The sequence below is a fragment of the Lycorma delicatula genome, chromosome 8, assembly GCF_047948215.1.
Source record: "Lycorma delicatula isolate Av1 chromosome 8, ASM4794821v1, whole genome shotgun sequence".
Classification (NCBI taxonomy): Eukaryota; Metazoa; Arthropoda; class Insecta; order Hemiptera; family Fulgoridae; genus Lycorma; species Lycorma delicatula.
The window spans coordinates 142,171,812-142,315,990 of NC_134462.1; the positions used below are offsets into that span (position 1 = coordinate 142,171,812).

The window sequence follows — 144,179 nt, forward strand, 5'->3', positions numbered from 1 at the left end:
TAGTCTTGTACAGTCTCAGTTCTAGCGTTCCTGAGATGTGTGGTTAATTGAAACCCAACCACCAAAGAACACCGGTATCCACGATCTAGTATTCGAATCCGTGTAAAAATAACTGGCTTTAGTAGGACTTGAACACTGGAACTTGTAAATCGGCTGATTTGGGAAGATGCATTCAACACTAGACCAACCCGGTGGGTTTATTGCAATAAATTGTTAAAATTAGAAAAGCTAACTTTTATGTATACCATGAATTATAAACAATCAATCCTTTCCTTTTATACCAATTTGTGTAAAAAGTAACATTCCAATGAATATTAGATACATATTTTCTTATCATTAACATGCAGTTTTTTAATATTCATATATTTAGATGGTTAAGCAGGACAAAATTTCAACCATATATTATTTATTTTACGTCTTTTCTCACAGTTACTATCAGTTTAATAATATAAGCACTTCTTCTACCATTTCTTTTTACGTCTCTTTCCATTAGTAGAAACTTGAGTGTTGAGAAAAGACTTTGGAACCAAACTAATAAGAAAACTGTTGAAATAAATATGTATGAACAATTATCAACCAAGCGCTATTGGAAAATTTACTATGTTGTTGATCGAGTCTAATAATATTTAAAATTTTATTTTATTTCTTTTTAAAAATAAAACAACACTCCATCCCTTGCAATATGTTATTTGAAAAATAATTACTTATTATCAAAGAACAGCTGCCAAAAATACTAGAAAAAACACATAAAAAACTTTAAAAGCTGTGGCTACACAAAATGCAGAACACAATAATGAAATAGTAAAGGGCCTCACTAACTGAAGAAAAAATTAAACCAAAATGAATTTATAAATCACAAAATAAAGTAGTAAAAAAATAATCCTATAACTAATGTAGAAATAAGAACAAAAAAAATGTTTAAATAGTGTAGCAATAATCTATATTTATACGGGTGATTCAGAAAGGACTTCTCAACTAAAGTTGGGTAAAGCATGTAAAAACCGATTAAGACCTATACATTCGGTTGAGGCCTCATTTCATAGAAAAACATATCAAGTTTGTCATCCAACATTCACTCTGGTTGGATGTGGCTGCCATTTGTAATGCAATATACATTCCTCCTGAAGTCGATTTTATTTGATACTGTAGCCAGCAAGTCGGGCGTTAATTCGAAGTCTCTTAGTTCAACAAGCTTTAATGAAACCCTACAAGAAAAAAATCTATTTCTAAAAATAATGCTGCTATCTAAGGGCCCAGTAATTCTATACAAGTCCTGTCTTTGGGCTTTGCATCTGGAACAGTGGAACATAACATCTGCTGGCGAATCCACCAGTAAACCATAGGGACACCTGTCGCCTTCTACATTTCTCCTCCGATGCAGGTATGTTTTGAAACAGCCATGACTCGTAAGGATCTGCGAGAGCCGAAAGCACAGCTTCACAATCGTCTTCCTCCCGAACCGTGGCTTGATGTCCCTTGTTAATTCATAAGTCCACCTTCCCTTATCAGAGGTGTCCCATCTACGTTGCCATTCGGCCAGCATTCTATTGTATGCGATATCCCTATGTCAGCCTCCACAAATTGCTGTTCTCATTTCTGCCAGCAATGATGCGGGAGGCATCCTAGCGATGACTTGTAATGCATCGGTCGAGACCGATCTATAGCACATCGCTATTCTCAGTGCCATCTTACGCTGTATATGTTCAAGCAATCGTCTATTTCTGCCTGACTGCAATGCTCTTCCCCGCGCCGGTACAGCGTACAAGGAACAGGAGTTTGTCACGTGACCATAAAACTCTCTCTTTTTAGAGCAAGGAAGAGCCAGCGGAAGCTGGCTCTTCCTCTTTTGATGAAGGCAGTCGGCTCCTTTTCTGACCCTTTGTCAACCGTTTCGTTTCCGCCCTCATTTTCCTGCCGGTCATCGCCTTAGAGGATGTCGTTCCTGAAGTACTAGGATCCAAATCTCCAGCACCGGTCTTCCGTGTTGATTTCGTCGTTGCGGGTATCTCCATCCTGATTTCATCCGTCCCTGTCGTTTCATTAGGTAATGAAGATTTTCTTCGAGTCGTTGTCGTTCTCTAACATTTTACTTCGATTTTCAGTAGTCCACTGAATTTACCGCTAAAATCCAGTTAAATGGCACCCACACGACTGGAGGGGGAACGCCGGGGGACCTGCAGAACCAACTATGCGACGTATCGAAAAGAATACCCCACCAGTGACGTAAGTAACAAAATAAATTATTAATACTTCGTCTATGAGAAATTATCGACTGATAGTTTAATTCGTATCGTCGTCGAACCGATAATTCGATTCTTATCTAAAAATGAGTTTTTGATAATCTTATCAAAGGATGATGTCTGTAAGCGAATAAACAAAATAACACTAATGAATATAAATAATTTAAATCGACTAATTTAATCTAATCAAATAGATAAGATATTTACCACGTAAGCGGTAAACAAGTAAAGTCTTCAAATGCAATACGATAAGAATGTCTTATAATTCAATGTACTATTATAAATAATATAAAAAGTCGATAGAAGTTATCTGTCTTTCACGCAGACTTAAAACTAGCCGCAGTACAGTGTAATCCATTAGCCAATTAACTGTAATTAATAAACGAATCACTTAAAAGTCCAGATAACCAACGAAAAGCAGGGAAAAACGCGGAGCACTAAACACCCCGCCCAAACGAACTGAGAATCCACTCAGCACTCCCGCCAATAAGCTTATCCGCTCTTAAACTCGCATACTTAAACAAGCTCTAATGATATGCTGTTATTTTTTAAATGCGCTCTACCTTTGGAGCTACAGGCCCCCCAAATGTCTCTAACTCTCTTTTTAATTTAAAATTGAACCATTTCGATTATTCATTTCCATCTTTCCACAGTCTTTTCTCGGGGAGGGGTAATAAAAATATTAAGATAATAATTGTTTGAAATGTTTTCCCCGTCCAGGTATTCTTAAGTTCTTTAAGTTACTTTAATAACAGAAAATAAGAGTTTTGTGAATTTCAAATTTTATTTTCAAGTTACTTAATTTTTTACGGATACGTTTAAATTAAATTGATGTCCTAAAAATGAAGGACTAGTCGTCAGTTCACGGCATCATTTAATCAGAATTAAAATTAAATACATTCCGTCTTCAAAACTGGAAAAATAATTAAATAGTTTGATGTTGAAACCATTCTGTTTTTGAAGCGAGTAAAAACTAAATCGTGTCGATTACATCTGGATTCTTTTAGTATTTCTCTTCCCCCGTTACTTTTCGATTATGAATATCCGATGGGCTTTGCGATTAGCAAAATTAGTATTTGAGAAAATCAAAAATGAATACGCGTTAAAATCTAAGTACATAAATAGAAATGTTTATCTAATCCCATTTATATATCCTTTTTGTGTTTTAATATTTAAAAAAAGCCGATGCCAATAAGGCCAATAATTTCCCAGTTTTTACTATTTCTATCGGTTCTTTTTTATCTCGTTATCTATAATTTGCACGAATGAGTCGATCGTAAACCACCGATGAAATATTTTTTGGAGGTCGCTTCCCCATCTAAGATTCATTTTTAAATGAATCTCCAGTACGTAATAATATTAAAAATATTGTACTCGTCTTATATTTTGTTTTTCAGGAGGCAATATCTACAGTTTCTATCGCTGATGGTAGTACACGTGATCACTATCCGGGTACTCCAGCTAGCAGATCTATTAAAAAAAAACTTATAAAAATAATTCCGACTGAATTTTTCTCGTGAATTTACCAAAAATCTCTGCGAATCACAATTTTAAATGTTTTAATGCGCGTAATTAAGAAATAACGATTTTTTATATTTTTAAAATAAACTTTCACGGCAAGAAATTAAACATTAATTTCTCGCCGGTAATCGAACCCTGGACTTTTGATTTTCAGGGAAGCATGTTACTGCCTGTATTATCGGAGCGGTCTATATTAATTATTATTTTCAAACAAAACGTTTAATTAACCTTTTTATTATTTAAATACCGCTTAATGTTTTTTTTTAAATTTAAGTAAAGGCGTCTAATTTTCGAGGATTTTTCTTTGTACTGAAAGAAATTCTTAATTATTTTTAAGATTAAAAAAAGAGACTCGTATTATAAAGAATGTAAATTTAAAAAAAATAACGATGTCGATCTAATCGGTATATCTATTTTAATTAATTTTTATATGAACATTTTTATCGCCCGTTAACAAAAAACTGACTTGACGAAATAAGATTTACAGTGAAATCAATAAGGGGACAAAGAAAAAATAGTCTTCTGTATGTTAAAATAAATCGGTTGTGGGAAGTGCGATCGTATTATGTTAATTCTTTATCGTGTTCTACGTTTTATATAAATATATACGTACACGATAAGCAATAGCCTTTAGTAGGAACATATCCGGTACCACGCGATTTTAACTATTCAATGCGGTACGGAAATTACGCTATATACAGTGTGTAACATTTTTTTTATTGGATTGATGCGGGGTCAATCTCCGAGAGAAAATGTTTAACAAGATGTCAATAGATGGCAGCAGAGTACAAGGTAAGCTGAAATTCCGTCGCAAAGATTTCTTGGGCCCTCCATTGTTACATTCTAACAGCGACTTTTATACCTGTTGCCGATCTCAGTATAGGCCAGTCGGGAGTGGGTAGAAGACTGCCTTGGACGGTGAAGTAAAATAACTGTAGTCGAGTTTACGTGTTATAAAGGTTATTACTTCACGATTTCGTACGGCCAACAAAATGGGTAAGTTTAAATTCAAAATTAATAAAATTCAATACTTATTTTCATTAAATAAAATTTTTAACTTGTCGATTTTATAATAGTTTTAGCTTATTATTATCGATAGATTTATACATAAAATCACCTTGTTAACGCACACGCACTCTATATACGGATATAATGAAAAATGTACTTACGTGAACTCTTAACCTTCGCTCCCATTAAAATCTTGAAAAAAACCTCTGAAAACATTTCTTTATACAGATCATGTTACGACGACTTCATGTATATTTTACGCGAGGTACAAAATAATTAATTTCTATTATTCGTTTTCCATCCGAAAAATATAATCCTCAAAATCTAAATAAACTTAAAAATAAATTAAAAAATTACAAATCGTATTTAAAAAATAATAACGATCTACCGTTTTAGTTCTTTAAATTTTCACTTGTAAAATGTCATTTTTTTGAAGTGTAATACGTTTAAAATCGATAACTTATAATTGCTAATTTGATATCTATTTTTAAAAAATCGAAATTGAAAGATTTAAATAGTACTATTTTTATTTATTAATACTTTTTTGAAATAGGATTTATTATTAATTTTTAAGTTCATGATTGGGCGTACAAAAACCGCTCCCTCAGTAAAAATAACCATTTATTTAAAAAAAAAAAACATTTACATTCTCATAAATATAATACGTAGAATGTAGGAACAAAACACATTTACACAGGAACCAAACTGAAGCATTTACAGGAACCAAACTGAAACAGTAATAATCGAAGAACATAATAAAGATGCCGTAATAAAAAAGGGAGTTCTACAAGGATGTTCTCTACCGCAGTTACATTTTAATCTTTACGCAGAACTAGCAGTTAATGTTGTTAAAGAACAATTTAGATCCGGAGTAACAGTGCAAGGTGAAAAGATAAAGACGCTACGATTTGCTGATCATAGAGTAATTCTAGTCGAGAGTAAAGTAGATTTAGAAGAAACAACGAACGACGTGGATGAAGTCCTACGCGATAACTACCGCGTTAAAATAAACAAGAAAAACTAAGTAATGGACCGCTGAATATAAATGAAGGAAGAAAAACGATTATGGAGGTAGAAGAATTCTCTTATTTGGACGGTAGAATTACTGAAGATGGACGAAGCAGGAGCGATATAAAATACCAAATAGCACGGGCGAAACGAGCCTTCAATAAGAAATATAATTTGTTTACATCAAAAATTAATTTAAACGTCAGGAAAACATTTCAGAAAGTATGCGGCAAATCGATGAAGAAAGAAGCATTTGGAAAAATATAATTAAAAGAAAAGATAGATTTATAGGCCACATAATTCGTGCTGGAATAGTCGCTTCAATACTGGAGGGGAAAGTAGATGGGAAAAATTGTGCAGGCAGGCGACGTTTGAAATATGTAAAACAAATCGTTAGGGATGTAGGATGTAGGAGATATACCAAAATGAAACGATTAACCCTACATATGGAATCTTGGAGAGCTGTATCAAACCGGTCAAATGACTGAAGACAAAAAAATATAGATCGTAGAGAAAAATATGTGGAGATACAATACCTAAAGCAAACTGAGGCCATCTTTTTAAAAAGAAACTTATTGCATTTAATATGTTTGTGTGCATGCGGGTGCGTGTGTAATTTTCTGAGTATTTTCTTTAAGTTTCGGAAGAAAATACTTTGAATATTCGAACGAATTAGACTACGCTATAGTTACATCAAAACAGTAAAATTCTAAGTTACAAAAACAATCGAAAAATAAATTAAAAATATTGTACGTAATCGTGTAATTTTTAGTTTTAAAAATCTAAAGTCGATATTTTTTGAAAGAAATTTAAAGACGATCAGAGGAACTAAAAACAAAAGTAATTATCGGATTCGATCCCTTGGGCGAAGAGTAAAGTTTAAATAAGAAAAGAATTCCAACCCAGGTCGAAAATTGTCCTTTTATGGAATCTATTATAGAAAAAAAATTACGTTAAAGATAAGACCTTCTGAAATTAGAAAAATTTATGTATCTAAAAATAATTTAGGTGTACTACATATAGCACTAATACGGGATAAAAATATATTTTAAAAACCGATTCGTTAAGAAATTAAATCTTCAATACTTCAGCGGAGCTGGAAAGCTCAAATTTGGTTCCTTTATCTTTGAAAACCCGAAATTTTTCTTAGAACAAGGGCGTAACAGCGAACACCCTAGAAAACTGGCAAGACACTTCCTGGTTTTACAAAAACTGTATTTTTTTTTTAATTTTCTACTTTTATATTTTATACGTTTTCTATGTACTTATGTTTTTACTAAACTTTAATTTTGGTGAATCTTTTAAAGGATATCAGAAATATGGGATCGTTAATTGTTTAGGACGAGGAATGTTTATTTAACTTTATCTCAGTAGTATGAATTACTACTGTACATAATCTAGTAAGACTTAAAAAAACATATAGTATAGATCTTGTATTTAAATTATTGTAAATATAGTTTTGAAATTACACTTAAAAATATTGTTGATCTTTACTTGATGAAGGATATATTCAGAAGTTTTTTATACTAATTTATTATTATAAATTAGTATGAAACAATTTAACTCGTGATTTAATTCAGAAGCTAAAAATTGAGCTACAAATTTCCAGTCTCGCAGGGCAAAATGACCCCTAAATCAGTCGATGCCATGATTTCCAAAAAAAAACAAAAAAAAAAAAAAAAAAAAACAGAAAATGAAAAAAATAATTATAGTATTTTCCATTAGATTTCGTATAATTTATTATTTTCTTGGTCTACACAAATAAATATTTTCAAAAAGCATTTATTTTTTGATATATTTTTTATATTCTTAAGAAAATAGAAATATTGTGATACTAGTGTCCTTAAAAAAAACAAACAGAATGAAGGTAGAAATCACCATTTAAAACGGTTAATATGTAATAATTGTTACACGAAGCTATTTTTTCGTATTCCTTTGTTCGATTTTTGTATGATAATGTCTTTTGAAAGGATTTTTATGATTTTTGAATTAAAAATATTTATTTTATTAAAATTATTAACCGGATCGATCGATTTTAAATATTTTTATATCGGCAGTAACGTGCAATATTTATTACAAGAAGAAAGTTTTAAATGAAACTAAAAAGTATTTTATAAATAAACGAAAAACTATTAAACAAAATATCGATAGATTAAATCTCAAAAAACGAATGAAAAAATTGATAAATCTAATATTTCTAATTAAAATTACTATTATTATCCGGCTTTGAATTTAACTTCCACGACTAGTAGTAATCTATTTGCGACTATTTTTCTTGCAAACTTTATATTTATTTGAAAAAACTAACCGTGAAATTTGCGTCCAGAACTAAACGCTATTCTTATTACGCTTGAAACTTAAGTAAACAAATATTCAACTTTCATTTTCAACTCGGTAAAAAAATTCTTACTACTCGACATAATTAATTAATGTTTGTATATAACGCTAGATTGTTTGTTTACGAGTCGGTCGCATTTATTTTTTCATATCGCTGCTTACGCCTGGTTGTATCGAGAAACAGATGAGACCTATGTAAGTCTGATGTCAGTTACGGTAGAAATGACATCATTAGTCCGGCCTTCCGTTGGAGCAATTTGTTTACGTGGTTCCAAATATTAGCGAGAAATATGTTATATTTTTTCGTATTTTTTAATGTATATTCTGTTCTCGTCCAAGACTGACCACATTTATTTATTTTATTTGTTCTTCTATTAACGCTTAATTTGTTCCTTATTAAAGTCTTACAGCACAAAATCAGTTCCGTGATTCTTAAGCTATAGTCGATGCAAAAGAATACAAGAAGGAGTTTTTTGTTAATAAATCGTACGTTTATATTTTCAGTTTTATCCTAGGTAAATGAATCCACGTATAGGAAGAACTTATGCCCTCTTCAACCGCCTAATGATTTTAAATGCATTAGCCTGTTAATAAATGTTTTAGATTAATCGAAATTTTTACTTTTCTGATTATCTAATAAAGTTAAACTTCCAGGAGAGATTTTTAACTTTGTAATATATTAAATTCGTTATTTGCAGTAACGAATTTAATATAAAACTATAAAGTACGATTGTCTCTACGGTAAACTAAAGCGAAATTTTTGGATCCGCCCGTGATATTAAACCCTGATTTATTCGTAACTTTTTCAATAAATTTAAGTCGTGCTACGAATGAAACAAGGAATACACAAACTGTAATGTAAGGAAGCGTGTACAATATTATAAACTTTATGCGCCTTGTACTCTTACTACGTTTACTGATAAATTTTTTTTAAATTTAATTTTATCTTTTTTTATTAAATAGCAGATGGTGTTTAGTGCAATACGCCGTTAAATTTTCTTATTGCAAAAAAATGTTAACGACAGAAGACTAAAGAGAACTTTGCAACGACATTTGGTTTTTGAAGTTAATTAAGCTATTACTCTGCTGATTCTTTAATAAATTTCGCATTAGATGTTATTTACAAAAGAAAAAATCCGATGTAGACACTACATGACTTCTTGTACGTCTATTAAATTACATACAGTATACACATTTTTTTCCGCGCTTCATTTAAACTTATTTTATTTGAAAGCGAGATGTGATCCTCCAGTTCTTTAATAAAGTGAACAGTTATACGATTGCATCGTGGTGTAGATCACATCGCATCAAATTTTTTTTGTGATGTACGTATCAGCATTTTATATTAATTTTGTTTCACGTCGCTCAAGTAATTATGCGGTGTAAGTGAGAACGTGTCGGATCCGTAACTGTAGACACATCGATTCGAATCCGAATTGATTCGTATACGTATTTTTACTTTAACTTTTTTTTATTTAAATATATTGATTTATACAATTTGTAAATTATATATTATAATTATTAACCTCTGTAAAAATTGTTGAATTAAAATGCAAAGTACATAAACTTTTATTTCATTAACAACTTCTGATATTTTTTTTAATTGTTATTATTGAATTGTTATTTATTGTAATTTTTTTTTACAACGAGAGGTTAATTATTATTAATAAATCAATATATTTAAATTTAAAAAAAAGTTAAAAAAAGGAGATGAAGTTTGATTCGAACCGATGTGCCTTCCCCTTATAAGATCAAAATATTTCATTAATTAACATTATTCAGTGGATCGCAATCAAAAGGGGTGGAGCACAACTAGATGTTACAACAACCCTAAATCCAAAGTATTAACATCCTTTTTGAGTTATGCAAGAAGCATACGTTCATACATAAATTTCCGTTAAAATCTGAAAACCGAAATTTTTCGCGATCACGCATAAAGCATATATATACCAGGTTTGGCCTGCTTTAATTATTTAGTCTCAATCAGGAACTCGTCTAGTTAAAATGTATACTTAAGCCTCTGCCTGGTACGATTAGTATTAATAGACTCGTTCGATATACATCGTCCTATTAAATAAAAGTCATTTGCACGTACGCGTAATGACATTAACGGTTAATTCTAAACAATTACACGTATAAAAATCGTAACGATTTTTAATCGTATAAATAAAGTTCTTATTTTTAAAAACAGAACTCGTTTTATACTTAACTTATATATATGGAAAATAGATGCGGTAGTAAAAACGATCAATAATTCCAAAATACAAACCCGGTAAAAAAGTGTACAGATGCAGTAAAATGTTTGCATTTATATCTATTTGTTCGATAAAAAGGATTTTCGAAATACGAGCAAAACACTGTGTTGAAATAACGTTCGACATCTCCCACCTCTAAAACCGTATCGATTTAAAATTTAAGAATTTTAAATAACTTAATAAGAACTTTCATCGTCTTAAAGGTCAATTTTCTACTTCTCCCGTACAAAGTCAAAAAATTAAAACTACCTCCGCCTTTGTTAATTTTGTCCAAAATTTACCACCAACACCTCACATAATGAAACTTTCTGAAGAATTTACGCGATTAAGTCCGGAAATATTTATCAAAATACAACCTTTGCCTTGTAACCTGCAACACACGTACATAACTGCATACGTACATCTCCGGAAACTTCTATAAGTCTTTTACTGTATTTTTTAGTGTAGGATTTTGAAACGTCGTTTTCAAAATTATCGATACTAAAATTTTAGTCGATCGCTATCCTGTTTGTTATAGTTATACGTTACAAAGTATTTTTTACAGAATTTTTCTCCTTGAAACAATTTATTTAACGGTCGTTTTAAAACTTTGTTTTTAAAATAATATTTCGTCACGTAATATTATTTTTAATTTCTACACTGATTTTTTTATTCGGCTTACCAAAACAAACAATGCCGGTCCTAATTTTTACATAAAAAATAAAATAACAACTTCTTGGAAAACCGGTCTAAAAACTTCCAAGCGGGGCGAGAACGATGAGAAAAAGTTGTTTAGTTATTAAGTATTTGATAGGACGTTTTTTATCGGGTTCCACGGTTTAAAATCGAGTTTGATTTAAAATCGGTAAATAAACTATTTTACTTTTAAAGTGTTTGTTCATATTTTGAAGAAAATATTCAGTAACGAAATGAGATCGGAAATATTAATAGAAAACTAATTAAGAGCGCCCTTTATTAAGTTTCAATCTTAATTAAAACAAACAACTTTATATTTATGAAATTAACTGACATCGATGAGTAATAATTTAAAAATAAAAAAACGTACATTGTTCTTTCACGCGGTGAATAAGCGTAAAAATATTATAAGCGTGTATATTTGTCACGCGATTTAATTTATTTTCAAAATGACATCCTGCAACAAGTAACCGTCCTAATATTCAAGATTTACATTTTAAAAATTCGTGTTTATATTATTCAATGAATTTTTCGACGCAAAAGAAATCATTTTTAGTTTAAAATAATTTTAACGTTATGTAATTTATTAAATTATCTTCGTTTTTGTTAATAAAACGTATATTTTTATATTTTTAGGTCCTTGGACACAGCGTATTAGTTTTATTCTACTGATGATGGTGAGTAAATAATTTTTAAACTTATTTTCTTTAATTTTTTTTTTTAATACTTGCTTTTTATAATTTTTACCTTCCAATCTATACAAGGTAAGTATTATATTCGGTCCGATTTGGGCATATGCGGTTTTCACCGGATCGCGACGTTTTGTTTTATTTCTTTTTGCTATAAAATAACCGAACATTTTTTAAACGAATAAACAAAACAAATTTACTAAAATATACAAAATTCATAATAAAGACTAACAAATTAATTATATAATTAATATCCACGAAAGGTTACATCTTATAAACATGTAATCAAGAGCACGATACTTTTATTTGACCTAATAAGGTTTAACCGGCGGATGCTTTTTTGAGGTAATTCTGCTGTTACATTGTTAAGAAATCTTAAAAAAATGTTTTACGGTAATAATTGAAGCTCATCTTTTCCTTCGCTAAACAAAACCAAGTCGTAAGAAAATAGAGGACAATTTATTTATTATATATTATTAATCGTAAATTATTTACATAGAGATACCAGTCCCTTTAATTTAAAAATTAAAGAAATAGTATAAAACGTAAAAAGGTTATTTAAATTATTACTATCGACGATACATAATGTAAACGCAGTAATATAGAGGTTATGTAATGCGAAATTTCCGTTTATCAAAAAATCGATTATACAGTAATTTTATTACGAAGTCTTACCGATCTATTTTACATAGAGCGTAAGCTTGAACACTCTATCTCGAATATTATATTTTTACACGACTCGCATCGGTTGTGAAGGCATTTTACAAGAACTGTGACAGTGAAACTGCTGCTCAACGGGAATTCCGACGTCACGGTCGCGTTCCATTCTTCTACGCCACCAAGACACGGGTTGAGAATTTTGAGAAGACGGGTTCGGCTTTAAAAAAGAAACCGCCAGGAGGTCAACGAACCCCAGAAAATATTGAAGCGGTTCGGGCCTCGATCGGAAGGAGGCATCGATGATCGGCTAGGAAGCCGCAGCAGCATTGAACTTAAACCGAATTACCGTCCGCCGAATACTCCACGGTGAAATGAATTTTCACCTTACAAAATTCAAGCTGTACAGGAACTGAAACCGTCAGACTACGTGGTGCGACAACAATTCTGTGATAAAATTATCGAAAAGAATAATGACAACCGCGTCGGATGAAGTTCATTTACATATCGCTTCTCGACCTCTAGCCCCGTCCCGTATAACTTGTATATACTGCTACCGGTAGCGATTTGCTTCAACAAGTACAGCGTGCCTACGTTCTTGTCGTCGGGGCTGATTGCAATCAGTGGCTGTCAGTCAAACTGCGCCGCTGTGGAGTTTGGGCTACACAGCCGCGTAGTGTGTTGCAGTAGTGTCACTGTCGGCTATGTAAGGACGTTTCCTTTGTCGCATCGTGTTCGGTTTCATAGGTTTGAGGCCAAAGAATTTTATTATAGGGGTGGTACGTGACTATTTGTCTAACCGTACGGCTCTGTTTAAGGATACGCACCTAGTTGCCGAAAAATCCGTTACCAGGGGAAGCCCGCAGGGCTCCGTTCTCGGTCCCTTGCTGTGGAACCTGGTATTCAACAGACTTCTGCGATTGACATTCCCAGAAGGGGTCACGGCCCGTGCTTTCGCCGATGACTATCTCCTATTAGTTCGTGGTAACTCACGACCGCAGCTAGAAGACTCAGTGCAGGCGGCTTTGTCGACCGCAGAGGGCTGGATGGACATTCAAAATTTAAAACTTTCTGTTCCCAAGACGGTTTATGCTTCTCAAGGGTGCAGACAAATTATCGTACAGTCGTATCCCCAGTATTAAGTATAAAGGCTGTGTAATCAGCCGAGTTCTAGTTCATAAGTACCTAGGTGTTTTGTTCGATGAGAAGTAGCTGTTAGGCAACCGCCTAACAGCTACCTAACGCGGTAGCAACCCCGTTAGGCAAGTAGCGGCGGACGCTGTCTCTGTGATGCACAAGCTTAGCAGGATTGCTCGAAAGGAAGAGGGTCGTCATTTGTACGTAATGTACCGAGATGTCTTCGAAAGTATGACCTCTTACGCGGCATCCGTTTGACGCATAGGCCGGTAAGAAATCGAGCATTTATTCAAAATTTAAGGAGTGCCCAGCGCAGAGCCTTAATTGTACGCACAGGTGTTTTTAAAACTACCTCCTACGACACTACCGCTGTATTGGGAAAGGCTCTCCCAGTCGATTTACTGGTGAAAGTTCGGGCGGCCATGTGGAAATTGCGAAGAGGTAGGAAGGCCGAGGTATTTGGGATGCGGTTTCGAGTTGAGCCTGTACTGTAGCGGAACGGTGATCTCAACGCACCGGTTCTAAATTTAGAACAGTTGCCCACTTCCCGCCTATGGAGGAGGCTTTACAGCCTCGCGATGGAAGCACGGCAGCAAGAACGGGACGCCTCGACTAAGGGAAGTTCCTTGAATAGATTTATACAGGATCTGGGGGGGCGGTATGCCTCTCCTTCGTTTTTAAGGGCAACGGTAGCCCGAGTGCTCTCCAACTGTGTAAATTTAAACCGATATTTATTTCGGTTCTGCCTGGCAGGTGATGAGATGTGCATCTGCCTGGAGGTCGTGTTGCTCACGACTACTTACGTAGACGGGTGGATCTCTGCACGGTTCACCTGGATGTAATGGATGTTCACAACCGCAGACTTGTTGTCTCGTGCCAAATCTATGACACCCGAAGCACCGCAAAGGAGTCGGTATAAACGGATGAACTTCTAATCGGTGAAAACCGGCCTTTATCTTATCAGAAAATCTCAGTTTATTGATATTGAGGACGTGTGACGCGAAGGGTGCTACTTCTTCGGTGCGTCGTGTATTTAATCATCAACACGCTAAAAATCCTCGTTCAAAATTTCTTCTACAATTTCCTCGTCTGTGCAATTTAATAATTCTCTACTCACGATTACTCCTTTGGAAGTATTTAAAGTACCGTGCGGTGAAATGTCAACGTTCATAACGCCAATATTTTTAGCTTTAAGTAACCGCAAAAACTATAAATCGTTTACGGTTTTGGCAAACAAATAAACAAATACTTGTTTTCCTAACTTCTTTAACCGGATCTCCTGCAGCTTCCGTAATTCCACATGAAATAACAAAGGGACTGATTTTTGTCAAATTTCACCGCTTTTTCTTACAACCAAATATTTCGGTACTGCCGATTCACTCTTCGATAAGAACTTTGTTCGATCCGACTTTTCCTTGTCGCTGACTTCAAAACTCTTCCTTCGCTTCGGATCTGAAGCCAAAGGTTCTTAAGCGAACCCTTGGCCACAGATAAAGCGGATGTTAATTGTTCCATAAAAAATTGTTCTTCAGTTAATACGTCATAAGGTGCGAGCGGAGAGACGGTTGGATGTGCCCCGGATTATAGATCCTATCTGGGTTCCGTCAATCAGCCGCCGGGTTCGCACGTAGCAGTAAGGGTTCCGATACCCTTACCCGTAGGACAATCCTTGCCAACGGCCGAAGTAACTTAAGAATACAAATAAAATTAACAGTACAAATAATTGGTGTGTTTTAGACGATCTCAGTAGAAAGTATTAATCAGTTTAAAAAAAAATCATTTAAAACTCCAATTTTGATTACCCACCGTGAATTAATATAAGAAATTTTTATAAGTGGGTAAATAAAACTCATCTCAAGAAAGATAAAGTCAGCGTTAATAATATACATATCCGGATCCATGATTTTTTTTTTAATTTGTTCATGGGCGAGAATATTCTTAATACAAAAAAAATATATATTGTTATTAGGTAGCATATCTCTTTGATTTGAACTTTAAATTGACTATCTTCACGGTTCAAACTGTCTTTACCTTTCATGTGATAAATCTTTTCTAAGTACATAAAAGGCGAGTGCTAAATTGTTTTTTTTTTGAGATATCGGGCATCGACTGCTTTGGTCATTTTGCCCTGTGAGAATTTGTAAAGTACGAAAAATGCCATGCCTGACCGGGATTCAAACCCAGGCCCTTCGGATGAAAGGCTGTGCTAAGTTGAGATGGACAGTCTGATGTAAAGTTAAAACAAGTTTGATGGTTTTTTTCTTTTTAATTAAATTTACGCTTTTTATCGGGATTGTAAGAACGGCAACAGTTGTTTCTTTATTGTTTATTTTAAAAAATTCAGTCTAAATACACCTGATTTGTAGCGTACTGTACGTACTGAATAATTGTCAATTAATAACAATTATTTCTTTATTTATTTTCATTTATTTTTTTGCATATTAATTTACGTTGACTTTATCTATAGCGTCTACTGATGATCGTTTAACGATCGAAATCGCCATCTAGATTTATATTTTTTGTGAACGATTTTTGGAGCTTAATCGTGTTTTCCAATTTATTATACAGTAAGACATTATTAATCCGGCAACGCTTCCTATCGCTAGATTTCAGCTTAAATGAACAAGATTGAAAGTTTGATAAGACGGAACGTCACAAAACTTAACCTTTCCCTTTTTCTTTTATCCTTTTTCCCTTCTCCATTTCCCCACTTCCCCGTTTTCCTTTTTACCGTATTCCCATTTTACATTTCCCCCTTTCTCATTTTCTCTTTCCTTCCCCATTCCTTTCCCCTTATTTCTCTTTCCCCCTTAATTTACCCCATTTTCCCCTTTTCTTTATTATCCTTTCCCCTGTCCATTTTATCTTCCCGTTTTCCCTCTTCCCTTTTTTCCATTTTCCCCTTCTTCCTTTTTTACCTTTTCCCCTTTTACCTTTTCCGATTTTTCGTCTTTCCCTTTTCCGATTTTTACCTTTCTCCCTTTTTCCCTTCGCGTAAATCGGTCCAGTAGTTTTTAGTCTATAGCGGACACGCATATCGGAAACATTGACATGGAATCGTAAAATATTTAGTATAACGTGTGTTGCTTTTGCGCCCGACAGATAGCGCTGTTTTTACGTGTCACAGGTGTCACATCTTAGGTATATAAAAACACGCGCGTATTCGAACGTAACGTTGCGTCAAAATTTCAATGCGATCGGTGAAGAACTTTCGGAGATTTAAGAACAAACGAACATTTGCATTTTTATTTATATAGATACCCTTACTCCCTCCCTTTCCCCCTTTACAGATTTATATAGATATGCATTTACATCGCATAGTAAACAAACTTTCATCGTATAAATTAAACTTACCCGTACCGACGATTTAAAAAGTATAAATCCTAGTACTTTCGGAGCTGTTACTTCATCTTCAGGGAGTTTCTAAAAGATGTTAATTTAAATTCAAATCGATAATCGTTTTTAAAATTGAACTGTTATGTTCGTAATAGTTTAGTCAAGAATAAAATTAATTCTTACGTCAATAAGAAAGTAACGTCATGTCGGTAAGATGTTTGCAATTATTATGGTGTGTTGTACGTATGTTTGCGACTTACAACTATTACGGTGTACGGTATGTTTGCTACTTATAAACATGACGTTCTGTCTTATCGACGTACGAATAAATTTTATTCTTGACGACCGACTATTATTAACATTAACAGTTTAATTTAAAAACGATTATCGATTCGAATTTAAATTAACATCTTTTAGAAAATCCCTGAAGATGAAGTAACGGCTCCGAAAGTATTAGAATTTACACTTTTTAAATTTTTATTAAGTGGAAATTTAATTTATACAATTGTATTAATACCGACGGTGCCAAACGCTTGGTAAATTATATTTAAACTTTTATTTCTCGCTTATTTGTGTTCTAAACAACCACAGGATGGAACCAAATATACATTTTTTTAAAATTTGTTTTGTTGTCGAGAGATTAATTTTGTAGGCTCTAAAAATGTCAATCTTACCGCGATTTGAGCTTCGTATAACGCTTCCATAACGCCAAGGAGACTGTAGAAGGGACAGATTTGACAACGATAGTTTATTTATAAAGTAAAAATATTTTAAATATTTCGTTATAAATGAATACGAAGTTGTAAATGAATATTCTGCAATAAAAGAGTCTAACATAGGCGTATAAAAGAATACGGTGAAAGCTGTGATGCGATTTGAGAAGAAAGAATCGAAGGAAAAGTGGATTCAAATAAGTCAAGGTTATTCCATTTAGTTTAACGAGTATATTAAAACGTACGCGCATGGCTGCTCACATGCCTCTACGTTTCACGTTTTATAACGGTTTTAATTCTTTTATACTGGACTTGCACGGTTATAATACTATTATTCTATACTTATTTTATACTCATACATGTAAGCCGATATTATTTTCGTTCACTGTAATTTAAAAATTTTGTTACAGTTTCTCAAACACATGCTCGCACCGACACACACAAATATACATAAATATACACATGCGTCTGTATACCGTATTCATGTAAGCTTAAGTTGATTAAAATTTTAAAAAAATTATACTTATAAACTTTTTTAAAAACCGTAAACCGAATGCAACGATCATTTTTATCTACCTTTAAAACGTGTAAAAAATTATATTAGGAAAGCGATTCTAAAAATCGCAGGCAAAATAAGCTCTTCACCAACAGCGTGTGGGTTTTTACATCTGGCTAATTTATAAGAAACTTTGTAAGAAGCAAGTACAGCTTTTTCATTCGCATTTTTTTTTTTTAAATGATATTTGCTTTTCATACGATTTTAATTTTAATTCGAAGAATTCTAGGGGTTTGTTGACGTACGCGTTTCCGAATGTCGTTTAAGTTTATTAGGTTTCACGCTGTCTGCTGCCAAACGTTTTCAACAAGGAGCGTTTCTTTTTTATTTACTTCAGTACTGGTAAACCCAAAATTTAAATATCCTTGAGAATATTTTGTCGATTTTATTTTCGGAACCGCACTCGTCTATATCATCTAACGCTCGCTTACGTCCGCTTACAAATTTATCCGTGAACTGCCGTGAACAGCAATTAACACGCGAATTACAACATACACGTTTACGATATATTCGATAACTGTAGAAGGATCGATCGTCTGAGACCGGCTGGAATTGAACGAGGTGCAGCATTTGTACACGTTTGCGCAGACGATCGAATAGGCGTTCCACAATGTTCGATATGGTGGACGTAAGCCAGAGAGCAATAGAGAGACATCGATTCTGGTTTTGTCAATACAGCGGATCGGTATTGACAAATATCAATAAATTGACTTATTCTTGATCGTTTTTAAGTTTTGTAATTAAGGTCGTAGTGTAGCTTTAGGGTCAAAATACATTACTATTATATACACTGTTGTTGTACGAGAGGGGGGGATCGCGAGGAAAATTGGGTGGCAATTACTGAAAGGTTGAAAAACGCTGCATAATACGATAAATTAAAATTTTTTTAAGTTTTAGTCAAATTAATAGCTATTGTATACAACTTATTTACTCTTACTTTGGTGCTGACTTCACATTTTAATGTTTACAGCTTCTTTTTTGGAAGTCGAATTTTTATTATTATTATTATTATTATATTTTATGACCGCATAGGATCACTTTAGTCCAGGCGTGGTCAACAGTTTTTGCCTCCAGGCCAAATTAAAAAAAATACGTTTTTCTCGAGTAGAACAAAATGTTAAATACGATAACGATTCGTTTAAAAATTTTAAATAAATTTGAATAAATTGGTTTTTTTTAAATTTTATTTTGGAATTTGTTATACTTTTATTTGGAATCGTTAAAGAAAACCTTTGTTCGCAAATATAAGTTACTAAGTAATTCTTAACAAGCTTTTTCAAATTTCTGTATTTTCCATTAGTCGATTGCTTATAAAAAAAGCTAATATTGAAAACTTTTTCGCGGCAGAAAAAGTAATTAATTATTAACTTCATTACTCTGGCCGTATATCAGTCCATTATCCAAGTCTCTTCCTTGGGACTGTTTGGGCCTTGCGGTATTTTTTCATATTTTCCGATCTTTTTGCCCTTTCTAGTGTTGAAAATGTTCGTGTTTGGGTTTCTTGTTTTGTTCTTGATTTTCTTATTGTTATGTTATAATCTACTTCTGATATTTTTTGTTAATTTCTTCGTATTTATTATATTCAATTTTTTTTAAATTTAAAATACGGATAGTTAATCCTAAAATATGCAGACCGCACAAAAAAAGCCGTTCGTAAGAAACACAAATGCGAAATAAAAATACGAGACAGATTGCAGACATATGTCTTACACTCGTACCGATTGATCTACCGAGCGTGTGCTTTCAGGAATGCAGGAATAAGCTATCCAAATAACTTCTTTTTTTTTAATTTTTGTTTGAAAATATTTTGAATAGCGCAATTATATCAGGTTATTATAATTGTTCTTCTTCTTAAGATGCGATCTTCTTTAGAAGGCCGGAAGTGAACACGACTAACTAGTTAACCGCGATACTAAAAAGGTCGCTTGATGAGCAGTTAAACCACTCACTCCTACGAGTTCTGAAGCCACGACGTACGTATTTTGCCTATATTTCATTTTCCTTAAATATTTATACGTATTAATTATTCTCTTTGGCCTCTCGTAAAATGACCTAAACATGACTGTTTCCTTGGTCCATTTACTTATCGAATCTACACAAAACCTCTTCATTTGTGATCCTATCGGTATATGTTATATGCGAGTATCATTAGATAAAAATATCGTCACATCCTTATCTGTAGCGATTCGTAATGTGCTCTCTAAGCTTTACATGATCTGTATTGCAGACGTGCTATTGTCACCGAAATACGTAATAATACAATCCCTGAATTAAATTGTCACAACACGCAGGTGAATTTCTGCTGGATCCCTAGCCGTGTGGGAATCACGGTTAACAAACGTGCGGATTCCGCTGCTAAGGGTGCATGTAGCCAACCGTCTTTCTACACTCGGATTTCATCGATTCCATTAGAAATTCACTTTGAAGAAAGCGGCAAGATGACTGGACTATTACGGCGAATAATAAACTACGACGCATAAAAGGTACGGTTTTCCCGTAGGACTCTTCATGCAGGAAAATTACCGACAGGAAGCGGTCCTGTGTCGATTTCGATTAGGGCGTACCAAAGCTACTCACGGACACCTGATGTCAGCGGAGAGCATACCACTGTGCGTCCGATGTGAATGTCGCTTGACTGTACACCACATTCTTGTGGAATGCATATGCTATGCGGCCAATTGCTGACAGACATACGGCGCGTCCTAGGAAATGACAAGAATGTACTAGACCGGATATTGTTACTTCTAAAAAGAATTAATATACTTAAGATTTAATCCGTCAAAATGTTGATATTATTTTATATTCACGTTTTATTAATTATCCTAATCGTTGCGTTTCTTTTAGCGTTTCAATTTTATTCCTATTACTATTATCTTGGTTTTCATCGTAGTTTTAACCATATTTTGTTAATATTTTAGAATCCTATAAGAAGCCTCTTGTTATTATTTTAACCCGGGCGATGATAACGCGAATGTGCTTTTCAACCAAAAAAAAAAAAGAAAAAAAAAGTTATTCAAAGCGTTGTTCTGTGTATCATATACTTATCGATATTTTTCATCTTCAGTTTAGTCAAGGAGCATCCTCCATGCCGGACAGGAAGACAGAAAAAACGTAGCATCTTAACATGTGCCGTTTAACATTGAGCTGTAACAATTTAATATTAGCAACGTCGATAAAAAAAAATGTAAAATATTTTCATGCTTCTATGAAAACCGTTAATTTTTAATTTAAATAATTTTTCACTTTAGCTATGTGAGAAAACAACGCGTTTAACAGAGGGAATTCTCCACTAAAGTAAAATAATAATGAAAACCGATGCGATTGGAAAAAATAAGGCTGACGTTGTACATTTTACTCAAGAAATTGCGATTTTTAAAAATTAATCAAGAAAAAAAGGAATGCAGAGTTGTCAACTCACATTTTGTAGTAATGCGAGTTAAAATGAGAGAGGACTGTGCGAGAAATTGAATCGTTGAACTTAAAGCCTTTTATATTAATACTGCGTTAGATGTTACACGCTTTACAGGCAACAAAAGAATGCTCGATTTATATTGTCGCGTGTTCGCGGTTCGACAAGGATATTCAGAAACTAATAAAAATTTCTTATAAATACCATTTTTTACTCTAAAAATATATAAAATAAAATAAATAATTATAAATATATATAACGTACATTAAATATTAAATATATATATATATATATATATAAATTAAAATAAAAAAAAACAAAATTTATTTAACGACAAATTACAAATACCAAAATACAGTCCGATTTAATTAAATATTTTCGACCGATAGAAACTAACATTGCATTTACAATAAGATAATAGCAGGGTAATCTAAAACTCATACGATTCACGTTGTGCAAGTATTATTACTTTTACTGCTTACAGAAGGGCTATCCTACAGTTTATGAGCGAATAGAATACTGTCTCTTTCACTCCCGTTTACAAATAACTCACCGAACAGGTTATTGTTTTCAACCGCTGTTTAAAATGGAATATTCGTATCGCCTTTCTATTGCCTCGATCCAAGCCACATTTACAAATTAGCTATGTAAAATGTAGAACTAGGCGCGAGGTTGTGCTTCCGTGAACCCGGTCGGCTAGTTTGGAGGGCAACGATGTAGAACGTTCAAGATGTCCGTATGAGGCCTGCAGCGAAGGCAAAAGCCGAGTAAAAAGGTCACCGATGTAAATGCCAGTGGCATCTCAACCAAGGCCTGCCTTATTACTGTGAACGTAGTCGATGGTCTATAAGACGACTCCCGTTAAACCGTTAAAGCCCATCAGGGCTATGAACGGGGGCGGGATGTGTGGCGACCGGAATCGTCACAAGGCGGGCGTCATCCTCTACGGGATTTGGGATGTCCGCGCCTTTACGTTTTTCTAAAAAAACCTTTTTCTTGTCCGGTAATCCTTGCGGTTGAACAGGAGCTCTTGAATTTGCCGTTGTGTATACTACAAAGAACAGATCGTTAAACGGACCCGTTATTCTAAGAAAATAATTTCTTTTGGGTCCTTTTAGAGTCTTTTTTCTTTATTTACCTCTCTTTCTTCTTTCTGGAAGAAACTCGTTACATTATGTCGGCTCCGTTACAATACGTTCTCACACAGCTCTGTGAACAGTAACAACCTTGAAGCATCACTACGTTAACGACCTTCATTTCTATCAACAGCAGCTAGCGTCATTCTACCACGATATTTTCAGTCCCAAAAGTTAATCGTTTTTAAGAAAAAGATCGAGTCGATAAGCCGCGAACATAGTCGTACATAAAAAATAAAAACATTTGACATATTAATCAGATTGAAAATCACCTAATTTCATTAAAATCAATTAAATTACCGTAATGAACGGCAGTTTAAAACATAATTTTACGTAGTCAAATTAATTTATAACAATTAAAAATTTCTCTTTATTATTATTTTACGTAATAGGTTCTTGTACTGATTCAAGTAAAAAAATTTAGATTCTGTTCAATGATTTTTTCAACTTATATAAAAAATCTTGATAAACCTACCTTTGCGTAGAGGCAAAGTTTTCAGATCTTTTTCCACTTCTTTTCAAGTTTGAAAAATATATTACTATTTAATGACCCTGAATTAGCCGTATAAAAATGTATGCATCCGCCTTGTTCAATTATCCTAGGATCATAGCCATATATGTACAACTGTTACGTTGGTTAAAATAGATCTTTTACTACGATGTTAAAAATTTGTTTTTAAAGGAAAAATAAATAATTATTACAAAGTAACCTACAGCACCTTTAAATAGACTTTATAAATTAAATATTGCGTTTAATTCTTGAGAACTATTAGAGATATAATATTTTTATAGAATTCAAATAGATTAATCGCCGCACCCTTTTCATAGGTGATTAATTAAATCAAGGACATCATTTAATATGAAATATCTTTCTTTCAAGGCGGACTTCAATCGATATCTGCAATATAAAATACATATGATCACAGTGTATAATTAATTATAATGTCTTAATGCAATTTTTATCTACTTATATAGATTCATTTTATAGTCGCAGTTCTTTGCCAGAAATACTATTTACCATGACATATTTATCTATCTGGTTTATTCTAATAGACCGAATAAGAAACGACAATTATTAAACCGCAAATGACTTAGTATTTCTTGATGCAGCAGGTGATGAACATCGACTTCGGCAAGAAAACGATTAGCCGGCACGTCGTCTTCACCGACAGTAGTTAGTATAGAATGTTGTAACGAGTAATTTTTCATCTCGTAATTACTTGTAGTCGATGTAAAAATTATTTTAATAGATTTTTTTTAGATACCCCCATCATCATCATCGAAATAATTATTATGTATGTTTTCTTACTAAGCTTAACAAAACGAACGTATCAAAATTTTATTTTATTTTTATTTTAAAAATCATCACTCCTGATTAAAACAGTACTTTCTTTGAAAATAATTCAACAACAGGAAAAATTATCCCAAATCAAGCGAGATATGAAAAATAATTTAAATAACTTACCTAGTGATTTTAAAATTTCTTTTGCGTATTTTAATCGGTCTTGTTAAATTAAAAATTAATCGTAAAGGATACTTTTCTTCAGATTCTGAAAACTTATTAATAATGAAACGAGATTTCATCGGTTAATAGAAAAGCGATCGGGGGAATAAAATAAAACTAGCCTCGATTTTTTTTAGTCTTATTATGAAGCGATTTATTAATAATATTAAACTCATCGGGGAAAATTAATGCGTCCGTTATAAAGGATGAGGTCGTGACGTATGAGAGTAAGAGAAAAACTTTCACGTTTATAACCGAAGCAGAATATTTATTTATATATGGAATTACAAAATTTATTTTTGTATTAAATTTAGCGTACGGAAATTTATGTTTCTTTCGTTTTTACATTTTAGCATTAAAAAATTCCGGAAAAATTATGTATGTACGTACTTACACATGCCTGTATGATTCTGGCTTATTTTCTGTTTGATCACTCCAGACTAGATAGACCGGTACGGATGAAATGTAGCGCAATGATATCTTTAAACGGAGTATTAATACGATTTAATTTTGATTAAAATCTGTCAAGGGAGCAGGGAGTTTATAGGTGGCACTCTCCTATATTTTTGAACCGAAAATACAAAGCGCCATAGTTTAGCTTATAGGAAGAGCTTACGGGTTCTGCGTCTCAAAATTTGAATCAAAGTGTCGGTGAAGTTTTTCAAATAATTTAATGCCCCGCAGGTAGCTAATATGCTTTCTTACCTTTACGGTATTTGATCTTATTCAAACTCCCGAAAAGGGATGGAAGCAAACAACGTTTTTTAAATTTTTGTCGTTTTTTAATTCAAAATCATATTCTTTCCTGATTAGATGTTTTTAATACTTTCTTATATAACTTTAATTATAAATTAGAGAAATTTAATTCGGGGAAGGGGATAATAAATCTTTTTTTTCTTTTTTCGTCGATTAACGATTTATTTGATTTCTTCAGACCGGGTCAAAATTTTATGAAATTTTATATGACGATCTACGAATACCGGTCATCGATTACAATTACTTTTGTTTACAACCGGCATCCAGAATCGGGATGGGGAGATACGGTCACCAGAGGTCGCATACTTTTATCTCAAAATTTTACTAAGCGTAGAATAACTGTTTATTTGAATATATACATAATATTCAATTTAATTTTTCCCCTAAGTAGTATTCTGTTATACCCAAGCCTTCGGCAACTCTTTGCCAAAATCGTACAATTTTGTAAATCAATGAAATACTTACAACTTATTTTCTAACTACTTGAAATATATTTCCAACGGCATTCCCCTGTTATTATAATAAAAACTTAATTCCATCACGTCGGTCTACAATCGTATACTGTGTCTTCTCACAGTATTTTATTCTATGAAACTTACCGATAATATCTACCGAGTAAGCGCGTTTTCATATTACGGAATTTGGAAATATAGAAAGTAGCAGATAATACAACACCGGTAAGTTACAATACAGAAAATATAAATAGATTACAGATAGATACTTTCATAGGGTATAAATTCACCCGCTAACTCCTTTTCTGAAGCAAAGTATACCTAAATATATATATATATTTTAAACGACTTTAAAATGACTTTATATATATATATATATATATATATATATATATATATATATATATATATATATAGATATATAGATATAAACCTTTTTCTTAGAAGGCTGAATATTAACTAAAAATGTTTGGTAATTTGTGTCTTGATAAAAAAATTCAACATTTGTAAGAAAAATGTTTTGCTAAAGCGCCCCAGTAAAGATTTTAAATTTTATTTTGGACAAAACAACCTCTTCCCTTTTTAATTTTTTTTGCAAAAGTTAGTACCTGTCCATCAATTTTCAAGAAAATCGGGCAACGAGGTCCGGAGTCATAAGACCAAATACAGGCCAATGTACGTACGACTAAATTAAAAGAAAGCTTTAAAAGTAAATATATAAAATATCAATATGTATATATATATATACGTGATATTTTGTTGTAATGCTACAGAACAGTCATTACTAACAAAGTTCTTTAGTGTAATAATTGATCTTAACATCTCTTGGAATTCAAATTATATGTATATATTTTTGTAACCAGTTTTCCAGCTACTACCGGATCTGACTATGTGTGTATAGATAAATTAGTAAACATGTAGCACGGAACAGACTCAGGTTGACCGCTCCTGAGACTTGTGGTTATTTGAAACCCGACCGCCAAAGAATACCGGTATCCAATTCAAATCCATATAAAAGTAACTGTCTTTACAAGGACTTCAACCTTAGGACTCTTGATTTCGAAAATTAGCTGATTTTGCGATGAGTTTAACCGCTAGACTAATCCGGCGGGTTAATTTAGATTATATGTGCAAAAATTACAGGAATTCTTTTTGCTTTAAGATTAATATTTAGACCGGAGCAAATTATCAACGATCGATAATTTCTTACGTACAATACCCCATATTATTTCTGGGAATCTTTTAATTTTTCAACTAGTGAACAATAAGCAACCTCCTCTCGATCCGGTGAGATGAGGATGATGTAGTCTTGTATAGACTCAGGCCGACCGTTCCTGAGACGTGTGGTTAATCGAACCCCGACCACGGTGTCCGTTTTCTAATATTTATATCCTAAAAAAGTAACAAACTTTTACTAGGATTTGAACCTCAGAAGGTTTGACGAGGAAAATCAGCTGTTAAACAACCGATTTGCGACGGCAAGTTACCCGCTATACCGACCCGGTCGGATAACACAAAACCCATTTAAAATGGATTTTTAGATTAAAAAAGAAATCGCTAGATATTACGAATAAGAAAATATTAAACGTTTAGCCGATCTTTTAAAGCTACAGATTACAGATTTATGAAGCGATAATTTCTAGAACGCTATAAAATAATACTTTTTTTAAGTGTAAGCCATCTCATGTAGGCCCGAAATGCACGGATAAATTACCGTACAAAGTTTGTACGTATATGTAGAAAAGTTTTTATCATTCCCGTTCCGTAAAAAAAGATGGCGCTTGAGTTTTCTTGTCGTATCTGCTCACATTTTTATTTTAGCTGCTATCGGTGCAGAGCGGACTAATGGCAGAGCGCCGGGTGGCTCCGCGCAACGCACGAGCGATTCATTCGTTCGAACGATTTACACTTTCGAACCGCTTATACTTCTTGATACAGACGATTTATCTAAAATTTTATTTGTGTTTTGGGGATAAAAAAGGAGAAAATCGGGGTTTGAGCCGTGTTAAAAAATCACAACTCAAGAAGCAGCTAAAAACGTTCAGGATTTTGAAGCTGTTCGTTGTAAAAGTTTTTGTGGTTAGTACGATAAATTTATGAACGTTATGTTGTTACGATTGGCAAAAACATTTAAAAAAATAATGTGTAATGAAACAAACCGTGTCACATTTTCGCGGCGAGTCATCGGCCAGCTTTTCCTAGTATTAAAAGAATAAAGTAGTTTTTAATTAAAAAATATATTTACTTCCGAAGAATTCATTTCGCTGCCGATCATTTTTATCAAAAACTATAATTTTCATCGAAAATACTTAATAAATTATTTTTTATTTTTTAATAACTGAAATCATTCTTTTAAACTTAATTATCAGACAGAAAATATATTTAGTGATCTGTGTGGTTAAGCTTCAAAGAGATATTTATTCTATAATAAAAAGAATAATTTTCATCAAAAATTATTAATAAAAACTCTTTTGAAAAGCGGTTTAGTTTATTAAAAAACACAAAAAAAAACAATAATTAATTTTTTCATAAGGAAAACTATAAAGTTTATTACAAATACTCGATAAACAAATTTCCTCCAATAAAAACTATTTACACGGAAATGTACCCCCTTCGACGAAAAAGCATCCCTTCTATGAAAATATTCCATTTCTCAAATTTTTCGTCAAAAAATAATACATCTAACGATACCAACAATTTTTAAAGCGGTAAAAATTGTTTGAATCAAAATATATTTCTAAAAAAGAATACTGCAATTTTTTAATAAATATTTTTCGTTTTCCGACAATTTTTAAAACAAAGTTTGCAATGTTGTTAGGCTTTCGTGCAAACTTAGTTATTTAGGGAAAGGTTGAGAGACAACAGAGTAAGATTTAAGTTCAATTTTTGACTCGCCTATACTTAATACCGAGTCAACTGGAAATAGTATTAAAAAATCTGATTTGGACATCACATGACTTCCTTGTACGCCTATTAAATTACATATACATATTTTTTGCTGCCCTCCATTTAAACTTATTTCATTTGAAAGTGAGATACGATTTTCCGATTCTTTAATACAGCGGACAATTACACAATCGCTGAAACTACAGAACGCGTACATTAAAATCAGAAGAATCATATCAAACCAAACGGCGATTAAACGATCGGCAACAAAAAACAAATAAACGAAATGACGATCGACTCTGACTTCGGGAGAATATTGTCAGACGATATCAGAAAAGTAATGAACTAAAAGATAAGAATTTTTAACAATTTATTAAAGATCGATCACGTATGCCTCAGTGTGTATACGTTGTTCTTGGGATTGTCTATTTTTCAGTAACTCTGTAGTTAACTTAAATGTAGATAAAATTAAACAGAAATTCCAGAATAACTAATATATTATTAAAGTAGAAAATCCAAAAATAGTACGATTCTAAATTATAGTTTTCATTTAATATTAGTCAGATGTTTCACCAACTCTATTACATATACACATTTAATAATGGTTATTAACTTACATATACGCATTTTTTAAAAACGGAAAATTTTATTTCACTAATAACTTCTGATTTTTTTTTTTTATTGAATTATTAGTTACGGTAAAACTATTTTTACAATCACCGGTTAGAAATTTTTAATAAATTAATACACTTAAATTAAAAAAAATTAATTAAAAAAAAAAAAAAGAAAAGCTGATGAAGTCTGATTCGAACCGATGCGATGTGCCTTCCCTTGTAAGATCCAGATATTTCATTAATTAAATTTTTTTTGACTATAACTCTGGAACCGATGAAAATAAGTGCCACTTATTACATATCGCTGAAAAGATCTCGATGAGGGCTTATTACTGCGGTTAAGAAAAACTCCAAAATCCAAAAGTGTTTGGATTTTGGTCTTTTTTGGACGCTTTTGGTTCGGTCGATTAAAATTAAAAAGGTGGACAACTAGATGTACTACAGTCCTAAATCCAAAATGTCAACATCCTACGACTAATCGTTTTTGAGTTGTACGAGATACGTATGTGCATACGTACACACAGACGTCACGCCGAAACTAGTCAAAATAGATTCAGGGATGGTCAAGATGTATATTTCCGTTGAAATCTGAAAACCGAAATTTTCACGATCGCAATACTTCTTTTACTTCGTACAAGGAAGTAACAAAAAAATATTTTAAAAATAATTTTCCTTTCCCGCGTACATTATTAATAAATGTATGTAAGTTGACATTTAAAAAAATTTATATCTATCGGTAAATTGATTTTATAATTTTACAGTTGCTTCAGTGAAATATAGTCGTAGAGTTATAAGACATGAATAAGGAACTACTATCGGAAAGGACTCTTAGCGAGATTGAAAGTCTTTCAGTCACGAAGGATAAAATTAACTTAGTAAATTGATTTAATTGAATTATTTAAACGAATAATCGATTTAATTTTAACGATAATTAATCCATATAATAAGTAACCCTTATTAATTAAAAATTGATTAATTAGCATGTGCCGACTTCCGGTATCAAGTAATGTCATGTCTTGTCATTAACCTTCGGAAATAGGTTCAATAGAAGCGTTTAGAGAGTAAAAGAAAAAAATAATTATATTAAAACGCTGAATTTTATTGAAAAATATAAATATATTTAATGATGTTTTATTGCAGCAGAACATTCAGGCCTGAAACTCTGTTTAATTTTATTATAGAAATTTAATAGCGTAATATTTTTAAATTGGAAACTAAAAAAATTTGTAATAGATAATTTCATAACTTATTATTTTAATATTTACTACTTATACGGTCGTTGCTCACTACTTCGTTCGACGGCTATTCTCTTGGCAAAATAACCGGAAGTACGTTTGAAAGGATTTTACGTATAATTTTTAATCTGTTATATATATTTTAATAGGAAACAGGGGTGGTGATTTTTGCATGAATTTTTTTAAAATATATCTACTTTTTTAAACTTTTTCGATTCAAAGGGTACAGTGTAAACCTTTATTTATCGCATCGAAAATTATCTTTGCCTTTCTTAAGTTGGTTTTATTAGATCCCTTGTTCCCCTCCTTGCAGGTGTGAACCGGTGCCGGAACGCCATTGCGGTACTGCTTTTTGGAGAAATACAAAATTTTCCTTTGGCGTAAAATTTGTTTTAGCTTAAAACCGATAAATATTATAACCTAAACTATAAAACTCAGAACTCACGAAAACGGTCCTTGGTTTTGGATATCCGTTAGCAAACGGCGAAAAAATAAGTCACTAGAAATCTAATTCACGAGAAAAAGTTAAAAATTTGCCGCGATAAGATAAGTTTTACTTCTTATCGATGTTTACATCAAAAAGAATTTGTATCGCCGATAACAGTGTCATGAAGCCAGCCGCCTGTGACTGTGTATCATCGCATTGCTCCTATAACACGAAATCAATCGTTCCGGTACTGGAAAATTTATGAGTGCACCCCTGCTTCCTTAGCCATTTTTCTTTCTCTGTTCCTGAGCCTAAAGAGTCTATAAAAAGTAGAGTCCTAAAAGTCTATAAGGAGATATGGAAGTACGTCCAAAACCACTGATATAATGACATGTAATTGTTTGCAGGTAATACTTTTAAAAGGTTCTAAATTTACCCCCCATATGAACATTTTTAAAAGGATGTGCTTTACAGTGGAAAATTTCAAATCAATTTTAATTGTTTTTTTTTTTTTTTTTTTTTGCGTAGACAGTCTTTCATCTGGTTCTGGGATCGAATTCCAGTCAGCCTGGGCATTTTCTACACTCTGAAAAATTTATTTCTAATAAAAAAAAATAAGGAGAGTGATTATAACTGGAGTAATCCGTAAGCGTGTTGTTACCACAGTCAATAAATATATAAATAACCAAATTATTAGTGCTAATATCCACATCTGAAATCCTACCAGTAGATAATTTCATTCGATTAAGTGACTGGAAGGAGGCAGATACTTTCTTCCGATGATTTAGAATTGTTGTCTTTTTAATAATACTCACTTGATGAAATCACACTTATGAGAGAACATAAAAAATTAAAACACAGTAAAAACGATTTTTCGATAATATATTTCAATTTCATCGATGTATATACAGTCAAAAATTCGAATCTCAAGCGACCAATATTTTTTTTCGATTTAGGTAGTTTTCTATTTAGAGAGGTAAAATAATGAAACTCAATAATTGTAAAGGAAAATTTCACAGTTTAATACACATTTATGTTAATCTATAATATAATAATATACTACAGTATTAAATTACGTTAGAAAAGAAAAAATGTGTATAGTATTATGTAAAAATACAAAAAATAAAAATGAAGTACAGTACAATGCTTTTAATTATTTCTTGAAAAAAGAAACACTAGCACTTTCACCGCTAACTTTATAGAACGCAATATTATGTCTTTTTTGAAATTTTTCTAACTATCCGTTGTTCGCTTTAAATTCTTTATCCCCCAACGCCTCTGCAAATATTTGTTTTTTTTTTGTGATTGGACCCCCTAAACTGACAGTATTATCTCTACATCGTTTGAACCATTTTATCACGCATTCATCAATATCGGAGAATTCTCCCACTCTTGTTCTTTTGCGATCCACATTCGAAGAATATTCTTGTGAAAGGATCGAATTTTCATATTTTTTTAAATTGCCGATACTTGACGGAAATCCAAATTCGAGAGCGAATTTTCTAATCTCTTTTATAATCTTTATTTTATCTAAAACTAGTGCGACGTGTACATTTAAATTGTTAAACGCAATTAGTAACGACAATTTTAATGTTAACTTCGTAAAATTAAAAAGCATACCGCAGTAAAATCTGACTCATTATGTTATGCACAGCCTGCTGTAGGAATAAGACCGGATATTACTCCCGATACGGTGGCACCGTGCATGTAGTTTTATTATCGACTACTCCAGCGCCGCGAGAGAAATAAACAAATCGGAAGTTGATTAACATTAGGCATACATACCGGATAAATTTGATAGTCCACACTAACGACCGCTAAACACTATTAAACTGAATTTACTGCTGTCTAAGCTTTGGAAATCGTGCACAGTATGTAAATTCTCTATTGAATACGTTTAAAAAAACGTTTTCATCAAAGAAATAATATGTTTATCAAGTCCTCGAAATTTTCGAATAAAGGAGCTGATTTAATTCGATTTAAGGAGGATTTTTCAAAGCGACAAAGTAAATATTCGATTTACGGAGTTATTCGAATAAGGGAGGTTCGATTATGGAAGGTTTCACTGTATATAAATATATATTAGCCGGCCCGTCTAACCGGAACCCTCAGGGCCCATATCGGACCACCCAATCCCGGGGAAGACACCCGCCTAGTGACGTTTCGGTCATCCCCCCCCCCGTTCCTTGCCCTGATGGGCTTTAACGGGACCCATGTCGGACCAGGTGAACCCGGAGCCAACATAGCGGCTCCTCGGGACCTCTCGGATCCACGGGGTCTAGACCAGGGCCGTATAATTCACTTCGATTGCCGTTCACGTCTTACAGGAGGACGGAGCCTTGGACACCCGCAGGGCTCGCTTCGGTCGCCATTTCCGTTTACCCAGAGGGCTCCGCCCCCTGGACTCCCACAGTGTTCTTTATCCTCATGATTGTAAGAGTTATACTGTTAAATAGCAATTAAAGCATTCAGATTTATAGGAACCTGAAGAAGAAACTAAATTACAAAAGACAGAATAATAGTAGCTGCGGTAACTAAAGTGCACACCTTTCACGACGAAAAATTCATAACTTATTTCTCTGTCACGGAGGCAGAAATGTAATAATGAAGTAAAAGAATTAATCTAGTTCTACCTTAATGAATATCGTAATAATGAATAATATTAAAACGGTATATAAATTACATCTCTATGACGACTAGAAATAAAGAAATTATTTTTTTATAAAGGCTATACGCCAGGAAATCGCGCGATAATCCAAAACGTTAATCGTATTAATATTTTTGTACACTCATTCGGTTTATTGTATACTCTATTTTTATTTCCCATTATTTTTATGTTGTGTGTTATTTATATTTAGGTTGGCATTAATATAAATAATATTATATAACATTCTTTAGCGGTTGGATTTCAATTAACCACACATCTCAGCAGTCGACCTGAGACTGTACAAGACTACACTTCATTTACATTCGTACATATCTTCCTCAATCTTTCTCTGAAGTAATACCTTACGGTGGTTCCGGAGGCTAAACAGAAAAAAGATATAAAAAACTATCAGCTGAATTCACAACACTATTTTATTTATGTAGGAATTGTACGTTTAAAAATTCGTGACCGGTAGCGTTTGGTTTTTAAAGTATTGTGAACCGAGTTTTAATTTTATTTTTGTGTGATTTTTGTTTTTATAAGATGAGCTGATCCCAGAGTTTAAAAAAAAGTGAAAATAGGTTTTAAACGCGCAACAAACCTTACTGAAGATAAAGTTAATCTCAGAGAGAAACTTCTTGCTGCAGTTACAGTAACGAACGGCCAGCTCGTGGTACCAGTTCTAAGGAAAAGATTTGTAATAATATACTGGAATACGACAACAGGGCAAGTGATTTATAATATATAATTATTGGCATAAAACCATTTAATACTTTTTCGAATGAAGTAGGCGCCTGTAGGATTTGCAATCGCAATCTGTCGATTGAAAAACAACATATTGTTGACCTTGCTTGCAAACTGAAGATTTTCTGCCCGTTTTGTGAATTCAAAACAAAATTAATTGTCAAAAAAACTGTCGTATAAGAAGTAAATAAACCAAGTAAGGTTTTCATATGATTTAAATATAAGATGCAGCTCAGATGTTGTGTGGAATGATGAACCTGTCGCCGGCATCAGACAAACGAAACACGTTACACCGTATGAAAACATTACCAAAATAGAGCGGTATGCGGTACTGCTTGTGACAGGTAACCTACTCGGTGTGGTAAATGACGATACGTATGAGTGTAGTCTTGTATAGTCTCAGTTCGACCGTTCCTGATATGTGTGCCTAATTGAAATCCGACCACCAAACAACACCGGTATCCACGATCTAGTATTCAAATCCGTACAAAAATAACTGCCTTTATTACATACAAAAGTGTGCGAAGAGGAAACCTCCGATCTTTTCGATTTGCTGTGCATTAAGAATGAAAAGACCAGTCGCTACTGCTACATATCAAATCTAGTACGTCTAGTCCGAACATACAGAAGTAATCGAAATATGCTTCACCTTCTTCCGAAAAAATGTCGATTGTGACAGGAAAATGCAGGCTTACCTCCGAAACTGTTTGATGAACGAACCGGCTCGCGTTAAGATGCCGCAACTAAGTGTAGACTGTATGCCGCTTACATTATCGTTTACGAATTACCAAAACGTGTTTTCCGTTCCGGTCGTCGGCATACGCTAACCTTGGGTGTATACTAAAACCGACTCTGTACTGTCCGTCACCGACCAAAAATTACACGCATGTCACGCAGTAGCAAAAACCTATGAGCTACTGCATGTATTTTGTGTCTCACGACTCTGTTTACGATAAGATAAAGTAGATAATACCTAAAACATCGCTGTTGTACAGAGGTTCTGACCCTACACAGCATTTTGTACGACAATTAGTCGATATAATGTCAAAGTGGCAGAGAAACTGAAACAAAACAAAAAAAAAATGGTATTTACACTTGAAGACTTGTCAAGATACAACACGGTCGATAACTGTGAGATGTGTAAAATACCGTCCGGTTCTGAAGCCAAAAAGGTGAGAGACCGTTGCCGCTTTACCGGCAAGTACAGAGCAGTACTGTGTAACAATTGCAACCTGCGCAGGATTACACAAACTAGTATCCCCGTCTTCATCCGCAATCTATCAGCCTACGATTCTCACTTCATCATAAGAGAACCGGACTATGACGGCAAAATGATATACGCGATACCGAAAAACGGCTGAATAGGTCATCGCGTTTACTAAGAACATCGACGAAAACATATCGGTAAAGTATGTGAAACCGTTCCGGTTTATGACGGCCAGCTTAGCCGTCGTTGGAAGTGGTATCCGATTTACCGAAAGACGCATTCCAGCATATTCGGAAGTACTTCAGCGAACAAAATTTGCCACTACTGACCGGTAAAGGTGTATATCCTTACGACGACACCGACTCCTGGTCAAATCTCGAAGAAACGACTTAACCATCTAAAGAACAGTTTTACAGCACGCTAACCGATTCGCACACGGGCGAAGACGATTAAAAACACGCACAAAATATATGGAATCACTTCGGCTGCAACACGTTAGGTGAATACAGCGATGTGTATCTGAGGTGTGACTTCCTGTAACCGGCGGACATATTCGAAAACTTTCGATCGCTATGCTTGAACATATACAATCCAGAAGCAGCCCGTTACGTATGAGATTCAGGGCTGGCTTTCGACGCCGTGCTGTATAAAACGTAAGTTCATTTAAAGCTGTTCACCGATCCGAACACGTACATTTTCATCGAGTCAGGCATACGAGGCGGTATAACGACACGTCTAAAGAAACGCTCAGGCTAACAATCCATAGCGTTTTCAACTAATACGGTCTTGTGCGATTTTCTGCCGATTTGGTCCAATATACTTGATAATGAACCAACTGATGAATTGATGATGCGCTAACTTAGGAGGATTCCTCAGAAGGACTATGGGTTATCTGGCCGTGAAATGTACGTGGTACTCAAGTAAGGGAAGGTCCTTATATAGATTTATACAGGATTTGGAGGGATGGTACGCCCCTAGTTTGTTTTTAATGGCGTTGGGAACCCAAGTGCTCACCAACCACGCGAATTTCAACCAGTATTTGTTTTTTTCCCCCCTGGCCGGTGATGTGCTGTGCGTCTACGGGGGGGGGGGGGTCCAGTCGAACGAACACAGAGCTCCCCAAGAGCTGGTCGATTGCCCAGCTCTTGGGGAGGCCAGAACTCAGGCCACTCTGGAACTTATAGGTCGACTGGAAAATTGGCTACTCACAAGAGGCGAGTCAATGTGGCAAGAGCCGCATTGTCGGACCGTGTGGGAGTTCCTTGATGCGGTTGCTTTGTTCAGGGAAAAGACTCCTACCGCGCTGCTGTAGGAAGCTAGCCGAGAGATTTGGCTGGCTACCAGCCAGATTAAAGCTCCAAGCGCTTTAATGGTGGACGAGATAAATAAATTATTGATAGCATATATGTTTTAGTAGTTGATGGGGTGCGCCTACCCATTAATGGTATATAACAAGTGAGCGGTGGGACACGTAATCGAGTGGTGTTTGGTACCACGCTTATTCCGCTCACTCTTTTAGGTTAGCTCTAGGAGCTAGTTAGGACACCGGTAGCTAAACTGTTTCACGTCTCAGTATTCAATTTTAGGGCAAAGACATTCGGTCTTATGCTTTAGGGCGACCGAATAGGGTGGTGGCGGGAAAAATGTTAAGCAGACCGATATTGGTATCCATTCAAGATCTAATTTAGTGCACCTGCCAACAGTTCTTCTTGCTTCATGGCCTGCCCACCACCATTTGATTCTTTAATTCCCATTCTGTGACGATTGAACGGTTAACGACCAAGTTTCGCTTCCATAGGTAAGGTCTGTCAGGATGCATTATATATACGCAATACACACAGAACATTCGAGTATTTTTTTTTCACATGAGTTTTATTCGAGTTTTTATTCGGTAAACATTTGAGATAATTCCTTCGAGATGATCATCACGCGTGAATATTTTTATCCCGTTATATGGCGTTACGATACATCTTTCATTTGAACCAAGCAGAACTGACAATCGTTTCTGTTTAATCGATGGATCTAATCGAACGTAAAATTAAAAATAAAAGATCACTATTAACATTTATAATGATAGAGTTGATCGTACATCTTTTGTAAAATCTATTTTCATTTATTTTTTATCGTGTAAAAATCTTACATAAAAAAAACTTTTACAAGATAAAATCGTGTATTCTGCGAGTAATTTAATTAAACAAATTAATCAAAGCTTCCGATTGTGAACAATTTGACATCAAGTACGATTCTAAACTTTATTAAAAAAAAGTAAACTATTTTCGAGACGTGTAATAATTACGGGGTTTTAATCTATGGTATCTATTAAATGCAGTAACTTTTAAAAAATGCTATGTAAATTTAGGTTAGTACAATACAAACAATTGCGTATATATATATATTTTTTTTTTCACACATGGGCGCGTGCAAGCACGTATGAAACGTCTTCACTACATCTAGTCAAAATCGATGTTCTCCTCCTGGTACAGTCTGTTTAAAATAAGTACGGTGTATAAACTACTGCCTGTGGGAATTATAACGCAATATATAACCGGTTTTTTCGACAACTACTATTTAATATATGTAAGCCCTACTATATTCTTACGGTATGAAGCGAGTTATAAGTAACAGACGGGTTAGTTAAGACGAGTATGGTAGTAGAAAGCGATGCGACTGTTCTTTCGCTAAGAATAAATTTTCTTTTTACGTATGCGTTTATATATAACTGCGTGTGTATAAACAAGCCTTCCGTATTTCACTCGGTGAAACGTTATCGTATTTCTGTAATATAACTACGCCGTGTACCGCTTAGTTAAACCAATTATTTCCGTCTCTTAGCGTAACAATTTTGCAAGAATTCGTCTAGATATATACAAAACAGTAATTTTAAATACGCATAATAATAAATAACCTGTTATAATTTATTCCACAATGAAATTTCTTTATTACTATTTTAATTATTATTATTTTAATATAGAAAGCGAACAAAGTAATAAAAAATTAATCGTAAAAAGTCGAACTGTAATACTGATTTTTAATTTAATTAATTGTAAAGATGTAACGAAACACGGAACTTAAAGATATTAGTAATTAAAAAAAGAAAATACAAACTGAAATCTAACAAAAAATCAAACCGACCTAAAATCAGCGGTAAGGAAAAGAACTTTAAGGAAAAGAACAGCGGTAGGATAGTACTTTAAATTTCTCTTTTGTGGAACACGAAAAGCAAATCAAATTAACTGAAACGCATGGAAGTGGACCTCCAAAGTGATAAAGCGATAGGCTTGAAACAAGAGGACTGTCGGGAAAAAGATAACTTCCAAAGAATATTTCTACATTAAAGTTCTTGCGGCCGAAAAAAGAAGGATAGGAATGAACAGGTGAGCAAAAACGAAGCCGTGCCGACAAACTGAAAAACACATGGAGAAGAGAAAAGAAGTTTGAAAGAAGTGATATTTGCGTGGACCTCAGTCGGCCTTCTCGCATAAAAAAGTATTTAAGTTTTGGTAATCCTTTATAATTATGCGACTCAACTGAAATCCAGATACTTTTGATCTTGTATCGATTTTAAAAATAAACATTTTATTATTATTATTATTATTATTATTATTATAACGGTAATAACAACAACGGTAAGAGCGGAAGCGTTCCCGATTTACCTGCTGGCACCGGAGAGAAGAGAAGCCTATCTGAAGAGGATCGAAGCACCGAAGGATCGGCAAGAGAGATGGAATAATGGGAACAGGTTCAGATGGACTGACAAGCTAGCGGGGCACCTGGGCAGATGGTACGACCGTGAATTTGGCGGGGTAAACTACTACCTGATGCGGCTCCTGTCCGATCACACGGGGAAAACAAGTAATCCTGGATGCCCATACGGCGATGCGAAGCACACCTTTTTTGAATACGATAGACGGAACACCGTCAGAAATCGGTTGCAAACCGATATCGGTGATATAACATCAGAAACTTTGGTGAAGAAGACGGTCATCGGCAGAAGATTACGAGCTTCGTAGAATCGAGTCTTAGAAGGAAGAAAAAAAACCCGGATCGATGAGGAACAGTCGAATCAGAAACGAGTAAGCGAAAGCAGCAGGCGCATGAGAAGGCAAATCTAGTGACACCACCCCGAAGTAAAGCGGGAGTCGGTTCCGGGGTGCGACCAAAGATCTATTGTCTGCGAACAAAATTAGGTTATTTAGTGAGCGGGAGTCCCACACACCGGAAATAACGTCATCAGTTCCCTGATGGTGCATAACGCATTTTTCCTCCTTTATAATAATAATTATTATTATTATTGCTCGGCCGATTTCAAATAATTTTTAATATTCAATTTTAATCAAACACCATCCGCCGTCTACTAATTTACTTTATATCAATTTGTATGTAATTTTAGTTGTAAGATTGAGATGTACGTATAATTTCATAAATTTACGTATCGAACAGCTAGAGCTGTTTCTCCCTTTATCTTATGAGTCGGGTAGTTATTTATTATATTACGGTTAAAAGAAAATCCTGAAGCCTTAAAGTTTTAAAAATCGAATAAGAATTTCCATTATAATATTACAAGGCGCTAAGAATATTCTACGATTAAATTCTGTATACTATCAAATACATGTGTTATGTTGTATACAATAGACTACGATGCAGAATAAATTCAGAATTACTATCCGATTAAATTTTACGCGCGGTGGAATTTTACAGCAACTATCTCGGCAGTTAACCGCCCGTTAAAATTTAAGTTTTAGGTTTTTATTTTTCTCGGATGATTTCACAGATGTTTGTCGAGAGTTTTATTTAAATACGTTTGAAAGAAGAGCCTATTTTTAAATTTTTATTCCGAAGGTCTTATTTTAGCCGATAATAACTCCAGAAATCTACAACCGGCTTTTTCCCAACTTTTGAAGCGTTATTATATAATGTTTTAAACGGGTCTGCTGAATCTTATACTCTTCCGTTTTTAATGCTTTTTATTTTAAGATCCAATATCTCTGTAATTACAGATCGTAGAAGTATTAGATAAAGTGTAACGGCCGCATCGTCATTCAGTATTAATTATTAATTGCGGTTATGATAAATAGATTTTTAATTATTCTTTATAATCTATTACTGCTACACGATGAAAATACAGAAATTAACATCGTGAGGTCGTCGAGGCAAAAGAAAACATTTAAAACCTGCGGGAATTTATTTACCTTTATTCTCTAAAGGAATTTTTTAAGGTTAATAGTATAAAATTCGGCAGACTTATTGAAAATTATAAAGAATAAAATATAAAGTACAGTTACCTTTCTTAGCTTCGTCGTAATTAAATCATATGTCGATGCGTTTCAGATATATTCCGTTTAAAATTCCAAATTCCGAAACACGTCGACGTACGACTTAGTTACGACGAAGCTAAAAAGTAGATAATTATACTAGATACAAAACGTATGACGATCTTAGCGGAAAAAAATCGTAATAATAATTTTAAAGAAGAATTCTTTAAAATTAAACGCGATTTCAATTTGAATTTTATCATATTCAAATTTTTTAAAGAATTTGAAATAATTGTTTAAAGTTTAACGGATCGCGAGTTATAACGGGCTAAAACAAGGCTTTTGTATTTATAAATGTAAAAATGGATATTCTTTAAGATCGGCCGAAAGAAATCTGTCAAAAACTTGTCCGAAAAGTTTTTTTAAGGTAATCGATAGACGAAATATATTTACCCTCATCAAAAAAGGAGATGCTTATTCTCAAATTTAACAGAATCAGATCGGTTCGGTCTATATTCCGGTATTTACCGCCTTGGCGGAGACAGTGAAAGCTACGAACGATTTAATGAAATAGATTATAAATTATATATAAATAAATTTTTAAAAATCACAAAGAAATGAAAATCAGAATAAGCATACGAGATGAATAAACGTTTTATTCTTTTCGGTACACGATAATACTCGTACTTTATATAGAACTAAAAAGTCAGTAAATGTCCTTCTTCGCGTAAAACCGGGCCAGCCTCAGTATTTGCCCGTATGAATCAAGAGAAACCGTAGTAAAACCAGATCATCGTCGTAAAATACACGATTAATTTTAAAATTATTACAAATAGAACTTGTTAAAGTCCATATTAACGATACTTCTTCCGACTGGCTGGCGGATTTCCATCTACGAGTAGATTTATTATCGATTGATGATTCAAATCCCGTTTACCAGGAGACTTACTTTAAACATTACAGCTACGGTCGAGCTAATAATTTATAAACAAAACATTAAATAACTAAAAATAATAGCGAGTACGTAAAGATGCTAAAAATTAAAACGATTACAAAATAAATAACAACCCGTAATACGATAATGAAATTTACTTGAAAGCTATTTGTATACTTTAAATAAAAAATCGCTTTAATAATATCATTTAAAACTAGATCTATAGAGTAATATCGTTTATACGCGACTGCCCAAAAGATGTGCAATGTATTTAGAATGTGCATGTATATATATATATATATATATATATATATGTTAGTTCATCGTAGCAGATCAACGGATAAACCGATTTAGGTGTATGATCCCGTGTTGGAATTCTTATGTTACCGGGAGTGTAGGTTTCTTGAGTAGGCTACATATATATAAAAATAATAATAATAAATAAATATATCTGTATGTGTGTGTGTGTGTGTGTGTGTGTGTGTGTGTGTGTGTGTGTAGTAGTAGTAGTAGTAGTAGTAGTAGTAGTAGTAGTGGAGAGTTGCCGGTTGAAGGATAAACTTTAATGAATTGAATTAAACAGTTGTTGAAACATTAATTAACTGTTGCGATGAAGGAAAAAGGAAAAGATCGGAAGGTTTACAAGCTTGATTATAAACAAATACTAAGTACTGGATCGGTAGATAGACTAATGAACGGCTATTAAAAAAAGCTAATAACGCTATGGTAGGTCTTTCCCGTCACGCGGCTAAAGCCGCGATCCGGGAAAGTCCTACAACTGCGAGTTGTTTCTGATGCACGGCTTACACACGCGTAAACGCAACTTAATTTAAAATATTTATCGTTTATTTAAATATAATATTTTTTCGTTTATTTAATTCAATTATTCTAATTAAAGCGCGCGTATTTAATTCGCGCGGGTGGGGCAGTACTAGCGGCGACGGTCGGCAACAACTAAACCGATGTAATTTCACAACTCGCGTAGAACAAATTTCGCTCGTACGGTCGGCAGACTGGTGTAGCTGAAAGGCTTACACCAGGTACCGAATCGACCGAGCGATCGAGTTAGAGACCCGGCCAGACCGAGTTACTGTTTTACACGTTAAATATTATTCGTTTATTTAATTCTACCGCTCACCTGTGACGTGGCAACGTAGCAGTAGTTAGAGCATTTTTGGGATGGGGTGCGATCTCGTAAAAAATTTTTTTTGCAAATATTGTTATTTTTTAATTAACAAATGCCTAACAAGCGCCTAACAAAAATATGACCCTTAATTAAGCGAAATCTCGAGATACTGACCCGGGCAGATGATAACAACATGTTTCTGATATTTGACGCTAAAGAACGGGGATCTTTTAAATCAGTAGTTTAGAACCAAGAATATAACTGTGACCTGCGCTTTGCGAGCACAAATGATGATAATACACCTTTTCGAACCACCCGTAGAATCGTAGAAACAGATTTCCCTCGCAGCCAACATCGACCAGCAGTTATAGAGGTACGTATAAGCATCCTCCTTATCAGATCCTTCCCTCGGCCAAGATGGAACTTTAAAAGGGCATATCGGGAGAGTTTTTTCAGCAGGCTTGATAAATGCACAGGATGGATCCCACCTTTGATCTACCGAAAACTACCGAAGATTCATAGGAGCGATAACTGAAACGGCAAAAAAGACCATCCCCAGAGGATTTCGTAAAGAATACATACCAAGATGGAATGATGAATGTGAAGAACAACACAAGGAATTGTAATGTTCAAGAAAGGCGACAGAGAAATAGCTGATGATCTATCGCACATACTGGATGCAGGGTGACTAAGGAAGTGGGCGGAAACAATTGCTAGCCTGGAGCTTAAAAAAAAATAGCGAGAAGCTTGGTAGGCGACAGCTCTAAAACAAAAAATAGCGATATACCTTTCCACCCGGACAAGATTGCAGCCCACGTAGTGTCCTCATCTAAAGCCCCACGAGATAGAAGTCATTCGACACACGTCAAACACGAATTTAAAGCACTGAAAGCTTCTAGCCAGGGACAAACTGAATTCTTCCGTCCATTTAGTACCGGGGAAGTAATAAAAGCCCTTAAAGACGGGAAAGCAGGCAAGGCGCCAGGGCCTAATGGGATACGCTCTAATGTTTCTTTTAAACTGCGGTAAATACACAAAAAACTGGCTGGTCCGAGTGAGATGTAAAAGTCAAATGTTCTCGCTATTCTAAAACCAGGTAAGCCGAATGACGGCCCAAAAAGCTATCGCCTAATAGCTCTACCGAGTGCAGTATACAAGGTCCATGAAAATCTCTTATATAACAGAATCGGAAGCAAAATATCTGAGAGGATTCCTATCAAGCAGGCTGGCTTCCGACCAGAAAGAAGTTGCACAGACGAAATATAACTGACGGCTTATTTAGAAGCAAGTTTCCAAAAAAATTCTGAAAACGTCAGCCGCGTTTATAGACTCCTCTGCAACTTACGACACCGTCTTCTACATGAAGTTATACAAATAATTCCGTGTAGAAAGACCTTACGACTCGTTGACGACATGCTTGCCGGTAAGACTTTTCAAGTTATATCGGGTAGCCGCAAGAGCTCCTCAAAAATGCTGAACGACGGGCTGCCTCAGGGGTCCGCTCTGATCCCATCGCATTTCAGTCTCTATATGTCTGACATTTCTGATACTAGATTCGGAAGTTCCACTACGTAGATGCCGGATAATAGCCGCAAGACAGAGAACGTTTGAAGAAACAGAAGCCATCTTGACGTCTGCCTGCCGAGCTTGGGAACATATTTTCGTAGGTGGAAGCCGACACTAAACGACACAAAGACGGAGAAGGCTTGTTTTTATCGTTGCAACAGGACGGCAAACAGATAACTCCGGGTTCATTTTGAGGGTAGTCTTCTCCATCCTTACGCGTACCCGAAATAACTCTGTGTTACTCTAGACCAAACGTTATTCTACAAGAGACATCTAGAAAACACTGCTGCGGAGCTGCGAACTAGAAATAATATCGTCCGTGAAATATGTGAAACAACTCGGGGTTCTTCCGCCGAAACCTTACACAATTCGGCGCTTGGGCTGGTCTACTCGACCGAAAAATACAGCGCTTCGGTCTGCCTCAACGGCGCATATACCAAAAGGTTGACGTACAAGTAAATAACACCGTTCGGATTATCAGCTGAACATTAAGATCGACTCCTACCGTACGACTGCCTATATCGAGTCACGTACTCCCTCCTGATCTCCGTCGTAAGGCGGCTCTCCTTTCAGAGTACAGACGTATATACAGGGCGATCTTCGACTCCCCATACACCAAGATATCGGCGATCTGTTGCGATCTAGGAGACCGTCTATGTGTTGGTCTAGTGGTTAACGCGTCTTCCCAAATCAGCTGATTTGGAAGTCGAGAGTTACAGCGTTCAAGTCCTAGTAAAGCCAGTTAGTTTTACACGGATTTGAATACTAGATCGTGGGGATACCGGTGTTCTTTGGCGGTCGGGTTTCAATTAACCGCACATCTCAGGAACGGTCGAACTGAGAATGTACAAGACTACACTTCATTTACACTCATGCATATCATCCTCATTCATCCTCTGAAGAATTATCTAAAAGGTAGTTACCGGAGGCTAGACAAGAAAAAGAAAGACCGTCTATGTGAAATCCCGAGGCTGCGTTGAGGTTCAATTTGACAGGTTTCTGGGAACGAAACTAGACGGAGACCTGTCCTCCCCGATGCCAGAAATTTCCCTGTATAAAAGAGAAACCTTTCCCCTTCGAAGAGCCTCGCAGAGAATGGACGTTAATCGGTAAAATCCGTTCTAAGCGTGCCAGATTGCGGACTTGCTTCACAAATGGGAACAGGCGCCGTCTACCACATTATAGCGGAATGTCCAATTAGGACTTTCTGATCGCAACAGAGCTACAACCGAATATGTTTAAAACTGAAAGTGTGTTTATAATTTTAGTATTTACTATTTGTCTAACCTGGAAAATAATAATTCTTTATTATTATTTTTATAATTTTATAATTTGTATGTTTTTATAATTTTCTATCCGATTTTTTTATTTATCTTAATATATATCGTGAAATCATGCGTATGTGCCATACGATAAATAAATTAGACGGGAAATTAAAAGGGGTGAGATAGGTTTACACTCAGATATGAAAGTTAGGAAACGGTAGCGGATAAAAGAGTAGAACAAAAGCTAAGAATGCAATAATTAACGGTGATAAAAAAATACGCAAACTGTATTTTACGAGATTACGAAGAGAAAGGTAAAAAAAATTCAATTTCTATCAAACTTATTTACAGACAGGTATAAAAAGAAAACCTACAATAAGCTGATTTAAGCCTAATAAGGTAAAAAATAAAATCTAAGCGAGTATAATATGTAGTGTCAAATGTACCATCGCAAGAAAAATATATTTTTATAATGCATGTACGTAAAATTACATAAATTTAAATCACGCTTGTTATCGAATACGATCTTTATATGAACTACCGCCAATAAAAAATTCTAATATCAGATATCAGGTTACATACACGATAACCACTTAACTAAATTTAATTCACATTTCGAAACCGTTTTTATTCGCTTAAAATCTAATCGAGCGAAAATATTATTCCATTTTTTTTTTAATTTATCGCAATTACAGAGCATTTTACCCTAAAATATTTACGAATTTTTAGAATATCTAATATTTATTTTTCCGCTTCCACAATATTTTTGGTGCGATTACATTTGAATTAAATAATTTTTTTCCTACTGTGTGTATTGCAATACGTTCAGCTAATGAACAATAAGCACCCCCCCCCCCTACGTCGACTAAATGAAATGAGGATGATGTGTAAACGAACCCCGACCACCAAAGTACACCGGTATCCACCGTTTAGTATTCAAATCCGTATAAAAGCAACCGACGTTTACAATCATTTGAACCGCAGAACCTTTGAGTTTGAAAATCAGTTAAATAAGTGATTTGCGATGACGAATCTTACCGCTAGACCGGCCCGGTCCGCTTTAAAAAATCAAAAATCATATTTAATCAAAATCTAAACCGACTAAAACACGAAATAAATATGTTTTTCTCGGCAAAATAAGTTAGTTTTTCGGCTATTAAAAACAGTTGACAAAGTTTGCGTGACTTAAGCCGGCTATTATTAACAAAAATTAGAAGGGTTAAAGCCAAAACACAAAAAAACAAGAAAGTATATCTTTTAGAGGTGAGGAATAGCGTTAAGAAAGATTTTTCTAAACGTATTCGTATAAAGATTAGCTTAATAAATTTTCTCTAAATCTAATACTCTCTTTGATAAAGGCTAAAATAAGAAAAAGAACATTTTCAGAAAAACTTTTCTGCATTTTAAATCCGAATTTATAATTGAAAAATATTAAACCGAAGGGAAGTAGAGCAAAAGAACAAAAGACATATGTTTTTATTTATATATACGCACTGAAAGTAACAAATTTGCTTTAATAAAGCTTTCTCTAAAATGCCTCTGATCGGTATTGGTTTTCGCGATAGACCTCACCCTTAACGAAAATTAATACCATCGATGCAACATATATAGAAACTAAAACCCAAATTTGAAGAAAATAGGTTCGATCGATCCCGAGATACAAGGCCAGAAGCCAGAAGCAGTGCGAAACACATACAAACATATGTTTGGTTTAGATGAACTAGTTTCACGCTAAAAAACGAAAAGATTTGCAAAAAACCTGATACACCATTTTTGGCACTATCACCGTAGTTTCTCCTTTAACTATATTCGCAGCGAAACGCTGAGTCAACGACTGGGGAAATCGAATAATGTAACAAATATATTACTAGCGTGAGTTTACAGAACCGATGTACGATTATTTGTCGACTGTTAAACATCGATTTTAACAAACAGGATGGTTCTATTCGACTTACGTTCGTTCCAAACTTAAAATTTACCAAATCCAACAATTTTCATGATTTTAGTTTACTTTTATTAATGAATCCCGTTCGTTGTCCCGAAATAATGTTATTTCAGATAATTTAAGGGAAAAACTTCTTTAATTAAAAATTAAATAATGTACAAATACGATCTGAAGTTATTTATTTGGCGTATTTATCTGCGCTTAACATCGCATCGATATAATGCAGCGATTATTACCTGATATCACTATCTTTGTTGTAAACGGTATTTTCTAACTGAAGAGTCAAAAAAAGCGACTGGAAGTTTTGCGTTACAAAGTTCTAAATGAGAAAAAGTAGACCGAAATAGGAAAAGAAAAATGAGTGCGGATCGGTACACAACAACTTTCCGAACGCTCTGTAGAATTAGTAAAAACCAGTTCTGATTTATATTTTAAATATTTGAAGGAGGGGTGTGGTTTTCTGAAAATTTCCCCGCGAATAATACTTATGTCGAAAGTAAATAATTAAAAAAAAATTTTCCTCTGACATTTTTATCGCGATACCTTGAAATGCATTCTTTTATATGCTCACCCGTCCGCGGATTTTTCTAAAAAAATAATATTTTCTATGTTCACGCATATGTGAAATCTTTTTTTCTAAAATTCAGGAGGTTAAATTTACGCGGTTCGATGAAATACGTTACTGAATTCCATCACCCTCTTTATTCCTTTTGAAAAATTTGTTAAAAGAAGACTGAACATCCTAAAACATATTTTATATAAATAAATTACTAAACGCTTTAAAATTAACGGCGATTGAAATTCACGTATTTGAAATATCGGAGGGAAGAGACGGTTTTTTGGAATTTTTCACAGATACCAAATAACTTGTACCGAAAGATCAACGATAAGGTAAGAAAATCTTTATATCCTTCTTGCACTTAACTATTTATAACGCACACTCCCCCACCCCGTATACCTATATAATATCCACCCTCGGATTTTTAAAAAATGTAAAAAGTAATGCCTAATTTATGAAAATCATCCTATAAAATTTCAGGTTTCTATATCGATCTGCTTCTGAGATATTTACGAAATAGAAACCAACCACGCGAGCGCTAGCAATTATTTTCAAGCGTTTACTGGCCGATCTCGATTCTTTGATGATTCTAAAGGTCATAACCGGATGGATTATTTTGTCACAATAGCAATGCTTTCCCTCTATTCTGTAACGGTCGTGAAATTTAAAAAAAAAAAAATTAAATAAAATCATTTTGGCGATGCGGTTAATAAGGCTTCTAGCCTTGTAAAAAAAGTTATTATTTTTTAATTTTATTGCAATCGTAATAAAAAATTACTTATTATTATTATAAATAATAAAGCATCGGAATAAGTAACAATTATTGTAACGGTTGTAATAAAACAATTATTATAAGCATAAAAAAAAACCATATAAAGATTATTATAATTTAGGCCTCCAAAAGAAAAACTGCAATTATGGAAAGCAAATATGTAAAAAGCATGAAAACCTGTAATTTTTAAAAAAATAAGGAAAATAATGCAGCAGCTAAAAAAAAATGTAACCGAACGAGAACTGGAACGGGGAAAGTTTTAGCTTAAATTTGTGAATTAAAAATTTAGTTAAATAAATTCATATAAAATTAAGTTATTATTTTTATTTGTTAAGTCTGCAAATCCGTTTCAACTACAATCTTTAATTAATGCAAATTTTCAACTTAATTTTCTTAAGGTCTCGTGTAAATATTTTACCTATCAGAATATTACCAATATTTTGATAATAATCAATATTATCATTACTTTGTAATAATAAAGTTCTAAGGCGATCGTTAAAAGAAATAATAGAAGTTTAAGCGTAAAAGAAACGGTTAGCTTACAAAGAAAAAAAATTAAATTTTTTCGCTTGTAAAAATTAAAATTAATTATTTATAATATTAAACGTTAAGGTTCACATTAGGTAAAAATTAAATGACTTGACGTGTTTTCTGTTAACAGTAACTTGATCTAATATAATTTATTTTCACAATCGGTCTAACGACCAGAAGGTCTTAAGGTAGTACTGAGAGGGTGTAAAATGCAAGTGTTGTATAGCTTAAGTTAATAAATTATTTTCTTATAAAACGGATACATTGCGTAGCAAATATTATTTAAATGAGTATATATATATATATATATATATATATATATATATATATTCACCAGCAAGGTCATTTTAAAATAATATAAATCACTTTTACTGTAATAAACACAAAAAAAAATATTCAAAAAATAAAACACCAAAAATGAAAATATATTTATTTATTATTACATTTTGTCTTCATCTTCTATGTAGTAATAATAATAATAATAAGAAATAAATTAAAAAAAGAAAAACGGGAAACATAATAACAATCTACACAACATAAAGAATCGATTAAAAGAAAATATTTTATCCGAGTTTTACTCCTTATTTGCTTATTCCATCAACACTGTACAATCGACTCATTTTTATAAATAACAATCTTGTCATTTTACGAATGTAACCGGTGACTAATTCGGTATTATAACTCAGAATGAATCATAATTGACGTTCACGCTAAAGAAGGAGTATTATACAAACAAGTATTATTATTGCTGATTCTGTCTGCCTACGGTGTACTTTAGTAGCATAAAAAAAATACAAAAGTAAAATTTTAATTATAATGTTAAATAAAAACTATATTTAAATCACTACCTTCTTTTTTTATTTTCTTTTACTGTACATGTCACAGTAAACGTTCAAAATGTTCACCTTGAGCGTCGATCCAGGTTTCAACTTTCCTTGGAGCTGTTTCACTGATTTTTATGAGATCAACTCGTTCAAAATTTGCGGATCGTTCTTAAAAACAGTACCTTTCAGATAATCCCAAAAATAAAAGTCTGATTCCACGAGTTCTGAGGGCTGCGGAAAAATACCCGGTCGTCGAAGAATTCACTTAAGAACTCCGTAGTCGAATCGGCAGAATCGTATATAGCATCGTGTTTACTGTAACCGGTAGTTTCTTGCTACGAAATTTCTGTGAAAACAAATAGGTCCGAACGATCTGCTTCGAAAAATAGCGTACCAAGCACCGACTTGTTGAGAATGCAACGGCCTTTCGTTCACGGTAAAGGTACGATTCTCAGAACTCCATATTTTTTTTTTTTTTTTTTGGCTGTTCATGTACTCAGAAAGGCGAAATCTACATCTGAATAAAAAACATTATCCAAAACATGCAAACCGTCTGCCTTGGAAGAAATGCTTGAACCGTCTACAGTGCTGAAGTCTTCTGTTAAAAGTCAGGTTCTACAAGTTCTCGATATTATTCGAATTTGATACGGGCGTTACTTAAGCTTTTTTACAACCTTGTGATCGACTCCGATCGTAACTCAAGTCTGTTGAAAAGTTTTTCCAGCGGTTTTCCTGAAGACGTAAAAGCGACTGATGAATGTCGTGCAAACTGTCATATCGTGTAACTCTGATGGACCGCTCCTTTACGCTATCGCGAAATATTTCCTATTTCGTGAAATATATACGTTAAAAGAAAAACAGATGATTTATTTGGTAATCCGTTTTGAGAAAAATTAATCGTATAAAAATACTATCGTTCAAAATAAGACCTGGTTATTAAATACATACGAAATAGCTGCGCGCTGAACTTATGAAAACCGCATGATTTTTTATCGCGAAACTACCGACTCGCATAAAGGGATGATGAGTCACGTAATCTATGAATTTGGACTTTACTGTCTCGGCAAAAACCCTCGCCAGGAACTCGGGAACAACAAGAGTAGGACTGACTGTTTTGGGTTGCGAGACCTACGAATGCGTTATATGAAAGAATGTTACAACGCGTTGCATAAATTATCTGCATTTTTTAGTTGAGGTTTTATAAAAACAGAACCGTCCAACCGACTTTCAAAGAAATTTACAATCTTTCAGATTGTTTTATTCCGGCGTTCCTACAATGAAAAGATTCTTGCGTAGCTTCTTCTTTTTGATCGCTAGTTACTAAAAAAAGACAAAAATAGTACTTTGTTACTAAAAAAAAGACAGCTGTTACTTTAGCACTTAAAGCTGTTATTTTTATCATTTTTTAACAAGCAAAAAGTTAGTAATCTAGATTTTTAAAATTTTTGGAGTACGGATACTCAAAATTTTCTATTAATTCTAGGTAACAGTTGATTCAACTGTCTGTACACACACACATATATATATATATATAAATCTGATAATAAAAAAGTTTAAAAAAATTATTTCCATTCACTTCAGCAAAAGGAGCATGTATTCGTAATTAAAAAAATTAAAAACTAGTACTTTTTCATAGGACATCGATCGTTACCGAGTCCCCAGCGATCTTCCACATGTCGTTCACCAATTCCTCCTCCTTGGTAAGGCGTCGACGTCCTTTATCAACAAATGGACTCGCCGCACGCCCCTACTTGCCGTCACTGTCTTACCTTCAATTATAACCGTTATCTGCTGCCGAAGATTGGCAGCAGCGCCACCCGTATCGTGGACTCTTATATGAAGGTTCTCTTCCTAACCCCTACGTGCGGAAATGATTTCCGCCTCACCCGGTGACACAGTGTCCTCAACTGTGTGGAGAAGGTCCGCATACGACCACCCGCCGCCTTAACAACCACCGTCACAGTTGGAGGCACTTCCGGCTTTCTCCCCGTAGTCGGACTCCCATCAGCATCCAGCGACGACCAGTCCATATAGATCTGGAGCTTACTCGAACATCTCCGTGCCAAATATTCGGCCGCCCGGTGAAGGTAAAGCCCTATCTTCCCAAACGGCCCGCAAGAGCAAACTTTAGGACCCTCAGCCCGGACTAAGTTGACCGATTCCATCAGACGAGACACCAGCCTTTCCATCGCAGAAATCCACAGACAACACATAAGCATTCCCACGGAAGTTTACGGACCTACCGGCCAGGTCCATAGCACGGGTGCTACCTACCACCACTCGACTCACCTGCAGTGTGCCCAAACGAAGCATCGGCACCACCCGAGGCATCTCTTCCAGCAAAAATGCGAGTGACTCTGATACTACCAACCCTGAGACAGATCGATCGCTCATGCTAGCCCCTCCAGGCCATCGACATCCACGACCATCTCGGTTGACGTGAACGCATCCTTTGGCCACCGCTGGAGGACCAGACGGGGCAGATCTCCATCATCCGCACCGTCGTCAAGCGCCTTCCGGACTTCAAGTCCAGCCTTGCCGCTATCTTCCGTCTGAGTGGCCGCAGAAGTCAAACACCGCTGGCGTCTCAGGAGGTGTACACTCGGTCACACTCGTCGTCGTAGGCGCCGCCTGACAAACATCGCCAAGTACACTGATCCTCTCTCGAGGAGTTCCAGACTCTTGGCAAAATGCTTAATTTCTACAGCGGTGTCGGGATTACGGCCCACCCGAAATTCCAAGGCCTTGACTTGACGAGGCAACGCATCCGCTCGGTATAGGAAAGTCGCTCGCCGATCACCACCGATCAGGAAATTCAACTTCTCCACATTCTCCGTCCAGGCCGACCCCCACCCCCGGTCACCTCACCGCCCGGTTGGACTTCTCCACTTGCTCGGCTCGTGGGATCTTTTCGTCTTCTACAGCCGGAGGAGAGAGCCTCAACCTCCGCTTGAAGGACTTCCCCGCCCACCTCGGCAGTAGAGGCTGCCGACAAGGATGGGAATTCTCTTTCATATCCGCTGAAATCATCACTGTCATCGCTGAACTCCATAGCGGAGGGGACCGCCCGTTGCTGACGGCTCGCCGACACCTCCGCAAATGTGCTTTCCTTTCTCCTGGTTTCCATCTGCTTCGCAACTGACCTCCGGTGAATCCCACCATCGGAACTTGCAGCGCTCTCTGTACTCCTATCGCCAGAGAGAATCTCCCGGACAATACGGGAAATCCTCGTTCTACTGGAAGGAGGATTGCCTCCTTCCAACTGGAGTATAACCCCCCTCCAAAGTCGGGGTCGTATCTCCGGGATGATCTCGATCAGCCGTGAGACCGAATCCGACAACAAAAATAATCAAATATAAATTAAATTAATTAACACCAAACAACCGATTTAAATAATATTTTCACACGTCGAACGTAACCCTAAACAAAGTCTTAGCAACGTGTAAATACCCCGTGGCAACCGTAGGTATGTGCCAAATAAACACTAATAAACGTTTATTAACCGTTCAAAACATTAAATCAAAAACAATCCAAAACTACAGAACAAATAATTAAATACGTAAAATAAACGGTTAACACGATTAATAAAAACAACACGGTAACCTAAATAGCCAAGACGGGTACCCGGCTAGTATACGAAATACTAAAAAACAACTCGACATTACAATTAACCAAACTCAACAAAACAACTAATAAATCGATAACAAAAATAATCATAGAAAACCTCAACAACAAAGCACGGAGCGTAGTAGAACCCAACCGCACTCGCCAAGACGTCAACCTAACCTCGTTGTGGTCAAGTACTAATATTATTATTATTATTATTATTATTATGTTTACTATTGACATTTATTATTATTTTTGTTGTTACTGATTTGTTTTATTTGATTTATGTTCTTAAACTAATAAATTGTAATTATGTAAACATTTTCAATCGTCAATCTCTCAATATCCTGACCGAGCCGCGAACACGCGACAATATATATATAATTTTTTTTTTTTAAGTTTTCCTACAAATTTTATTGAAATGTTATGTAAAAATACGACTTTAGGTAAATCATAATTTATAATAATTTACACTAAATAATGATGACGATAAATAACTAACGACTATAAATAAATTACGTTTTTCGTTTAAAGTCTTCCGCTGATGTTTTCCGGGAGAAATCTATTTCGTCATCACCGAGAAGCTTCCTAAAGAAAATATGAAGTAACAAAAAATTATATAAATCGATATTACAGAACGTAATGATTTAACATATAATAAAATTACACTTTAATAAAACATTTTCGGATTAGTAGTACTAATTAAAAAAAAAAAAATTATTGTAACCTTAGTTCAAGGATGGGGGTTTGTATCCTCCTAAAAATACTCCCATTTTTTAAAACTGCACACGATTGTACAGCTACATCTTTTATTAGCTATACGTTTATCTTTTATCTACGACTAAAATTACAAATACTTTTGTGAAATAACTTTATTTTACCGTTAAAGAAATGTAATTTTCGTTGCGATGGAAACTGAAAATTTTAAATTACTTTTTAAGGATAAATTTATTTTATTTTTCCTTAAAGACTAGGAAGACTGTAAAATAAAGAAGTCAATCGATATCTGTGATATCACCCGTTTAGATACACCGTACTTTTAATATGTTGTAAAAAATAGTAAGAAAATACGTACAAGTAAAGAGGATGAGTAATTTAAGAAACTAAGTAGGTATATCTTAAAATCTGAGTTTGTTAGATAATGGAAAAACTTAATAGTATAGAACTTACTTGAAAAAAATACAATTTATAACGTATAATAATATATCAGCATTTTTCTTATTTCAACTAGCGCTCTAATAAGAGTAATATTTTTTTAATTATTGATTGTCGATGATGCACACACATATACGTATACTTTATTTTGGGTTTTTACAGGTGTTTGTGGAAGCAGGAGATATGATGCGTAAATCAATTGTATTTGACAAGAGAACACCGGGAGTATTTTACTGTCCTCAACACAAACCGACAGGTAAGTTATGTAACTAAATATGGATATATTAAACGTAAAAAAAAATCGGTTTACTATATGACTGCGGTAATTAAATTTCTCTTTAAAAAAATGGCTAGCTTTTTTCCATATTTATTTTCGGGTAAGCGTTTGTTACTTTCTGGTTAGATTAAAAGATGTTATCAAACTCGCCTGTTGAATCGAATATTATAAACGTAATGAAATAATTTGTAATGTATGTGATAATTTTATTATCTCGTAATTGTCAAGCCAAAATGCGACAGGTTAATAATTATTAACCTGAATAAACTCAGTCGGTTATTTTGGTGACAAAATCGAATGTTATGTAGGTTTTTATTGTGCTGTTACGTCACCGGCATAAACGCGTGATTTGTTGTTACGTCACCAACATAAACGCGTGATTTGTTGTTACGTCACCAACATAAACGCGTGATTAATTTTATTAAAGAAAGAAACATACAATAGCTTTGTTTAATATCGAATAACACCGCAGAATATCAATAAGTTATATATCTATATGAAACAAAACAGTAATTTTTTTAAATATTAGTGGTATGTAGATGATGAATGCACCAAAAAGGTGTATTTTTTTGACAAATTCGCTTTGTCCGTTTATGAAAATGGTTCTCGATCGAGAATTTCGGTAATTTATAAACATGTATTATGAAATATAAAAAAAAAATTGGATTTCACGCGATTAACTCGATGATACTTCTGAGAAATAAAAATACACTGTACCGACTTATATACGATTATTAGTGTGGTATAAATTGAATAAATAGTTTTTGAAAAAAAAATTTTTTTTTAATTTTTCATTCCTTTCCATCGGCGTACTTCACCTTGTTTTCTGGTCGGCCATCACAAGAGCACCCAGATTTTCTGTTGTAGTTTATTAGATGTCAATTGTATTTCCAGTTACTAAAAACAAATTTTCATTCGTATTCGGTTTGGTTTATTTTGTATTAAGTATCCTATAATTAACCAGAAAACTTTCCAACCACACGTCTTTTTTCTTCTCTTTAGCCTCCAGGAATCACCGTCAGGGTATTACTTAAGAGGATGAATAAGGATGATATCTATGAGTGTATGTGAAGTGTAGTCTTGTACAGTCTCAGGTCAACCGTTTCTGAGATGTGCGGTTAATTGAAACCCGACCGACAAAGAACACCGGTATCCACGATCGGTATTCAAATCCGAATAAAAGTAACTGTCTTTACTAGGATTTGAACATTGGAACTCTCGACTTCAAAATCAGCTGATTTGCGAAGACGTGTTCACCTCTAGACCAACCCGGTGGGTTCCAATCGCACACCTAGCATTACTCAGTAGGTATCTCAGCCCTCAACTGGACTGATGTACACCAATGAAGTAGCAAATACAGTCTTTGACGAGGTCATTAGGCGGTTCCAAACTCTAACAAATTATAAATAAGAGGGTTATTTTTTCCAAGGTCCGATCGGTCACGAAATTAAAACCACAGTGAAAATAAGAATTTTTTTTTGTAACAAGTACTTACATAGTTACGCTATTTCTTTACATAGTCGCCACTCCGATTTAGACATTTGCCGTAGCGCGGTACCGGCTTTCCAATACCCTTGTCATAGAACGGAGCCGCCTGTGTTTTCAGCCGTGTTTCTACGCCGGTCTGCAGCTCGATGTCTGTGCCAAAATGTTGTTCTCCTAGCCAGCGTTTCGTGTGAGCAAGGAGGTGAAAATCATATGGAGCCAAGTCCGGACTGTACAGTGGGTGATCAAACACTTCCCGACGAAAACGCTGCAGGAGCTTCTTTGTTACGGCTGCAGTGTGCGGCCGAGCGTTGTCGTGGAGAAAGACAATGTCTGATGACAAAATACCTCTCCGCTTATTCTGAATCGTCCTTCGTAGACGTTGAAGAGTCACGCAGTATGAGGCTGCAGCGGTGGTCGTGCCACGTTCCTTGAATTCCACCAAGAGAACTCCATTCCGGTCCCAGAACACAGAAACCGTACGCTTTCTGTTGGAGAAGGTTCGCTTGAACTTCTTCGGTTTACCGGGAGAATGAAAATGCATCCTCTGTTTGGATTGTTCTTTTGTTTCTTCTGACATTATTTATTCGTCGATGAATTTCAGCCGCATTACACCCCTCAGCCTGAAGAACTCGAATTACCGCACGCACTTCACACTTGGCGGGAGATGCCGTTGTTGTAGACATGTTTACGTGCTAGCTGCGTGTTCAGAACTAAACGAAGTGACGCGGCGTGATTGAAGGCCATACTAGAGATGCTGCGCAACACATATGCGCACAGGCTCATCCAATTTTTGCGCGGGTTTTTATTTCGCGACCGATCGGACCTTCAAAAAGAAATAACCCTCGTATACGTCAAGGACCCGGTGACCGAACGTGTATTCACATACTTAATATCGATTCAGCGGGCTTCTAAAGGAAATCTACATAAGGCTGCGTGAAAGAAAGGAACAAGAAAACAGAGGAAGAGATAAAGAGGTGTGTGCCTGGAAAGAGAAGATCTGTGGACTGCGGCAATCCCAATCAAAGGAGTAAGCCTATGAGTTATACATTTCCATTCTTCTGACCCTCACAAGACTGGTGTATTTTTACCTAATATTGTAGTAGAAAATACCCATCAACAATTTTACATTAATCAGCTTTAAATATTTTATATAAAAGATGACTGATTTTCCTTCATAAACTAAAAGGGATGTCATCATATCCAGCTGAACCAAAATGTATGCCTGACCATCAATGGAGAATTTAATTTAATTTTTGTAAATAAAATATAATATATCTGAAACGTGTGAATCCACTCCTACAAAAATGGAAATTATTTTTCAAAAATCTTTCCTTGTATAACGATAGCCCACCACCGTGTCTAGTTGTTAACTTGTTGACGCAATCGATTGTTTAACAGCAGATGTTCAAAGTCGAAGGTTCTGAGATTCAAATCCTAGTAAAAGTTAGTTATTTTTATATGGATTTGAATAGTAAAAAGCGGATATCGGTGTGCTTTGGTTGTTGGGATTCAATTAACCAAACATCTCGGGAATGGTCGGCCTACGTCTGTATAATACCACCTCATCCACATCTCACTGGGCCACGGGAGGGTTACTTATTGTTCAGTCCCTAGTTGAACAGATAGTTAAGATTACACGGAAACAAATAATTGTTACGTTTACAATGCAAATGTAACAATATTTTATATTCCTAAAGTTGAATTGTGAAGATGTTTATAATTCAGAGATATTGATTTGTATATGAGTGAAAGAGAATTAAGAGTATCAACCAGGACTTTTGACATCATTGACAGCCAATTCTATATTAGTAACAAAAATATTTTTGAATTAATAGTCGTATTTAAATAAAATCTTGTTTTAATTGTATTCCTTAAATGCGTATTAAAAGTTAATATTTTATTTAATCGTTAGGTAAAACGATTCAATTTTTATCGGTTATTAATGAAATGTTCCTAATGAACAAGTCAGATGTTCAAATTTACTAACCGCATATGTAATCACATATATAACACGATTTACAACATTCATATGTACGAGTGGTAATTAGTGAAACATTTACCATTTTTAATGATTTTAAAATTACATGTCGTGCAAAAATTATAAAAAAATCGGAATAAACTTTGGAAGTCTGGTAAAGCACAATTTCTTTTTATTTGTTGATGTCAACTAGGAAGTGAATACTTTCTTAAGCGAGAAAAATAAAGCAAAACCTACATTTATTTTTTGGTATATTTATAATTATTCCTAAATTTATGGAAATCAAAACCGATTTGAATGATGTTAATTGAAAAAAAGATTTAAATCTTTTTTTCAATTAATTAGAGAAATTATTTTTACGTTGTTAGATATTTCAATCTTTGCATATCCGATCGGTGCTTTTAACAAACTAATGTTAAAAGGTTAACCTAAATCTAGACGACATTTGAAAGGTTCTCCAGAGTAGTTTCACCGGTTTATTCCTAGTAGAAAACCTGACGTAGAAGTATAATTTTTTTATAAATAGTGAAATATTAAATTCACGTCCTTTCACAGCAAGCATAACAGCTTGCTATATAACGGCTATTGAAGTTATTTATTAGCCTTAAAATGAAATCGAGAGTTAATTTTTGATACCCAAAGTTATACCGAATATTAAATTTCTTAAAATTAAATTTTTCGTTTTTTTAAATTACCTTGAAATATTTTAATTACAAATATACTAAATATATTAACTTTAGCCGACGGTTTTCAAATTTCCTCCTCTTAAAAAAAACCACGAAGTAGGGAATCTATTTAGTTCACGGATTAACATAAAATAAGCGCTTAAAATTTTAGAAAACAAATGTAAAAAACTCTTATTTTCTTAACGTATTGAGATGTGTAAATAGAATATCTTTTTGAAATTACAATGCAGTTCCAGCATCAGTGATATTGTCGGTAGCATTAACTTCAATCTTAAAGTTAAGAGAACTTGTTTAGTCTGTAGTTGTATGTTTAACGTACTACTTTTATGAAATTTTGTGTGTTAGTAAATTCTACATTCCCTGAGCTTGATGATGCGGCTTTCGTTCACCGAATGTAAAATTCTCATATTTGATTTGTACACGCGTTCAGTTTCAATAAAGTAATTTATTGAAGTTGAATCTGTGAATCTGTAGTCAATAATCTACAGCTTAATGTGTAAATACAATTAAAACGTTTAATGTAGGTAGTGCATTTTAATTTAAATATTCCTAGTTGTTATTTGTCATTTTTTGTTGTCAGTGCGTTATGTGATCCTGAAGTATTCTCTTAACAAATATAATTTAAAAATAACAAATAAAAAATCGTAAAACGTGTAATTACGCTTTATTTCCTTGCAGTGTAGAGAGACGAGACCTGTTTAATTTAGAACACGTTTTGAGAATTTTTCCGATATAGAATTCTAAATAACCGTACCAAATTTATTAATTCAATTTTGTTTTCTCACGATGTATTATTTAATGGATTTTTGTAATACGTACGTATAACTAATCGTAGATTTAACACATTCCAAAGCAAAATATAACAAATCACTTAACCTGCTCGATCTTAAATATCCAAAATTATAACAAGCGTACTTTTAAAATATCCCAGAACATCCATAACTGCCATGCTTATGTACAACACACCTTATCACCCCGCAGAACATAACCGACTTCAAAAAATAGTCGCCAACTTCAAAAAGTTGTAATTTGGATAATTTGAATAGAACAGCGAAATTATTTTTTAAAGCCGGTTTTAATATTAAGGAAAAGTTTTAACGTTTTTATTTTTTGTTTTTATTTAAAATATAGGTCGGTCGGGTTACAAAATATAATGCTAGAAACCTGCACTTCGGTAAAAGGTTAACTTTGTTTTTACGAATCCGTTAAAAATTAAGCGGAATCATGAAAAATTATAATCCTTACATTTATCGACCAGAAAATTAACAGCATTTTCATAAAAGAAGGATTCCGTGTAACTTTCAAAATTAGAAATAAAGTAAATGAACTGAAACAGCTAATTAACGCAACACGCAATGATGAAAACACAGGAACCCAGAAATATATAAAGTACAGTCGCAGAACTGAACAAACACAGCATAGATCTAATATATCCTTTAACTATACACTTAACTATTCGCTAAATATTTTATTGTAAAGCGGTTTAGTTACCGCTTTAAAATAAACAACATTGACAAGAATGACATTTCAACGCTATCAATGAACTAACTGTACGATTACGTGCGGAAAAATCTTTTGGAAGAATTTCCATGCGTTTTAAAAAATTACATTTTGTCATGTTGAAGAATACAATTGTATAATTAAGAAATAAAAGGATAAGAAATGAAAAATTACGATGCTATTAAAATAACAAGTAAATGCAATAAAATGTTTTCTACTTAAAAAGAGTGTAACTTATACCAGAAAATTATATTTAAATTTGAAATAGTAGTATTATTCCGTGTTACTGAGCTTTGTTAAGAAAATAGTCGGCAAATAGTAAAGGTTTTAAATTTAGTCATAGTTAAGGTTGACCGAATAAAGTAGTCGATTGAAAAACTATCTTACACCTGTCACTGCTTTGTACACGGTTACAATCTAAAATTACTGTTGCGTGAAAGGAAAGTTCAATTTTAGATTTACTATTTATTTTTTTTTAAGTAAAAATTTTTGATTTACAAAATAAAATTCATCTTTCTAAATTAATTATTAAAAAAGAACTTATAATTACTTTTTTGTATTAAATTTTTAAATGAAGTCTTTTTAAAGAATGATTTCCAGAAAATTAACGAATCGATTAAAAAAAAAATTTTTTTTTTTTAATATAATAAGCACACACATACACACACTGAAAATATTATCATGTAGTTTTGAGAGCCTATTTTAAAATTAAATGGGTTTAGTTAATGGCACTTCAACCTGTCTCTGTAGAAGAAGGTCTTACTGTAATCGGTTTAATAGTCGCTAAGTTGTATAGCAGCATCAACTTCGGTTCCTTAATCTTTCATTGTGAACATCTGGCTACAGATACTACCGATAAAATGCATTCCTATTAATGGATAATCACCGCGCCTGTATTTTTAATATCTTAAATAAATAATTTTTTATACGATATGCTAAATTCTAATTTAACCCTTTTCAGGATGTAAATCAATAGCGATGTTTAAACGTAATTACTACAGTTTATAATAGTAAAATTTTATTTCAGCATCTCTGTTTGCTCTATTTTCAAAAACCCATCGACAGGAAGGGTAACGCGCAAGATGAAAGCGTAAAAATAAAAACTTCCGGCGTTATAGTGGCGATAGGAAACGTCAGCTTGCTCCGATTTTCCTCAACAACGACCTTATAACAGTAAGAATATAAAAATGCTGAACTATATAAAGGGTTAATAAAATAAACGAATGAAGAAAGAAAAATATTCCTTTCAAAACTAAATAAGGAGACAACAAAATTAACAAGTCGAACAATTACTGTTAATCGGTAAGGATATTGTTAATAAGGTCAATATTTTAACAGTACTTGATACACTTAGTGAGAACAAGGCGGTGATAACATACACTAAATGACAGAATACTCTTACTTACAACCTAATTTAGAACAGCTTTGGAGGACAAACCGTTTTGCAGTCTTTTTCCAGAAACTTCATTTGATTATTTATAACTTTATTTAACGAAACAACACCCGGTTTTAATTCGACTTGTAAACTAAATATTAATAGAAAAAAATTAATTACTTTCAAAAAAGCGATCTACTTTCTTTTAACGCTGATGAGGTCTGAATAAAAAAGAGTGTTGTGCTTGTTTGATGAGGTTATTAAAATAAATACTTTATAATCGGCTTGAAAATAAATGTTTCTTTCACTTTAACAATCAATTTCACGCCCTACCGGTTGTCATTTCATTTCATTCAGAAATTAGTTGGTGTGTTTTATTTATATACTTTCTATTTTATACTCGATTTCTATGTAGAAACAGGATTTATTTTATCACAATTGATTATTTATTTTAGCAATTAATTTACAATCAAAGTACCGATCGTTTATATAAATGTTTTAATTGAGAAAAATTAAAATATTTATATATATATATAAAAGTTTATAGTTTGTTTAGTACATCGTACCAAGCTAAGCGTATTTAAATGTTATCGATGTAATAAACGTATAAAGAAAAGAAAATATTCAACATCTCAGAAACAAATACACGATCGTGTGAACAACTTCATTATTAGGAAAATTGAAGAATGAAATGATGCATAATTTACAGCAAGACAAATACATCACTGCACAAGAGCATATTCTACAAAGGTGCAGGTAAAATCAAACGATCTTCATTCTCTTCAGCCCAGAGACTGGGCTGACCTTTACTGATTCGACTTGTATTTTATGCGGGACAAAGAGTATAAAGGGACAAATTAACTTTCTTATGATTCTCACCGTTACAGCAGGGTCCTGTAAGCTTATCACCGTGCATTTTTTTGAAAATTACTTTTTAGTTTTTTGTTTAAAAAAAATGTAATTGTTTATCAAAAATCTAGTTGTTAATTAAAACTTGTTAATTAAATTCCACATTATTTATTTATTTTTCAAGACATCAGTCATTTAATTGACGGTTTGATCATTCACTCTATTTACCTCAAGATCTCTTCACTTTGAATTTGACCGATCCGTTTAAATTTTAATATATCTTATAAGAACACATTTCAAACGCTTCTTTTTTACATGACACTTATCCTGCTCTTATTTTAAGTAAATTTCTGTAAACGACTGGTATATTGTATTCCCTATTTTAATATTTAATCCTCCTCTTTTTATCAAATATCCGCATTTCACTTATTTTTTTTTTCAAATTACATTTCTCTCCTACCGATAAATTCATCCCGTTCAGTATCGCGACTCGCTTTCGGTTTCTCTAAAAAAACAAAGGATATCTTCAGAGAATAATAGCATATTTATTTTAGTTCTTAAATCTTTCCTTTGACTTTTTTATTGTTTTCTACGTATAAGGGACAGATTACATCCTTGTCTCACTCCTTTCTTGACTAGAGCTTTCCTTACTTCATTTTATACATTTATAAGTACTTCTTCTGCTAGGTGAGTGTTTACAGCTATAAAGGCCATCTCTCACATCCAAACCACCAAACTCTTGTATACTGTCGACTTTCCTCTTACAAATTCCTTTTCTCCATCGCCTCCATCGCCAGATATGGACGTGATGGGCGACCTCAAGACAGTGGCCTTGAGGTCACCCGTGTTTTCTCCTCTCTCTTGCAATCCATTCCGATATCCTCCTAGGCCATCTGTACTCCTCCATTCTCCAAACATGCCTATACAGTTGTAGTCTTCTTCCCTCCAAAACATCAATCGCTATACTAGTTGCCCTCATTCTTCTTCTAATCTCCTAATTTCTCACGCACTGCATTCTAGAAACTGCACAACTCCTGCGCCGACAACCTTCCCTCAACTCTTTTTCTAATTTCCCAAGCTGCTGACCACGCGACGATAAAATGCTCTCGGTAATACTCTTGTACAACGTATGCTTAATTACTTACCGTATCCCTTCAGACCGTTCTGGATAGCCATCCACCCCCAAAGGTATACGATGATTTATATCTTTTATGTTATTTCCTTCCTATGATAATATAGAACCGAGGTGCTTAAAGTCCTCGCATGCCTTGATGCACCAGCCGCTAGATATTTTATCTTACTAAAATCTATCTTCAAAACCCACTTAATAAAGGTTTCCATCAATTTTCTTATCATATAGCTAATATCCAACTGATATGATGCTATGATGATCTGACCATCTGCAAACAACGAAAGTATAGTGTATAAAGTATAAGATATAGTAATAAGTATAAAAAGTGTGTATATATACACACACGGTAAAGCTTAAACAGAACGGGAGAAAGTCAGAAACCTTGAAAAAGACCCTTATTAACGTTAAAAACTTAAAACATTAAATATTCCACGTTCCAAAGTTCATTTTTATTTGATGTATCTGATATTTTTTCCGAGTAATCCAGTCTGGCTTTTTTCTGATAGAGCTTTTAGTGATAAAAACTTTTTATGAATAATGGAGCGCCGGCCAACACCTTTACCCTCAACCTGGGGGACCACAAGTTTTCTATCAGGATCTTCTTCCCCTAGCCTTTCGCAAACCAACTCCAAACTATAAGGTAGCAGTGTTACTTTTTGCCCGCCAGAGATACTTTATTTCCCTGGTAATCTAGTGAACATTCGCCTATCTACGACCTGAGGAGGTGCCCCGATAGGAGACTAACAACTCCACACGGGACATTAACATTCTTAAATTTAATAAATTAAGAATAGTTTTTCAAAAATACAAGTCGGAAAGAAATAAGTACTTTCTATATAGAAATAAGTACATCAAACTCTCCCTGTGATTTGTAGTTATTATAAATGTTCGTAGTTTTGCAGGTAATAAAAAGTGCCACGAAAGTCCTCACCCTATTTTCAAAGGTTGTAACTTTGTTTGAAAATAACAAAAATCGGTTCTGTTGTTTGATTACATTTATTAAGACGTTTTTATCTTTTATTGTTAATTCGAGAAGATAATATTAGGCAAGTGGCCACCGTCAGAGTTGATGGTCAATCAGGCTCGTTTCACATTTTCCGCCAGCAAGATGGAATTTCAGGAATTTATTAATTCTCTACCGTTATAGGATATTCTCCTTTAGGGCCTCCACGGTTTGAGGCTTGTTCCTGAAAACCTTTAAACTTCAAAAACCCCCAAAGAAACGAAAATTTACTTTTTCACATATCCGCATAGGTGAAAATGCACTTCTTCGGTCATGATAATTTTGAATGCAAAATTCTCATTTTCGCAGACAAAGTTTTAGAGGGCTTGGCTAAACCGCACGCATGCCTGATGGTCTGAAGGCAATAAGCGGTTTGTTGTTTGTACTTAGCACGGTAACATCTGTAAGTCTTGCACTAAAATTCGTTGTAACGACCGTTTGTTGATGCTCAATTGTGTGGCCCGTTGTGTGGTTGATGCTTGGGTGTCATTTTGGACATCTGCAGCCATAGCTGTGCGGACGCTATGGGGCCAGCCCCTCTTCTCCTACCGACTTGTCAGTTCGTTGAGCCAGTTTCCTCATGGCGAGCGGCTAGACGTCGCAGTGTTTGGCCAGTTGATGCCGCACACCCAGGAAATCGATGACACTGACACAATTATTTAGTGGCGATCCATGGCCCATCCACGTGTATTTTGAATTTTTTTAAATAAATTGATTATTACATAAATAACAACTATTTGCCAACACGACAACATCTTACAACAAGGTGACAATTTCTGTGCCACCCGTTATAAAAAAATGAAACAATTTAGTCGAATGATGTTCCAAAATAAGAGTTTCAGAAATGTTTTTAACGGCTGGAAAAAGTAATATAGTTATCCGATAATAGTTTCCTTTTTGTTTTGTGAAGTAATTATTAGGGCGTTTTTGTTAGTTTCTTTAATTTCATAATTAGAAACTTGAACAGGCTGTATATGTATTTCAATGAAGAAAATGAGAAGCATGTCCAAGATTGTAACCGTCAAATTAAAGAAACTAAAAAAATCTCCTAATTACTTCATAAAACAAAAAGGAAAATATCGGATAACTGTGTACATTTAGTTTCACTAATTTTTTTAGTTTGACTATTGTAACTCGGCAAATTCGCTCAGAGTTTTTCCACTTGTTAAAAATATTTCTGAAATTCTTATTTTGGCATATAATTAAGCTGCGAGTATGTTATCCCATTTTTTGATAAGTTTATTTTAGCTTTTAAGGCGTGAACTTTTATTATAATTACAAATCACAGCAAGTCATATCTGGAGAGTTTGCTTAGCAAGCTTGGAAAATCAACAAGTGTTGCAAACAAGTTCTCGACTACTTGTAAGGAACAAAGGAGTACACTGTTATAATGGGATTTTCTCAGGTTCTAGTTTTAAGTTGTGAACAGTACGATGAAGATTATGAAGAATTTGATAGTAATAATTAACATTCAGGACTATATTTGGCTATTTTATAAAATCTTTTCTGCGAATGTTTTCTTAACTTGCATATTTTTTTGAGCTTGGGTATCTCAAACGGCTTTGGTTGTTCAGGACACTCTTTCATTATAAATGTAAAAGTTAAATAATGAAAGTCATTAACGTGAAAGATAAAGACATTTTCTGCAAAACTTTTTATTGGCTTTTTACTTCTCGTATTTAAACAATTTTGACTGCATTTTGAATCTGAAATTAAAAAAGGGAAAATTATTTTAAAATTTTAGATATTAACAAATTTAAAAAATAATATATTTGCATATTCATGCGTAATAAACATTAATCTTTCGTAAATTTTATTTTATAGGGTTTGATAAAATGATAGTACATGCTCGACCATTGAGCAAATTATGTGAATACGACGGGAAAAAATTACCACCTGACTACAAACCTGACTGTTACCATGATGTAGACGAAACAGAATATGCATGTAAAGAAAAATACCGCATCATGGTAAGATATTTATGTTATTTTATGACATTTAATTTCCTGTAAATTATATGTACTTTTTTATGTGAATATATTTTTTATATTATAATAATTATATCGCTTTAAATTACTAACAATAATTAAAATGAATAATATAATTAAATATATGTAACGTTATTTCTAATGGCATGTATAAAATTAACAGACAATAACAATAGAAAGAACACCGACGTTCATAGAAAGTATGCATATGCACTAAATCAATTTTATAGCAAACTCATGAATTCGCAGAGGATTTGGAAAAAGAAAAGACTGTTCCTCATGAAAAAAATACTTATGAAATTTAGATTCTGATTGCCATTTCACTGATAAGTTAATGAATTTTTTTAACCTATGGTACCAGTAACTTGAAACTGTACATTCTTGTAAAATTTAATTTAAAAATTGCATTAAAATTGTTTAAGTTTATAAATTTAGTCTTAGTATTGAGAATTGTATGAGACTTGAGTAGCATCCACTTCCTTTAAAAAAGTATGTTGATGATCCAAAAAGACAGTACTACATCCAAAATCATCTGTATTCTATAATATCCCGTATGTTTACAAAAATTACTATTCAAATCTTTTCTTGTTGAATCCAAATTAAAATTATATTACATATCATGATATTCCACTTCATTTAATTACATAAAAATTATGTTTTATCGCTAAAAATATCTCTAGAATGTTTCTTTCATATTAATGTATAAAACTAAGAATAGGCGTAATATTATAGATAACAAATATCCAAAATAAATTTTTACCAAAAAACCACTGATCATATAAGACATAAGGAAAACGGTTAAGTAAGTTACAGATATTAACTGTCGATAGTTAAAATAATTTTATATCCTTATAAATTAAGTTTGATATATTTAGAAAAATAATGCTTTCAATAGTATCTTTCCTTTTTTTTTATATCATACTATATCTAATTAGCCAAAAAACTGGGATACTTGCAAGCGTAAAAAATGTTTTTTGGGCGAGATAAAATCTACACTAATAAATTCTCTTAAATTTAATCTTTTTTTTTTGCCACCAGTCAATTGACTGGTTTGATGCAGCTCTCCAAGATTCCCTGTCTAGTGCCAGTCGTTTCATTTAAGTACACTCCCTACATCCTACATCCCTAACAATTTGTTTTACATATTCCAAATGTTGCCTGACTGCACAATTCTTCCATCTACCTGTCCCTCCAATATCAAAGCAACTATTCCAGGATGCCTTAAGATATGGCCTATAAGTCTCTCTTCTTTTAACTATATTTTTCCAAATGCTTCTTTCTTCAATGTGTCGCAACAACTCTTCATTTGTCACTTTATCCACCCATCTGATTTTTAACATTCTCCTATATCACTACATTTCAAAAGCTTCTAATCTTTTCTTCTAAGGTACTCTGATCATTCAAGTTTCACTTCCATAAAAAGCTTCACTCCAAACATCTGGGTTTGTTTTTTTTCTCTTTTTTTGATTTTTTGTTTTTAAAATATGCTTTCCTGAAATAACATTAGGAAATATGCTTTCCTGATGTTTAAATTAATTTTTGATGTAAGCAAATTATATTTCTGATTGAATGCTCATTTTTCTTGAGCTATTCAGCATTTTATATGCTCCAGCTTCATCCATCTTTAGTAATTCTACTTCTCAAATAATAAAATTCTTCTACCTCAATAAAATTTTCTCCTCCTACTTTTATATTCAGTGGTCCATCTACTTTATTTCTACTATATTTAATTACTTTCATTTTGTTCTTGTTTATTTTCATGAGGTAGTCCTTGCATAGGACTACCTCATGAAAACTCATTCATTGTTTCTTCTAAATCTCTTTTACTCTCAGCTAGAATTACTACATCATCAGCAAATCATAGATCTTTATCTTTTCACCTTGTATTGTTACTCCAAATCTAAACTGTTCTTTAACAAAATTAACTGCTAGTTCTATGTAAAAATTAAAAAGTAATGGGAATACTGACTCCCTTTGGGAGTTTTTGACTTCCTTTTTTATTACTGATCTCTTATGCTCTTCAATTATAATGTTGCAGTTTGGTTCCTGAAAGTGTTAGCAAATGTTCTTCTATACTTTAACCCTAAATTTTTTAAAATGCTGAACATTTTATTCCAGTCTAGTCTACGTTATGAAATGCCTTTTCTAAGTCTATAAATGCCATGTATGTTGGTTTGTTTTTTTTTAATCTTCCTTCTACTGTTAATCTTAGTGGTATAATTGCTTCCCTTGTCAACATACTTCTCCTGAAACCAACTTCTACACTTTTTCCATTCTCCTCTCAATTCTTCTGGACAGGATTCTAGTTAAAATTGTTTATACATGAGTAATTAGGCTAATTTTTCTGTATTCTTCACATTTATCTGCTCCTGCTTTCTTTGCTATTATGACAATAACACTCTTTTTGAAGTCTGATGGAACTTACCCTTTTTTGTAAATATTACACACCAGTTTGTATAATCTATCTATCACTTCCTCACCTGCACTGCATAGTAATTCTCCAGGTATCCCCTCTATCCCAGGACCCTTTCTCCCATTCAGATCCTTTAACGCTCTATTAAATTCAGATCTCAGTATTGTATCTCCCTTTTCATCCTCTTCAACTTCCTCTTCTTCCTCTATAACATCAGTTTCTAATTCATTTCCTCTGTATAACTCTTCAATATATTCCACCCACCTATCAACCATTTCTTTTATATTATTATAAATTGGTGTACCATTTTTACGTAACATGTTATTTGATTTTTAAATTATATACCAAAAAATTCTCCTTAACTTTCCTGTATGCCCCATCTATTTTACCAATGATCATCATTTCTCCATCTTTGTTGCATAAAAATGCAGAGAACTACATATCTTGAAAAAAACAACTCTATTTTACATTGCTTTCAGCTGCACAGTACTCAGAAGATCAGGTGATGTTGATATGGCCGTTTAAGTCTTCCTAACCTATGCCCTTAACAGCTGCTGAAAGAGCTGCTGCCTTCTTTCAGGAATATTTCCTTAGTCTGACTCTCAACAGCTAACACTCTCCAACACAGTTGCTTCTTTGGTCCAGCTACTCTGTATCATGAGCACTCAAGCTCCCCCACCATCGACAAGGTTTCATGATTCATAGAGGGGGGAAATTTAATCAATAAATATAAAGCGCTACTTCTTTGTGAACATCAGATGGTTTTTCCTGAAAAACAATGAAAAATACTTGAATAGGAACTCATATTCCTGTGTATATGTAAATATATATGTGCGTTTACAGTATGCATATATTATACACAAACTTATTATTAGAACATCTGATTGTAGAATTAAAAATTTTTCATTAGTTATTAATTTCTGTATTTGATGCACATTATATTAGTGACAATTGATGTTATTATAAAACATATTTTTAATTTAAAATTAGAATATAAAGATATTATAAACAATGAGAAAGCAGTTATATAATTTTAAAATTAGTGACATTTCATTATGAAAATGACAAATGAACTGAAATAACTAAGATAAACAGTAAATTAAATTGATAAATTATAATCTCATCAAAATAAAATAATATTTACAATATCTATAATTAATGAGAATATTTTTAATCTACTTTAAAAGCCATTGATAGTAAAGAATTAATAAACAGTACTTACGTAGAAGGAGTAAATAAAGCTTTAAAATTAACTGCCAAAATTGATGATTAAAATCATTTTAGAACAGTCGTGCTTAAAATTTATAAGCGACTATCCTAGATGTTTTTAAATGCATATTTTATGTTTAATACATACACTTTAACTGATTTTTTTTTTTAACTTTTGCTAGTTTTATATTTGTGTATGTGTGTGTGTGTGTGTACGCACACACACACACACACACACACACACACACACACACACACACACACACACACACAATAACAAAATTTTCTCAAAAGATAAAATTAATTATAGCAGAACAATAAAAATTATATACATACCCTTAATGAACATCTAGGATACAGTTCAATGCAAAGCTTAATAAATTATTCACAGCAAACAATTATATCCTGCCTTTATTTAATAAACAATCAAGATATAATATGTAACAGTTCAAATACAAATTACATAACTTGGTATTAGATGTGGTTAAAATGAGCAAGAACAAAAATGAAATAATAATTTAGATATAATAAATTTTGTTAGAGGCAAGTTATATTTAATGCAGTTTAATAACTGGTTATGAACTAACAATGTAAATAGAATTATTGAATTATCTTCAAAGAAATTGTCTAAAGAAAAAAGGTTTCTTTAACACTGAAAATCAATCCAAAATTTCAATAGACAATAGATTTTACAAAAACATGATTTACAAATTCCTCTGTCCACTTACATTAATAACATTATGATTAAATACTCTGATTACAGCAGTTTTTATTTTGTAAAAGAGATTCAAGTAGTAAATTCATGAATTTAAACAGGAAAATAAATAAAATTCTTCTAATGAAGGAATCAAATAGCACTTCCTTTCAATCCAATGATCCATAACATCTGAAAAATCTCAATATTTAGCATCCTAAAAACAGAAGGATGTGAAATAAATCAAGATGTCTATAGCAAGCAAGCCTTGTTACTATCGATTGTAAAAATTAAACATGATGAACGGTTTAGTTTTTCTTTAAATGAGAACTGTATGAAGTGGGTGTTTAGAGCAGTAAATGTTTCTTAATAATTACGGCAAAAAGATTGTTCAGTTATTATAATATTTTAAAATAAGAATCAAGTGATTTAACACTTATCTTTAAAACTAATTACAAACAAGTTATTTTATTTTTAATTTGTTATTTAATAAACAGATCCTACATCGGTCAGTGTAAGATAGATTCATTTTTATTGTGTACTTTAGTAAACATACTTTTAGATACTTATCTGTTTTCTTTATTCTTTCCGTACTATGAAGTGCCATTATTATTATTTTTTTAAATTATATGTTCAAAATGTATCGATAAAAAATGCGTTTCATATCTACCAAAAAGAATCTTTAGTAAAAACTGATTAGCAGTATAAAAAGTTTATATTATAACATTAAACTAAGGTAAGGACTCGATAAAATCAACAGAGTAATCGTTAATTACATTATGTATTTTATATAGTTCAGTCTAAGTTTGTCGATTAGATATTTAAATTGTCAATAAAATGTAATGATTAATGAAACGGAAAAAACATTAAGAAAAATATGTACAGCACTAATATTATTAAATGCTTGGATATCATCATTATTTAACTAAAGTAATTTAATGTTAATTTAATTTTAATGTTAATAACAGGTAATTCAAAAGGGACTTAAAGCGTATAAGAATTTAGTTAAATAACTTACATATTTGTTTGTCACATTTCATAGCAAAAACTACATGTTTTGACTCGCATAGTTCATTAGTATTGAATTCAGCCACCAGTGCTGTCATCATGTTGTTAAAAATGGATAAATTTACTTACAAAATCTCCAGGATGTTCATGTGTCCCTGAAGCTGCTGTGAAACAATTTGGATAAAGCTTAGCACAAAGTCTGAAGAAATCAACTCCACGTGAACAACTGTTTGACGCTTATTATGTAAACGATTGCACTTGAAGCCATACAAACCAACCGCGGTTCAAAAAATTACAGATGATGACAAAGTTGCTCGGCTGCAATTAAGTGTGGAGATGTTGAATAGAACTGCAGACGATACATTTTTACATACGTAAATTTTAGTGATGACTCAACATTTCATATCAGTGGCAAGGTGATGAATATGGGTTAGTGAAAACCCTCATGAAACTGCAACACATTCATGATAGCTCTAATGCAATGTTTTTTGTGCCCTAAGCAAACAAAGACAGTACAGCACGATATTTTTCCAGGAGGCAACCGCAAATGGTATTGTTTACCTGGACGTGTTTCAAAATTATCTAATTCTTCAGTTACACAATAATGACCAAGATGGATGCCATTACTATCAGCAAGACGAGGCACCATCTCACTACTGCCTAAAAGTCCAAGATTTTCTTGATATCTGATTCCCAGTTCGGTGGATTAGTTGCAAAGGTCCACTTGCATGGCCACCTTTTGTGGGGTCTCATTAAAGGTCAGGTTTATATATCGCCTTTGCCTGCTGATCTTGTTGAGCTAAAAGTTTGAATTAACGCCGGAGCTGGAGAGGTACACTTGACTTGCTGGCTACAGTCTGGAATGAAATCAACTTCAGGTGAGATGTATGTCGCATTACAAATGAAATCTATATCAAACCAAAGTGAATGTTGGGCAACAAACTTGATGTGTCTTTCTATGAAATGAAACCTCAATTCGATCTGTAAGTTAACTCAATAAATTTTTATATGCTCTTAAAGTTGTGAAGTTCTTTTTGAATTGCTCGATAGATAATGTATTTATTAATAGTAGATTATTGCACAAATTGTATATACATATTAAAATCATATAAGAAAATATAATTCTCTCATACATTTTACTATAATCCTACTAAATCCAATAGGGATTATTTTAACATATGTTGTATCATTTATATAACAGCATGATTATTTACTTAATATATGATCATTGCATACTAATTACAGCAAAGATACCAACATGTAAGTATACATACAATAAATTTAACATTTAATCTGTTCATAATATGATTATATATAAGTTGATTTTTGAACTAACAACTGGCTACCGTAATAACTGACTGAATTATATAATAGTTGTCTAAACAACAGATTTGTGAAATGTATTTTTTAATTTAATAATCATTTAATTATGTTTTAATGATAATTTTTTTCAGAAACGTATGAAGAAAGGTGATGATGATTCAGAGGATGAGAAGAAATAACTGGATTAGTAGATGTAAAATATATATATATATATATATATATATGAATAGGTACAATTTTCATCAATGTCATGTTAAAATGACGTGCCTGCTGATTATTTTACTGATTTTATAGCATGATAATCTTTTCTTACTTTTTAATAATTTTTTCCATATAGCAGTCTTCTTTCAAACTGTGCTGTCTTGACAAATCTGTTTATACTGATCATCTCTTTGTTTTGTTTTTTGTCATTTATATTTTTTTGTCTGTTTCTATCTTCTTGAAATCTTATTATTTTTTTATTTATTTTAGCACCTGTTATGTTCTGTATAAAAATTGAAAGTTCAGATTTTGCCATAATCGTGCAACAGTACAATTATCTTAAAAATTGAGTAATTTAACTTTTTACAACTGATCATTATTGTGAAATGTATAATTTAACTTAAATAAAAATGTAAACTAAACCAAACCATTTCTACTTGCACTATTCTTGACTTATTTCTTATAAAATATGTATCTACGTAGTCAGCTTAAAAGTTGATTTGATTTCTGCATGAAATGAAAAATTGCTAAACAAATCCTAGAGGCAGAAGTAAAGAGGCATGCAAACATTAATTATGGTATAAATGGTCAGTTCCTTTCCTATCCTATCATTTCCTTTTCTGCCAGTGTACTTTTATATATAATGGTCAGTTTCTGTACTTTCTTTCCTTTTCCTGTTTATCATCCAGTAATACTTCAAATAATACTTCAGAAGATGAATGAGGATGATATGTATGAGTGTAAATGAGGTGTACTCTTGTACAATCTCAGTTTGACCATTCCTGAGATGTGTGGTTAATTGAAACCCAACCACCAAAGAACACCGGTATCCACGATCTAGTATTCAAATCCATGTAAAAATAACTGACTTTACTAAGACTTCAACTCTGGAACTCTTGACTTCCAAATCAACTGATTTGGGAAGACGCGTTCATCACTAGACCAATCCGGTGGGTTCAATTCCTGAACTACTCTGTTATTTTCTTTTCTGTCAGTGTACTTTGATGTATACACTAACAACTAATAACCAATATAACTTCGGTTAAATCACCAATCTGTTCAGGCTGTCAATGATTCATTAATTCAAACAAAACAATATTAGTTCTTTAAAATAGATTTTTTATTAAAATCATTAGCAAAGTAGATATAAAGTAGAGTAGTAAAACTACAGGGCAGTGTTTCTCAACCTTTCAGTATCTGCGCCAAAATTTTTCATTCATAATTTTCATCGCGCCCCCTCTCATACAATAATAATGTATTTTGAGATATTTTGATGCTAAAGCTAACTACGACCTTAATTACAGCCACATGTAAAAAGCTTCACATCGTTGGTGAATAGCTTATTTTGCAAGCTGCAATTGAAATGGTAGAAATTATGTTTGGAGATAATTTTGTCAAACAACTGCGGTCTGTACCTCTATCAAATGATACTGTTGCCTGTCGAATTGGTAATATAGCTGAAGATGTACAGCTCAGCTTTTCGGGAAGTTGCGTGACAAATTGTTTTCAATTCAGCTTGATGAGGCAACAGATAGCAGCAATAAAGATTCTCATTACATTTCCTATGGTCGGTTTTGTGATGGTACGTCGTCAGCAGTAGAAGATATACTTTTCTGCAAGCCAACAGAACTCAGCGCAACAGCACTAGCATTATTTGTTATCTAAAATGATTTTATAAAAGAGGCAAATATAGAGTGGAAAAATTGCATCGGAATATGCATCGATGGTGCCGTTCAATGTTTGGAAGATTTCAAAGTATACACTTGTAAAACAAAAATCTCCAGGGTGTCTAGACACAATGCATGATACACAGAGTAGCTCTGGCTTCCAAAGAAATGAGTACTGGTCTGAAAATTGTGATAACGGCAGTTGTAACTGTAGTGAATTATATAAAAATGAGACCCCTAAAATCAAGAATATTTTCTGCACTTTGTGAAGACATGGGTTTGCAAAGCAAGATGGTTATCACATGGGAAACCTTTGCAATGTGTTAATGAATTAAGAGATAATATTACCATCTTTCTAGAAGAGGAAAACCAACTGGAAGCCGAGAAGTTTCGAGGTGGTTTATTTGTGATGGAATTGAGCACTTGGTCGACATATTCAAGAAATTAAATATCTTGAATCTTCAAGTTCAAGGAGCAAATACACATATGTTGGATACGAGTGATAAAGTTAATGCTTTTTGTAGAAAATTGGAATTGTGGAGCAGAAATTTAAAGCAAGAAATCTAGAAATATTTGCAAATATGGATGAATGTTTTAAGACTTACAAGGCTGAAAGAACAATATGTGAAAGTTGTTTTTGTAACGATTGAAAATTATTTAGCCATGCTGGCAAAGAATTTAAAAAATATTTTCTTGCTGACAATAACTTGGTAGCAAGTTACGAGTGTGTGTGAGATCCATTTCAAAATACTCCCAAAGGGCTCTCAACTGTTGAAGGAGAAATCTTCAAAGACTTCACAGCAAGTGGCGAAATCAAAAGACAATATAGCAATAAAACACTGTTTGAAATTTGGCCAGGGGTGGATGATGAGTTTTCTGCACTGAAAACAAAAGCATTTCAAATACTATTACCATTTTCAACATCCTACCTTTGCAAAACCAGATTTTCTGCAATGGCTGTTTTGAAGACAAAATATAGATCTGAGCTAAATATAGAAAAAGAACTCACTGAGTTCTTTTTCTATATTTAGCTATCTATTTAGCTATCTATATTTAGCTATCTAGTCTTAGTCTGTCTTAAACCTTCCTTCGAAAAACTTTGCTCTGCAAGCCAGGCCCAAGGGAGTCACTAATAATTACTAAACTTGTTTTTAATTTAGTATTGATAAGTTAATTACATCGTGCAGTATTGATACAGTCCTCTTTATATGTGTATTATATCATTGTAAATGTGTATTTTATTATTTATTATGTCACAATGTATTTTTTTTGCTTTCCTTTTAGAAAATTAATAAATTTTTTTATAATATTTTCTTTTCGATGTGCTCAAGCCCCCCATTTAGTGTTATTACAGGCCCCTAGGGGGGGCACACTCGCCAAGTTTGAGAAACAATGCCGTAGGGTCATAAATAACAAATGACTTATGATATTGCCCTTCAATGGCACACCAATTACTGCTTAATGTAGTTAAGGTCACCTTTATAAAGAAACTTTAAATGTCATTCAATGCAGTTGCAAAAATTGATTTATAATTATTTTATTCTTAAAATAGCCGCTTGTATTCAATTAATTCCATTTGTAGTTAATATAAATATATTCAAAGTTATAAATATCTGTTTTTAATTAATTCATCACCATACTGTTATTTTTTCTGACCTGAAATGTGTAGCATACAGATTATATCAGTGTTATAGTATTTCCATGAAAGTTTATTGTAATATTTGCTCTCCTAATATTTTGTATATAAATATTTGGCTTTTGTTTTAGTTTAAAATTAACAGAGTTTTCTCAAATATGAATAATCAAACTTATAAGGATCAGCTCATAAATTCCAAAATGTCAATTTAGGAATCATGGGATTATGTTACTTAATGTCATCTTCTAGCCCAGGATGCAATTGCTTTATTTTCAGGGTTGAATGAGGTCACTGAACCCCAAGTAATCTACCGATTCTGACAATGCAACTTTTTGAGAGGGGGATGTTGCTCAAAAGTTAAACAAGTAGATTGGTGTCTATTGGATGGTATTTCCCTTACTTCTTGTAAAACTTAATGATTAAGCTTGTTAGAAAAACAATTTTTACAAAATATTATTATTCTTTTTTTTTGAGTTTTAGGGGCATCGACTACTATGGTCATTAGCCCCTTCCACAACAAAAAAGAAAAAGAAAAAAAGATTCTATATCCTCCCAGTATGAAAACACAAAAAAATATCTTTTCCTTCCGCGAAAAACAAAGCTCAGGTGACATAGTAAACCACTAGTCTTGTCAAAAAAAAAGAACATCTAAAAAAAGACTTATCAATGGTTAATGAAAATCCCAAAAACACAACATAACAAGGGACATAAGAAATATCTTGTCACTTTAAGATATTTCTATCCATTTCTGACGAAATTTAGTCAAAAACTCTCAAAACAAAACTTGTCACTGATGTAAATTGATATACACATGAATAAAATCTATAAAACAGAAACATGACAAGAGTGTAAAGGGCCTTTGCCATTTAACATCACATGAAAAATACATATATAATCACAAATATCTACATTAATTAAAAATTAAAATGTTTATTTCTAAAAAATCTCAATTAAGATATTTTATCTTACTCTTAACATTTTATCGCCTAGGTTTTCCTTTACCCATCCTTTTTTCTTGCTCTTCTCCATTTTCCTAAAGGCCTCAATGTCAAACTCTGCTGTCTGATACATCTGACATCGATCCCTCAGTTCCTCCAGTGGAAAATGCAGAGGATCTCCTGCTGCTAGTATCGGATGACACCAGCTCAGTTGGCGCAGACAGAAGCACATCACAGTCAAGACTGGATGTGCTTACTGCAAGAACACATAGGTCGATCGAATGTCTCGCCCTCTCAGCTAAATGCCTCTGCAATTTCACAGGCTCCATTTTAGCTTTCCCCAAATCTTCCTTTTTTAAAATAGGTATGTCAATTTTCACGAGTCCCCGGAGTTGGAATTTGTTCAATCTGAACTTTGGTTTCATATTCCTTCGTTTGTTTTGGACTTTGCATCGCCTTTGAGTAAGTTGTAGGCTCATTTTACGGATAAGTCAGACACTGCTGCTTTTGTTTTAAATGACTTTGGGCTGCTGTCCTTAAATGTTCGATTCCTTAACGTCTGATTAACGATTCTTTCTACCAATATTATTATAACTGTCGCCAGTTCAGCTACCACGTTCTTAGGTTTGACGGTAACTCCAGGAGCAGCAGCAACCTGAGCATAAGTCGTGGTCTTTAGCGTTCTGCTACGCACGATTTTCCTAGCTTCGAAGTAACTGACCTTTTGAATGGTCTTCACTTCCTGAATAGCAATTTCTTCCTTATGTTTTGGGCTATGTTGTCCATTACAGTTTACACAAACTGGTTGGTCCTAGCACAGATCATCCGGGTGGAAGGGGTTGCCACACATGCAAATCTGTTTCTTCATACATCTCATAGCAGTGTGTCCGAATTTTTGACATCCGAAACACCGCAATGGTGTTGGGATGAACAGACGCACATCAAGCCTATGAAATCCTGCCTTTATTTTCTCTGGAAATTTAGATCTGTTAAGGGTTAACATGTGTGACGTGGAAGGTAAACTTCGTTTCGTCGAGTGCAACACGCAATGACTCCTTGTCCGTAAAGTTCCTCAACAATTTCATCCTCCATGCAGTTAAGCAAATCCCTGCACACAACTCCTTTAGAGGTATTTAGAGTACCGTGTGGTACAACCTCAACGTCAATAAGTCCAATCTTGTTTGCTTTCAATAACTGAGAAGACTGTACGTCGGTAACGGTTTCTACAAATAATCCCATCGCAGTTTTTCTTGTACTCTTTAACCGGTCTTACTGCTGCTTCAGTGATATCACGAGCTACCACAAAGGGACTGATTTTAGAAAAGACACCATCCTTTTTCCTTATTATTAAATACTCAGGAGTTGGTCCTCTGCTCTTAGGTCAAAACACGGTTCGATCCTTTCTTTCCAGAACTATTAACTCCTCCTTATCATCTCAACGCTACTCTTCGCTAACGAAGAAAGCAAATCTCCAGAACGAGGGTTTTTACGTGCACCCTCTGTCATGGAAGTTGTGGAAGCTGTTTCCACAATTCTATAAGTCGTTAGTCAATATGTCAGGCGGAGAGACAGTTGAGAGCGCCTCAGATCAGTGATCCTGCCTAGGTTTGCCCAGTCAGCTGCCTCCCACAAATTAAACCCAGGCTGGGGAGCCAGGTACTGTCCGACTCGCGATACCGACATTCCAGGGCTCGCACGTAGCAGTAAGGGCTCCGACACCCCCACCCATGGGCAATCCCTGCCAAAGGCCAAAGTGACCGACTCATACTGGACGGCACAAGACTTCAGCAGAGCAAGCTCACAGAAGCCCACCCTTAACCCGGCACAACTGAGAAGAGAGATTGGCACTCCCCATTCACACTGTGCCCAACATCGGTAAACAGAACCACGGTCATGTCTCCCACCCCCGCTGCAAACACCAAAACCAAGAAGCACAACCGCAACTAGCTCTGATAGCTCGAGACTGCCAATCCCGTACTACAAAAGGAGTTCCTGAGCAAGACCATTTCCCTGTTAGCCAACCTAAGTAGAAGTGCCAAAGTACCATGTCATTGCCTGCCCCAAATGTCTGGGGCATTTATCTGGGGCATTATTATTATTATTATTTATATAATATTTCATAAAACAAATTTTTAGTTACGATAGATAAATATAGCTATAATTAAAAAAAACCTTCAATTATAATCACAAATGCTCTGTTTTTAGCCCATTTTATGGTCATCATATTTATTAACATTATTCAATTAATGTTTAATGAGAATAGCCTGTCCTAATGAGAATAGCCAGGATAAGCAGAATAGCTTATCCTGAAATTTTTAAATGTAGATTAAAAATTTTTAAAGTTGAAAAAAAAATTATATTTCTGTTTTTTTCTGTTATTTATTGCCACTGGTGTCACTTTTATATAATTTGGTATTATGTGCATACTAAATGGCTCAGGTATATTTTTATTTGGGTGGGATGCAGTTGTATTTCTGTTGGGTGTTATAAATATTAGTTGTGTAAGAAATTTATAAATTTTCTCCCACAAAATGTGGCAGTAGGTGGCACTTTACCTGCACGGCATGAAAGCAAGAGTGGTTTTTAGAATTATTAAATAAACATTAAGTGAACAGCGAATCTGTTAAGTGAAAAGAGAATGCTCTTATAAATGAAACTTATAAATGAAAAGAGAGCTCTAATAAATGATATAAAGAAAAAGTATTAAAGCAGAATTTTGTTTAAGAGACCATAATAAATACTAATTTAAAACATGTTAACAGTAATTATAATACATATAAAGACATAACAAATATATCTTTATTATAAAAGATTATTGTACATTCAATTCCTCATTACAGGAGAGAAATCCTCACAAAAAGAATTAGCCATCCATTAGAAGATTGAATATAGTAAAAGTCATCATGCCTTATGTAAAAATTATTCATGCTTAGTTTCTTAGTACTTTCTTCTGTTTACTTTTTTATTTTTTTTTCATCTTTTATTACTACTTAGGTTCAATTTAGTCAGTTCATTATCCAGTCTCTTTGAAGGGACTGTTCGGGTCTTGCAGTCCTCCTATTACTTTTTCATATGTTACAATCTTCATTCCGTTTCTAGTATTGAAAATGTTCCTGTTGTGAATCTTTTTTCTTGTGAAGCGAGTGTTTTTGTCCTTGATTTTTTCATTTAACTTTGTCTTGTCTAAGGTGTCTTCTGGTGTAAGGGCAATTTCCTTCAGATCCTCTTTGATTTCTCTGCTCCATCTGCATCCTGTCTTGGTGTTTTTCACGTCAAGATTGTACTGTACTAGGTGTGTTTCATAATTTTTGAATCTTCCATCCTCATGATGTGTTCAAAGAAGCTTGTCTCCTCTTACCAGTATCAGTGATGAGTTCTAACTCTCTGTACACAACTTTTTTGGACATTATCCACCAGTGACTGTTTCTGATACTTTTTGTTGATACAGGTTCTTCCAATTCTTCTTTCGATTTTCTGGAGTCTGTTCTTTGATTGTTCATCAGATGGAAGAATGTTTCTGCTGCATATGTGGCTTCTTTTTATGTGTTGTAGTGTTTTATTTTTGCATTTATGGATAGAAGTTTTTTACTGTAGTTGCACCAGCTTAATTTTTGTTTTTTAGCTAGTTTGTTTGTTCTTGTTTGAATTGAGGTTATTTAGTTTTGGTTGTTTGTTATTTTTTTTTTCCAGGATATTTAAATCGGTTTGCTATTTGGGACATAATTTCTGTTTTTTTTGAGTGATATTTTGAGGCCAATTTTATTTGCAGTATTTTGAAGTTCTAACATCTGTGTTCTAGCTTCGTCATGTCATTTGCTAGAAGTGCCAGATCGTCGATGAAACCAAGGCAATTCATTTTGATTTTTTGGCCTATTTTTATTTTTGAGGAGCATTTTTTTGTCATTTCCTCATTACCATTTCAAGTATGCAGATGAACAGTAATGGTGAGAGTCCATCGCCTTAGCCTTAGCGTAGTTCTGTTTTGCTCTCAATTGGTTCTGAGAGTTCGCCTCTGAATTTAACTTTTGATTTAGCATTTGTGAGGATCAGTTTTATCATGTTTATTACGGAGGTGTCTTAGAATTTTTAGTAGTAATTCTCTGCGGATACAATTGTATGCTTTCTTTAAGTCTTCAAATGACAAAAAATCATAATGCTTTCATTAAATAGTTATTTTTTTTTATGTACATTATTTTTCAGCTTTTTCAACATCTAAATTAGTTTTTAGACTTATATTTTTTTTTAGGGTCGATTAAAACCTTAATGCTTATGACTTTTACCTGCTTTTTTTCTATTTCGTGTCTGTCCAAAAAATTAGATTTAACAATTAAATACAATATCAGTTTTAGTTGAAACCCTTCTATTCAATATAAAGCAGGCCAAATCTTTTTATTTTATTGAAAAGATTCTAGATTTTTAATTCTGGCCTGACATGACATTTCATTTATTATAAATTAATTTCTGATCTTTAACAAAGTAGGGAAAAGGTAATAGAATATCAGCCTGTAGTTTCCACAATGAAAATAAATAAAACTAAGAATATATGCCGATAGCCCACATTTTAAACACTGGAAAAAATAATGAAAACCTAAACTAAAATTCAATAATCATAAGTACAGTGGATAAAACCAAGCTGTAATGAATAATATATATACACTATAAAACAAAGTAAAAAATAAAATTTAGCTCGATTGAAAATTTATGAAATTATCAGTGATGTTTATTAAAAAACGACTATTCTGTTTCAGATTCAAAATGAATACTAACAATACTTCACAACACTATTATTGATATAAATAAATTCTTAACTCACATTTGCATCCTATGTGGATGTAGTTAAAGTGAGCCTGAATGAGTCAACTGTTTTTCATTGTTTTTTCTTTTCACAGTAAATTAGTTATAATGTCAATACCTGAAATTAATTCTGTAATATAAAACATCTGTTTTAATGGCATTAAATAAAATAGCAATAAAACAAAACATCGCATAGTTAACTACTAAGTAAAACTTTTTCAAAAGAATTATTTTTTTACTAAAATTAAAAAATAAAATGTGATTCTTACCTAATACAGCATCAACTTAAATCCTTTTCAGTATTAAATTATAAAGATTACATTATATGCATGTCTATGTTACAAGACAAAGAGAGCAGTTTTATTTTATCCCTTTGTACTATGAACAAAACTTTTTTTGTTGTTTCAATCCTACAAAATCTTTTAATTACTCACATAAGAGAGGAATAACAAAAGTTCAGATAAAGATTTAAATATTCATTATTAATCAGCAGTAGTTGTCTGTTATAATTTTCTTAACATTTAATAATTGTTATGCTGATTAGAACATAATGTAATTAATTATTCAAAGTATTCAAAGTATTAAGTAATTAATTATTCTAGTAATGTAATGGATTTTTCAGTTATTAAGAGCACACAATGTACATTTTCAGAAAAGAAAGCTGGATTAAACAATATAAAAAATATAATATCAGTAGCAAACAAAATATTATATTCAAAATACACAATATATTTCTTGCTTGCTTTATGTGTTATCTTCTGTTTCTATCCACAGGTACAATTAAGCTTATGACGATGCTGCAGCTGAATTGTTTTTCAAATTATTTTTTTCATTATTATCTTAATTTTATTTTATGTCTGTAAATATTCTTATGTTACTGCTTGAATACTTTTTATTTTAAATAGTCTTCTGCATGTTTTTTTAATAATTTATAATCTTGTGTTTTAATTACATTACTTTATAAATTTTCTAGTTCTTAAGTAAGTTTATAGCATAGAGAGTGAGTGCAAAGTACGGAAACCCTCAACAACTTTAAAACCGTTCCAGATAGAATACTGTAATTTTCAGGATAAAGTATAAGTGAACTACTTTATCATTTGACAAGAAATAAAATTTCAAACGCTTTTTGGGGGTGGCCCAGAAGTTAACTCATTTTACATGGTATCACCTTTTATGTGATACATCATTTAAAAGTCTCTTTCAGAAAGGAAAATGATATAAATAAAAATTTGGTACGATTTCTGTACCCAAAAAGGTAGTAAGATAAAATTTGAATTTTTATCTACTAAATTTAGAAAGTTCAAATAATAAAAATAAATTAAACTCAATTAAATAAAAATTTATTTTAAAAGTTAAATTTTAAAAAATAAATTTGGAGCCACTTGAAAAGAATTATTTATCGTAATAAGCCCCAATGATGATGAGATTCATTGAATAATGCAGTATCATCCTTTTACAACTTTCTTTCTTTCTTTTTCCTGTTTAACCTCCGGTAATTACCTTTCAGATAATGCTTCAGAGGATGAATGAGGATGATATGTATGAGATGTGTGGTTAATTGAAACCCAACCGCCAAAGATCACCGGTATCCACGATCTAGTATTCAAATCTGTGTAAAAATAACTGACTTTACTTGAACGCTGGAACTCTCGACTTCCAAATCAGCTGATTTGGGAAGATGCGTTCACCACTAGACCAAGCCAGTGGGTTATCCTTTTACAACTGACAGGCACACTGTCAAACAACAGAAGGAGGGCATTTCAAACATTTATTAAAACAAAATGTAAGTAAATAAGCAGCGTTATGCTTAATAAATAATTTTTTTTTAAATAAATCTATTTGATAATATCTATCCAATCAAAGTTTTATAAATTTATTTATTTGTGATAAAAGTTCCTTCAATTATCTATGTACTTTCTTCAAAATTCAAACCTTATCTTGCCACCATTTTGGATACCAAAAGTCTAAAGGTAAAGTAGTTGACCAATACCTTACCCTGAATGTTATAGTATTCTATCTGGAACGATTTTAAAGTTGTTGAGGATTTTCCACACTTTTGACTCACTCCGTATAATATTTATGAATTAAATATTATTTGGTAGTTTTATTGATGCATTAGTTGACAAGAATGAATGTGTTACACCAGGAAATTATAATATTTTTTCTATCATAGATTGTAAAATTAAAAACTGACCTATCTTAACCTACAATTGTATTTAGGTTCTATTTTTGAGAATTATGATTTTTATATTTTGTCAAAATATTTGAGTGTTTTTTCTTATCTTTTATCTATTCAAAGATCTTACTGCAATGGTTAACAATTAGATTTTTTTTTCAAATATTCTTATTGTTAATATATATATATATATATATATATTACTTATTACTATTACTTACATAACTATTGTCTAAGTCAGTCAAATAGAAAATTATTAGCCACGTCAGCAAACACAAGATAATATAAGATACAAAATTAATATAACTTTTACATGTCTATATTTTATGGTATTAATTACTATAAAAGCTGCAACTAAAACTAATTGACACCTCATCCTCATTCATCCTCTGAAGTAATACCTTAAAGCGGTTCTGGAGGCTAGTTAAATAGAAAAAGAGAGGACAACATCTTCAGAAACAAGAAACATTCATATACGCAGTAAACAAATAAAAAATAATGTTATAAAATCACAGCTGACAGACACTATTTCCAAGTCGTGCAATTCTATGAATTGTTTTTTCTACTTTCTCACAACCCACATAGAGAGCATCAGGTAAAATACCTGAAATTGTTTGTCTATTACAGACAAGCACAGACTAAAGAATCAGCATTAAAACTGTGATCAGTTTTGATACACGTGAGCTATATGGTAACATTTAAATAATTAAAATTGATACACATGGAATTAGAAAGGAAATTCCTTTTCCTTTTTTTTATACTCATGGGAGGTAGCATAACATATAAATGTATCAGAAATGATATACATGGGACTCAACCTGATAAGTAATATCATTAAACACTTTAATCATTAAAAACTTCTTCTTATACTGCTCAATGCCGTTTATATTTAGTTATTCTAAATTTTCATTAATTTTTGCCCTTTTTTAATAGAATTTGATTAAAAATAAAATTTTTAAGATTTAGAGATAACCGTAACAACCTCTGAATTAAAATGATACATTCTGCATATAGCAAAACTAGCTGCAGACTGCAACAGGTTAACTGTATAGTAATAAACCTACATTTAACTTAAAAAATTTATGACCCGTAAACTGGAGCCACAAAACATTTTTATTAAATTTGACGTTCACATGAGTAATTAAATGTATCTGAAGTTGTAGTAGTCTGAATGCAGGACTACAAGCAAGAAAAAGCAATAAAATTAATAAAACAAAATTACATACATAAAAATTGCTACAAATAATATTAAAATCTAATATGTTTATTTTTTTTTTTTTTTTTTAGTTGAGAATGCACCCACCAGGCAGTGATGATGATAAATTAAGCAAAAAATTCATGAAAGGATATGAAAAATATTTGAAGAAGAAAAGAAATTAAATGAAGAAATAATAACAACAAACTAAAAAAAAAAAAAAATGATGAAATAATAAAATATAACAAATTTACCAAAAAAATAAAGTTGCAAAATATTTGTTACTTATAACATGAACCAAAAATTTTAAGTTGCAAAATAAATGTTTATGTTACTTATAACATGAAACATTCCAGGTCAAATAGCATCAGGGTTAATAATTTTCAAAACTATAAACTTCATCTCTCATATTTTACTGTAATTGGACAAAAAACTGTAATTACTTAATAAAATATATGAATTTTCATAATACTTTTATTACTTTTTAAAAAAAAACTACGATAGGAGAATTAAAAATTATCTTACAGATTACAAATATATATCTAAGTATTACATGTCTGAAGAATGCAGCATAAAAGTTACATGATATTTTATCAATAAAGTTATACAGTAATACTTTTTGACATTTTAGTTTTCATACAGATGAATAAATTTCATTTTGTTTCCGTAGAAAATTCTATTTACTTGATTTATATAAAACATTTAGTTATTAGTCCTAAGAAAGTTAAAATATTTTGCTATAACAAATAAACTACAATTTAAACTTTATTTAATGGATCAAATAAGTCACTAGATTAAAAATAAATCATTTAAGTTGTTCTTTCATTTAAAAAGAATATATTCTATAAAATTTAAAGTTAAGATTACTTTACTGACAAATCCTTTAAAGCTTCAGAAATTTAAGGCACAGTCTTTACCTAAAGACATAATGTAGGATACATCATAAAATTTAATACAGGATTATTTAAAAATAATATTTTAAACCGATATTTTAATATTTTCTAAATCTGAGAAACTTGTATTTATAAAATTACGATTATATTTATTTTATGTAGTTTTTATTTCGTAATTATTTTACGACAATATTTTTTATTAAGGTTTAAATTCTAGTAAAGGTAGTTGCTTTTGTACAGATTTGGATGCTAGATCGTAGATACTGGTGGTCTTTAGTGGTTGAAATTCAATTAACTAAAAGTCTCAGAAACGGTTAGCGTGAGTCTGTTCAAGACTACACGTTTACAAATGTAATCTTGATGATCGGCTAATGATTTTAATCGTTGATGCAACTATAAATAAAAGGACTTAAAAAAATATATATAATTCAATAATAGAAAAGGTATTATACATATCTGGACTTAATTAACTTCAAAGAGATTACGTAACATATAAATCTACTATGTCTACAATATAATTTGATGGTTATGCAAACCAGTTGGAATGTTACAGAAAGTAGCATGATAAAAAAATGTGTAAAGTAGGGATTAAAATGTTTATTCCCTGATTTACACTTAATAAACTGGTCCCCATAGATTACCGATGTTAATTCTGGATGCAGTTATATTGCATGCTATTTGTGTTTTTTTTTTACTGCTGCAGCCATCAGCTAATACCATTTAAAAAGATACAATTCTATATCATACATTTTTATTAAAGAAACAAATTACCATATGTTAGAGTAATAAGTAATAAGGAGTTAGAAATTATTTAGTGAATCACATTCACCTAGATAAAAGCGGTTTTATTTTACAATATTAATAAAAAAGGAACCGATCTAGTAGAGAAACAATCGCACACAATCTTTAACACCAAATATAAGGAATCTCCAAATGTAAAAATTTGTAAAAAAGAACATAATATTGTTTGTTAATTATATTTAAAAAAAAATGAATAATATTTAATACTACTACACATAATGTGTACTTGAATGTATAACATTTACAAGTATGTCCAGTGCGTTCAGTTTTATATTCTGAATTTTTAACTGTCAGTTTGCATTAGTTGTAAACATTTCATTAAGTATATTAAACTAAAAAAGGTAATAAACAATACTAATTATAATAATAGTATAAAATACTAAATAATGGATTGTTTTGTATAAAATTTTGCAACTTTTTATTTTTTTTATAGTTTAAAAAAATAATTTTAACTTTTCTTACTTCTGTGATATAATTTTTTGTTTACATTTTTTATTTTTTTTTTTACTTAAACTATTTGGTATGATGTACTCATAACACTATTTTTATGACTAAATCAAAATTCTATAAAATAATTTTTATTTTTTTAGCGTATTGTATATAGTTTGTTTTTAATTTTATAATTTGTTAGGTTAATAAATAATATTAATTCAAATTTGTAATTAAATTCTACTTAAAAATGTTAATTTTTTAACTAATTAATTTTTCTCTTCACATAAAATCTGTGAAGTCAGTTCAGTGCAATTTTAATGATTCGTTGCTTTTTAAAATTACATTTAAATATTATTTCAACCTATTGTTTCATCAAGGGATTTCATTAAACGTACCATTTAATGGTTAATCTGTATTAAATAAGGAAAAAATATATTTTTAGAAGTTTATTAATTTTTTTGTAACAATGAGAACGATATTTTAAATTAAATTATTCAAATGCTTTATTAATGCTGAATTAAACTTAAAAATAAAATAAAAACATTCTTTTAAATATCATGCCTTAAATTTATTTTTAAACCATTTTTCTGTCAATATTGTAGTAAAAGATTCCTTACTAGTTATAAATAAATAAACTCTTTTATATTCCTACTGAAAAATATAATTAAAGTTACTGACCTAGTAATACTGGAAATGTAATATTATATTTCATTAGCCTCAAACATTTAATCATGAAAACAAATTCACACACACACACACACACAAATCTGATACTGTGTTTTAAAATGTATTACCAAGTTGCTGCATAAGGTGTAAAGGGTATATTAAACAGTAAAAATTTATATTAAACTTGTTAATAAGAGAATTAAATCTAAAACTGATTTAATCACACTGCATTCCCTTATGCATTACAACTGCATACAAAGAGCATTAAGTATTATAATCTGATTTATGTAGAATTAAAAACTAACTAAAATATCACTGCTTAAGATGTAAAGTACCTTATGCTATGTTGGACGACACACAACAAGTAAAGATCACAAACGAATACATCACACAATAAAAACTGAATAAGACATAAGCTGTAAAGAGCCTTATGCAGTATCAGGCAACATAAAACAAATAAAATATTAAAAAACATACGAGTGTATAGTCTTTATATGCAAATAATAATTAGCAAAAAAATGTAAACATCTTAAAATGAACTGGGTACAGTTTATCAATCCCCTTTCCCATAAGAATCGCTGAAAGATCTCAGAGGTCAAAGTTACCGTTCAAGAGTGCTTTTACAGAGATCCTTTGTGATATTACTCTTCACGATAAGCTTTAATCTCAAGTCACTATAGACTATGATACTCCTTAATCGGACGGTTTACTGTTAATGGAGTTTTCTGTATCTACATGTATTTTAATGTAGTTAGCGATAGTTTTATCTCGGTTTCTTACGGGAATCGCATGAGATTTCACAGCGAGTTACTTTTCTAGCGACATACACATTTATCTGCATCCTCGCTTCTTATAACATCTAAACATCCTAGTATCTATATTAATCTGCATGTTATGATGATTCTCTTAAGAAGATGTTTTTCTTGCTGATGAATGCACTATGTAAATCGCAACATATCAGCGACTTTTTAATTTCACTGTGTTGAACAAACCAAAGCGATTACTACATTGTATTTATATTATGTAAATTATATATTAAATTCTTGTATGTTTTCTGAAGATTCAGAACAGGACTATGGCAGTTGGTTTGTATTTAGTCTAAGGCACCACCTTCTTCCTCTACATCGCTTCAATGGTCATTTCTAAGTTAAATTTAACCGATTAAAAAATTTTTTTTTAAATAACAAAATCTGTGTGTAAAAAATACTTCACTTGGCTTTGTTTATTTTTATTTATTTATTTTCAATTAATTAAAGAAAAAACACTGATTTTTCCATAATGCCTTGAAAAACTTTGTTTTACTTCTTTTTTAGTTTATCCGATAATAATACGTAAACGATAAGAGTAAATAAATGCATAAAAATTCAGAATTGAAAAATTAATGATAATACTGTTTACTTGTAACTAAAATACAGATTATTAATTTCAGAAAAAACTTATTTAAAATTTCCAAATATGTCGTTACAGAAAATATATTTTACTTTGAAAAGATGTTAACGTAAAACATTATTTGATGTTTTATGTGGATAAAAATAAAGTGAACATTTTGCAAGCTTAAATGTTTTAACGTTATTGGTATCTACAAAAAATAAGATCTATTTTTAAAATTCTGCTAACGCTTTTTAATAAGGTTTATAAATACGCTTAATTTTTTTTTTGTAATGGGTAATGCCTGAACAAAAAGAACTAATGTTGAAATAGAGAACTACCAGCTTGTTATGCAGGGTGAACGTTTTAGACCGATTCTAATTTAAAAAGTTAAATCAGAAGTGTTGGTTATTAGAAGACTTTAAAATTGTCTGTAATTAACCTTTTAATTTTTATTGGATTATATGTTTTAAACAGAAATTTACATGAGGGGATCATTTATGCGTGGAGGAAAGTTTAGACTTTGGACATAAACCAGAGAATTATGGGCTTTTGCCTTAAGATGATGATACAAAGGCTGAGAAAAATTAAATACTCATTAGCAGTAATAACAAATTAAAGACAAGTTTCTGTGTATCATATAAAAGTATACCTACACCGTACTTGCCTACAACTTTGAATCTTTTACAAAATCCCTTATTCCTACAAGTACGGATTAAAGAAGATACCCAACATCCAACCCTGTTAGTAATGCCACATAATGTGTTATGTTGAGGAGCGTTGCTGAACAAAATAAATACAGGTGTCCCATATAAAACGCAACCCAACCTTATATTGCTAGGTATTGAAATAATAAAAAGGCATGTGTAAATGTAAATGTAATTTTTATTATTACCATCCATTACCTTACATTTAGAGTAAATGTTGGAAGTGGCCGCCATCTTCTTGAATACAAGCTTCAATTCTTTTTACAGCGTTTCTTGCAACTTTTTTCAAAGTTTGTGGCCGGATATTTAATACAGCTTGTTCAATATTGACTTTCAATCGTTCAAGTGTTCGTGGTTTGATACTGTAGGCTTTTTCTTTAAGCTAACCCCGTAGAAAAAAATCCACCGCAGTCAAATCTGGAGATCTCGGTGGCCACAAGCCTCGACCGATAACACGATTACCAAAGAATTCCTCGACGAAATCAGAAGTTGAACCTGCGTAGTGCGATGTCGCACCGTCATGTTGTAGCCGGCAGTGTCTGTCTTCCTCTTCCGAGAGTGCGATGAACCGAAATAAAATATCCTGATATCGTTCTGCATTAATGGTGTACTCGAAAAAATTGGACCGATTATTTTCTTCCGCGATATCGCGCACCACACGCCCAACTTCTGTGGGTGTAATTGTTTTTCGTGTTAAACGTGGGAATTTTCAGCGCTCCAAATTCTACTGTTTTGGCTGTTTACGTAGCCGTCCAAATGAAACCGTACTTCATCTGTGAAAAATAACGAATCCATAACATTAATTCCCTCACGCAGAAATCGACGGAACCGTTGACAATATTGTAGCCGTTTTTCTTTGTCGGGCTCAAGAAGTCGATGAACCGTTTGAATGCGATAAGGTCGTAATTTTAATCGTTTGGTCGCCCGATGAACAGTCGATTTAGACAAATTAATTTCAGCACACAAAAGTCTGATCGGTTTATTTGGCGAGGCGAGTAATCGGTCTTTGATTTCAGCGACTGTATCTGTATTCAACACCGACGCCGATCTTTTGTGTTCCTTGTTATTAACAGAACCGGTCTCTCCAAATTTTGCGACTAACCTTAATACTGATGTTTTGTTAGGAGCCGGTTTATCCGGGTACTTATGGCGAAACAAATCTTGCACTGCAACCGCTGATTTCGTACTGAAGTACGACTCGACAATGAAAACACGTTCATCTAGCGAAAACACCATCTTGTCTCTAGCAACACACTGAACGTTATGATTGCATTGTTATTACTATCGGTAGTGTTCTACTGCGTCGCCGCGATGTTCAGATGTTGGACGAGTCCATTTCAGTAACGAGTAGGGCAGTAAGCTTGACTTTTTAAATTTCATGGATGAGTGATTGATGGGTTGTGTTTTATATGGGACATTCTGTATATTGACATTAAACAAAAAAAAAACGAAATTAGTAATTAATTAGATTTTTCTAAATACATTTTTAAGATAAATTGAATAAAAAATTCAAATTTTATTTAGAAACAGTACACTAGATCAAAGTGCATTATACGTACCAGATAATTACATGTTCAAAAATGTACCAGCCACTTTCAACACATTTCTAGGCGTGCTTTTTAACTGCTTTTGTTGCTCTTTTTAATCCTTCAGGGTTATCCTTAAGTTGTTCAGTCGCATCCTCCAATTCTCACCAGCAGAATATATTTTTTTTCGGCGCACAATATTTTTCATCCTTCCCCACACGCAAAAATCTGAAGTTGTAAGATAAGGCGATCTTAGTGGCCAGGAATGTAGACCTCCATTTCTCAGGGAAATAATTTAAACAAGTGGAAACAGCACAAGAGAACGGGAAGGTACGTCATCATACTGGAAATACGCTTTTCATCTCAGCAGTAGAGGATCATCTTCAAGCAGCTGAAGTAATTCATCTTCAAGAAGCGCAAGTAGACCTCAACATTTAAGTTGCCAGATAACATGAGCACTTCAAACATCTGATTGTGAAGAAGACCCTTAATGTTAAGGATTAGCGACCTAATTTAGGCCGCTAACTCTTAAGTATGATTAAAAAATCCAAGTCTTAAGAATTGGCAGATGATTTTTTTCAAATCTTTTTTAGAGCGCGTTACATTTTCGTTAGAACCTTAAGTAAAAATTATATTACAAAAATCGACATTAAAAAGAAATCCTCATTGAGGATTTCGCTCAAAAATTCCACGTTAGAGCTACAAAGAATTTCTGAGGGTAGAATGTAGAACACAAGGTAATTTTGGTGAACTGTACTTTCAGATATCGCTCTTTTAACACACATCTGTTTAACGATGGTCTTTAAAGACTAGAAGCTGTTTGAATCTTCCTTATTGTCTCTATTTTCCTCTCATCAAGTTTCTGATAAAATTGAGATTTTCTGTTCAACAAAAGCACAAGCGCAACACACATTTTTCTTTTACGGCTGCTAAGCAGTGATCGGCTGGAAAGTCACCAAAACAGTGAATCATAACACAATCGATTAAAGTTAAGGTCACATTCCGTGACGGCCACTTTCCACGCTACAATGATTACTGCAATAAAAAATAAATTTGGAAACTTTCTATTTACATCTTGTATTATTAATTTTTTATTTCCTCGTATGAAGTAAAGGAAGTATTACGATAGCAAAAAATTTTGATTTTCAGATTTCAACGAAAATATCCATTTTGACCATCCCTGAATCCAGTTTGACTAGTTGTCAAAATGGACATACATATGTATGTACAGCACGAAATCTGTACATATATATGTATGCATGTATGTACGTAAGTATCTCGCATAACTCAAAAACGATTAGCTGCAGGATGTTGAAATTTTTTATTTAGGACTGTTGTAAAATCTAATCGTGCACCTTCCCTTTTGGTTGCAATGGACCGGAGCAAAAGCGTTCAAAAAGCCCAAATTCCCAAAAAATTTAGATTTTTAACTTTTTCTTAACTGCAGTAACAAGCCCTCATCGACAGCTTTTCAATGATATATAATAAGCGGTACTTATTTTCGGTTCCAGAGTTATAGCCAAATAAAATTTTAATCGATGAATATTTGTATCTTACAAGGGGGTAAGGATCGTACACGGGTTCAAAACCTTTCTTTAATTTAAATATATCGATTTATTAATAATTATTAATCTCTCATCGTAGAAAATGTTTTACAATAAATAATTCAATAACAATAAAAAAAATACACGAAAAGATATCAGAAGTTATTAATGAAATAAAATTTTATGTACTTTTCATTTAAAAAAAATGCGTATGTATAATTTACTAAGCATACAAGGTCATGCGGTGCCCATATCAGATTATTTACTTTTGTAATTATTAGGAATGGCTACTATAAAAATACAATAATTTAAAATAATAGTTCTTAATAAAGTATATTTCAATAAAATTACAATAAAGTTTTATAGACACCGTTAATGAAATTCAATGTTTCAATGTCTATTTATTTTTTTTACACATTATTGTATTTTTTCTAAGTTTTCCTGTATCAGATCGCGGTATTGAAGTTAAATGTTTTTGCACGTATTTTTTGTCCACAGTTTTCCCTTGCGATTATTGTATGTAGTGTAATACATCTACCGGGAAAAATGATTTGAAAAGTATCGCTAAATATCCTTAAAAACGGGATGTTGATAAGAGAAACAGAAGGTTTGTAAAAGAAATATGCACCGAACAAAAAGCGACATAAGGATTGAGAGCAGGAACAGAATGCAAAAGAATTGTAAGCGATATAAGACAAGGGTGTGGAATTGTCCCAAACGATATTCAATATTTTAAAACTATTGAAATATTCGATATTTTTATGAGAAAAAGTTTTCCCGTAAGTATGGAAATTCTGTTAAGTATTTATGAGAACGGGATGTCAAAACAAATTGTTGAAAATTGCCGAGGAATTATTTTGTATGTAGATGAAACAAGTAATTAAGTATGTAGATGATCAAGTAATTCTTCTTTAATTTCAGAAATTAAAGAGAGGATTGCTAATAATAAAACAAAATGCAACCGGACAATCGGTTTAGAATGAGAATCGACATTGGAGAGACAAAACCGATGAAAATTTCAAAATAGCTATATTTTTATATCGATGTAGAAATTATGGTAAATGACCGAAACAAATTTAAGTATTGAAGAAGTATTATCGCTTGTAATGGATCATGCACACAAGAAATAAAGAGTTAGATAGGACTAGGAAAACTAACATTCTGGAAGTAAGGAATTTAGTTACAAACAAAAACACGAATATGAAATCAAGAAAACAATTTGTTAAATGTTTTATAAGAGCGTAGTACAATATAATTCTTAAACATGAACGTTTAGAAAGAAGGAAAAGAAATATTTTGAGATCTTTCAATTATCGGTGTAGAGGATGAAGGGAATAAAATTAAAGACAAAGTAACTAACGTGTAAGAGTTTAACGATGTCATATCAAGAAATGCCGGTTACCACATGTAATCATTTAAACTTGAACTTCCCAAACGTTTGTTTAAAGGCGATGAGTTTTCTTTTCTATGTCGATAAAGAAGAGTACAAGGAAATTATTCATAATTATATAAGAAAATATGAATGTTTAATTGAAGTACGTATGTTTTTGAAGACCGCAATAAGAATGAAAGGAAGAATAGCAGTAAGAAGAGGAATTACTATATCTTTAAAGTCTGAGCATAGAGTTAAGGAAGAGAGAGGTTAGTCAACTGTTATGTATGGAGTGGTCTGTTGCATGAAATGAAGCATGGATGGTGAGGAATAGTTCTGGATTGAGGTTTTTCACAAATGGATATGGAGAAGGTAAGATGGGTAGATAAAATGAGGAAGTAATGAAGAAGAGCAACTGCATTGGAAGAGAAATGAAGCAAGGAAGAAGATGAAACCAATAGATGAAGTGAAGCTTAGAAACTACAAGGGGACAAAGGAGAAGGCTTGGAACAGAAATGGGATGGAGACACCAGTGGCAAAAGAGACCTGCTGACAGGCAGTACAACAGATAATGATTATGAATAGCTATAATATAAATGAGAATATAGCTGATGAAAAATATAAATCAAGGAAATGTATAATTCTATATACACACTCACGGGCAAACATTGATAACCAAATGTAATTACTAAAATGGGCACAAAGAAATATTGCCATTTACTAACAATTAATATTTTCAGCTAAAACTGAACTGCCATTTGGTGACAGAACCAATATTGACACACTGAAACATTTCCCAGCAGTAATATTAACAACATTGGATGCTCTGGATCATAATCAATGTTACGAATGGTTTTCACGATTTAGAAGTGATCGTCAGTCAATTGAATATGACCCTCGACCTTGAATATGGCTCGAGGAAGGGCCTTTGACTTCATTTTACGGGGTCTAATTTTTATAAAAAATTGAAGAAAAAGTATACAAGTAAAGTACAAATATTCGAGTACGTGTGCAAATTTCAGACCTTAATATTCACAAATATTTTGAAAAAAAAAATTATCTTGGCTCAAGTAGATCGTAGAGCAAAAATCTTCATTTTTTAAATTCGTTGAAAATTGTATTTTGTGGGTTAGGTTAGGTTAGGTTAGTCGAGTGCTGAACTCGTATCTGGACGGCGGCCATTGTGGAGCTCTGACAGTTTTTGTATCTTGAGTGGTTTTATTTGTGTATTTTTGTGTTTTTGTGTGTATGGTATTCAACTATACAGTTCGACGGGTGCCTGTGTGTATTAAAATATTGACAAAAATCTGTTACTATGTTTGTTATTTATTTTATGGAAAGTTATGAACATTAATAAAAGAAAAATGTATTTGAATTGTTTTCTAGTAAAAAGATCTATTACTATACATCATGCTTTACGTAATGTTGACTCAACATCTACAGAACCTATTGTTGTTTCTAGTTGTAAAAAATTAAAAAGTTCTGTGAGTGATACACATAAATTATCTAATGTTAATGAAGGTAATATTATAAACGCTGTTTTGATTAATTGTGATAAAGTTAATGAAAATCCATTGGCTAAATCAGTTAATATACCGATAAATAAAAGTATATCAAATATTGAAAATAATAAAAGTGTTAGATACAATGAATTTAATATACAAATGATATCAAAAAATCTTTTTAATCAGCTTTTCAAAAATTCAAATACTAGTATCAGTACAACAAATGTAAGTCAAGAAGTAATTGATAAATATATACAAGATTTAAAGAAACATAATTTATTAAATAAACAAGAAGAAGTATCTGATATAGAATTAAATTTACCAAAATTTGATGGAAAAAATATTACAGAACATTTTTGGAATATTGGTGAAAAACAATCTGGACCGTATAGAAAATTATTGGAAAAGTTAATCAACAATGTACCAGAAATTCCTAAAACATGGTTATTTGAACCTGGTTGGGTTAGGTATACTAAAAATGGTTATGAAAAGGTTGCATTTCCAAAAGAAGATGCTCTGGTTTTAGACGTTGAAGTTTGTCTGAGTGAAGGTGATATGCCAACATTAGGTACTGCTGTTAGTAATGAGGCAATGGTATGGATGGGTTTCTCCTGATCTAGTTCATGACAATAAGAAAACTACGATTAATAGAAATTATGCAACAGATCGACTTATTCCATTAGAATCGAATGAGAAAGAACCTGGTTATAAGTTAAATAATTTTTTAAAAATTCCACGTATTGTTGTTGGCCATAATGTTTCATTTGATCGTGCAAGAGTTAAAGAACAATACTGGTTAGAAAAAACCGGTTTAAGATTTATGGATACTATGTCGATGCATGTATCTGTTAGCGGTGTTACTAGTTATCAAAGAGCTTTACTTAAATCAAATAATGCTGGTGAAAATGACTGGAGAAATTACAGTTCCTTAAATAGCCTTAGTAAAGTACATGAATTATATTGCGGTAGTGAATTAGCAAAAGAAAAACGAGATACGTTTATAACTGGTACATTAAATGATGTTCGCAATGAATTATTAATAAAATAAAATTGATGTACTTTTAATTTTTTTTAAATGTGTATATGTAATTTAATAAGCGTATCTGTATTAGTGTTTGTGCGCGCGCACACACACAGTCTATCTCTTTCTCTCTCCGTGCATGTGTGTGTGACTGTTTCATTCTTTCTCTCTGTTCCCTTAAATTTTGAGAAAATTGAAATAAAACCTCTTTTTTTCATTTCAAATTATTTTATCATATCATAAAGGCATTTACTTTTCGGTGAACAAAAATAATATTTAAACAAAATGCAATAAATCATAAATATACTTTAATGGATTTAGAAAGACCATAAAATTAATAATATGATTCGAAACCCCCCCCCCCCCAAATGATCAATTTATTTTGTATATAATCGTATAATTGGGGGTACAAATTAAAATAAAGGTCTATATAAATTTTATAAATGAATTTATTCATAAGTATTAGAACTTTTACAGTGCAATAAATTCATTAAATAAAAAGCTGAACTTTAAATTCACTTTTGTAATTTCCGCTTCCGTTCTTGGTATTTTTGTTAAAATATTCCTTTCTTGATTGTAATTAGCATAAATTGTATTACACCCTACGATGTAATAAACAGGAAATTGAAATATATCATCTACTTTAATGACAATTGAACTCCTACCACAAAATGAACGCTGACAACACAGTTGTAGGATTTTCTAGTAACGCGAATTTTTTCTGATGTACGTCTTACGCACACAACTTAATTTAAAATATTTATAATTTCATTTATATAAAATATTTATTTAAAAATTTAATTCAATGATTTTAGACTAAACTGCGCGCCCATACCGTTCTTTATACACGCGTGGGTGGTGGTACTAGGGGTAACTATAAATACTTTTTTATACTTAAAATATTATTCATTAATAGAAATCTACCTCCCCATATTTATCTATAAATACAGGATGATTCAGAAGGTAGGAAAACAAATATGGAAACTGATTCTACAACTTGAAATGTGCATATAAAATTAATATAGTTGTTTCTAAATCAGACGATCTTGGTTTTAATTCCTGAAAAGGGTTCGATATTTTTCACAAATCATTTTAAACATATTATCTTAGGCTTGTCACCCGTTGACAAACAGCATGAAACCAGATCCTGACAAGAAGTTGTTTCCCTTTGGATGATAGCGAGGAAGTAAAAAAAAGCCGCAGTTCGTCCTCGTCTGTGTCTTCCTTGTTTTACGTTGGGGGGGGGGGCGTGTGTTAAGGGTACTGCGGCTTTCTAACTATCACTAGTCGCCCGCTGGCAACCAACACCTTGCCAAAAACTGGAAACATGCTGTGTGTCACCCAAAGGCTCAATGAGCCCAGTGTCTCAACTGGTGCCCAGCCCCCCATTGGCGTGCCATGGTTTCATGACACAACCACCCAGTAATAAGCCTCGAGGATGTCGTATGTGCTTCTTCAGGCTAATAAAGTAAATGTGAATTTTATTTTAGTTACACGTTTTGAACTGTTGCTATGAAACAGAATTTATAATAACTTTATTGTTACTTTAATTTTAATTTTATACACTTTGAATTATTATTATTTTTTTACTTTTATAAATTGATTTTGTTTTTGAATTTTTGTCTTTTTATTTGAATTACTACTTTGTATCTAAATATATATATATATATATATATGTACTTAGTAAAGGGAAGTTGTATGTTTTTGTTTCTGACTGACTTAGTGTGTGTGTGGTTGTCTCCCTATTTCTCTCTCACTCTGTGTGTCTCTCTAGTCTGTGTGTGTGTCTCTCTCTCCCTATCTGTGTGTATGTCACTGTCTCTCTCTCCCTATCTGTGTGTGTGTAGCTCTCTCTCACACACTCACTCACTGTGTGTCTGTCTCTGTCTCTCACGCTTTCTGTGTTTGCGTATATCTGTGTGTGTGTGTGTGTGTGTGTTTGTGTATGTCTCTTTTTATGTCTCTTACTGTCTCAATCTCTCGCTTCTTGTGTTTATGTATGTCTCTCTCTCCCTCCCTAACTGTGTGTGTGTGTGTCTGTGTCTCTCACTCTCCCTCTCTCTCTCTGTGTTTGTGTATGTATCTCTCTCTCTCTCTCTCTCTCTCTGTGTGTGTGTGTGTCTCTAGTCTGTGTGTGTGTGTGTATGTTTCCTCTCATTCCCTCATTCTGTCTCTCTCTGGCTTCTTGTGTTTGTGTATGTCTCTCTCTCCCTAACTGTGTGTGTGTGTGTGTGTGTGTGTGTGTGTGTGTGTGTGTGTGTGTGTGTGTGTGTGTGTGTGTAGCTCTCTCTCCCTAACTCTGTGTGTGTGTGTGTGTGTGTGTTTGTGTATGTCTCTTTTTATGTCTCTTACTGTCTCACTCTCTCGCTTCTTGTGTTTATGTATGTCTCTCTCTCCCTCCCTAACTGTGTGTGTGTGTGTCTGTGTCTCTCACTCTCCCTCTCTCTCTCTGTGTTTGTGTATGTATCTCTCTCTCTCTCTCTCTGTGTGTGTGTGTGTGTGTCTCTAGTCTGTGTGTGTGTGTGTGTGTGTGTGTATGTTTCCTCTCATTCCCTCATTCTGTCTCTCTCTGGCTTCTTGTGTTTGTGTATGTCTCTCTCTCCCTAACTGTGTGTGTGTGTGTGTGTGTGTGTGTGTGTGTGTGTGTGTGTAGCTCTCTCTCCCTAACTCTGTGTGTGTGTGTGTGTGTGTGTGTGTGTGTGTGTCGCTGCCTCAAACACTCTCTCGCTCTCAGTGTGAGTGTGTATGTTTACTCACATTACTTGTAGATAAAACTAGCGGTGGTGCTGCTCCAAAAACCTTTTATGGATCATATAAAAATTAGTTCAACAAATTTATTGGTAAAGGATTTTCTCAAATCTATATGCGATTAATATCGCTCCATTATCGATAGTTTTGCTTATTCAGATTGGGCCGCTTCTACATAAAAGTCTATGTTTCAATAAATTTTATCGAATTAAAACCACCATAATGTATTATAATACTTAATGAAGTATATAATCTTGTGCAGGTCTCAGGTTAACCATTCCTGAAATGTGTAGTTAATTGAATCCCAACCACTCAAAAATATCAGTAACTATGATCTTGTATTCAAATCCGTATAAAAGTAAGTGCCTTTACTAAGTTATAAACCTAAGAACTCTCGATTTTGAAATCGGTTGATTTTCAATGACGATTTAACCACTAGTCTAACCCGGTGTGGTAAATGGATGAAAATTATTTCAAGAAATTTAGTGCTAAATGATTTTCTAACATCTATCTGCCATTATTAATGCTGCGACATCGATAATTTTACTTATTCAGATGGCCGTTTTAACATGTTTTAGTCGATGTATCGAAAAATATGATCGAATTAGATCATATTTTGTTCTAAGTCTAATTTCTTATTATGTATTACAATATCATAGTACGAAATTGTCGATGGTTAAAACCATCTTCGCAAGCTTGTTGCACTAGATGTAGGTTATAAGCAGGAAATTTGTTATTATAGCGGTAAAATACATTAAAATTGTTCAAGCAGCTCCTTTTACGTTGATTTATTGTTAACACGATTTTTTCATCTGGCAACTTTGAATGCTTATAACTCTATAATGAAGGATTTAATAGAAAAACCGGTTACACCATCGTTTTTCTTGGAAAATTTTAAATGGAAATTTGGTGTATTATATCCATATTCGTATTTTTTAAAAAAATTACGTTTGATTCAACATGGCGAAAAAAATAAAAAAACTATCATAATGCAGGTTTTTTTAAAATCTATATAGAACTCCAGTTCTTTGGCTCTCCAAATATACCTGACGTAGCTTGGATTTTCTTCCGGAAAGGGGTGGGTGATAAGGGGGCTGATGAAGATGATAAAATAATAATAAGGGGGCTGGTCGGATAACTGGTGTAGCCGCGTGACTCAACACACCTAGAACCTCGTCAGATATTTTGCTGTGCTTGCTCCAACAGTCGGGCGGAACTAACCTATTGTAATTATAGAGCCTACAAAGAACAAATTTCACTTCTACGGTCGGCAGACTGGTGTAGCTGCGTGGTTTAACGCTTCAGGCACCTAGTGAAATGAGTAGTAATACTAGTGCCGACTGTCGGAACTAACCTATGTATGGTAATTTCACAACTTACATAGGTCACATTTCACCTGTATTGTCGGCTGACTGGTGTAGCCGCGAGACTTAACGCACAAGGTATCTAGTCACAGGTGTAGCAGTGGTAGCGTCGACAGTCGGGACTAACTAAAGTATTGTAATTTCACAACGTACATGGAACGTATTTCACTTGTATGGTCGGCAGTCTGTTGTAGTTGCGAGACTTAACGCTGGTACATAATCAGAGGTCTAGCAGTACTAGCGTCGATAGTCGGTCCTAACAAAAGTATGGTAATTTCATATATTACATGGAACAAATTTCTATTCTATGGAAGACTGGGTTAGCCGCAAGACTTAACGCAGTAGGAACCTAGTCAAAGTGTAGCAGTTCAAGCGTCGGAAGTCGGCCCTAACTACAGTGTTGCAATTTCAGAACATCCGTAGGTCACATTTTACTTGTACGGTCGGCAGACTGGTGTAGCCGCAAGACTTAACGCACCATGTACCTAGTCAGAGAAGTAGCAGTGGTAGCGTCGACAGTCGATAATAACAAAACTATTGTAATTTCACAATATAAAAAATACAAATTTCACTTGTTTGGTCGGTAGATTGTGTAGCCCCGAGCCTTAACGCACCAGATACCTAGTCAGAGATTTGACAGTGCTAGCGGATTTCACTTACATAGAACTAATTTCTGTCACATGGTCTGCAACCTGGTGTAGCCACGTGACTTATCGCACCAGAAAGCACCAGGAGGTTTTGCTGTCTAGCGTACTAAGCTATTGTAATATTGGATTCATGATTTTCAATGCTATTTGTGTGTTACGGGAAATATCTGTATATCTGCTCAGTTTTAAAGGACTGATTATCAAAAACCGATTCTTTTACATATACTGTTCTCATGTGTTGTTCATGCCTGGGTGAATGTTTGTGTCATGGTAAGATCATCAGCCATTGAACTATAACATTAAATTATTGATTTTGTGTTTCAGGAAAGTGAATCTTTGCAAGTGAAAGAGGAGCCGCTTAGTAATGGGTGTGATAATTTTGATGGACAGATCCTCTTGTGACTGAAGGGACCAACCTAATTAAATTAGAAGATCATAAAATCAAAAATGAAGCAGTAAGTTAGTTTTACTCGCCCTTTCAGAGTGTATTTAGTGGAGTAATTATATGAATGAAACTCTATGTATGCACTTAATATTGATTTTTTAATTTGACATCATTGCATTTTTTTTACCATGTTTGGTTTATTTTTTAGTAATACATGAACTTTCAAGTACGAGGATCATTACAGTTCTGATGTTTTACTAGACTGATTGATATGTACTGCCACATTGGCCAAAAAGATACTGTTCTTTTACCACAATAATTTGCCGGTACACATAGCTCTGATAGTAGTTGCAAAACTCAATGATAATTTACACTTTGACAATGACATCTGGAAGCATGTGCTGTATTCACCTGACTTGGCTTCAATTAATTACTTCTTCCTTTCAAATCTAAAGAAATGGCTCATTGGACAAAGATTTATTTCTTATGATGCAAACGTGAGGAGAGAACTGCTCATCTCGCAGAGTTGGACAAATCACATCATACTGATAATATAAAAAAATTTGGAAAATCTGAGTAAATGAATCAAATTGCAAGAGAATTAAGTTGAAAGTTAAAAAAAATTCTTCAAAACCTTCCTGAACAACCGCCATATTTGTTTTAAATTGACTTATAAAATTAATTTTCTCAGAATTAAATTTGTGATTAATGTGTTTGCTATTTTGTTATTTTTTGCAACATACACTTTGAGAAAATAAAGTGTATAATATATATATATATATATATATATATATATATATAAATAACAATTGTAATATTCTATTAATAGTAAATTCATATAAAAATAAAATTAAATCAGTTTTGTTCTTTTTTGCCCTAATTTTGTCATAATATTTGGATTTTTCTAAAATTTTTAGCAAGATAGATTTTAATGGTATTTACTACCAAAAATATTTATTTTTAGGATATGTGATTTGTATATAAGTGGTATTATTGCTAAGTTCCAGTCAGAATAAAATAAAAAAAAACATTTATTGGAAATTAATTAGTTTGTAATTTGTGTTCTTTATCTTTTTTTTTTAAAGGAATCTGAGATCTTATTGAATGATGATGTTTCACCACAGGTTAATCTTAATATGAAAAGCAATGAACTTCGAATAAAAGATTTTCGTACAGTAAAGACAAAAGATGGGATGGTATTTTATCCATGTCGTGTAATTACATCTATTATGGTGTTAGTGCAATCACAGTAATTGAATTCAGTTGTATAATCTTGGGTTGGTGAATTGTGTCAGTTTTCTGTATGACCTTATGAATTTTGTTTGTTAAAAAATGAAATGGAATCCTCTTTCCTAAAAATCTTGGCAATTTTGTAAAAATAGATAATGTTTACTACCATTCACTCTAAACTGTCAACATTGTCAGGAAAGAACATAAGCAGAGGCGGCTCATAGCCAAAATTAGTGGGGGTGCTGCTCCAGAAAATTTTTTAAAATAAAAGTACCAAAAAAAAAAAAAGAATCAAATAGAATAACTGGAAGCAGCATAATAATCTAATTCTACACTTTATCACATTCAAGAATATGGTACACAGTTTTTAAGCCCAATTAAAATCCATATTCGGTTAACCGAATAAATAATAAAATGTCAATACAGATAATATTTTTTTAGTATTATTAGGTAATAATAAAATGTCCGCTTAAAAGCACTATAGTGCTTTTAAGCGGACATTTTGTGGATTTTAATCCATTTTATGGATTATAATCCAGTGGTGCTTAATTTAAATTTCTATGTACACAGAAACAATTACATAATTAGTTTTTACTAATTATCTTCTCTTTCCAGCTTGTTTTTGGACAGATTTGGCAATCAAAGAGCCCTTGCTTTCCACCATATTCTGATCACTACTGAAAAACAACTAAACCACTTTCATATTCCTCCTACCCATTAAGATAGAAAAGGGAAGAACAAGGAACGTTCCATATACACGCGGAGTAAAAAAAACTACCTTCCACCAGCACGCCAGGATCAGCACTGCAGGAGCAAAAGTGCTCTCTCTCCCTCGCAGCCTCGCGTGCAACTTCCAATGTGCGCATGTGCACAACAGCCAAATACCATGCTGCTGGAACTGTGAAGCGCATAGTTCCATATAAAGATTTCTGTATCTTTTTCATAAACTGGGGGATGGCTATTAAAATTAAGCTAAGGATTATATATTGTTAAAGTATAAAGAAAGAATTAAAGAAAAAAGGACTCATTATATTAAATGTTATAGATAATAACAAGTGGAAATAGGGAGTGCTGCAGTTCCACAGAGCCTATATGCGAGCCACCACTGAGTGTAAATGTATCACTTTAGATGTTATTAACAAATTACAGGTTATATAGCAATTAAAAAAAAAAAAAATACTTGCTGACAAACAACAACCTTGGGGGTTTTGCATTAAATACATCAGGCTGACTGAATGCATATTTACCTACAGATGCAACTCATAAGTTACTAACACAATAAAAGCAACATTTATAACTAACCTCATAGAAACAGAACTCGCATGAAGGCATTAACAACATACACATTTTATATATAGTACAAAAACTGAGATCTCAATGCAACATTAAATTTTACAATTATAAATTTGACAAATATATTAAATAAGCAAATACAGCATTGATTGAATACATTATTTACCCACATCCTTAAGGGGTTTCTAACGTTTTTAAACAAGTATTATTAAAAATACAGTAGAATCACATTTTCATCTTTGAAGATGTTTTGGAAAAATAATTTCCACAAAATTTGCAAGTAAGTTAACACTTTTTAGAATTTGTAAAGTAGTAAAAATGTTTATGTAATGATACTTTTTTTTTATCAAAAATTCCTATTAGTTTAAGTGAGCTTTTATAACTCATTTAAACTCATTTTTAATTTATTTACAAAATTATAGTAATAGAAATGTTAATTTAATAATAGATAAAAGAGAACATAATGAAAGGTAAACTGTTTCTTTAACTTGCTCACTCACTCTTTTTCTATATACAGTGTTTCTAAAATGGTGGACTGGCTATACATTTTCAAATTCTACTTGCAAAAATAATTGAAAATTGGTTAACAAATAGCTGAATTATTGCAAAAAATTTATGTAATTTTGCATCTGTTTTCATGTCCTCCACTTTACAATCAATTCCATTAAATATTAATTGTTTTTATTTATTGTTAATTCTAGTATTGTAAATTAGTATCAATTTAAGTCATAATTTTCTCACAATAATAGACCTAATAATTAAAAAAATAAAACAACTACCTGTGATAATCTTACATTAATTGTAGAACATTAGGTACACTTTTTTTTAAAATAAACAGTTAACAGTTGTTAAAAGCTATAAGAGATGTTCAAAGTGTCCACCATTAGAAATTACACAAGTCTACAGTCTTTTTCAGAGAGATTGTCTTAACCGTTCAAAAATTCCATGAGTATTCCTAATTTCTTGAAATCCATTTTGGATTCTTTGTTGAAGATCCTCAATGCTGAGTATTGGAGTTGAATAAACAATATGTTTCAAATGGCCCCACAGGTAGAAGTCAAGAGTGTTTATCAGGTGATCAGGCACTGGTCCTTCGCGGTCAATCCATTTTTCATAGAAAGTTTCATGCAGGAAATCTGATACCGACTGACTGAAATGTGCTAGAGCTCAACAGACATGAAACTACATATTCTCTCTTAATTGTAGAGGTAGGTCTTTCAAAAAATGTGAAAGATTTTCAGTCAAATGAGCAAGATAATTTTCTCCATTTAAATGATTTGGTAGAATGATGGGGCCCAAAATATAGTCATTAAAAATACCTGCCCATATGTTCCGGGAAAACCTTTGTTGATGGCTACTTTGGAAGATACCATGAGGATTCTCGTCGCTTCAGATACGCTGGTTGTGATAATTTTGAAGACCATTCCTGTTGAAAGAAGCTTCACTTTTATATTGTTACCAATTATAGTCACTGTGTAAAATTATTCAAAAGTGAAAAATTAATATCAATTGTTTTATTATTATGTAATATTAAATTTTATTTTGAGAAAATTATTAATAATTTGATACTAATTTACAATACTAGAATTAACAATAAATAAAAACAATTAGTATTTAATCAAATTGAATGTAAAGTGGAGGACATGAAAACACACACAAAATTATAACATCAATTTTCTGCCATAACTTGGCTATTTGTTAGTAGATTTAAAAAAAATAAAATATAATTTTGTTCAAAATAAAAGATGCAATTAGAAAATAACATAAATTTTGATAAAACTAATATTTAGAGATATAACAGATTGAAAAATAAACATGGCCACCATTTTGTAATTTGAGCTATTTAAATCCTGATTTGTTGCTAATTTTAAAACTTTATTACCAAGACGCTTATCAAATATTAATGTGATTCGTCTATCTGAACTAGAGATATACATTTCTATACAAAAAAAAATACAAAATTGCATTCAGTGGCAGAACGAAGGAGAAATTGCCATTTTTCCTAAGGATTGTTTAATTTTACAATTCGAAAAAGTATAGCCAGCCCAGCATTTTAGAAACACTCTGTATATTTAAAAGGAAGACTATACTATATTTATTACAAGTGTCATATATAATTACAAGTCATAAATTATTTTACTTACAGTGTCCAAACAAATACTATAAATTATTGTGAAGATCAGAAAGTTCATTTTGAAATAAAGGTTGGAGTATCTAGGAAAGATAATAGAAAATTGAATGCTTATATTTGTTCACATGAAAATATAATATTTTGTTTTATTGTTTCTGAACTGCATTTTATTAATAAAAACAGACTATTAGTTCAAGTTTTTCACATTATTTTTTTATCGATTATTTATTGTTAATACAATGTATATATTGTAAAACAATGTGTGTAAGTAAAACAATGCAACTGCATCTTGTTTATAATAATGAAATCATAGTAGTCATATGAAGAGAAACTTTTTTGTTACGATAAGAATATGCATTTCAGAAACAATGCATTCATTATAAATACTTTATATAAACAAGTTTTTTTTTAAATTTTTTTTGGCTGATGTAATAGTGCATTATAACTGGCAATAGCCTACTTAAAAAATTGCAATTAGGCTTGTCCAGACTCAAGCATATCAAATGTGAGGACCACAATTTTAAATCATCAAATACATGGGTAACATTAGCTTTCAAATTAAGAAAAGTAATGTTTATTTACTTGCCTTTGAACAAGGATCCTGCTGCTTCATGGAATAATTGCTGTAGTAAACAATTTAAATTATTAAAAACCAATAATGAAATGACGGGTTCATTAACGAAACATTGGGTTCAAAACTTGGTCACCTTAATGAAATATATCCCTCCAGAAGCTCTTTAGAAAATAATTGCCAGTATTAATGGATTTCAGTTGTAACCTAGTGGAAATTGGCACTAAGTAAGCTCTAAATGGCCCTTTGGCCGTTAATTTGAAAGCGAGTTGTTTGTTATTTTTAATAGTTTTAAAGTATCACAATGCATTATGTTATTCTACCAGTTATCAGTTCATATTGGTACTAACCATAACCCAGTAAAATGGGTTTATAATGAATTTAAAAGCATAATCTGTTTGTAGGAAAAAAATATTGTTGATTATTCTAGGGAAAATATTATTCATCTTTTAATCACATACTTCTCACAACTTTTTTTTATGGTGGTTAGTGATAACAGTTTTAGAAGGTGGTCATTTTTCCAGCAAACTGAACCAAATTAAAAGTATTATGAAAGCTTTTTACCTATAAAAAAATGTTTTCAGTGATGAAACTGTGAACAGTTTTCATTAATGACTGGTGATAGCAGGTTTTTACACTGCTGAAGTTACTGGTGGCAGTTTTTTTTTTTGAGTAACAAATACATTATTTATGATGTGGTCAAAAAGCATATTACATTTTAACTGTGTGCCCGTTTAGTCTATGACAATACCTTATGGTGGTTCCGAAGGCTAAACAGAAAGAAAACATATGCCAGCATTATACACTTTTTTTTGGTCTGTTTGTTGTAGTTCAGGTGTTTCAAATTGTGGATCTTGATATATTTCAAGATTTGTCAATAGAGGAGAATAACAATGTCCTAGAATGTATTTGCCGAACTTCAAATACTGATTCAGAACACCAAAATGAGCATAAAAGTTCATATTCTAAAAGTCCTATTTTGCTTTGTTTTTCATCTGGATGCCATTTTGTTATTTTCAACAAAAAAATGATTTCTTGAACGGGTATACCTACTTTAATTAAATTTGGCAGATTTAACACTAGTGTCTTATTCTACAAAATAAAACATTTTTAAAACGTCACCTTAAAAATTTCAAAATGGTGGCCATCCTGATTTTTTAAATCTTCAATATCTTTGTAATTACTGCGATCTTTGATCAGATTTTTGTCTATTACAAAATTTATTAAGCATTTCATTTTAAAAAAAGTACACCTCATTTGTAAAAATCCATTGACAAATAATTGATTTATTGCAGAGAATTAACCCAGCAGTACTTTTGCGCACCATAATGCAGCTGATTATTTTTTTCCTGTTTTTATTTCGTCTATTAAAGGTAATAAAAATGATAAAAATAGATAATAATAGTAAATTAATAAAAATTATCACCCTTACAAAAATCAGTTTGTCTTTTTTTATTATTTTTAATGAATTACATAATAGTTTAATCTTATAATTCATTACTTAAATGTTAAGTTAAATAAATTGTGAAAATTCTATTTTTATTTTTTGCTAAATAAAAGTAGTATTGATAATATTTTTATATAATAGAAATTATTTTTACTTTATAGGCCTATACATATTTAAAATAATTAAAAGATGTTTGTTTGTTTACACATTTGTAATCTATATTATGTTACAAACAATACAACACACCAAGCTGAATTATTACTCCATATGTATGTTTCAAACTGAATTTTGTTAGTTTGTTTTTACACTTAATACTATTCTTCAAGAGAACAGGATCAAGCTGTTTAAAATAAGCTTTAGATTAAAATATTTTTTCATTTCTTTTCTAGGTAGTTGTACAACCCTTGTTACCTGAGTACTGCCTGTATTAGACGATCTGTGAAGAGGTTGACTCCCTTGCCATCAAGTTATCAGATTTTATGATAATCATATCATACTTGATAAAATTTAAAAATAAATAAATAAACCTTAATTTTCTTACTTGTTAAAAAGTTTTTACATTGTACTCAAATATTTGTCAATAAATGCCTTCAAATGGTTTTTAAATGTGCACATTTTTTAAATATGTAATCAGACAATGTTTTTTATTTATACAATTATAACCAATGAAATAAAAAAATTAATTTAATTTTGTATAAATTTAAATTTTGTTAATAATTCTCACTTAGTTGTATTATATTGTTTCACTAAATAATTATTATACTTCTACATTAATGCATTTATTAAAATAGAAGTACAATATCTCCTTCATTTTTGTTAATTAATTTTGCATTTTGTGAAGTTACTTAGATCAAAGTTTTCCCAAAGTTTTCTTTGATTCTTCCAGGAAAATGTTGGAACAATTTCTTCTGTAAAAATAATCAGTAGTGCAAATGTAATCTTTAACACAGATAAGGCTCATAAATAATGATGCTGTTATCACAAATAACAAAGATTAGTATACATGTCAAGTGTGTAAAGTATGGTTTAGGTAGGAAATTATGTTACAAGTGTATAAACCAGTCAAACGATGAGACAAAAGAAAAATGAATGAATACTGAAAAATTTTATTTAATCACTATGACATATATTTTACATTGGACACAACAAAAAATTGCTTTTAAGACTTTTTACTGTCAAATTGATTATGAATAGATGAAAGAAGGAGCAGTTCAACTTTATGAACGGTTTGCTTTTAAAGGTATGAAATTTCTGTCCTGTGTTAACGATCAACAATTCATTGTAAAACAAGGTCTTAACTATGATGTTATTTTAAAAACAGTGGCGGCTTGTAGCTAAAATTAATAGGGGTGCTGCTCCAGAAAAGTTTTAGCCTTTGTTCTAAAATTATCTAAAAGGAAACAAAAATGTATAAAACAAAAATTTATTCAGAAACTTGATAAAATCCTAAAAGAACAAAATCAAATATTTTTTACTTACTTAACCTAAATTGTTACAGTTCAAGCTTGATCTATTTATTTAAAAATGAAATCTATTCTTCTTGTTTTAATTTGTATGAAAAGATCAATAATTTTCTCCTTGATTTCTGGAAGACAACTGAGGAAATTTTTCTCCATTGAAAACACTGCAAGTGCATTTAGTCTTTCGAATTCATAGTGCTTCTTAGAAAAGTTTTTATTCTTTTCAGTATTGAAAAGCAAAGTTCTGCCTCTGATGTAGTCATAGGAATGGAACTGTCAAGAGGATTTTTATCAGTTTTGTAATTCCACAAAGAACATCATCTGGATAATTTTCCAAGATAAATTTCAGCAGCTCAATTAATTTGTAGTATTCATGAATATCAGACCTACAATAGAATACTTTTAGTTCAGTTTCAAGCTTTTCTTTGTTAATGATTGGATATGCTTCAGTGGTCAGTACTATCTCTTCTGAAGATGTTCATTCTTAAAACTAGTGAAGCATTTCTTCATTGAAATGCTTCATTAGCATCTCAATGAAGATGAAACCGTTGGTTGTGCATTTGTTGTTAATGAAAGAACTTATATGTTTGGTCTGCCCGTTATTACAAGTGTGTTTACCGCTGAACTATACGCTATAAATAAGGCTCTAAATATCATTAACCCTACATTTAGAAAAATCCTTATTTGCAGTGACTCGTGTAGTCCCCTCCAAGCCTTAAAAAACTTTTATTCCAAACATCCTATCGTCATTGAAATTTACAATGCAATCGCTGAGTTAAATAATCGCAACTCAGAAGTAAGTTTTTGCTGGGTCCCTAGCCATGTAGGGATTCCAGGTAATGAACATGCAGATTCCGCTGCCAAAGATGCATGCAATCAACCTCCTTTCACCACCCATGTTGCTACTTTTGATTTTACTAATTATGTAAAACAATCTTTTAAGATGAAGGTAGCAAGGTGACTGGATGCCTACTGTAGATAATAAACTCCGGCAGATTAAAGATTCTGTGTTACCATGGGACTCCTCATGTAGAAAATCTCGACGTGAGAAAGTAGTCCTCTGTCGATTGCGGATAGGACACACGAGTACCAGATGACAAGAGGACACGCATCCCTATGCGTACGATGCAACTGCTACATACTCGTGGACTGCATATGATATGCGGCATTGCATCATAAATTTAAACTACCCAGAAACATCCGTGGTGTCTTGTGCAATGTTAATAAAGTTTTAAACCAGATGTTTCTGTTTTTGCGTTGCGTAGGGTTAACACAAAAAATTTAATTTCTATGGTTCTGTGTTTTGCTTTTGTTATCTGAGTAGGGAGCCTTTTACACTCCCTATCGGAATTTGTCAAATTTTATATATATTTTTTTTTGTTTTATTATTTATTTGCTTTTATGTTTTAAAACTTTTGTCTGTGATATTAGTTGTAAGTTTTTAAACATAATAGTTTTAAGTTTTATTTCCCTTTTTTAATTTTTGTTTTTTAATTTAGTTTTAATTTTTTATTATATATTTTGTATTAGTTTTAACTTTTATTTATTTTTACTATTTTAGTTTTTAACCTAGTATTAAGTTTTATGTTAATGTTTTTATTATTTTTTAGCTTTTTTTATATTCTTTTAGTACTTTTGTTATCCGAGAATGGGCCTTTTACACCCATCTCGGACTTTGTTAAATTGTATTTGCTTTTATTTTTATTTTTTACCTGTGATATTAGTTTTTAAGTTTTACTTTTATCTACTAGTTTTAATTACTTTTATTTATTTTTTTTCATAAAAAAATCCGGGCGATGTAACGTGCAGATGTTTTTCGCCCTCAAAAAAAAAAAACTGCCTTTACTAGAATTTAAACCTTAAAATTCTTGACTGAAATCATTTGATTTATGATGTCAAGTTCACCACTAGACCAACCCACTGGGTTATTCTTTTTTATTACAGTAGACTCTTGACTGTTATTCCCCTTTGTATGCCTATCCTAAAGCCTGCTATATTATGGACCCTGAAGATAATGCTAAAATCTATATTTTTGAAAAAATGGACTGTTTCTCCCTTGTAGTCTTCAAATATATAATATGAGTATATGTATGAATTCAGTTTTGTCTTACTATATTTATATTTCTGACAATATTTATAATGTCTTCTTTATATTTTGAGTCTAATATTATATCTTTACAGTGTAAAGATCAAATAAAAACATTTAACAAAAAAATTTTCTTTTAACAATGTTTGATCAATAACATAGTAATGTCATGTGTTACAATCATTTCTATTGGGATTTCCAGTAGAAGTACATCTTTTAAATTTTGGTTCATACCTAATTTTAACGAGTTTCAATCTAACAAAGATTACAGGTAGATAAATCTATTTACTTGCAATGAAGACTTCTAAGAAGGAATCTGTGAAAACTATATAGAAACAAACAGAAATTGAAAAGAAACTCCACTAGAAAAAAGTTCTGGAATAAAATTAGGAACAGGAAGAGTTAAATAACATCAAGAACAAAGTAAAGGAGAAAAATCAAAAAACTTGAAATATCAGAAAGAAAAGCAAGAACTACAACATCAAGAGATATTTATAAATTATACAAGTTAAGCAAAAATAAATAAAAGAAAAGAAAAACAGAAATGACAGAACTGTAACAATCTGGGCAGTGAGAATAAAGTTTAATGAACCCCCACCACTCCAATAACAGTTTGATTGCACCCACTCCAAAAACTGTTTTGCATTCTGATATTAATTATTAAAAATTGTAAAATGTATGTGAACTAATTAGATTGAATGTTTCTTTTTAATTGCTGCTATGTATAATTATTTATAAAAACATAAATACACTGACGTTTTATTAGTGCTATTATTAATAATGTGGCAAAGACTTTAAAAAAGCAAATAATGAACAATGTATTCGTGCTTTCGTTTAATTTTAAAAACAAATAAAGAAATATTATGCATAAAAACATATTAATTGTGTAGGCAACAGTCAATTTCATAAAAATAACATCTTTCAGGTGACTATTTTGCTGCTATATGCACTATTAAGTCTGTTGCTTGCTTCACTCATCATTCTTTCAGCATCACCACAGAATTTTATTAATATCTAGTTGGATACAATGTTTCAGATCCTCTATACTCTCTTTTAAATTATGTCATCCAATATTTTATTGAAGCAGAATTTTTCATATCGTGGTTTATTTAATCACAGTAATTCATACATTTAATTTTTTGACATATCTTTTGAGCAAGGGAAATTTCTGGTTTGTAGCTGTTTCCTTGTATCAGTTCTTGTTTCCTGCAATTTCGATTCAGCACCTTGTGCAGTTTTGCGTTGTGATAACAAGTGTTTCAATAACTGAATGAGATGGAAGATTGATATTAACTTTTTTACCCACTGTTTTGTATCTCTTCTGATGTGTTCCTTGCTTCTGGTTCAGTTTTAAAATCAAAAGTGCATTTTTAAATTTCTGTCCATCATTAATGGTCTGTCACCAATATCATTCTCAATTCTTCGGATGCAGTTTTTTTTGTATCCATTAATAGACTCATCAATCCAACCATAAGTTTTATGTGTGTTGAGTGAATGTATATGACTAGTCTGAAAAAATAATTGGTTTTCGTTCCTTTCTGTAAATTTTCATTTGAATTCAATAATTATTAACCTCCATGATATGTTTACTGTATTTTTCTACCAAAATATTCTTTTATTTTCAATTTGTTTCTACATAAAACCCACACTCATCAGAATTTAACTTAAAGTTTAATTTGCAAATTACCTGCAGAATGCGGGTGTTCTGTTTTTAAAACCATTAACTAGATCGCCAATGTACGTAATTCTTACGTGTGTCAAGATATAAAGGCGCCATTGTGAGTTCTGTGATTCCCACAACTCCCCACCCTCCAAGCAGTGCTTCCGCTGCCCAGTACAACATCAGCTACTGAAGTCGCCACATTGTTTCTACCTCGTCCGTATTCGTCAGATAGAATATTCAAAAACTAGGTACGTAAATTTTACGTATAGTTGGTATTAGTGTCCAGTTATTGTACGTGTCTTTTACGTATAGTTGGTATTAATGCCCATTTATTATACATATTTTTTACGTATAATTGGCAATAAGTCCTACTATTTTTGACGTAAATTTTACGTATTATTGGTAATATAGGTTAATTATTTTCTTTATCTTTTCAGCTCCAAAAATGTCGAAAATCTACACAGATCCCGATGAAATATTGAGGATGATAAATGAAATGTCCGACTTTGATGAAGATGAAGTGGAAGACAACGTAGAAGTGGAGGAATTAAAGGATCCTGATGACAGTGACGAAGACCCGGATTACATTCCAGATGAAGCCGAAATCGAAGAAGAATTCAACAACAATATTTGCCAGATCGAAGAAGAGTCTACCCAAAAAAGGAAACAAATTAAAATAAATGTCACCGAGCCTCGGGTGAGAGAAATTACATCCGATTTCATAATAACGTTAGACAACCAAGAGCTTGTAGGTAAAGATGGCTACCGGTGGAAAACATCTCCTCCAGTTTGGCAAGGGAAAACTTGTAAAAGAAATATTATATACACAGCCCCAGGTCCAAACCCTATTGCTCGACAATGTCTCAGTCCGTTAGATTGTTTTTCTTTATTTATGACTGACGATATCTTAAGTAAAATAGTAGGACATACCAACGAAGAAATATCAATTGAAAGAGATCGATATAAGCAAAGTGGAAATTCCAGCCTAATGGATACGTCCTCGTTGGAAATAAATGCCCTTTTTGGATTGCTGATATTGTCAGCGGCATTAAAAAATAATCATCTCACAACTGAGATGTTATTTGACGAATCATATAGCGGTTCAAGGTTCAAAAGTACGATGTCGAGGACGCGTTTTAATTTTTTAGTAAACTGTGTTCGATTTGATAACAAAACAACAAGAAAAGAACGACAGGCACTAACTAAACTTGCTCCCATATCGGAAATTTGGGATATCTTCAGAATGAACTGTAAGAAATCGTACAATCCTGGTTCATACGTCACCATAGATGAACAACTGATTGGATTCAGAGGCCGTTGTCCATTTCGTATGTACATTCCATCTAAACCGAATAAATATGGGATCAAGTTAGTTATGATGTGTGATAATTCCACGAAGTACATGATAGACGCCATCCCTTATCTTGGGAAAGGCACCGTTCCAAATGGAAAGCCTGCAGCCGAATTTTTCGTAGAAGAACTTTTAAAGTCAATAAAAGGAAGTAACAGAAATATAACGTTTGACAATTGGTTCGCAAGTATACCATTGGCTAAAAAGATGCTTGAGATGAAACTAACTGTCATTGCGACAATTAAAAAAAATAAAAGAGAACTGCCACGAGAATTTGTCAAATCAGGTTCCTGCTTGTTCCTATTTGATGACGACATGACTCTATTATCGTATAAACCAAAACCTAATAAATTAGTGACCATGATCTCAACTGCACACAAAGATGGTACAATCAACAAAGATTCCAATAAACCAGAAATCGTGATGAATTACAACAGCACTAAAGGGGGCGTTGATACCTTTGATCAGATGACCCAAAACATGTGTTGCAACCGCAAAACTAAAAGATGGCCTTTGTGTTTTTTTTATAACATGCTTAATATTTCCACACTAAATTCATTTGTTATTTATACGCATAATAATTACAAAATTAAATTAAGACCACTCAATAGATTGCGATATATGTTGAAATTAAGTGACGAGCTGATAGCGCCATGGCTAAAAATTCGTTATGCACTCCCGAATATCAATAGCGATCTGAGGTTGTCAATCGGCAAACTTCTCAACCAGCCAGTAGAAACTGCTCCTAACCCAAGTCAGAAAGGTAGCAGAACATACTGTTCATATTGCAGCTACACAAAGAAAAGAATGACTACAACATATTGTGCAAGACCCGGCTGCTCGAAGCCGATTTGTGGGGAACATCAAAAGAAAATGTGTTTCCAATGTACATTGTAACAATATTATTTTTTGTACAAAATGTTAAGTTTTTTAAAATATATTTTATATTTTTTCCGTTGAATTTAGAAATATAACGTGTATTATTTTGTTTAAACTGTATGTATTTAAATTATTATAGCGTATATTTAAAACTTATGATGAAAAATTTTTTTACATTTAATATATATAAATATGTATGTATTTTTATTCATAATACGATTTAAATATATTACAATATAAGTTACAGTGTCTCTGCTCTAACCAATTTTTCTTAACATGCCTGTTTTCACGTTTAAAAAGAAAAAATCACATATACACGTAAATTTTACGTATTGTTGGTAATGATGTACTATCTATCTACATTGGCGTTCTAGGGTTAATCCTCCTCTAGCATGACGTCGCATGGCAGAGAGCTGAAAAAAGATTATAGTAAATATTGTAAAAAATAATAGTAATTATTTATATAAGTTTTTCAAACATTTTCAACCGTTCTATAAAAACCGCATAATAAGTTTTAATTATTATCCACTACATCTAGGAAAATATGAAGTAAAACATTTAGGCATCGGACTGGTTTTGAAGTATCACTTTATCTTTACCAGCATTATATTATGAAAACATGTAATTTAATATTAAAACTGCTCAACAGTTAAACAGACAGACAGGAAAATTTTAAATAATTAGAAAAACTGAAATGAAGTTGCTAACCTTTATTTGATGTTGAAAATATGTTCTACAAGAGTGGAAGTTTCAATTTATATTACTTTATAAAAATTACTTCACTTAAGTGTTGACCATTTTTGTGTACACATTCAGTAAGTTGATTCTGAAAATTTTGCATAAAATAGCGCAATGTGTTCTCTGGGATGTTGGTGATTTCCTCTTCAATCTATGTTTTGATCCGGGCAAGGTTTCTTGGTCTACTCTGGTACACAACACTCTTCAGGTGTCCCTGTAAAAAGAAGTCAAGGATTAAAAGGTCTGGAGACTGGGGCAGCCAAGCCATGTTAGCCGTCCTTGAAATTATGCAATCCCCAAACTAACATCTCACTGCTGCCATAGACTGTCGGGCAATATGCGAGGTGCCTCCATCCTGTTGAAACCAGGTTTGCTGATAGTCAATATTTGCAAGAGAATGGAGCCTAGGAGCAAAAAATGTTTTTAGCATGTTGTCATACGAGGTGTCTGAGAAAAGTAATGAGATTGGTAACACTGCGAGCTTTTTGGACTACAAAACATTATATATAGGCTTATAAATATATAAGGAAATCTTAAAATAAGTTAATGGTATTTTTGTACTCTTCATATCTCAAAACGTAAAGAAAATATCATTTTCTTCTCCCATTCCCCCGTGTGACCGAAACAAAAGCCGTACTTTTTTCGCTCAGATTTTTTCGAACTTAAATTGAGCGTAACTCAAAGAACACTCATCAATCTTCATAAAATTTTCATATGCATAACTTCAGATATACTACTACAGCATACCTAAATTTCAATGAAATTGATTAAGTAAAGTAATTTTGAAGATATTAGGGCCACAAAATTTAATATATAAGGCCTAAATATATATAATATATATATATATATATATATATAGATACATATTTACGTAGACACATATTTACATAGCCTATGACAAACGTTAAGGATTCCAACGCGTGATCATACATCTAAATCGGTTCAGTCGTTGAGCTGCTATGGTGGAATAAACATTCATATATATATATATACCCTAAATACATTACACTCCTTTTGGGGCAGTCGTGTAAAAAAAAACAAAAAAAAACATTTTTTAATTAAATTGAATATTAGATGATTTTCTTCTCGCTTTTTTTTACCAAACATTTTATAAGTGTTTTAAAACTCATCTTTGTAAATCAAAATAAACAATGAAGGAATTTCTTAACGTGCTCTTTTCAAAATACACGTCTGCCAGTCGGTCATAAAAATAAATTGTTTTTCTCAAAGACGGACTAAGTGCATATAAAAAAAGATATTTGCGAAATTGCACTTGAAAGCGTCAATATTTGCCGACAAAGACACATGTATAAGGCCTCCTAAACATTTATTAACCGTTTCGGAAATTGTATTGAAGATCTTAGAACTAACCGCTCGACGTGCGGTTAGTTCAAGATTGAAGGGTTTAACACTTTAACACATTGAAGGGTCATGTAACTTTCTACCTGCCTGTACTATGTTGAAATTGTACGACGCGTTCGTTAAATAATTTTTTATTTGTTTTTATAAAGGTTATTTTTCCGCCCCCCCCTCAAATTGACCGCTCTGGGTCCGTACCTAGATCTGGGCCTGTCCACACCAATGGTCTATAGTAACAAAATATATTTTTTTCATTTTTGAAAAACCTTCTTTAATCTAAATCTATCCTGAATGTTACTATTAAGTTCATTCTATTAAAATTTTATTTTATCCGAATGCTTCCTCTTGAGTACGGGAATCTCCAAAATATAAAAAAATTCTCAATTTTAAATATTTAATTCTCAAAACGTATTTTGTTAAACAATAAAGTAACAAAAAAAATTAACCCCTTCCCCTTCCGTTGATGGGGAGCTGCCAAAATTAAATAAAAAAAAAAAAAAAACGTTTTTTAGATTTATTTAAAATTAATCTTAGTGAATATTTTAATCGATAGAAAGAAACCTCTGATGAATAAGCCAATATTATAAAGAAGACGAAAACATATATTTCGATATACGATTGTAATTTTTTTTTTTAATTATTACCTTCATAGGACAAAATATTGTTGATTTTTGCATTCGCAAATGTTGAATAACATTTACAATTTAAAAAAAATATATAATAAATTTTATTTGACAACATAATTTTTTTGTATTATTAGCAGACAATGCTCGCTATAGTTAGATTTGAGTATATATATATGTATATAGATTAAATTAACACAATTGAAAGTTTGATAAAATATTCAAAAAATTAACACTAAGAACTTCACAAAATTTAACTTTTCACTTTTCCATTTCCCTTTTCCCATTTTCACCTTTTCCAATATTCCCTATTTCTCTTTTTTATTTTTTCCCATGTTTCCGTTTTTCCCGGAGCGTAAATCGGTCCAGTAGTATTTTAGTCTATAGATGAGATATATATCAACATTGCATTTCATATATCATATGTATATATTCTGATTCAAATCGGTCCATAATAACAATTTTTCTAAATATCTCAACCTCAGTGCCACCTAGCAATACTATTTTTCGCAAAAATATCTCTTTTCACAAAACTAATACATTTTCTGAATATGAACCAAATCGGACCACAAATGCAACTTTTTCAAATATCTCGACTCCAGCGCCATCGAACGGGTCCGGTTTTTGAAGAGGTATCTATTTCCATTTAAGTAACTTATATTCTGAATACGAGCCAAATCGGACCGTAAATAAAATTTTCTGAAATATCTCGACCCCAACGCCACCTAGCGGGTCCAAACTAACTCAGAAACCTTACCTGATATGCGTCCAACCGTTTCCCAAAATTTCATCGCTATCGGATGAACTGTTTAGGAAGGCATAAGAGACATACAGACAGACAAACATTTATTTATATATATATAGATTTCAATTTTGTTGAATATAATGCACAGAACCGGGAAACATTCACAATCCCCTACTGATTTTTAAAGAGCGACTATATCTCATTGTATTTTAAATTTTAAATATAATGAATAAAATACAATTAATTGGATTTTAAAATACGAAGATGGAATTCTGATTTAATAATAAATGATTTTTTTTTTTTTAATAAATACATTTAAATATTAAAATAAATAAATAGATATTTTTATTTACATAAAAGAAATTATCTGTAATATCACATCGTAAATTACTTTTGTTTTTTACAAGATTTCTTAACTTTACTTAAGAAAACAAAATTATTAAAAATATAATAAAGTTTTTACTTACATTTAATAGTCCGTATAATTTAAATAATACATAAATAAGATGTAAAAAATAAAAACAGTTTATAACAAAACACATTCGCACCGATAAACTTAAAGAACAAATAAAATTATATAAATTTAAACATAACAGGTTCTCCTCCGCGTTAACACAATTGTTTGGAGTACGTAAAACAAATTGTTAGGGATATAGGGTGTAGGGGGTATACCGAAATGAAACGACTGGCACTAGATAGGGAATCTTGGAGAGCTGCATCAAACCGGTTAAATGACCGAAGACAAAAAATATGAATATGTTTTTTTTAGTAGTATATACTAGTACTAGGGAGCTATGTTCCTGGCCCCTTCGCGTCTTACTGCCCGATACTAACCCCTTTCATTATTTCTTCTAATTCTTTACATTTTCTTATCTTCGTAAGTGGTTTTAAGTCACTGCCCGACCCAGTAGATAAGATTTTGAGTTGCATTTTTCGTGTTTTCATAATTTTTCTTACCATTTTGTAACATACGGAAGTATATAATAAATACCACGTTGTTGTGTCCTTGGAGTGTGTGTGTGCGTGCATGTGCGTAGGTTATCATCATTGTTAGTGTCAAGATGTTGTATTGTGTAGGTCAAATGTGAACGTTGTCCCAGTGATCGACGAATAATTAAAATAAAATAATTTTGTGGTGTTACCAGCGGCTATTTTTATTTTTTTTGTGCAGCCCCAACATACCATTATAAATACAAAATATTAATGCTCTCGATTTTAGGTTATTTTTTCACGGAGAATAAACAAGTGTCCAATTCTTTTTAACATTACATTATTCTTTTAAAAATAAAATATATTTTAGAAAAAGGAATACTAAAATTATTTTCAAGCAATTCGTTAATAAAAAGAGGACATTACCGGTGAGTTCCCAATTTTTAATCTATTCATGCTTTTCTTTGTTCTATTTTTTTGCTTTATAACTTTTATTCATCTTTTTTTATTTTATATAAAAATAACTGATGAATGAAAAAAGAAGAAAAAATGCATCTAAAAAAGGAATTATGATAGTTGAAATACAAGGAGAATATTCGTGGGGAGGGAAAATAGAAAAAAAGTATCAACAAAAGAAAAAAAACGAGGAAAACATTTTGATGAGTTTACTTTTTATGCAATAATTTTACTATAAGTAATTTTAACAAAAAAAAACCCGTATATATATATATATATATATATACACCGGGTGATCATTTTAAAAGTTATCACATTTATTATTCAACAGCTTTCAGTTCCATTGTATTTCTGTTTGCAGACATGTATCCCATTCTCGTGGGGGGGGGGGGGAATATTTTTAAAATTATATTCAAATGGGTGGAACCCACCCTCGCCGCTACACCTTTTCTTTTCTTTTTTTTTGTTTAACCTCCCGGTCCGCAGTCAAACAATACTTTCCGCAAAGGATGAGATGAGTGTTTTGTAGTGTGTGTAAAAAATGCTACGCTTGACCGGAATCCAAACCCAGGATCTCCGACTGAAAGGCCGATACGCTACCACTCGCGCCATGGTGGCCGGGTTCTCCGCTCTACACCTACCCCTACTCAAAAATCTTAAATGCCGATGATAACATTTAATTATATTAATTGACAACTCGAAAAAAATAAAAAAAATTTGGCGAAAAGAAAATTAGAATCTTTCCACCCTTTCGCACGGTAGGTGCGTAAAATCATTTGGAGTAGCACTTTTTTTTTTTAATTTCAGTCCAAAAAAAAATAAAATTACGTGATATTACATTTTAAAACGTTTGAAATAATCATAATCTGTAGATTAAAACTGTGAAAATCATTTTTTAAATTACCGATACAAAATTTCGCCCTTAAATGTTTTTTTTAATTTTTAGAGTTGAAAACTTTTTTTTTAAAAAGAGACGATGCAACTTGTGACAACTCATTGAAAGGCCCTTTGAACGACAAGTAATTTGGTACAAATAAAATAAAAATTGGTTCACGGGTATTGAAGTAAGATTAAAAATGCGTTTGTTTTTTTTAGGTATGTTGGGATACAGTGATACCGACCCAAAACCTTAGGGCTGAAATCGTCCTTTCTTGTTAAAAATATGGGTTTTAGGTTTCCCCAGCATTCAAAAAACGTAACGGTCAACACAGCATTATAACATCAGAAACATACGAAAAACAAATAATAAGGTACCTCCTTCTTTGCCGGTAACATGTTGAAAAATTTATTACCGGATAAACTTAACGATTAAATAATTAAATAAAAACTAATTCGTCAAAAATTAAAGCTGAAATTATTCATTAGTTAATTTTGTTATAAAGGTTTTTAACGATAAGGATCCTTAAGAGATAATAAATGAAACAAATTTTTTTTACCTCTATAAAATAAAAGTACCAATTTTTAAGTTATTTGTTCAAAACGATTCCGATTTTCCTATAAATTCATATCGTACTTTTATTAAAGTTTCTTTAGTTACATCCCTGCGTGGTTTTACAATTTTATTTTTTAACTGTTGTATATCAGCACGAATTTCTTTATAAATTATTGATTTTAAATGACCCCCGCAAAAAAATGTCCGGTGGTGTAAGGTCAGCAGATCTTATCGGCCACAACTGTTCGTCTTCTACCTATCCGATGCTTGGGAAACAACATAAAATTTAACTAACCGACATCGATCGGGGGGAAATATGGCCTCTACAATATGCTGTTACGAACTAATAAGTCATCGGTATTTAACACAAATAGGCAAAGAGTTAATTACTTAGCTTAATCGGTCAAATAATTATTATTATACATATAAATTTATGCAATATTTTTAATTACAGCAAATTAACATTTAAAAAAAATTGATATATATGATATTAAATGTTAACATGATCATTTTTTATATTTCAATATAAAAATAAATTATTTTAAATAATTTGTAAATGAATCTTACCTAATAATGTAAAAAATACTTTAAAAAAAGTTTAAATTCATAATATATATATAATGAATTTAAATTTAATTAATTAGTACAGATGGAGATACGGGCAACAATGAAGAAAAAATTGATTTTACTAAATTAATTATGAATGCCGACCAGGCAAAAATGTCCTACGACTTTTGTAAACTATATTAAATTATGTAACGTCAAACATCTGATAAATTTTAACAAAACAAGTTTAAAATGAAATATAACTCCTAAATATGCGAAAATAAATGTAAAAAATTCCCAATATAATATATAAGAATTTTGCAGATAGATTTAGGGTAAAACAAGAAATAAAACTATCTTATTATAAAAGAAACGGTATAATTATTGAAATTAAAACCTTCATTAAAAAACTTAGAAGATGTTATGTTCGATCGTATAAGTTATTTAATCAGAATTAATTTTGATGTTAAACAAATAAATAGGTAATTAGATTAAAATAGAAAACGATAGTAATAAAAATAAAAATTTGTATAGTAATAATTTTCATAAAAAGTTTAACGTTAGAGATGTAGAAAAACAACGTAATTTTAATTTAGCGAATACACATGATGTTTCAGGTAAATTTGATGACTACGACACCTTGTAAATCTAATGAATGTTTAGTTTAGCGGTAATGAAAAATTAATAATAGCTAATGTCTTTAAATTTAATTTACCTGATAATAGATAATTTATCTGATAATAGAATTATCAAGAATATAGTACTGAATATTAATAAAATTGACAAAGGTAAAGAAATATTACGCAATATTATCGGTAATAACATCGTATAATTAGAAATACATATATAAATAAGAAACCCCTTTTTCACGTGAAAGCAAGATATAATTTAAAAGAAAATAAATGCGCTGTACTAAAATCAGAAAAAAAACCAAACGCACAGTTATTATAATCGATGAATATAATAATTTAATGGAAAAATATATAACCGATAATAATTTTAGACAAATAAAAGACACGACTAATAAATTTATAGACTGAAAAAAGGTTAATAACAAATTATAAGGACATTTTTAACCGTTAACAAAATCACATGTCACACTAGATTACACCGTTTAAACCATCTGCCTGGAAACTTACTGGTCTTCCTAAAATACATAAACAAGGTAACAAAATGCGTCCGTCGATTAACTTTAAATTTGCACCTTGTTTCATTACCAAAATTATCGTTAAAATAATCAGATCTAAAATTGTTTTACCATATAAGCGTAATATAAAAAACGATAGGATTTGGTTAGCAGATTAAATAATTTAAGGATAAATGAAAATACTAGAATGTTATGACATAACCAACATCTACCCTAGTAAACCTAAAGATCATACTATTTGTATAATAGAGAATAAACTGAAATATAATAATGAGGACCCAAAATTTATCGATAATATTATTACCGTTATTACATATGTCAACAAAATTAAAATTATATATATATATATATATATATATATATAATACACCAATAGGGAAATTATACTTTTTGTAAAAGTAAAAAAATATATTTTTTTGTCGTAGTCTAATTTTATTGAAAAAGATCGTTAAAATTAAAATATAATTGCACACCATAACTTTCTGTCAGGCTCTAATTCGGTTCTATTTATTTTTAATTATTGTAAATTTTTATTTGTATATTTTCCAAACAGAAGAACTGGACCGACAAAGATTAAAATAAAATTCCCAGGTACATAAATGACTTAAATAATTCATTATTGTTCATAAAAAAAAATTAGTATCCAGAAAAAACGTAAAAGGTAAGAGAACCTATTATTATAGACTGCAATGCTGAGATTCACTAAGATATTTTTAAAATGTTCAAGAGAATTCTTAGTTTTCTCAATAAAATTCTTGATTGTTTTAAGGTTCTCTGAGTCGGGGTGAATAAGTCGACCGCAGAATGTCTTATTGTTTAGCTGACGTTTGAAAAATTGTCTGACCGATTTGATATTTTGAAGAATCATAAAAAAAAAGGGATTAATTAAATATTTGTGTAACCCGCTTGAATATCACTGAAAAAAAAAAATTGTAGAGGGGATTCTAGTGAAAGTCCGATAAAAAGCAGAACATTATACTTACAATTAGTACAGTGTTTGACATTCCTCTCGCATGCTCATAGCATCTCTTGGCTCCCATTGTATACGTATTATAACAATTAATTGTTTGAAGTAAATCTATTCCAAGAATAGATAACGTTATCAAATAAAATACAATACATTACTTACTAAAAAGTCAAACATTTTTATCGGTTACATTTCTAATGTTTTCTGTAATCTTAAATATACAACAAAGATTAATTTATTTTGTGCATTAACATAAAAGAACATAACAAATAATTATCATCACCGATCAGCTGTCACTGAGCGGCGATCACACCACGATCAACATTACTCGTCGGGCACTGATCAGGACATAAATCACCATTCATTATGCACTATCACCGTTCACTGAGCATTAAACTGTATTAACACATTCAAGTAGTCGACATTTAACAACTGTCACATGTAAATCTGTTCCACTGGCTCTCTTATACAATGCGACCGTTTCTGAGACGTGTGGTTCATTGAACCCCAACCGCCAAAGTACACCGGTATCCACCGTGTAGAATGGACATCCGTATGAAATTAACTAAATCTTACTAGGATTTCACCCCAGAACCTTCGACTTTTAAAATCAGCTGTTAAACAACCGATTTCCGATGAATTATACCAGTAGGGTGGACTAAAACATACTACCTAAAAAAAACATCTACTTAAAACTAAAATCATCGCTTAGCATATGTTTAATGGGTTAACGAATTAATTCAACAAAGTGAATTTAAAGGCACATATGCTTGAATATATTATATATATATATATATATATATATATTCATCACATAAATTAACTTATATAACATATACATCCTTGAACAGGCATATATCCCCTAAAACTTGATATAATGATAAAAACGATAATTCAGTTAATTCCCACTTTTCCCGTTAAAAAACTAATGACGAGTGGTGGAGGGAGAAAAAGTGGGCTGGCTGAGAACGTTGAAGGTTTTTTCAATCAGAACGACCGTGGTTATTTCCGTAAGATGTTGCAATGTTTTGTTCTGTATAGATGAAAATTATTAAAAAAAAACTAAAGCTTTAAATCCAATAGAGTTAATACAATCTGTAAATTTATTTTATTATACAATTAATAAAATATATACCACGATATCACAGACCTGAACAACTATCATTATACAACTTCATCTTATTAATCGTTATTCATAACCCGATCGGTTAATAAATTAATCAAAGGATAAGAAATATTTAATATTTTAAATTTATATTATTAAAGATAAAATTGAGAAACCAAGGAAACAGAATTATTTTTAATGAAATCTTTTTGAAAAAAAGTTAAACTTTAAAATATACTAATCATGATCTGTTATTATTTTAATTCTGTTTTGCAGAACATAAAAAGGCAGTAAGAGATAATTCTGGAACCAATGCTTTCTTGATAACTGGCTAAAAAAAATTTTTTAATGGTTAAATACATGCGCTAATTGTCCATGCTAGAAAAAAAGATATTGTTTTATCGGTAATTATTTTATATCTTTTGAATCGATTCATTTATCAGGGTGCAGCAATAAAATTCACCTGGAATATGCAATTAAAACTGTTTACAACTATAAATTCACGGTAAAAGATTAGGACAAGTTGGAAGTCATCAAAGACTGATTGCTGAACTGCGTTTCTCGTAAATGTTAAATCAAGATTTACAGTTGCTTGCACGGAAAGTTGAATCCTATATGCAAATTAATCCAAGGTAGAAGACGTCATGTTACCCGTATTAGTCAAACTCATCAAGTGCAACTTCCAGGATCAAATTGTGAACAGAATTAATAAAAGCCGGCTATCGTCGAGTGCGAAATTGTTTATTTTACAGGAAGTAAAAGTACAAATGTACTTTCAGGTTCTACAACTTAACACATCTCATCAAACCGAAGACTAAATTACTCTCCCGAATTATAGATTAAAATCCAGATTACCATTCTTTTTAATTTTGTACAAAACCTAGAAAATCTATCTTTGTGGAGAAAAGAACGCCATAGGGATTAAACTAGAATAGGGGCAGGTAAGAAAGCGAAATAATAATGGGAGATAACAATTTCTTCTAAATCATTATTACAAAATTGACAGTAAACGCGTTTAGAATGAAACAGAAGAGGTAAACATTGTGGAACTAATTATCACACCAAACTTTTAATTCACGACCACTAAAATAATTGCAAAAATTGACGCGTAAAAAATCCAAAAAGTAAAAAATCATTAAAAATGTTAGGCTAAATTGTATATAAAAAATGTTTAAGGTGACAGCTTTACCCTATTTTTGGCCGTTGCTTAATTTTTATAAATCCTGTTAATTTGCGACAAAATAGCCATAAATTGGAATTTTGCCTCTTTCTTTGATTAAAAATGTTTTATTTTCTGTCGTTTTATATTTTAGTAAAATCTTATAGGGATAAAAATAAAGTTGTTTAACTTAACGGTTCCATCAGGGATTTCTTCATACATGGAATACACCTTAAACCATATCAACAGCGCATCGGTCGCTTTATTTTAAGTCGTACGCAGATTTAAAGATCTTTTTCATACGAGAACATTAAATAATGCACCGTTATGAAAATTAGACGTTATTAAACGATATTATACATTTTATTAATATCTCTGCACTCTTCATTTATATCACACTACACTAAACAATTTTTAGCAATACCAAACTCATGTAAGGTTTTCTATAATCCAAAACGTTTCCGTATTTTTAATACCTTAACGGCTTGTAGTTTGTAAACTGAAAAAAATATCTGACTTTTGTTGCTGGATCTTCAACAGTTATTCAGTCACTTCTATTTTATTGATTACTGTTAATGAGAAGGGTAAAAATCATTAAAGAAACTATTTTTAAAATGTAATGATATTTTAATACGATTTATTTATCAGATCTAAATTTTTTTCAAGACATTATCTATCATATCTTGATATATTATATAACCTTTGAAATATTTATAAATTAATCTAATTTTTGCCGATAGTGTACAAAAGGGAAACGGTTAGAATAATTAGGAAGAGGCATAACAGTCGATATATTACGAGGTAAGGTTGATAGTTCTAAGCGTAGACTTCTGTTAGATTCTAACAGTAAAGTCATTAGTAGATACCCTACTAATTATAAGAAAGGAGAATTAGGCGGTTGTCTTCATCGCGCAATTTTTAAAGTTTAAAAAACTAAAAAGACTGTCCTTTGAATTTTTTCGATGTTTTGTAAAACAGGCTATCCAATCATTAATAGTTACAGTTTGGTGTAGTAAAATAAATATACCGAGTAGAATACATCGATCGATTTAAGCAACTTACTACTATTAGAAAATTTTATCCATTTGACAGACAGGAAATTCAAAATGCGATTTAATTGTTTATAATAAACCGAATTATTACTAATGACGCAGAATTTAGAAATATCAATAATTACTCTAAAGTTTAAATTGTGGATTACAAGTAACATTTTTGCAAGATAAAAAAATCCCTTTCGGCAAGTCGGAAGGCGGAGGTAGACTTCACCGATGCTATGCATCTAACAGTAAAAAGCCTGCGTTAAGATTGTTTCGGCTATAAAAATTAACGTTGTAAAACTGCTTTCTTAACTGTAGGTCCTATTTAAAAAGAAAAAAATACTAATATCACAAACAGCTTTGTCTTTTTTCCATATTTCGCTTCCATAGTCTTTCATTTTTAAACTTTTTCCTTTAAATAACTACCTCAGAATAATACTCTAGTCGAATCATTAACTATTATTATTAAAATAGCCACAAATTCGAATGCTTTTTATATCAAAAAGTGGACACCAGTCCCGGCTCGCGTGTAGCCACTGTGAGAACTTCATGTCAGTAAGTAGCCATCCCCCAGTTTATGAAAAAGGTACAAAGAACTTTGTATGTAACTGTGCGGTTTACAGTTCCAGCGGAGTGGTGTTTGGCTGTTGTGCGCATGCGCACATAGGAATTTTCATGCGAGGCTATAAGGGAAAGAGAGAGAGAGAGAGAGAGTACTGTCGCTCCCGCAATGCCGAGCCAGGTGTGCCGGTGGAAGGTAATTTTTTGTTCGTTTCCTTTTCTAGTTTAGTCGGTGGATGAAATATACAAGTTTTTTAGTTTTTCCAGTAGCGATCAGAATATTGCGGAAAACAAGGGCTCTTCGATAGCCAAATCTGTCCAAAAACACACTGGAAGGGCGAAAGAGAAGGCAATTAGTATAAACTAATTACGTATTTGTTTCTGTGTACATAGAAATTTAAATTAATCACCGTTGGAATATAGTAATTTTAAGCGTTATAGTGTTTTTAATATTTTAAGTCGTCGTTTTATTTAACATTTTATTATTTATTCGGCTAAACAGACTATTTAAGCACATTGTGCTTAAAAACAGTGTACCATATTCTTGAATGTGATATTATTATATTTGATTCATTTTTTGGTTCTTTTGTTTTACAGAAAACTTTAACCACGGCCTTGAAAAGACCCAGAAAAAAATTTTCTGGAACGAGCCGCCACTGGTGGACACTAAAAATACAGCTTGCAACTTTCAGCTCAATTAATTACACAACGTCAACAAGGGTTCAAGCCGTGTGATATCATATCAAACCGTTTTATTTTATTTACCCCATAGAGTTTTTATGTAATCATATCTATTTCTTAATTTTTTTTTTCAAAAATAAATACTTGTAACAATCTGCAGTGATAGCAACTCCTGAATTATTGTTGTAGAGAGGAATTGCAAATTTAAGTGTACTTAGAATCATACCAGGAACTTTTACTACTGTCGGATAAAACAACATAGGGCAAGCCTGTCCTGAAATATTGAAAAGAAAACCGTTAGAAATTTACAATACAATTTAATCGCGTAATAAAATATTAAACAATTCTGTTGTTCTATCTTGAATAATCTAGGATAAACAACAATCATTTAAATCAAATATTTGTGGAGAACATTTAAAAACATTAGTATGAAACGGCTAACTGGAAATGGAATATCTCTGAATTCAGTTATTAACTTGGATACTTCCTTTTAAATTATTTCCTCTGTCGTTTAGCAACAAACCCCACAATATACAATATTATAGGATACAAGATAAAAAACTTGGGTCTCTTAGATCTCATGAGCATAATTGTAGTAGGTGGGTGACCTGACAGGACTACAAAAACAGCATAGATAGTTGTTTTGCTACAATCTTTTTTTTCTCAAGAATAAGAAACTTCCCATGTCTGGCTTACTAGGGAAAATTAATAGTAAAATAGTGTTTCCAACTGCCTTTTTTATTAGGATACCGGTAAATATACCGTAGCAAACCAGCAAGTCAAGCCTACATTTTTTTTTTTTTTTTGAGTTATTAATCGATTAATCGGTTTGATGCTATTTTCTCTTTCATTTTGTTTTTGCTGATAACAAACTGTAACTTAAGTATTATGTTGCTTTTTTAGAAAATTTAGCAAATTACATCCTTAGTTATCTGTTTTATAAATTGCAGACTTATACTGAAAGATTATGAAAATCTTAGTGTCGCTTTCTTTAGGTCCCCTGTTCCGGCTTTGACCTTTTACAAGGCCAAAATAATACGGCCAGTTACAGGGTCAAATTAATATGGCTAATTACAAGGCCAGTAATATGCTGTTTATCGTGAAATTGATCGTTGAGTAATCGAGATTGAAAAATCAGCTTTTAGACAAAAGATTAAATACATGTTCAGAATCATTAGTACGTAAAGAAATCAGGGTAATTCTTTTTATAGAAATTACATCTTCTATAACATTCACATTATCCATATTGCGGGTCACAACCGGTTATAACGATAATATATATTCGTGCTTTAACGTGGATAATTTTATCCTGACATTTGGGGAAAATCTTACTGTAAATGTCTTGTATCGATCTTATGTTAATTATTCTTGTTTTTTGAAACTAGCACGATTACACAGGTTTCGGTTTATTGAAACTGTAATTGTGCAGAACCGTGTAAAAAAAATGTTATTGTAGAAAATTAATGTAAACGAACCGTATCCTTTATTTTCAAATGAAAAAACCCACGAGGGAACCTCAGCTTCTCCCGATCGCTCTCAAAATGATCAAGCTATAGAGTCGCGTTTGTTAGAAAAGACTTGTATTTAAGCGACTTGGAAAATACTTCAGAGGATGAAGATTATATACCGTCTTCGGATGTAAGCTCTGAATCGGAGAATGAAACGCATAAACCTAAGAAGAAGGTATTAAGTAAAACAGTTATTGAACGGCAAAGTCGAAAACGACAGAGAAACATTAAACAGTAGACTTGTAATATTAGCAAACAGAAGTACTTAGCCGGTGAGTGCAATACAAATAATAATAAGGGCAAAGAAACAAAATTAATCCTCCATATATGTGTAAAATGAAATGTTACCAAAAATTACTTAAAAATTTAAAAAGGCAGTTCATCGAAGTACACTGAAGTAAGATTATAAGAAAGATGTAGAGGTACGAACGGCACAAAACCAAAAGAAAATTCTTTTCGTTATAGTTTAAACGTAAATGATGTAAAAATAAGGGCGTGTAAAGTTATGTTTCTAAACATACTAGCTGTATCTAATACAGTCATAGTTAACGCGATTAAAAAAAATAACACGGAGGAATTGTAGAAATAGACAAAAGAGGACGGCATTCACCTGCTATGAAGGTCATGCCTATTTTTTACTAAGGTCACGGCTATGAGGGTCATTATTCACGCTTGAAAACTAAGAAACCATTTTTAAGACCCGATTTAAATTTAGAAAAGTTGTATTTATTTTATCGACAATTCTGTGCTGAAAATAAAATAGGTAAAAAAAAATTAACAAAAAAGTGGCTTTATATAGCCATATATATATTAAACATGGCTACACGGCCTGAGATTCGTATCTAGCAAAATTAAAAATTTATTTAAAGCGATTATTATTGCACCTTAAGGAATCATAGAAGTTGTATGACCAAACAGTAAAGATACTCAAGATTCAAACAACAGTAAATGTGTTGACAGCTGATTTACAAAAATGTTTACCGACACCGCTGTTAAAAATATAAAAAATTTCTACTGCAGGAAGTTACGGACATTAATTTCACAATTTATGACACGGTGAGAATGAAATAGCGTCTTGGATTCTAAAACGGGCTGAACAAAACATTACCGATTCAAAAACCGAAGAAATGATATTACGGTCAGAAAATTGCTACGGCCAGAACAAAACTTTTGTTATGCGTTTACCTATATTGTTTATATATATCCACAGATAAAGTGTCATAAAATCTTGTTAAAAGTCCATACGCACATGGAAACAGAAAATGTTTACGCGCCGATAGAATTATTTTATAAATATGAAGATGTTGACAAAGAATTTCTTTTGATTGATTTATGAAAAAATTTGAGAAAGAATGACGTCAAGTTAATGTACTTGAAGTCGATCCAAAACCGATATCACAATTAAAATACAAAGACCTGTTAATTCTACTTAAATAATGTCATCTGTTTTATCAAAAATATGTAACTGCAGTGAAGTAAATGATTTCCCTGAAGAAGAAAGCGATGAAGACTACAGATAAAATCGTTTGATGTAGATTTTCTGCTATTTTATCATTTTTTATTATTAATTTTCCATGTTTTGTGGATTTTTATTGTACAATAAATATTACTACTGAAGAAATTATATTTTTTAGTTCTTTGTAAACTTTTGTTTAGTGTCCGTAACAATATTTTATTTTGTATTACGCTTTTTGTACGAGCAAAATAATTTTATAATAATAATTAGTCTTTTAAAATTACCTTTTTCTTTTCGTCGTAACAGCGTTACGATATTGTACAATCTTTTTATCGCATAATTTTTTTGTTTATCGGTTGAAACAACTGGAAGGTTGATCCTTCTCGATTTTTTGTTCTACGGATGTAGGTCTGATCGTCTTTTGTCCACGTTGAGGAGGGCCAGGACCTACTGTCGAGTCGATGCATCTGATCTGACAGGGATGACTACCTACAAACCGATGATTGTCGTTCACGACTACACGATAACTCTATCAGCCGATAACGGTCGGTCAGGAAACACCGGATCTTTTGCCTAGGGTGTTCGGGTCCGCCCGCATTCAAGAGTGGGGGATCGGGAGTCCCAAATGATGGCATAAAGAATCATCAAGGTACGAGCGGGTCGCGAAGTGAAAGATCTAAGAAACGCACATCTGGAATCGTTAGAGTAAGGACGGGGTGGGTATCTGCTTAGCGGAAGGGCATATCAACTATCCGGAAGAGGAAGTCGGTGTGTCCTAGTGAAGTTGGGGAGGCCTCTGCGGGAAAGCCCCAGAAGGGAGCCGGCTAGAGCGGGCAGAGACTGCTGCCACGACATTCCAAGGTGATTGTGTTTTGCTTAACGGCGAGAACCGGTTGCCCTTGGGGGTGTTTAAAGAAAAAAAAGGTAACACTTGTTCCGATTTCTAATATGAATTTTTTACTATATAATTTGTATACTTATGTTGTCACTCGGCAGGCAAAACATCTTATTTATTTAAAACAAAGTTTTACAAGAAAAAGTAAAATAAAATAAAACATTAAATAATTTTAATATAATTTAACATTTTTACACATTCTTAAATATTTATTACATTGTTATATACTTCTTAAAACAAATAAACCCGTAATTTTTTTTCCACGGAACAGTTTTGCTCGTATTCTAAATGACATGTCGGAAGATTATTGAATATTTTTTAAGGTACTGTGAATCGGTATCTGAATAAAAATAACTATTTTAAATCGATGTAAAATATAGCAGAAATACACAATAAATATTTAAATATGTAAATCAAATAATCCCTTTATTCATTTTAATATACCGTTACCGTTCTACATTAACGAAACGTTATTCAAATTAATAATTTCTTGCTTCGTACAAGTTTTTTGCTTCTAATGCATTTCATTAGACTCCCAACTACGATCGTAGTAAAATGAAAAGCGATTTTTCTAATTATTTTGTAGCGTCTTTGTACTTGATTCACTGACATCTGATGGATTCAAATATAAATCTTTCAATATTTTGCGGCGTCTTAAAGTTAGGTCTTCTTTAAGGAATTCTGACTTTGAAATTAGCCTTGTAATATATCATACCGTCGGAGTGCAATTGATTTCTCTCGTGAACAGTTAAGTCTTATTTTCTTCCCGGCTAGTCGATGTAAATGATGACAACGGGATGATGATGAATGACATTTTACTCTTTTACTCTAACACCGAAAGTTTCACACAAAGGCTATTCCCATATCTAATTACACTATGCACTCAAATCATTACAATATTCTCTAAACTGTCTACTAACCGGAAAGCAGATCGAACAAATAGCCTCTTTCATGATTTTCTGAAGTAATGACTTAACGCTTTGGTATATTACTGAATCGCTCTTTCGTCATGTCTTCAGATAAATTAACCTTCTTGTTTATTTATTTGAAAATTGTTAGTCGACGTATCTTCTGTTTCATCAAAATATTTATTTTCTTCGATACGCTTTTTCCCTTGAAAGATCTTAACTCGTCGTTTAGATGATTCTTCTGAAAAATGTAATGTGTCGAGGAGAAATTTTCGACATTATCGATCCCTACTTTTACACCGTTACTTCCACTACTACTTGAATACTTTTACTCGAAAAATTATCGCAGACTTCTTTTCTTACAAATTATTTTGTACTCTTACGGCTTGTTTTTATCTTCAAGATTATCTCTACTTTTACTTTTCTTCGACTCCTAATTTTACGTGTAATCAAAAATCGTTGTGATCACCGTAGTAACTGTTGTAATGTTTGTAGCGACCGAAAAATTTAATAGAACTTTAATAGAAATCAAGAATCTGATCGCATAAAAATAGTATTTGACTTTGTTTCGCTTCAAAATTTTGATTTTACTTCTGTTTAATTTTTCTTCCCTCTTTAAATGTCCTCTTATTTACAACCTGTATATGCTGTACCCGATACTCTACACTTTTAATTTCTCGGCTATAGCTCTATTACTGCTGCAGCATCTTACCTACAAAGGAAAAGTACAGCGATCGGCCAAATTTTTGGTATCGGGAATTATGCAAATGTCAACTTTCAAAATTTCTTTCAAAATCTCCCTCGGTTTAAAAGTTCACAAAAAAAAATTATAGACATTAATGTTCAGAAACGTTGTAGAAACCGGTGGCATTAAATTTTGGAGAAAATTAAAAAAAGGATAGGAGTAATTTTTGCCGTTTTTAATTTTTGAGTTTTATTTTGTCGGTCGTAAAAGATCGAGCATTAATACGATAAAAGTTATTTAAAATTCTTATTTTTTAACGCGATTGGATTTAATAGTGGAAATATATAATAATATTTCTAATATTTTTTGTACCAAATCTCGAAAACCCGTTGACAAAATAAGTTGAAATTTGTCACAATATTACCCGCATATTTTTTTTTTAAAAAACTATGATTTTTTTTAGTCTTGTTGAGTAATATTTCAGCAAACTCAGCCAAGTTTTTGAAGTAAATAAATTTCTACGTCTAAAAATCAAGAGAGGAATCGATAACATCTAATCGTATCTTGATTTTCCCGATTATACTTTCAATACTGCACAATTTTTAAGAAAAAAATTTATTCGATGAAGATGATAAAACCGGACCCGCATCTTTTTTCTGAAAATTTTGATATTTTTTCTCGATTGAACTCTAAATATTTTATAATTAACTAATTAATATTTTAAAACCTTATAGAGTATTTTAAATAAAAATTTGTACGGACAAAACCGGAAAAAAGATGGAACCCTAGTTTATTTAATAACAAACAGAACCAAATTTATTTTAATACAGAGATTTTAAATTAACATCAGAACGCTTACAGTATTTTTTTGCCATTTTCAGCGACTGGTGTTTGTTATTTTGACATCGTTTATAGGATACGGCTGAAAAATAGATTTTGTTTCGATTTCGTCAGTATATAATCAAATAAAACGTCTTAGTAATAAAACGTCTTATTACAGTATATTATATTATAATACATTACTTTTTACGTCGTTCCACATACAGGTCAGAGTTTCGAAATCTTAGATGACATTTAAGATAGGACCGTCGCTTTATTAATTACCTCTATTGTAAGTAACGCTATACGTAAAAAAATCTACCGCATGTTAACTTCAACACAAATTCAGAAAACGTACGTTCTCAATGCGCAAAAGAAATTAAAAATATACGTAACAAATTTTCTGAAAAATCTCCAATGTTTTACAGCGGCATTTAAGAGAGTTTTCAGAACAAAAACATGTAAAAACTTGCAGTTGGAAGATTTGGAAAATGATTTTTATTAATTTGTAAACACGGCTTAGAAAGCAGGAGGTCTCATAAAATATTAAAAAATGGACAAAATAATCGAAAGAAACAAAAACCCTTCTTAGGAAAAATGACAAGATTTGTCATATATATATATATATATATATATATATATATATATGACAAATCATAAGTATATATATAATTATATATGTTTATATATAATCATAAGTATATCATAAGTATATATATATATATACTTGTTAGATATAACTTCTGTTTACAAATAAAAATATTATGTAAAACGATAGAAAGTTTTAAAAACGGGCTAAAAAAAGATTTACAAAATTGATTACTTATACTTACTATAATAATATCTGTGTAATAATTAACGCTAATGTATATGTTGTATTAATGTACTTTATTAATTATACTTAAAATGTATGCAATTAGGGCGGAGCCCCCGATTAAATAAAAATTATTCTGTTTTTCTTCAGAAGAAAATTTTGTGAGACTGTTTTTAAAGTTTTTTAAAATCTCTATGCGTACAGTTAAATGGCGAAATCCATATTCCACATTTTATTATTCTATCTATAATTTGCTACATAAATTTTTTTTTTTTTTTTTTTACAAAAGATACAAACTGTTTACTCCTCTTGTACGTAAATAATATGTTTGTACAAAAAGGAAAAACAAATACGCATATGACAAAAAGAGTTACTTGTTTGTTTGGTAATTAATTACCAAAAAGTATTTGATTTTCAAGCTTAACATCATTTTAGCAAAGAAAATAGATTGTAAATTTCCGTACGTTAATCTGTTATCCGTTAAAGAGAGCGTTGGAGGTGGGAAGTTCTCTGAATACGTAGTTTCTTCGAATATATGAATCGCATAATTCATTCTCTACTGAGCGATATGTAGTTGAGATTTACTGTGCGTTCTTAAAAGCGTATAAGTGACGGCAAATGTATAATACTTTTACTATTCGGCGCCTTCCGTTATCCACTGAACCTAAAATAAGCGGTAGAAATAACATTACTAGCGACTGCGCAGACTTTCTGGTGTCAGTTATTGTTAAAATTTTTCCATTTAAATAGCTCTATTTAGGTAGGAACCGACGTGTTTCGTAACACATAAGTTTCTTCATCAGAAAAATTTTTTTTTTCCAATTCGCTTCCCCGAGCGATCACCCTTATCGTATGTGTATAATCGGATGAATTACTATTTAATTTTCTTATTGTTTTATTATAATTAATATTAAAGTATTATTTTTACAATTATTTGTAAGTAATTAGTTCCATTTAGTTAACATTTTATTATTTTAACAATTAAATGAAGAGCTGTGATGCGCATAATATTCTGAATCGAACGAAACATACTCTTTTGAAGTCCAGGAATTCTTACGATTAACAGTAATAATAAAAATAAAAAATTCTGCTATTTAAAAGAAATAATAACTAAACAAGATTATTTAACAGATTCTACTTATTAAATATCGTTAACTTTTACCGGTAAACACTTCTTTCTCGTTACTTTTACGTAACTTGCTGCTATAAAGTTATAATTATCAATCGTTACGTAAATATAATTACAATTAAATTTGTATCGATGTAAAAGTACAATTGAGCTTTAATTAACAATAATAAACATTATACTGATTTCCTAATTAATAAATTTGACTTTCATCCAAAGTTTAGCGGCAATCAAAGTTATCAATTTTGCGGAGACTGGCTTCTAATAACTGTTTACCGGGATATAAACTTCAATCAAAACTAAAGTAATTGTTTTATATTAAGTTTATCGTTAACTTTTGCACGGAGAGAATTCAATAACGGGAACCGTAATTAGTCTATTACAACCGTTCAAAATCTCAAAATTGTTTATTAATAATAAATAACGCAAAAAATATACGTAGAATTAATCGTATAAAGAATTACGTATAAAAAAAAGTTTATTTAATCATTATAGAGCGATTATATTTATTCTCTTTATATTTGTTTAGTTATCTTTATTTTAATATTATATTTTTATAAGCTCCACAAATGTTACAGCTTTAATTAATGAACGATAGAATAATATTTTCCTGTGATAATTAAATAAAAAATGGTGTTTTAATTCTCCGGCTGTTACTCTACAAGGTTAAAAAATGTAATTAGATAGAAAAACGAAAATAATTCATTATTTACTAAACTTAAAAAAATTAAAGTAAGATGATACGTTTATAACACTTATACAAATGTCTGATTTCAAAGTCGAGAATTTCCACGTTCAAATCCTAGTAAAGGCAGTTACTTTTATACGGATTTGAATACTAGATCGTGGATACCGATGTTCAATGGCGGTCGGGTTTCAATTAACCACACATCTCAGAAACGGTCGACCTGAGAATGTACAAGACTACACTTCACTTACACTCATACATATCATCCTCATTCATTCTCTAAAGTAACACCTGACGGTGATTCCCGGAGGCTAAACAGGAAAAAAGGTATATAAATGTCTAGGATTTGTTTTTCTTGGATTCATTTATCTTTTAGGAAACGATCGTAATATTATTCGAAAAATGTTGATGTCGAAAACCGTTTATTATTTTTTCCATTATGAGTTAGGAAACTTACTTCGAAATATTAGGATTAGAATTAAAAATCCGTAAATCAGCGAATTCATTGAATTTTTTATTTATTTAGAGCATTATTGAATCTACTATTAATTAGTATTCTCTTAAGATTCCCAATCTTTTTTAAACATGTTTATTTAAATAAAAAGATAATATTAAGTGAATTTAATTAAGCTTTGTTAAGATCAAAAGTAAATAGATTTCCTGGAAGAGATAGGATTAACTAAGGTTTACGAAAATATATTGAGTTCTTAATTATATATATATATATATATATATATATATATATTAAATATATATAATTACATATATATATATATATATATTCTTAAAAAAAAAGCAAGTGTAATTAACAGAATACTTGAAATTAATACAACTCATCTATCTTTACTACGTAAATAATATTCCCCTTACACAAGAAAGGCTATAAAAAATATAATGCAATAAAAAATCATTATGGTTTATCTTTCATCGATACATTTGAAAAATATTACAAGATAGGTTAATTAAACGAATAGTAGACGCTGAGGGATTTCGGAAAGATTTTCGAACAGTTTACTCAAGAGACTATATTCAACGGTTCCGAAACTTTTCCGAGTCGCAGGCGCCCTTTTTCAATTAAAGTTTTTCCACGGCGCCCTACCCTAAGTAAAAGTAAGACAACTCGTAAGCAAAAGATAAAAATAAATAAAACTCATGCGTCTTCATTATTTCTTTACTTTATTAACATTAAATTAATATTTATAAATGTTTCGGTTCAATTAATTATGAAGCTTTTACAATATTTCGCGGCGTCTCTGTGAAAATGCCGCACAGTATTTCGCGACGCACAGTTTGGAAATCACTGGGCTATATATTAGTAGATCAGATATTCTTCATGGGAAATAACATTTTCTAGAAACGCGCCCAAAGTAAACCGAATAAGGAAGTTTATGTTCTATTTTCGACTTTAAAATTTATTTTTTTTTATTTTTCATCATAATCACCTAGAAATTCAATACATACAAACCAGTAATTACCCGATTTTTTAATATCCTCAAAAAAATGTGATTAGTACTACCCTGAAAAACGTTGACCTAATCGTTTGAAGTGAACCTTCGTTATTCAAGTTTAGGAAAAGGAAGTAGTAGCTAGGAGCCAAATCTGGCCGTATACCGTATGCGGAAGCATTTCAAAGCGTATATCGTGAAATTTTGCCACCAAGAAGTGTGTTCAGGCGCATTTTTGTGGTGAAAAAGCGCTTTCTTTCTGGCCAAATGTCGACATTCAAACTGAATAGTCCCCTTATATACGTCCAGAAGTGAAAGGCAATGCTATCCGGTGATGGTCCTGCAATTTTCCCAGAAAGTTTATGAGGACCGCACCATGAGATACCAAAAAAACCGTAGCTATGACTTTTCCTGCGGGTAGAACCATCTTTTAGTGTAATATATCATCTAATATGTATATCGGGGATATCTCTAAAGTAAAGACCACAGGGAAATTTCTCTCCTTAAAGTCGGCGAAGTGTGTCGTTCATGGCCACTCTCGTAATGTGCACACTGCATTGTTGTCTGTAAGTTATCGCGATGTATTATCTTTGATTACGTGTGAGTTATTACGTTATAAAATGAATAGGAAAATCGATGTTGCCGCCGAATGTGAAATACGAAGCGATACGTTTTTTAAACCGTAAAAACGTTAAGCCGGCTGATATTCATAGGCAGATGGTCGATGTGAAAGGTGATAATGTAATGAATGAAAGAAATGTCCGAAAACGGTGTGAAAAGTTTCGAAATAATGAAATTAATTTGCACGATGAAGAACGTTCAGGGAGACCCTAGATAATCACCGAGAATTCGAAAATGTTGATTTCAAAAACCGTCTAATAATTTTCAATTATGAGTTAGGAAAGTTACTTCGAAATATTAAGGATTAACTAGAGAGAAAACGGCATCCAAGTGAATGGCGCCATTCTCAATCACCAACCAGACCGACAAAGGTCAAACCACAGCCATTTAGACGCAAACTGATGGCCACACTCTTTTGGGATCGATTTGACATATTGCTGATTGATTTCACGCCATGCAGAACGACGACTATAAATGCAGAAGCCTACTGCAAAACTGTACGTAGATTACGGCGCGCCGTTCAAAATGGGCACCGTCGGCGGTGTCCTGCTGCACGATAATGCACATCCAGATTTGCGGGTCCAACACGTGATTTACTGAAAACGTTTGGATGGGAAATTTACGACCACCCGCTTACGGTTCGGACTTAATTTCTCCTGATTACCATTTGTTTGGGAAATTGAAAGAATTTTTGAACGGTAAGCGATTCGCGGGTAACGATGAACTTAAAAATGATGTTAATCAGCGGCTAAATGGACCGGTGACAAAATAATACGACGAGGGTTTATTGAAGCTGGTATATTGCTACGATAAATGACTTAATTCATGTGGCGATTATATAGAGAAGTAGTATTAGGTATGTAGTTTAAGAGAAATAAAAATATTTATAAAGTTTTCAGAATAAATTTTTTTACAATGAAACGATCTTTACTTTAGAGATAACTCTCATATATATAGTTTCATCTAATATATATATATATATATATATATATATATATATACAGAGTGATTCAGGAGGATAGGGCAATACTTTGACAACTCATTCTAGGAGCTAAAAATAATAAAAAAGTTCATATAAACATAGGTCCGAAAACGCTTCGCTAGCGAGTTATACAGAATGAAAGATTTCGCCCGAGTTTCAGTTACTCCGGGTAAATTAAGGCTTTCTGAAATTCTGGGAAGGTCAATTAAGGGCCAAATTCAATTGTTTGTTATGGTGAGCTGGGAAATCGAATAAAATAGGTCCCAGAACTGTATCTCTCTTAGTTTCTAAGATATCCCGTGTAAAACGCCAAAAAAATAGGGTCAAAAAACACTTTTTTTTACGTTTGACGTACAATAACGTTGTTAAATTGGCAATAAATCGTAAATTTTTTAAACATAAATTGTAGAGAATTTAATTACAAGAAGATCGATGTAAATAATATCGACAAAAAAGAAATAAAATTTTAAACATGTCGACTTTTATTAACGACAAAACCGACGAAAACTTAGAAGAAAATGTTACAAAAAAGAAATCAGTCACTGTTTCTGTGACTGACGAGAAACATCGAAAGGAGGTGGGAGATTTGGTTCAGAGTGATCGGTAAATCACGCAGCAACGCATCGCTATTCAGATGGTCATATCTAAAGAACGAGTAGGCCATATTATCGAGCGATCGGGTTACAATAAAATCTGTGCACGATGGGTACCGCGCAAACTCTCTGATGGCTTTCCGCTTGCTGAAATTTGAGCCTATTCCGCATCCGCCACACACGCCGGATTTGGCTCCGTGCGACTTCCACTTCTTACCTCATCTCAAAGTTTATCGCTTCACTACTAACGATGAGGTGAAGGAAGGTGTTACGACTTGGATCTGACAAAGACCGCCAGAATTTTTCAGTGACAGAATGCAAAAACTTGTCACACGTTGGGAAAAGAGTATCAGTATAATAAACTGGGATTATATTGAAAAATAAATACTGCATTTTGTAGCTAAGTTATTTATTTTATAATGCATTTCAATATATCTTTTCTTTCCTGTGCTACGCATATATGTGCAAAATTTATCAGCCGAACCTTGTAATTAAAAAAAAAAAAAACACAAAATAAAACAAAATGATAATGATAAAAGTTGCCATTGGAGGTCCAAAGTTTTCATAGGGAAAGCTCTTGATAAATATTTAATAAAAAAACAGTAAAGCCTTTCAGTGAAAATGAATTAGCATGGACTCAGACAACTCAGTAATGTGCAGATTTTAAATAATTGCGAGCATCTAATACACACATGAGTCAACATTTTAAATTATTCAATTAGATTGAAACATTGTTTTAACAAAGTCATAACAATTGCTAGCCCAATAAACTAGTATGTTTTATTTTAAAATGTAGCTGTTTTATACTGCTTTATATCACAATGTAAAAAAATAAAATTTCGAAAGTAA

The 144,179-nt window shown here is 32.2% G+C and overlaps 1 protein-coding gene and 1 long non-coding RNA gene across 4 annotated transcripts; one reads left to right on the plus strand and one right to left on the minus strand.

Moving 5' to 3' along the window:
* The first annotated feature begins 4,595 nt into the window (after positions 1–4,595).
* Positions 4,596–88,895, plus strand: LOC142328582 (uncharacterized). Of its 3 annotated transcripts, none has more exons than XR_012757310.1 (6): positions 4,596–4,757; positions 11,681–11,721; positions 54,847–54,940; positions 66,797–66,942; positions 73,739–73,837; positions 86,307–88,895. XR_012757310.1 is itself a non-coding variant. In XM_075372353.1 (6 exons), the coding sequence occupies exons 1-5, from the start codon at positions 4,754–4,756 to the stop codon at positions 73,784–73,786; spliced, it is 333 nt and encodes a 110-aa protein (XP_075228468.1). In that variant the 5' UTR covers positions 4,596–4,753; the 3' UTR covers positions 73,787–73,800; positions 86,307–88,895. The 3 variants fall into 3 exon arrangements, 2 of the variants coding, with proteins under 2 accessions (XP_075228468.1, XP_075228467.1); XM_075372353.1 differs by having other exon boundaries at positions 73,739–73,800; XM_075372352.1 differs by lacking the exon at positions 73,739–73,837.
* On the minus strand, positions 66,239–107,961 carry LOC142328584 (uncharacterized). Its single transcript, XR_012757311.1, has 3 exons — positions 107,861–107,961; positions 82,863–82,973; positions 66,239–66,678 (listed from the first exon to the last, which is right to left on the minus strand). It is a non-coding gene; the product is annotated as an uncharacterized LOC142328584 (long non-coding RNA).
* Positions 107,962–144,179: the final 36,218 nt, after the last annotated feature.

Bases quoted from the DNA above. Each gene is read 5' to 3' on its own strand.
- LOC142328582 (XM_075372352.1), top strand. The intron at 54,941-66,796 runs GTAAGTTATGTA...TTTATTTTATAG, and splicing joins TCCTCAACACAAACCGACAG to GGTTTGATAAAATGATAGTA. The intron at 66,943-86,306 runs GTAAGATATTTA...TTTTTTTTTTAG, and splicing joins AAGAAAAATACCGCATCATG to TTGAGAATGCACCCACCAGG.